This window comes from Camellia sinensis, chromosome 8, assembly GCF_055761805.1.
Source record: "Camellia sinensis isolate YWXY chromosome 8, ASM5576180v1, whole genome shotgun sequence".
Classification (NCBI taxonomy): Eukaryota; Viridiplantae; Streptophyta; class Magnoliopsida; order Ericales; family Theaceae; genus Camellia; species Camellia sinensis.
In genome coordinates, this window is record NC_138968.1 from 186,271,358 (window position 1) to 186,415,536 (window position 144,179).

General features: G+C 36.4%; 9 protein-coding genes, 1 non-coding gene and 1 pseudogene across 16 annotated transcripts; 7 read left to right on the top strand and 4 right to left on the bottom strand.

Annotated features, from left to right (window-relative positions):
- Positions 1-15,101: 15,101 nt before the first annotated feature.
- Positions 15,102-21,736, bottom strand: LOC114321631 (formin-like protein 5). Of its 2 annotated transcripts, XM_082884352.1 has the most exons (8): positions 20,968-21,716; positions 19,521-20,066; positions 19,337-19,416; positions 18,531-19,251; positions 18,235-18,437; positions 17,400-17,635; positions 15,585-16,446; positions 15,102-15,490 (listed from the first exon to the last, which is right to left on the bottom strand). In XM_082884352.1, the coding sequence occupies exons 2-7, from the start codon at positions 19,766-19,768 to the stop codon at positions 15,601-15,603; spliced, it is 2,334 nt and encodes a 777-aa protein (XP_082740478.1). In that variant the 5' UTR covers positions 19,769-20,066; positions 20,968-21,716; the 3' UTR covers positions 15,102-15,490; positions 15,585-15,600. The 2 variants fall into 2 exon arrangements, with proteins under 2 accessions (XP_082740478.1, XP_028124612.2); XM_028268811.2 differs by having other exon boundaries at positions 19,337-20,066; positions 20,968-21,736.
- Positions 21,737-32,442: 10,706 nt separating this feature from the next.
- LOC114321629 (21.7 kDa class VI heat shock protein) lies at positions 32,443-33,966 on the top strand. Its single transcript, XM_028268810.2, has 2 exons — positions 32,443-33,396; positions 33,617-33,966. The coding sequence occupies exons 1-2, from the start codon at positions 33,090-33,092 to the stop codon at positions 33,904-33,906; spliced, it is 597 nt and encodes a 198-aa protein (XP_028124611.2). The 5' UTR covers positions 32,443-33,089; the 3' UTR covers positions 33,907-33,966.
- Positions 33,967-35,896: 1,930 nt separating this feature from the next.
- On the bottom strand, positions 35,897-35,969 carry TRNAA-AGC (transfer RNA alanine (anticodon AGC)). The gene has a single exon. It is a non-coding gene; the product is annotated as a tRNA-Ala (tRNA).
- A 6,663-nt stretch (positions 35,970-42,632) lies between these two features.
- On the top strand, positions 42,633-49,598 carry ATK3 (kinesin 3). Of its 2 annotated transcripts, none has more exons than XM_028268809.2 (17): positions 42,633-43,077; positions 43,234-43,485; positions 43,581-43,725; positions 43,810-43,919; positions 44,036-44,155; positions 44,259-44,462; positions 44,941-45,150; positions 45,235-45,309; positions 45,483-45,629; positions 45,732-45,870; positions 46,007-46,116; positions 46,402-46,563; positions 46,670-46,875; positions 47,470-47,551; positions 47,696-47,800; positions 47,897-48,001; positions 49,087-49,598. In XM_028268809.2, the coding sequence occupies exons 1-17, from the start codon at positions 43,027-43,029 to the stop codon at positions 49,264-49,266; spliced, it is 2,403 nt and encodes an 800-aa protein (XP_028124610.2). In that variant the 5' UTR covers positions 42,633-43,026; the 3' UTR covers positions 49,267-49,598. The 2 variants fall into 2 exon arrangements, with proteins under 2 accessions (XP_028124610.2, XP_082740479.1); XM_082884353.1 differs by having other exon boundaries at positions 42,706-43,082.
- A 2,742-nt stretch (positions 49,599-52,340) lies between these two features.
- On the top strand, positions 52,341-56,609 carry ILR3 (basic helix-loop-helix (bHLH) DNA-binding superfamily protein). The gene is made up of 5 exons (XM_028268808.2): positions 52,341-52,746; positions 53,903-53,965; positions 55,751-55,828; positions 55,899-56,061; positions 56,137-56,609. The coding sequence occupies exons 1-5, from the start codon at positions 52,607-52,609 to the stop codon at positions 56,404-56,406; spliced, it is 714 nt and encodes a 237-aa protein (XP_028124609.1). The 5' UTR covers positions 52,341-52,606; the 3' UTR covers positions 56,407-56,609.
- An 822-nt stretch (positions 56,610-57,431) lies between these two features.
- LOC114321626 (plant/protein (DUF1995)) lies at positions 57,432-59,224 on the top strand. Its single transcript, XM_028268807.2, has one exon. It carries the CDS (start codon positions 57,895-57,897, stop codon positions 58,921-58,923), a length of 1,029 nt encoding a protein of 342 aa, XP_028124608.2. The 5' UTR covers positions 57,432-57,894; the 3' UTR covers positions 58,924-59,224.
- An 814-nt stretch (positions 59,225-60,038) lies between these two features.
- On the bottom strand, positions 60,039-64,745 carry GAUT12 (galacturonosyltransferase 12). The gene is made up of 6 exons (XM_028268806.2): positions 63,894-64,745; positions 62,563-62,618; positions 62,216-62,377; positions 61,107-61,697; positions 60,717-61,019; positions 60,039-60,616 (listed from the first exon to the last, which is right to left on the bottom strand). The coding sequence occupies exons 1-6, from the start codon at positions 64,102-64,104 to the stop codon at positions 60,332-60,334; spliced, it is 1,608 nt and encodes a 535-aa protein (XP_028124607.2). The 5' UTR covers positions 64,105-64,745; the 3' UTR covers positions 60,039-60,331.
- A 15,838-nt stretch (positions 64,746-80,583) lies between these two features.
- LOC114321601 (disease resistance protein At4g27190-like) lies at positions 80,584-83,080 on the top strand. Its single transcript, XM_082885866.1, has 3 exons — positions 80,584-81,532; positions 82,056-82,628; positions 83,019-83,080. The coding sequence occupies exons 1-3, from the start codon at positions 80,584-80,586 to the stop codon at positions 83,078-83,080; spliced, it is 1,584 nt and encodes a 527-aa protein (XP_082741992.1).
- Positions 83,081-84,223: 1,143 nt separating this feature from the next.
- LOC114321600 (autophagy-related protein 18f-like) lies at positions 84,224-89,568 on the bottom strand (annotated as a pseudogene). The gene is made up of 9 exons (XR_014339235.1): positions 89,544-89,568; positions 87,871-88,046; positions 87,336-87,788; positions 86,824-87,255; positions 86,234-86,470; positions 85,302-86,130; positions 85,069-85,193; positions 84,540-84,908; positions 84,224-84,426 (listed from the first exon to the last, which is right to left on the bottom strand). The product of XR_014339235.1 is annotated as an autophagy-related protein 18f-like (transcript).
- Positions 89,569-96,449: 6,881 nt separating this feature from the next.
- On the top strand, positions 96,450-100,722 carry LOC114300471 (potassium transporter 26). Of its 4 annotated transcripts, none has more exons than XM_082884355.1 (7): positions 96,450-96,642; positions 96,871-96,958; positions 97,856-98,028; positions 98,849-98,899; positions 98,992-99,252; positions 99,371-99,423; positions 100,458-100,722. In XM_082884355.1, exons 3-7 carry the CDS (start codon positions 97,989-97,991, stop codon positions 100,605-100,607), a joined length of 555 nt encoding a protein of 184 aa, XP_082740481.1. In that variant the 5' UTR covers positions 96,450-96,642; positions 96,871-96,958; positions 97,856-97,988; the 3' UTR covers positions 100,608-100,722. The 4 variants fall into 4 exon arrangements, 3 of the variants coding, with proteins under 3 accessions (XP_082740481.1, XP_082740480.1, XP_082740483.1); XM_082884354.1 differs by lacking the exon at positions 96,450-96,642 and adding an exon at positions 96,649-96,782; XM_082884357.1 differs by lacking the exons at positions 96,450-96,642; positions 100,458-100,722 and adding exons at positions 96,649-96,782; positions 99,944-99,990.
- Positions 100,723-131,562: 30,840 nt separating this feature from the next.
- Positions 131,563-135,205, top strand: LOC114294272 (disease resistance protein At4g27190). The gene is made up of 2 exons (XM_082884358.1): positions 131,563-133,402; positions 133,508-135,205. Exons 1-2 carry the CDS (start codon positions 131,710-131,712, stop codon positions 134,755-134,757), a joined length of 2,943 nt encoding a protein of 980 aa, XP_082740484.1. The 5' UTR covers positions 131,563-131,709; the 3' UTR covers positions 134,758-135,205.
- The last annotated feature ends 8,974 nt before the right edge of the window (positions 135,206-144,179 follow it).

The window sequence follows — 144,179 nt, forward strand, 5'->3', positions numbered from 1 at the left end:
CCAAGAAGCCAAGACTCCTTTGCACTCTTTGCCCCTTTCCTTTAGCTTCCTTAAGAAGCTTTAACCTTGGCCCTTTGCCTATATAAACACTTACCCTCTCCCTTTGCCAAGGGTTAGAGCTTTTGAACCAAAAAACCAGAGCTTCTATATCTATATATCTGGTAAATCACCCTCTCTCTCTATATATATCTCTCTCTCTCATCCTTAGGGTGTGTTTGGAAGCCTAAAAGTGCATTTTGGCCTTACTTTTGCACTAAAACACACACCATTACACCTTGCTCCGAGATTGAGAGGCATTGAGGGTTGTTTGTTGAGGTTTTGGACTGATTTTGATCAGTAGAAGGTGGCTGGATCATCTGTTTTTCAAAGTTTCTTCAAGGGTAATCACTTTGCTTTAGTTTCCCCAAACTTGCACTAGTTTTTTACCTGTCTTGCTTGCTGATTTAGGCTTTGTGCATAACATAAAAAAAGCTTATATTTTCATGCTTAAGAACTTTCATTAAGGGTGTTTTGTGGTTTGAGTTCAAACTCACCCTCTTAGGCCTTATTTGGCCTTTTTGGTGCTTCCTTTGTGAGGCTTTGTTTGCTTGAGTGTCTTAGTCTTCTCACCACTGAAAACTAGTGGATTTTTAGTGGTGAGGAAGGTGGTTTGAAGTCTTGTATAGGGGAGGGACACCCCTCTCCCCTCATTGCCTCATTTCCTTGCCTTTTGGCTTAAAGGGCAACATGCATGCTTGACTGATTTTGGCCCTATTTCAGAGGTTTTTGGGCGTCTCTAGGTCACATGTTATCTCTGTTTTTGGTCGGATTTGTGCCCTTTTGCATGCTTAACATACTTGCTTTACATTCCTCTATTTGGCCTAGAAATGTATCTTGTGTTTAGGTCATGATTCTTGCATGTGTTAGCCTAATTTCATGAAGGTATTGGCATTACTTTACCATGTTTAAGGCCTGTTGGCCATCTGTTTCAGTCATGCTTGCCATGTTTGGTGTCATCTCTTTGCGCTTTGGCTTGTAAGCCTTGAGTATATTGGCCTCTAGCATGCGTAGCTTAGACCATCCTCATGATTTGGCATCATTTAGGATCGTATTTCAGTCCATAAATCATGTTTGTATGTTTGCATATGTGACTTCTTTCATGCTTTGAGGATGTGCCCTTTTATGCCTAGAAATGAGTTTTGGTCCATGCATCTCATTGGAGCCACTTGAGCTGCCATATCAGTGGGTTTTGGAGCCCATTTTTACATGCTAGAATTCTGTTTTTGCTTGTCTAATTCATGCCATGAATGGTCATGTTAGTGGAAGTAAAGTGCCCCCTTTTGTGCCTTAGCCTTAGGTCCATTGGCTTGCGTGTTGGCATGAGTGTTTGTCCACCATTTTGGGCACTTTTGGCCACTGTTTTGAGGTGGATTAAGGTCTGCCCCTTTATGGTTTAAGGCCACCATTGCATGCTTGTCTCATGTTTGTTGCATGATTGCTTCATTAGGTGTTGTAACATGATGATCCTATTGCTTAAACCATCCATGTTTGCATTGCATTTGCATCTTGCATGCCTAGCATTGCATACCTGCCATGGTAGTTACATGGCATTTGGCATGCCTTGCATCTTAATCTCATGTTGTATCTTTGAGTCATGTTTGCATGACATGCATTGCATTACTTGGTTTGGGGTGTCAAACCAAGTGTGAGGGTTAAGGAGCGTTCATACTATAAGTGATGTAACGCGTCTTAACTCTCGGTCACCGGGGCCCTTGACTTCGACATGATAGGGTCTTGGTCCTCATTTGTGTGTTGCATGCATTTTTACATCAAATGGCAACCTTGATCTCTTAGGCTATTCATGCACAATTGATGGCTCGAGGATCGAGGGCCATGCTTCCCTGATTTCAATACATGATGGGGAACATGACCATACTCACATGTGCCTGAAATCCCATGCCATATACTGTCTGTCCTCTGTTGCTGTCAAAACTGTCTTCTGCAGGAAATTTCTGCCGACCGGCATCATTCAATGCCGACCAGCCATTGGTGAATGGCCGATAACTCCAACAGCAGCCGATGGAAATTATATATGGCCGGTGGGCATTTTCTCCAACCGATGGTATTCTACAGTGTGCAAGGAACCTGTCCCAGAACTTTGGCATTTTTCAAAGAAGCAGGGCAGTGTAAACAGAGGCAGCAGTGGTATGGTACGGACTTTCCGGGTGAGACGGGTTCAAGCATGCATCATTCGCGCATCCCGAGGTGAGGGCTGTGGCCACATTTCTTCTTTTTTTGCATTCATTCTGTTAATTAATTAGAAATTCTGTAATAATTAATGTATTTATTATTCGGACTGTAATATTTATTTGGACCCTCCAAGTGAGGGCAATTGTGTAATAAGTGTGCGTGGGTGTGTGTATGTCTTCCAACCTCACGTCTTTCTTCCCTTTTATTTACCCGCTTATGATGGTAGACTAGGGCATATTTAAATTAGCATACCTTATGCTATGCATGCGTGCATTCATACATTTGTCTTGCATGCACCGGGCTCGGCACATCATCCTAACTGCATTTGTATTTCAATTCCAAATTGAATACGTATTAGTTGTAGCATTTCACATGTCGTTGTAGATTAGTCGAGCCTATCTTAGTTGCATCTTGCATGTGTTGCATTAGCCATCTAAACATGAACTAGGATCATGCATATGATTATTAACTTGTTTTTGTTTTGGCTCGAAGTACTCGGTAAGCATTTATGCTTTAACATACCACATGCGTGTGAGTGTTGCCATAACAGCATGATTACCATGAGGCTAACTGCTTATGTGATATAACTGCTTGAATGCCTGTGGATGGAGGTTGAATTACCTAAATTGGAAAAATGCATTAAAACTGTGAGTTTTAAACCCACTAGATAGTGGCAAAATCATGTTTTTCTAAAAAGTGCGCTCGAAGGTGGCAAAACCCGCATTTTAGCCTACTTGCGAGTAGCAAACCATTTTTCAAAATAAACATGAAATGTTTTGTTCCAATTTAGGCGATTTGGTCTATACTTGTTTGATGTGTGCATAACATAGTAATTCTAGACTAATAACCGGTTTAAGAACACATAACGCTTTCAAAATCGGATATCATGGTTAGTAGAGGCCGATCTTCGGATCGGGCGAGAGTGGGTGCTCATAGCTGACATTCCCCAATCGTACCCAAGTTCCCGAGCCGAGGCAACTTTGGTGATGACGGACACGTGGCCTTTGGCACCGAGTCAGGGTTTCCTAAATTCCTCAAAATAAAATATTTAGGTGGCGACTCTGTATCTGGTAAAGCAGTCCATGTTTGGCACTTCTTTTCAAAAATCTGTTTCTCAAAACGATTTGCCGGATTTGGACTCTTTGGTTCAGATTAAGAACCATGACACAAATCGAGTCCGAACTGTAGTGAGGCCCCACGCGAGCGCGTCTACAACTAGCTGCGGGCCAATTTTACACTCTTATCAATGTAAATGTTAACATGTCGATGTGAATATTCACATTGTCAACGGGCCAGGTCGGGCCCGCCCTAGGCCGCTGGCCAATTTTATACTCTTATCAATGTAAATGTTAACATGTCAATGTGAATATTCACATTGTTAATAGGCTGGGCCGGGCCCGCCCCGGGCCGCCCACGGGCTGTGGGCAGGTTTCGGGCAGCCACAGGGCGCGGGCTAATTTTACACTCCTATCAATGTAAACGTTAACATGTCAATGTGAATATTCACATTGTCAACGGGCCTGGTCGGGCCCACCCCGTGCCGCGGGGGAGACTTTTGGCCACCCATGGGCCGCAGGCCAATTTTATACTCTTATCAATGTGAATGTTAACATGTCAATGTGAATATTCACATTGTCAACGAGTCAGACCGGGCTCGCCCCGGGCCGCAAGCGGATTTCGCGCCGCCACGGGACACGGGCCAATTTTACACTCCTATTAATGTGAATATTAACATGTCAATATAAATATTCCCATTGTCAACAGGTCGGGCCCGCCCTGACTCATGGACGGGTTTCGCGCCGCCCACGGGCCAATTTTACATTCCTACCAATGTGAATTTTAAAATATGAATGTTCACATCATAAAATTGCTAACCGTTCAAAAAATATTTATAAGGGTATCAAAATTAAATATAAGGGCATAAGTGTCAAAGAAAATAGTGTAAATCAAGAAAAAAGACTTTATGGAATAAAATTATATATACATGGGACTATATGGGTTAAAAAATTCCTTCATGGACTTCTTGGGTTAAAACACTTCTAAATGAGATTTATCAGTAAAAATCCTTAGAAAATTTTACTTTTTCGTTTTTTGTATTTTTTTTGTTTTCACTGAATTTTTTATATTTTAAGCAATTTTTTTAATTTTTAGACACACCTAACATAAATATATTTAAAAAGTATAATATTTGTGAAAAAAAAAATCTTTAAAAAATTTACTAAATATAAAAAATATATGAGAATTCAGTATATTTTTCGTATTTTTATGTATTTATTAATTTTTTAAAATATGTTTTCATAAATATTTTTACTATTTAGATACATCTAAGGATAAAAATTGCTTAAAATTTTAAAAATATTCACTAAAAATAAAAAAATACAAAAAATAAAATACTCAATTTTCAAAAAATTGAATTCCGAAAACTAAAATTGAATAATTTTTTTTTTACACATAAATTTTTTTAGTTTTTTCAATTTGCAAGTTGATATTTTAAAGTTTTGAAAATCAAAATAAATGTCAAATTATCATATTCCTTTATAGATAATCATAAATGATAAACAATCATTATTTGAAGGGCAATTCCGACTATTAAAAAATTAATGGGACTTGAAGGTCCAAAACAATTTTGTTAGAATTTAATAAAATATAATTCATAAATTAGGACTTGTGTGTAAATGCCTCATATATTTTTTAGGTTCAAATCACTCTTTTGATTGACCCTCTTCAATTTTTTAATTTTAAATTCTAATCTAGACACATTTAAAAAAATAATTAAGATTTAGTACATTTTGTATTTTATTATATTCGGTTTTTTTTTTATTACTTTTAGTGTGTATCTTAAGTACATCTAAAACTTAAAAAATAAAAATTAATTAAAATATGAAAAAAAATTCACTAAAAATAATAAATAATAAATAAATATTAATTTGACCTGTGAAGGACAAATTTGTTTTGGGTATGGCTTCTGTCCAGTCCGAGACTGGACCGTGCTGTTGGGCCCGTGGAGGCCCACCACGGGTCTCGTTTTGATAATCTGAACCGTGCAATGTGTAGAACTCGTCGAGTACTATATGCCTGTAAAAAATCACATTGATCGGATATCGATAGCTATGTGATCAAAATAGTTTTTTGTCAACCGTTAATTTGTTCACCGTCTAATTTTTTTAATACGAAACTGATTTGATCAGATAGCTATCGATATCCAATCAATGTGATTTTTTACAGACATATATTACTCGACGAGTTTTACACATTAAACGGTTCAGATTATCAAAACGGGACCCGTGATGGGCTCCTACGGGCCTAACTGCACGGTCCAGTCTGATCTCAAACTGGACAGAACCCATACCCATTTGTTTTATCCTTTGGATGTAGCAAATCAAATGTGCTATTATCAAATTTGCTATGTCCTTTGAATAAAATTTGTTATCTCCTTTTAATAAAATTTGCTACATTTATTTAGGGGTTGTTTTGTATGATCTAAATAAGTGTATTTTTTGACTTTTTATAAAATATGGGTTGGGTTTGAAGTGATGTGATAGAGAGATGATATAATTTAAATAAGATGATGTAATTTAAATAGGATAGTGACTTTTTAATTTTTTTGTGTTATGTCAAACCTAACCTTAATAAAATTTATTATCAAATGTGTTAATTTCAAAACTTAAATTTGTTGTCTCCCTTGGAGAGGATTGTCTTGTCAGTCAGAGAAAAGAAAATATAAGGGAAAACAAATAACATGAGCTAACTAACATATTAGCCTCTGTTTGGCAAGTTGGTTCTTGAATTTTTTTGGCTATTTTAGCCACAAAAAACAAATAACATGAGCTAACTAACATATTAGCCTCTGTTTGGCAAGTTGGTTCTTGGGTTTTTTTGGCTATTTTAGCCACAAAAGACAAAATAGGCTATTTTAGCCATAACAAACAAAACATCACATCCAACCCATAATCATTACATTCTTCTCTCACAAAAAAACTCAAAAAAGTCAAAAAGCCAAAAAGTCATTCCCAAACCAAGCTTTTAAGCCCAGGCTAAAATAGTCAAAAAAGTCAAAAAGCCAAAAAGTCAACCCACTTCCCAAATGGAGGCTTGTGTTATTGTTTTCTTATTCTTCAAAAAAACAAAAAACATTTAATGAAACTTTTGAAAAATATTCATTATTTTCACAATTATTTTTTATTGTTATGTAAAAACAATTTTTTTTCATTTTCTTTAAAAGAGGTTGTTTTCATAAAATTTTGGTGAAAGCAATATTAGTAAAAAATAATTCAAACACCAAAAATTTCAATGTTGAAAAAATATACCATGAACAAACACCAAAAATGAATTTCAATTTTGTTTTTTTGTTAAAGAGAGAGCTATCCCATGAATCTATCATATCAAGAATGTCAGCAAGAAAATCCAGACCTTGATCCCAAAATGGAGCACAAAGCATTTCAAACAGAAACATAGAATTTGATTGACTGCAAAACTTGCTGAGAGGATTGTCTGTTTAACAATTCAAAGTCGCGACGAAACCAAAATTCTTTGTGCTTTTTACAGAAAATTGTAGGAAAGAAGAATGGACATTGTTCAATCAATCAGTACCTTACTATGACACTAACGCGGAGACGAAGACTTAAATTGCATCGAGTATGAGCTTTGTTTGTTCGCGAATCAAATCCAATCGCTTCAAGAAGAACTCGAGTTCCTCCACCTGCAACTTCCTCCATTTCTCATCCAACACTTTCAGCTTTGAGTTTCCAACCAATCTCAGAGCAGTCAAATTCTTACCAAAATGTAATGATTCTTTCAGGAAAGGAAACTCAGACAAGTCTGGCTCTTCTTCAACTCTCAAACCCTTTTTCTTCTTATCTTCATTGAACTCATTCAGATGATCATCATCAGCATTCATGTCACTCTCTTTCTCCTGAATGTTGATGTATTTTTCCCTCAATATGGAGATTTCATCATTCAAATCCCATGGACGGACATCAATCTGAAGTGAGTTTTTGAGGAAATCTTGCAAGGCAGGGGAATTGTGAAGTGGGTATGCCCCATTCTTGGAGTAGTAATCAAGAATGCTCTTCAAGATTGTGATTTCATCATTGTTCAGATCATTTCTTGGCTTCTCTTCATCATGATCGCCATTTTGAGCCCTCCTCTGAGAATTATCTTCTTCAACAGAGTTCTTGAATGGTATTTTTGCTGGCAAATCTGGAGGAGAATTGATGTCCTTCATTTTCAGACACCTTGGCTTGAAGACGAAGACATTGCGTGAACGATTTTCCTGATGAATATCAGGATGAGGGGAGGACGTATGGATGCTACAGTCTTCAGAATCGGACTCCGATCCGTCTGCTTCTTCTTCTTCAAATTGTTGTTGATTATCAGTATCAGTAGCTAGTTCTTCAGATTCGTCTTCTTCTTCATGAGGAACTTCAAAAGGAGATCGTGGGCTGTCTTGTGACATTTTGAGAATGTGAGAGAGAGAGAGAGAGAGAGAGAGGGAGGTGGACTTGGGTTCTATAAGGAATTCTTGGAAATGTTAATTTCAAGAAACCAAGAAGTTTTGTGATGGAATTCAAATTCTCAGTCGAGACCAGCAACGCCAATCATATATAAAAACCTCTCTGTTTGTACTTTCAGTGCTTGTCACGGTTATATGAGAAATTATTAGGTGATCATGTAGCATTGCCACGTGGTGTTTCAAATTGTGTGATTGGTTGAGAGAGTGTTGGATTTTCCCATATAAGGGATGTGCTTGGGAAGAAAAAAAATAGCCTAGTTTAGGCTAAAAATTACAAAAAGACAAAATAAGCTAAAATAGCTAATGAGACAAAATATCACATCAAATCCATAATCATTTCACTTTTTCTCTCACAAACATCACATCCAACCACAAAAAAATCCAATCATCTTCCCAAACACAAAAATTTTAGCCTACTAAAATAGCCAAAAACTAAAATAGCCTACTAAAATAGCCACTTCCCAAACGAGGCTAAGGTATGAGGTGGCAAACTATGAGTAAAGTGGAAAATTACTTCAAAACTGAAAAATAATTTTTTCAGTTATACATTATTGGTCTCAAGTCATCTTATTTGTTTTTATAAAAAAATAAAATAAAATAAGATCTATATTTTGAATTTAATCATGATTAACCATGATCAGATTTACCCTGAAACAAAATATAATATCCATTAATAGGTGTGGGAATGTATTTTCTGAATACCAACACGTGGCAAGGTGACGCCGACGTGTCAGCCGAAGTGTCGCATGTCCTGGTTGTGACGCCGAGGTTATCTCCGAAGATATCGGAATCCGAGATAAGCGGATAATAGATAAAGGGGCAAGAGTCCTAGAGTAAAGAGAAGACTTTGCTAAGATAAGGATAAAGCTCTTAGGGAGTTTATCTTTATCTCTTGAGAAATCCAAAGTAAGTACAAAATTAGAGTCCATAGAAGTCAAGCTTCTAGTGGGACTAGGATTGAGTAAACTATAAAAAAGAGGCACCCCCGTGGGTCTAAGGTACGCAGTTTTATGCTTTGAGTAGTGAGTTTAACAATTGATTATCTTTGAGAGATATACTGACTTGATCGTCGGAGTGCCCCCGGGTGGAAGAGCCACCGCTGGAACCTTTTCTTTCTGTTACAGGTTTGCTGAAGCCATCTATTCTGCCAGTGCTCTCCAGCTGATTACTAGGCGGACAGTGTGGTCAAAAAATCACTCACACAATAGGTATATGTTTTGGATCCCATTTGTCATATTAACAACTTTTTTTAACACTCTAGGCACCAATTTTTTTTTTTTTTTTGTTCACACCTTGGTGCCACTGCAAAAAACAAAACAAAAAAACAAAAAAAATTTGAACACCACGAGCTGTTGGTTTGTGCTCACTTCATCTAAATTTTGAACAATCTTTTTAGGGCAAATTACACAAATAGTCCCTATAGTTTGGGATTTGTGTCACTTCGGTCCCTCACTTTTCAATTGTGATAAATTTCAATTGTGATACATTTGATTCTGAATTTTAAATCTTGTTTCAAATAAGGACAATTGAATATATAATTAGATTTTTCAAGGATAAAATTGTCAGTTTGGTAAAATATAAACTAATTTGACAAAAATAAATGTCAAACAAATATTTTTGAATTTTTAAAAATTATTTCTACCTACTAGAAATAAAATTATGTAAAATTGATAAATCTTTTAGACATTTATTTATTTTTTTTACCAAATTAATTTTATTATGTGTTTGGATGATGTCATGTAAAATTAATTTTAAAAAATTAATCATGTAATTTTTATTAATTTTACATAATTTTATCATTGGTGGATAAAAATAATTTTAAAAAAAATTAAAAATATTTTTTTGACAATTATTTTGTCAAATTAGTTTATATTTTATCAAATTGACGATTTTACCCTTGAAAAATATAATAATATTTTCAATTGTCCTTATTTGGAACAAGATTCAAAATTCAGGGTCAAATGTGTCACAATTGAAAAGTCATGGACCAAAGTGACACAAGTCCCAAACTATAGGGACTATTAGTGTAATTAACCCATCTTTTTACGTCTAGCCACCCCATTTCAAAAAAAAAAAATGCTTTTACTGATTCCAAATCTCACCTTTTTTTTCTTGAATGTTTACGAAATTAGCCCTTGGCCAAGAAGAGTTCAGGCACCTCACTGTGTCCACCTATGTGTCCATTGTATTTGTTTGATTTCTTTCTTATATTTTTTCAGTTTGCTTGTATGCTTGATGTCACGTCTTGTAAAAAGCCCTAGAGAATGGCTATAAAATTTGATGCTAAAATGGAATAATCTAGAATCCTCTTGAACAGTCAAGAGATTGATAGAACATTGTACATAATTCTAGAAGTTTATACATTATTCTTGTATGTTTTAGGATAGGCTCTTTGAGAAGATGAGAGAAGGATCTAAAATCCTCTCCATCTTTGTAACTCTAGAATGTTACTTGTATCCTATATAAAGGGGAGGGCATCATTTGCGCAAACCACCCAAGTGAATACAAAACAAGAATTCTTCAAGAGCTTCTCTATAATTGTTTCCCTTTCTAAAAATCTTCAAGTGTGTGAAAATCTCTTCTAACTCTCTTCCAAGAAGACTCATTTAGGTGCAAATGTGTTGGATTTATTTATTTTTCATATTATTTGTATTTAACTGCTATTGATTGACAAACAAAACATTTAACCTAACAAAAATTCTTGAAACTGCCACTATAAATATCACCATAGTAGCTTGAGCCATATTTTTATATATGGCTTTCATTGGATGCTATGTCCAATTTGAATGATTTCCACAATTCCCTCGAGAATTCACTTTAGGCCAATGTCTCAGGCAATCAATTGATGCATAGAATTGAAGTTTTGAAGGATAAATATGTCAATAGTGAGAAACATGACAATCAAGAAGAGAAGTTCAAATTGTCCGAAAGATATGGGGAGATGTTAGAGCTAAGAAGAATGTCGATGAGCTGAGCAAGAATGTGAATGTGAATGTGGAGGCAGTTGGAGAAGAAGATCAAGATTTGTCTATGTACCCTTAATTGAAAGAAACCTTTGAGTCTTTCACTAAGTTGAGTCTTGAATTGGGAGAGACTATTGTAAAGGAAGGTCTAAGGTTGTTGGGAAACTCGAAAGTGAAAGAAATGGATGAAGCGTGCAGGAAGTTGAAGGTTAAGGAAACCGGTTTTGCTTTAAAAAACTAGAATTGATTCGCAACCAAAGAAGGCTGATAATGGACATAGTTACGTCATCAAACCATAGCAAAACTCACAAGAGAAGAAATTTGGGAAGTAGTAGTACACCTATATGTAGCGTTTGATCCTGGCTAAGAAGGAATATGCTTTACACGTGCAAGTTGAACTGTCTGTTAGACTGAAAATAGTATTCACTCACTGATTCATGATTATTCAATTTTCTCTTATTTAGGTCTCTCACTCTATCAAGTGACATGAAATAGGTAGTTGATTGTCAATCTTTCATAGTCTAAGAACATGAATTTGGCAATGTTGAAGAGTACATGTTTAGGATATACGTTGATTCGTCCTCGTTTCATTGTCACTGATTCAATGTGTTTTGAAGTTTTTTTTACAGTTGATGTTACTCTTTCGTTTTGGTTCATATGTTGTCTCAAATGTTAATTTTTCCACCATTGATAGCGTGCCATATTACTTTTGTGTGTGTGTGTGTGTATGTGTATGCGATGACAGTGGAAAATTTAGATGCCAAACCAAATTTAGTTTTTAAGTTTGTTTGATTTAATTAAGAGATCATTTTTTTTTTATTTACAGTGAGTAGGTGGCATAATTGTTTTTGGATTGGAAGGGGTTGCATCTCATTGAAATTTTACATCCAAATTATATAAATTATGTGCACAAATATTTTTGTATGCCGGCTTGTATAATATTCTATCAAAAATATCAATTCCATTGACAATTGAGATATAAGCAAATGGTGTCAAAAAAACTAATTATTGAAATGAGTAGTTCAGGGTAAAGTGACACAAGTTGGCAAAATGAATTTTTTTTTTTCTTCAATCCAACACTGCATTTTGTACTTTTCTGTGGGAAAAAAAAAAATTGTGTTTCTAGACTTTCTAGATTGTGGCACCGTTTGGGAAGAGATTTTGTGGGTTTTTTTTGGTTATTTTAGTCACAAAAGACAAAATAGACTATTTTAACCACAACAAACAAAACATCGCATCCAACTTATAATTATTACACTCTTCTCTCACAAAAAAAAGTCAAAAAAGTCAAAAAGTCATTCCCAAACCAAGCTTTTTAGCCCAGACTAAAATAGTCAAAAAAGCAAAAAAGCCAAAAAGCCAACCCACTTCCCAAACCAACCCTGTGTGACTTTATCTCTGCTGCAGCAGAAAGACAAATATGTTTTTTTTTTCACAAACTTACTTGAAACAAATTATGTACTGTTTTGATTTTTTAGTGAGATTTTTTTTTATCTCTGCTGCAGGAATATATATTTTTAGTGAGGTTTTGATTTTTTGATTAAAATATAAGATAAAAATTAATATGTTTGGATTGACTTTTTAATTTTTTATAAAAAAAAATGTGTAAAAAATAAAGTAAGTAAAAATGAATTTTTGATTTTTTTATATTTGTTGACTTTTTGATTTTTTTAGTAATTTTTTAACTTTTAAACTATTTTTCAATGTTACCAAATGAAGCCTAATTCATCTAATTCTTCAATTTGAATTCTATCAATTTTATGGAAACATTACAATCCCATGAGTGGAATGACAATAACTTCAGTTGTATGAGAAATTATTGGGTGATCCGGGGCATTGCCATGTATTGTTTCAAATTGTGTGTGATTAGTTAAGAAAGTAGGACACATATTTTTGTGTTGGTTTTTAGAGAGAAAAAGTGAGGTGGCAAATTATGAGTGAAGTGGTGTAATATTTTAAGATCACCAAATAATTTTTTTAATTATATAGGAAACTGCTATATTAGGAAGGTGAGAAAATATGTATTGAAAAGCATAAAAAGATTATAAAGTGTTAAAAAGTGTATTGAATTTAATAATAAATGTCTAACAAGACCCAATTATATATTATTGATCTCAATTCATCAAATTTGTTCCATAAAATAAATTTTTTTTGAAAAAAATCATCAAATTTGTTTACTTTTATTTTTTTCGTCTCAAGTTTTATTATAAAAACTTTTTTGAGCACCCTATGCACCACTTCTTTTTTTTTTCCCCACACCTTTGTGTAACTGGAAGGAAAAAAAAAAAAAAACTATAACATCATAAGCTGTTGGTTTGTCCTCACTCCATCAAAAAATTTGAACAGTCCTTTTATGTCTAGCCACTCTATTCCAAAAAATAAATAAACAAATACTTCTACTAATTTCAAAATCTGACCTTCTTTGTGTGTTATGTATACGGAAATGTTAGCCTTCGGCCAGGAAGAGTTCACGCATTTGAGTTTTTTTTCTTATGTTTGTCTAGTTTGTTTGTATGCTTGAACTTGTGCCATTGGTTTTATATATATATATATATATATATAATTGAATGTTCAGTGTAACATAATTTTCTTACTATTTGTAATTAACTTCTATTTATCCACGAGTATTGCTTCAAGTTGAGGTTAGCCATATTTATACATATGGCTTTCATTGGATGCTCTGTTCATTTGAGAAATCCATCAAAATTTCAATGGCCGAAAAATTAACATATGAGACATGAAATAAAAGTAAAGAGTAACATCAACTGTAAAAAAAACTTTAGAACACATTGAATCAGTTATGATGTACATGACTTTTAAACATGTACTCTTCACTGTTGTCAAATTCATGTTCTTAGCTGTATGAAAGATTGACAACCAACCATTTCATATCACTTGATAGAGAGACATAAGGAAGAGAAAATTGAATAACCTATTCTAAAACATAGTTCAATGCAACTGTGTCCATCATCAGCTTTATTTTGTTGCGAATCAATTCCAGTTTTTTCAAGCGAAGCCTGGTTTCCTCAACCTTCAACTTTCTGCATTCCTCATCCATTTCAGTCAAAGAGTTGAAGGTTTCTTTCAAGTCAGGGTACATAGACAAACCTTGCTCTTCTTCTCCAACAACCTCTACATTCACATTCTTACTTTGCTCATTGACATTCTTCTCAGCTCCAACATCTCCCCATATCTTATGGGCTGAAGAAGAAGATGATAATGAAGAACGTGATGAAGAAGAGGAGGGACGTGAGCGGTTTTCTCAGGACATCTTCTTTTACGGTTAGAAAAGAAAGGAAAAGAAAAGGAGAAAAGTGTACAGGCACAACCAGTGTGTGAGAGCAGGAAAGGTTTTCTTCTATCTTTCATTCATGCATGAACACATGGGTTAGAATTTGTAGGCTGTGTACAGCACATGAATAGGGATTGGACACATTCTGTTACAATCTACTTTGAATTTGAAGAAAGTCCAACTATAAGGAGTAATTGAATATGAAGATAACAACAAATCCTGAATTCTAATAACAAAAAACAGAGAGTTTTCAAGCCTTCCAAGTTGTGGAGAGCCTGACCACCAAATGAACAACTACGGAGAAAAGATGGTACACACTCTAGAATTTTCCAAAATATTAAATAAAACACAAATACAATCAATTATAGCAAATTACTGTCTCTAGCTATGACCAACCTAAACAAATCATTTGTACAAATATTTTTGTATACTGACGGGCGTCATATTCTGTCAAAAAAATTAATTCAATTGATGGTTCAAGATAAAGTAAACTAATGTCAGTAATTTAAAAGTAATATTGTTCAATTAATAGTTCAAAGATAAAGTGACACAAGTAGGCAAAATGATTTTTTTCTTTTTTTTTAAAAAAAAATTAACACCAACAAAATTGTGTCAGTAGATTTTCTCGATTGTGTGAGTTTATCTCTGCTCTAGAAAAACATATCAATCATCTAATTGTTGGATCTGAATTCTAGCAAAATATACCAACATTTCAATCGAGCAAGCGACAGAGAGAGGAGTCCAATGAAAATAACTTCCTTTCTTTGTTTCTATCCGATCAAAGAACAATCTTAGATAATGATTGAACATATAGACTACTCAATAAATCAGCCACTTTCAATAATCACATAATCTGATATTTCTTTGTCTCTAAACAAAACATTCACAACTTGGGACTAATGCCTAAGGGTTGGTTTGGGATGTTCTAACAAAGTGTACTTTTTGACTTATTGACTTATATGGGTTGGATTTGGGTTGGATTTGATATGATGTGTTAGAGAGGTAATGTGATTTAAATAAAATGATGTGACTTAAATAGAATAGTGACTTTTTGGCTTTTTGTATTATTTAGTGTACCCCAAACCAAACCTAAATTTCGAAACAATTTACCAACTATACTTTTAATTCCCAATCACTGAAAATTATAAACAAAATTGTGGATATATAACTACGAATAAAGAATAGAAAAATAAAGACGTAACGGTTCATGAACTGGTCGAGCTACATGAATGCAAAATCAATGTTAAAAGCACAGAACACTTCCTCCTATCCTCCTCCATACAACACTGACAGTGAAGTGTTGAAAATATTGTGTCGTTAGCTTCTTCAATCAAGTGAGTATTCACCGAAATTCAGCCTTGCAGAAAAGTATAAACACAAGCTGTTCAACACCCTTCCAACCGATCATGTACCTTACATAACAAACGGATGGTACTGACACAAGAATCAACATTGTATCAATCTAATCGAGCTTCCATTAATACTCTGACCCACCTGTGTACAAGCCCAGACAATAAAAGTAAATTTATTAGATTTGATATGTTAATGCAATACTTGAAAAGGTTACGAGTCAAAGAATCTCATCTACCTGTTCTTAACAAAAGCTATGGATTGTCCTCATCTGAACTAGAATTATCCATCCGCCGGTCTGTGATGGCTGGAAAAAGCCGCTGACGAAGATCAGGAGACTGGTGGGGCTCTGAAGAAGGTTTGACCGTTGAGCCCTCATCCTTGTTTAGCGTTCTATTTGGCTTCCTCGGCGCATCTTTAACCTCTCTGCATGCCTTATCTAACATTATCAAGAAATCCCGAACAATAACAAACAATCGCAAGCCCTCGTCCTTTCCAGCTTTCCCATGGAAGTAATCTGCTGTGCTCTTAACCAGAGCCATTATCCTCTTTTCTTCCTTGAGCAATGATGCGATATCAACCTCAGCATTTTGCACAAAACTCTTCAGAGATTGGTGGAATCCATTTTCTTGGTCTACATTCTTCATTTCTGAGTTCAAGAAATCCCGGGCTTTTACAAGTTGTTGACCAAGTTTGGCAACAGTCCCTGTCAAGCTGTCAGCATCCAAAGCTGCAGCTTTCTTGACATTCTCAAGCTCACTACTCAAACCTGAAACCACCTGAAGACCAAGGCTACGGAAGTTTTCTTCTGAATCTCGAGAAGGGTCTTCGAGGAAATCATCGGATCTGATGCCTCGACTCTCTCTGGCTTCACGGGCAGCCCTTATGCCTTCTGAGCGGATTATCTCCTTCACGACAAAGTGAAGGAGAGTAGTTTTTCCATCCGTTCCTTTTACATCTGATAATTTCAAGAGTGTGTCGAGTTTGAATGCTTGTGCACCGCCACGGAATGTTCCATCGTTCATGCGATTGCCAGTTTTAAGAACAGCTTCCAGGAGCTTGAGGAATAACCGACTCTTCCTAAGTTCTGTGGAAGCAACCTGCAGCGCAGAACAAAGTTACCACGTGATTTAGACGTTATGTATATTCATATACATGAAAAAGAAAACATACATAATCCAGTAATGTCAAATGCACAACTCACAGATCAGCAATGTGAAAACCAATGCACATCTTTATGGATTTTTCAATCTTTCATTTTCTTTATCCTTAACATCCCTTTACATATGCATGCATGCATGCATAAAAGCAAGAAAATGAAAAAGAGATACTTTACTCCAACGTCTATTTCCATTATTGATGGAGGACGGATTGTGTATATGTAAGTTTATATAGAACCTAAGGGCAGCCACTTTTTGCAAATATTAGCAAATGTCAGGTTTGTACCCAATTCATCACTCCTAGACTGCTATGTAGGCCCCATTTGGTAGCGCACTTATAAGTCAACTTATTTAGCTTATTTGCCTAAAAAAAGTTTGGTTGCAATTTTAAATTATCCAAAGTCGTATTTATAAAGCTCACTTGCAATGGGGCACAGGCCCACTCCCGCAAGGGCACTGCCCATTGCCCAAGATCCCCCATTGACCAACCAAAGTTGTACTGTTTTAGAAGCAAATGTAACATTAGTTCAAATTTCAGTATCATTGCATTGGAAGAGTACATGTTCATCACACCTAATTAGGCAGCTTAATCAAGTCTTGGATCTGTCACACTCAACATACATATGATATAAGGCCAAAAACTAAAGGGGAAAAAGGAAATGTTAATTGCAGTCCAATTTTCCAATTCCAAATTGAACTATGGATACACCTCAAGAGAATGTATCTATTCTCCTCACAAGGGTCAAGGATTGAACTATATTGCTCTAGAGTCTAGACATACTCATAGTCAATCTATTCATATATGTACCCCACAAAAATTTTGATGAGAAATGCTACAAGCAGAGAGACTCACAAACAAACAAAATGTGCATTCCAGAGGTACAATCTCTTACCTCTAAGGTTGTGAGGGAATCTTTAATCATTGAAACCTCCTCCTGAAGGGTGCGCATAAAAAGCAAAGATTCCAGCCTTTTAAAGGCATAGGGGATGTCGACCAAGAATTTTAGGAACCGGTCAGCAGGCCCAAGTCGAGAACTTTCACCATTAAAAAGCCTGAGTTTTTGTTCTTCCTCTGATGTTGGTGCCATCCTTAACAAATTCTGAAGGAACTCTGATGGAAGCTCATTTCCTGATTCAAGTCAGAAGTTAGACATTGCTGCCGATGCACTAAAATCTGTACAAGTGCTAAATAAGCACCATATTAAATAGTGTGCTGAAGCAACATGCCAACAGTTTTAAGCATATCAGTCCAGTACTTTATATTGACAATATCCTGGTAGATTGACGTCTTTGCATTCAGTTCATCCTCTTTGATGAGTCAAAAAGCTTATTAAAGAATCCAGTCAATTTACATAAAAATCTATCACGGATATCTGATAGCAACTGAATGTTATAGAATTCATAGAAGTTGTTGAAACACAGATATTTAGGTGGATTATGTCTATTGTCAACAGAAGTAATAATATTTACCTTTGGGAAATCAGTTGCCCTCAACAAATCATTTTACGTTTTATATGGCAACCGGTGTTAATTTTCCAATTTCTCAAATTCATGACCATAAAGTGCAGTCAGATTCCTACAAACAATGGCTGTTGCAGACTTGCAGTGGCATTCAAAATTTAAATTCCAAAAGCTTTAGGGATTAAGTTCCCGTGTGCTAACTGCACAGAATATTTTTTTAACTTTTGTGTTACAATATCATGAAAACCAAAATAAGGAGAAAATTACCTTCTTGAAGTGCATCACAAACTTCTTCCATTGTCACATTCAAGGCTCGTAAAAGAATTGATAAATTTTGAGCCTTTTTTGAATCAATAATTTGAATAAACTGGGTTGACGGATCTTGGGATGATGACTCTTTCTTGGCCTCATTTTTGTTTTTCTCAGAAGGGGCATACCCAAATAGAGTTTCAATCATCTCTTCATTAAACCTGTAAATTAATAGAAACATATTACTGCATTTCCGGCAGATAGAAATATTTATGAATTCAAAAGTAACATTAAATAAGCAAACTTTGACTTACTGGAATGACCCTGATTTAATCTGATGCCAGACCATTGATTGATCAGGGTTGGCTAGAACCTTATCCCAGAAGAATGGCTTTAGCTTAGTTTTAGGACCGTCAGCTCCATCCCCTTCACCAGCAGTGTGTGATGGATGATTTGCTCCAGGAGGTGGAGGTCGAAGAGGCTTCGAGCCAGTGGCAGGTGGCCGAGGAAGAGGGGCACCACTTCTTGGAGGTGGTGGAGGGCGAGGACCAGTTTTCATGCCAGAAGGCATAGGTGGAGGAGGCGGTCCTGGAGGTGGACGTGGTGGTCCTGGAGGGGGAGGTGGTGGAGTAGGTTTTAGAGAGGGCGGTGGTACAGGAGGCGGTGGCGGGGGAGTAGTTGCCTTGCCAGGAAAAGGTTTTAGAGGAAGTGGTTCAGGAGGCAAGAGATTTTCCCTGCCAGGTGGAGGCTTTAACGGAGGTAGTCCAGAAGGATTGACAAACCTTCCAGGTGGGGGCTTCAAAGAAGGATGTGATATCCGTGCCAAATCCTCTGCTGAGGGTTTGGCAGCACCAGCTACAGCTCCTAATGATTGAGTACCAGCTTTTGAAGTGTTGAGAATACCCGACTCATTATAATAATAACCATCCAAAGATGAAGCCATTTTGTTATTGTTTAAGTTGGTATTGAATGAGTGATTTTCAAGCTTCCCTTTGTTAATGGAATTCCCTAATGTGAATGATTTATGTGAAGAACCTGAAAAACCAAAGTTGAAAAAACATCAGAACACATAAATGCATCAAAGTTCGCAATAATAAATGACGAGGAATTGTGTATCTACCAACAGAATAGTCACTTAAGCTTAAGCTGAGAAGAGGCCTGTCATTATTCCTTCCAGCTCCATAGCGAGTCCTACAGAACCTACGATAGCAGAAAAAGAGCAATGCAGCAAAAACAAACGTTACCGCTGCAGTTACAACAACAGCAACAACGACAACTGATTTATTTTGCCTATTTGATTGTACATTCGTAGCAGAATCAGGAGCTGAAGAAGACTGTCCATTAGCTGTCTGTTGTGAGTTTGAACCGCTGGAATTTGGAGGGAAAAAGGGCAGAACTGGAGAATCAGCAGAGCGCTGAGAATTAGGAACCTGAGAGCTCGAGGGTGCTGGAACAGGGGATGGTCCTGGACTAAATATAGGAGATCCAGCCAAAGGGGATGGGGCAGGTGCTGGTGCAAAACTCTGAAGCAAATGACGTCGTCTAGGATCATCAGTTCTGGCAAATGAAAATTCCAGAAACTTGGAGTACCAATGCTTTGAGCCACCCTCTTCTCCAGAAACAAGGAACAGGAGATTTTTCTTTCTTAAACAATCCAAAAGAGTCTGCTTTACCTCAGGATGGAGGACATAGATAGTTTTCCGTATGTCTTCTTTTGCTAATAACTTACTTCTTGAAATGATTGCATTGTTGATACCGGACTTGTCCTCTATTACATACAATTCAAGATCTTCAACAGCCTCCTTTGCATTGATCAACTCTACCCCACAATGGAAGCAAAATAGCTCTGCCTGCAATCACATAATTTCATCAGATATCAGCATCTTCTTACACATTATGAGGGCAATGAGTACAAATAAAGCCAACATTTTGAAATCCACACAAGGCTTTGGACTTGAGAACAGCCTAAAAGCACAAGCTATACAAATCGAAAAGATGCTTCATCATCAACAATAACACATATAACTATAGGCAATTCATGGTATGTGACAACATATAAAATGCGATCAAATTAAGTATAGAAACTATAATAGGAATGCCTTTATTTTGTATAAGATTTATTTGTAAGCTTGTCTAAACTCTAAAGTAATGTGCCACATTAGCCCAACACCAGCTCAACATGCCCTAGTATGTATGTAGTATGTACTATGTACTATGCATATTCACACAAAAGTAGAAATAAAACTTGAGAGCAGTGAAATTAAGCCTAGTAGTAACTTCTATTGACAAGGGAACTGTTTTGTTAAACTCTTTAAATATGTATAAGAGTTATTGGAGAATGTTAGTTACAGTGAATTAATTGTTTTTCTTCTACTTTAAATTCGTAAAATTAGATGAGTTCATTTGACAGTAATTGAAAATATTATCCGTAAATGGCATTAAGTTTGATTGCTTTTATTGAAAGATTTCCCTCTATGTTCATTCTTACTAATCTACATAATTCAATGCCATACAAGCTCTCATTGATACAACATAACACCACAAATCGACATGGCTTTTGCACCTAACTAATCTTGATACAAGTTATACTACTAAGAAACAGCGACAATATTATCATCCCAAAAGCAAGTGCACATTTCATGTAAAACATAAGCATACCAGAAATATATACCTATATACACATACAGGAAATGAAACAAGTTGCATATATGAATAATTTACACTGAAATTAGAAGTAATAGTCTAATCTACCAGGTCAGGATTTATCTCGACGAAACCCGAGTATAATTGACTGTCCAATAACAAGTCATCAGCCCTCCTCTTGCCTTCTGAACCAGTTACTACCAAAGCAAAAACCAGAAAGGCAAATGCAACGAAACCAAACAATCCTCTGAATACCATTTGTTCCTGAATCAACATTCCAAACACATCCTATCCTTCTTATCTCATCAGCAGCACCAATACACCCAAAACCCCTGAAACTTGTAATTCCTCAAATCTACCTCAGTAAACCCTAAAAAGCATTCATAAAAAGATGTGATCTTTTCAGCTTTGATCACCGACCCAATTCAAATCTTCATCCAAAACCCCTTGAACCCTCCCAATTCTTGCTGACCCACCAACTAACTTCACTCGGAACTTGATAATCTCAAGCTCTCAGACCAACCAAAACACACAATTTTCTTTTCCAAGAAATTTCAGAACTCGAATCAAGGAAATACCCAGAGTCAAAAATCAAGTAATAGGAGCAAAAATGAACTCAATCAATGAATGAATGACTATAATTACTAAAATTTTGAGCCAGAAAACGAATCGAGGGGTAAATTTCCTTCACTCGGTGTTTGTTCCTGACCAGATCCACCAAAGAGAAGCAGAAAATAGATGTTAAACAACGGGTAATTAATGAGAGCAACGAAGTTGACCAGGAAAATTCACAGCAGAAGAAGGGGGAAATATCTCTGAAAGCTGCCGAATAATGCAGCTATCGTGTGGTATTGTATAATTTATAAGTTATTATGTTACATTTTTTAGATTTGCAAATTGCTATTTAATCTCGTAAATTTAATATAATTATATTTTTTATTAAAATATATATATTATATTTTAATTTTAAAAAATTTAGTAAAATATCTCTTTTTAACTTTAGATGATAGAAAAATTTAATATAATATTTTTCTATTAGTTAAAGTCCCTTAATAAAATTTTCTATAACGGGATGAAATTTCTCTATGTTGAATTTTTTCTATAAAAATATTAAGAAATCTTAATTATTATAAAAATATTTTGTATCATTTATCTTATAAAATCTTAATATCATAAATTTTAAATAAAAAAAAATTAATATATCTGAATTAATTTTAATTAATATAATTATATTTAATTTATAAAACTTATTTGTATTTTTACAAATTCAATAGTGATCAATGTAATTTATCCTTGGAATTTTTGTTCATTAGATTCTTAACGCGAAAATGACGCGGAAAAGAGCCGACTTCAGAATATAAAACATTAGAAAAGCTGGAGAGGCATGGAATGGTTGACCACTCCCACCTGTATTCTAGATTTTTGTTGGCCCTGTCAAAAAAATTCAAAGCCAACCCCTAGAAAATTAATTGGCCAAAAATATGTGATTATATATTAGTCTAATAAAATTAAATTTTGTGATTTGCACATAATTTTGTTTTTGTTTTTTGTGAATTATGTAAAAATTTAGTTTATTATTAGGTAAACACACAATTAAAATGATATTTCAAACATACATAATAATGGGGGTAATTTCATTTCAGTGGGTATGTAAAAAAAGGGAATTTTTTTTTTTTTAAGATCACTTGTATTAAGATTTTATAAGATAAGGATATATAATATTTTTATAGTTGTTAAGATTCCTCAATATTCTTATAAAGAAAATTCGACATGGAGAAATTTCTCTGATTTCACAAAGAAATTTTATCGAGCTACCTTAACTAAGTAAAAATATATATATTGGATCTTTCTTACTACCCAAAGTTAAAGAGAGATGCTTCACTAATTTTCCTGTAAAAAAATATTTTCAGATTAATGATAAATTTTACAAATATTAAAAAGTAAAAATATAAACTTTTAAATGTATTTGTAACGAATTTTTAAAACAAAAATTACTGACATGTAATTTTCCCTAGTAATTGCATCTCAATCAAACAATTGTGGTAAAATATAATATTTTATTGAAGAAAAATTACAAAAATAAATAAATTTGGAGTAAAAATTGATGGAAAGAATACTTTTTTTTAATTACACTATGAATGGAAAATACAATAACATGCAATCCCAATCCAAAATTTTCTTACTTTTTTCCACCATTCTTTTTTTTTTCTCTCTCTCTCTTTATGCCACTTTTATGGGTAATTCTATTTGCACGCCACAACTCTTTTAGTACACACCAATTACTCATTGCACACCACATTCAATTTTGATTTTTTATTTTTCACTCAATACACACCATCAATTTTTAAATATTTTCAAAATATCCTCATCTTCTCTAACCATAACCCTAACCCTAACCTTAACTCTGTTTTGCGGCTGCCGCCGCCATTAATTGTTGTCGTCAGCCATCCTACCTATTTCTGCCCCCATCACCCTTCGACCGATGCCATTCCCTCTTCTATTTCCATCCCCAATCCATTTGCACTTATGCTACGGCAACAACTCGCGCTACATTTTCCTTCATCGCTGACACTGCCACTCGCATCTCCCCCACCCCTGTCATCTCTTTTCAGCCTGTTGGCCACCCTCTACCGCTACCCATTATCTAGATCTCCTCCACAGCGCGACTTAGCTCATCCATTCTATCATTCGATCTGCAGTTGCGAGAGAGAGAGAGAGAGAGAGAGAGAGAGGGGAGACGGAGAGAGAGAGATTTGGGTTTCCAGATCTAGGGTTTGAAAAGAAGAAGAAGAAGAAGAAGAAGAAGAGGCTATGGATTGAAATAGGAAGAGAGATGAGCTGCAATGGGGGAGGGAATACCAATGGAGTGGGGATTTACAGAGGAGAAGCGTCGACTGAAGAAGATTCGGAGAGACGACGCCAGCTTAACAGCGACGGCAGTGAGGAGATATTAGGGTTTAAGATTAAAGTTGGGATGGGGGAAATGGAGATGGTAGGGGTAGGTCGTCAAAGCTAGGGATGGCAGAGAAGGTGCAGGCGAAGTTGGTAATAGTTACGACGGCGATGGGTAACCAGCGACGACGGCGATGGCGGCGGCTAGGGTTAAGGTTAGGGTTAGGGTTAGGGTTAGGGTTAGGGCTAGTGAAGGTGGGTTGTGTGGATTGAGAAATTTGTGTAAAGGTTAAAAATGTAATTGACTAAAAGGATAAAGGTGTAATAAATTTTTTTAAGGAAATTGTGTGTGCTGAAAGGATTGGTGGTGTATAAATAGAATCATCCCATTTTTATCCCTCTTCCATTATTCCTCATACCCTCCCCACACCTTCATTACCTTTGAAAATCATTGCATATCCTAACCCCTTCCCCCAAAACTCAAAGAACCTCAATTTCCTCAATTAGAGATAGGTGAAGGAGTCGATACGGATATCTTTGGCAAAGATACCATTATTGGTGAATATGGCATTAATAGCAACGATAGAGTAAGACAATTAAACAATGATGGATTTTGGATTAGCGATAACAGCATAATCAAACTATTCTACTATGTTTTCTTAGCAAGGTTCTCTAGATTTGGTAGACGGAGTAGGTGACTAAAGTGGGAAAAGCATAAGTGAGAATCAAGCAATGGCATGATATATGTAATAACCCCAATTTGTGATTAGCCTATAATCCATGATTAAGAATACCTAATACGTAATTAAGATAAAATTCTACGTTAATTGCATAAATTATATGGTATTTGCATTACAACTGTCTATTATAGAAATATCTGTTCATAATTCTGTTTGTTTTTGCAAATTGAAGGCCTTATCAGCCACATAATGTGAAATTGGCTGAGAATACATGCTAATTAGCATTTTTAGAATTTTATAGTAGGTTGAATTAAAATTCGATTCAGAATTAAATAATTAGATTATATTCTGTTACCCAAAAAGCAACTTAAGAGGGGAGGTGAATTAGGTTTCTACAAATTAAAATTAATAATATCCCAATAAAATTAACTACTAGCATAACAAATTATTAATAAGCACAATGATGAACTTATCAGTAAATGGTCATGCAAAATAACAATGAAGCATAACTAACATACAGGGTAAATCAAATGATTAGCACATGAATATTAGATAACTAACATACAGGGTAAATCAAATGATTAGCACATGAATATTAGATAGATACAGCAGTAGTAGGAAAGTAAAGAGATTAAGGAAGATGAGACAAACAGATTTATAGTGGTTCGACTTCAACCAAGCCTACATCCACTCCTCAAGTTTCACTTGAGATTTTTCACTATCTTCTAGCTTCGTAGGGGTGCTAGCAACCTCTTTACAAATGGAGCAATCCTCCACGGATTTTACACAAACTTCACAAGCACAAACCCTTGTAAATCTTAGGTGATTCACAATTACTCTAAAGATTTTAAGAACACAGTGTTTGCAATACTTTTACAAGATGAAATGGTATTTTTGCTTTTAAAGAAAAGTTACAATAAATATCTCTCAAAGATAGATATATAAAATGAAGTTTTGATTTTTCTGTAAATCTCACACAGGAAAGATGAGCTTAATGCTATAAAGCTCAGTGTATAATTTCTGAGAAAATATGTGAGTGATTATAGATCAAAGAATATTTTTAGGTTTTTTGTAACTTGTTTACATTAGAGGCTTTGGTACATATAATGAAATTTATAGTCGTTTATAGCCGTTGTATTCATTTAAATTTATAGCTGTTTACAGCCGTTGTAGTCATTTGAATTTATAGCCGTTTATAACCGTTGTACTTCCATCATTACCAATTTGAATATATTCTACTCTACCATTACAAATTTGAATATCTTCCATTTGAACCTTTTGGCCTTTTGAACCTTTATAGCCGTTTATAGCCGTTGTACTTCCATCATTACTAATTTGAATATCTTCCACTTGAACCTTTTGAACCTTTTGGCCTGCTGCTGTGCTAGGCTGTTTGAACCTTTGTTTTGGACTATTTGAACTCCTGATTTAATCAAATATTAAATACATTCTAACAACATTAGGATAAAGGTTTAGGTGAAAAATAATGAGACAAAATAAATTTTGATTCTATTTTTCTCTTTCAAATAAATCATCAAAATAAATTTTGATTAAAATATAATTAAATAAATCATCAAAATAAATTTTAGATTTTATTTTTCTCTTTCAAATAAATTATCAAAATAAATTTTGATTCTATTTTTCTTTTCCAAATAAATTAAAAACATAATTAAATAAATCATCAAAATAAATAGGTCTAACATATTCAATTAAACTTAAGCTTAATTATCTATTTTTAATTATACTTGATTAACTAGCCTATATAAGGATAATTGGACTCCACTAGCTCATTCTAGACTTCTTCATTTTCTCATTTTTAAGCCAACAACTGTTGGAGAGATGAATAAGAAAGAAATCAAGCTCAACTAGGGAGATTGCTAGGGAATTGGCTTGAACTTAGCTAGAATTTAAGAAATTGGGAAGAATCACTCAAGAATTAAAGGAATTGAGATTTGTAGGTTCGAAATCCAACCCTTAAATTATGTAGTTGGCTCACTCAATTTGTAAATTCAAAAGAGAATGAAAGATTAATGCATGAAATGAACTAATGAAGTAGAAAATAAGAAGATTAGAGCATACATGTGCATTTCATAGTATTTTTAAGTTGATTTCAAGTAATTCTTCCATGCATGTCATGTTTTCAACTTAATTTTGAGACTTCATCATGTTTTCCATCAATTTAGCTTATTTGAGCATGATTTGAAGGGTTTAAGTTCAAAGAAAGTTCAAAGAAATTACATGCATGTGTTGTATCATGAGTTTTGAGTTTAAATCTAACACAATTGGCAAAGCTTTTGGGCTTAATTTTGTGAAATGGGTTTTGATTCATGATATATTACCCAAACCGGTCTCTATAGGTTTAGCATCGTAACCGGTCACTAATCTCTGATTACCAAAGGCCTGCTTAACAATAATGATAATAAAACAATAATAAGGGCTAGCAGAAACCAATCAATAATGAAAAATAATGTCCAATGAGCTGTGAAAACTTAAATGAATAAAACAAATTTCATATATATGTGATTTCACAAACAAATTAAGTCCATAACACACATGTACAAACAAAACACAAGCTAGGAAATTAGATCCCATTGCCAAAAAGCAGTTAACAAAAACTCAATAAACATTCTTATCTCATAAACACAATGTCAAAAGGGTGAATCTGAATCACCCAATAAATCCTAACATGCAATCATTCGGAACCTCGCAATGAGGCACAATAGTTAGCTTGACAAAAACAGGTTTCGAGTCAACGCTGTTGCGATTGATCCAGTACTTGACCACCTACATATATATAATAGACTGTGAGCTATAGCTCAGTGAATAACAAATGTGTAAAGGGATTAAGAATGAATGTTCTTTCAGTATTTAAAACAGTCAATTGCATCAGTAGATCATTTATTCGATCAGTATCTCATATTTCATATCATATTTGTCATGTAGTAATCATAGTAGGCATACGTGGTACATCCAATAGTAGTACAATACAGTAGGTCTTAAAAGACTGAACAGTCAGTTAATGACCATTAAACAGTAAACAGTAGTTCTAAAAATTGGAGCTGACAGAGATCTCTATAATAGTAGCAGTAGCAGTAACATTCAGTTGCTATGGATGCCACGAGTACAGTTCATAAAATGGGACAAATATTCATTTAGTAAACAATATCATTTCAGAAAGCAGTACATTTAATCATTCAGAAAATAATTATAATTGAACATAGCTTTACAATATTATCACTCACAATGGGCTCCTTGAAATATGTGCTAAAGTTACACTAAGGATGCGGCGTCTGACCTAAGCAAACAATTTAAGCACGATATCTCAATATACAATTCAATCATTCAATCAGTTACTTAATTATTCAGCTTCTAGGTTCACTCATTCGGTTCTAACATTTTGTTCTTGTAATCCATTTAGATGCATATAATGCAAATACACATGAAAAACTCTTTAAAATTATGCAAACGATGGCTCAGAAAAGTAGAAAAAAAATGATGCGAAAACAAAATCTGAGCCTGATCAAAACCTCACGTATGGGATGCCCAATCCACACATGTGAATTCAAATAGAATAGGCAATCCTGGGCCTGGAGCAATCCGAAATCTGTCTTTGATTTGGAACTCAATGTTTTCAAATCTAATTCCAAATCCATATTTTTCAAAGCTCAAAATTCATAAAAACATGTTGAATTTAATTTCACATACTTAGCTTTAAACAAAAATCATAACCTTAAATTGCAGCTCACATTTCATACAAAAGCCCCAAAATCCTTGAATCAAAATATCAAAATCATAATCTTGAGCTTCAATCATTGAAATTCATGGAGGTTTCCTTCTCAAGTTAGATAACTCATGCAATACAATGTCAAAACATGGAAATATTCATGAACTATAATTCAATTCTCAACTTAAATAAATCAAACTCCTTTTTAATTTTCCAAATCAAGTTCTTAACTTCCATGAACTCATTACTTTCATCATTTTTCTTCAATGTTTATGTATAAACGCTTCATGCATATAAAAATCTAGTCCAAATTCCTTTCCATAACTTTCAAATTATAAGATTGAACTTCAATATAACTCAATTCTAGAATGCATGTAACATATAACTTCAAAATCCAACATATTCATGTATATATGTAAGGAATCATCTTCTTTTTACCACATTTAAGCAAAATACATGCAATCGCCTATAAATCCAACTCTATACCATATGATCTTCAAGGTTTGAGAGGTAAATCCTTACCTAGAGTCTTCATAGACACTTAATTTTGCATAATCTTGATAAATCCAAGCCAAATTTGAGTTTCTTCTTTCCTTTGTTCACTTCTCTCTTGATTTCTCTCTCTCTCTCTCTCTCTCTCACAGATTTTCTCTCTAAAAGATGAGTTTGAGCTCATAAAGAAGCTTATGTCATATATCCATATCTAGATGGCTTAATACCATAACGAGACTTAAACACACCTTAATGAATCAGAAAAAATCAAATTTCAATTAAACTTCCCAAATGATTCTAAAAATTCTAATTAGCATATCCATGTATTCAATTTCAGTTTTTAAATCCATTTAGGCCGTCAATTTCAGTATTTAGCCATAATCACAATAGATAATTTCCTAATTTGGACAGATATGCACAATTAAGTCATATAATCATTCATTAACACATAATTCAATTAATATAATCATGACTTGCATTTTAGGGCCGTTACATATATCATGAATTTATAAGTGTTTTCTTAAGTTTTGGCCCAAAAGAATGTGCTTTGTTGCCTTAAAATTGAGTTTTTGAAGCTGGGAGTGTAATCTAGAAATTCCAGAATTTTGTATCACCGCTCGAGTGATAAAAGTTGAGTTCGAGCGACCACCATTTGTTTTGTACCTTCGCTCTAGCGAAGAAGTCTAAACTCGAGCGTAAAATTTATGCTCCTAGAAGTTTTACAGAACTTTGCAGACCGCTCGAGCGATCAAAGTTGCTCTCGAGTGAGGATCCTGTTTACTCAGTCTTTGGCTCAAGCGATCATCAAACGTCCTTCGAACGGAAAAATTATGCAACCAGTACTTTTACAGACTTTGGAGACCACTCGAGCGATAGATGTTGCGTTCGAGCGGACTGCCCTGTTTTTGAAAATTTGGCCAAGTGTTCCAAAGCACATTTTAGCATCCTCATTGTATCATAGGCATTCCTAAGCCCTAATTAAGACATAATAATGAGGATAAGACTTAGAAACACACTAAGAACGAAACGTAATGAGTTAAGTATTTTCTAAGCGTGTGTTTCAATGTGTATCTGTTATCTATTTGTGTAGGTCACGCCCCGTAAGCTATTTGATTTGTTTGCTTTTGGAACCAATTGTGAGTAATAACTTAGTAAAGGTATGTTCAACTTTATTTATTTTTTGTATGATGAAATAAGATTTGTTTTCTGAAATGTTATGTTCTGTATAATGAATGATTGTCCAATTTCTGAAATGTATTCGTGGCATTCTTAACATATATGTTAGCCGTTACCCGGTATCAGAAGTTCCATTATGGAACTTAATATGTCTGCAATCTGTTACCTGTACTGCAGGCGCTATTATGGAGCTCAATATATCTATTATCTTGTACCCGGATCCGGAGGTTCCTTTATGGAATTGGTTACTTATAACCACCATTTGTTTTGTATCTGTTCTGTTGGCGCTAATGGTTGTACTACGTATGATTAAGCACGAACCTCGATTTCTGTATATGATTTAAACAAGAATACGAATGTGAATCTGCTTTTGTTTCTAAAATAAAAATGAATATGATTTCCGAATCTGATATAGGACATCATTCAGTTAAACCTCTTTACTCTGTTATTATTCACTGGGGTCCCGCTGACTCTATTATTTATGTATGTAGGTGATTAGGGGCGCTACGAGGCTCCATGATGATTGCCTGAAATTCTGCTTTGTTGGCCAACCTTTGTGCCTCCCGAGAAGGTTCCAGAAAAAGTCATGTGGTCGTGTTTTGTGAACTAAGTTTAAGACATTGTTTCTTTTCGTGAAATTTGAACAAGTTTCTGTTTATCTGTATATTGGGCTAAGTCCTATTTTGGTTTTATCTGTATATGTGAGTGACGTAAGACTAATGTAAATATGACATCACATGTGTGTATATAAAGTTTTAAATTTTTGTCGTATGTCTACACAACTCAATGGACTATGTATGTTTTATATATATACTTCCACAACCCTTTATTATGTGTTAATTTGTTCAGAGGCCTTTGGTAATTCAAGGATTGCTGGCCGGTTACGACGCTAAATCTATAGGGGCGTGTTTGGATCGTGACAATATAGGTAGCTAGCTACAAGAAAGGGTGGAGAGGAGTGGTCAACAAATAGGGCAATAGAGGACGAGGAAGAGAAATGGAAAAGGGAAGAGACAGAGGGGCAAAAACATAAAAAAGCAATGCAAATATGATATTTTTACAAATTTTTTTTGCACTTTCCATTTCTAGTGTAATTTAAAAAATTGTTCAGATTTTTTAGTTTTTTGTTTTAATAACTCCAATACCATTTATTGGTAGTTTTTCTTATTTTATGTGTCTACATATATTTCAAACACAACTTTACATGTCCAAACAAACGGAATAAGGTCTTCCGTTTTGCCTTGTGCCCCTCGATGAGTCTGCCCCCATCCTGGATACTCCATAATTTGAATTGTTTATCTTGCAAGACTCGTCGAAAAGATCATTTGTGTAACAAATTAAATTGATCAGATATTACTAGTCAAAAAATCATATCATGTTTGTTTTAAACGATATAAATAACAAATGTGATTTTGATAATAAAATGCTAAACAAAAATGATTCAATCATGTGATTATTGATATACTATCAACTTGATTGTTTTATGAATAATCTTCTTAAAGAACCTACAAAACCAAAACCAAACCAAACAAAGTTTTAAATCCCATCAAATGGGGTTGACTCCATAAATAGTTTTTCTCCAAAACAAATGATTTAAATCATGAAGAAGTGATGAGGCCCCTGAGGGCAAAGCACCCCTTACAGGGACCCCCTTACAGGGACCCCCTATTTCCCAAAAGGTAGAAGTCAATATAGAGCTGGACACAGCCCCTCCTTAAGGTTTACCCGTGGGCTATTTCTTCTAAATCAATACAAAACGCTCTTACGCAAAGACTACTTAAATGACCCAATGAAGCAATATTGAATTTGCAATTCTAGCTTTTCTTCATAAAGACTTATGAAATAACAAGAAACTTTACCCAAAGACTATTTCATCATACAGCAAAGCAATATTGAATTTACAATTCTAGCCCCTCTTCATAAAGACTTCAATCAATTATGCCTTCACAAGTCATCACCGGAATTTCCAAGCTTCAAAAGACAATCATGAAAGTAAAATTGTTCTGCTAATGACAATTACATCTTTATTCAAACTCATTCGTGTGCCAATTAGCTACAGTGCTGTACATTCAGTGGATACAACAGAAAGATCCTTATAACCTATCATTTTTAAAAAATGTTCAACAAAAAAAAAAAAAGCTAAAAATGATGGAATCTGTAAACCGCTCCAAATCGGTCCATTACCCGTGATAAGATTGGCAGTACATGATAAGATTATTAATCATCTTTGATGGAAAACACTACTTATGGCTAGGTCCCACTACCTAGTGCCACACACAGTATTTCCATGGCCAGAAATTCAAATATCCACCAAACTGATACCAATCCTGCTTTCTTCTAAAGTAGTTATTAGAGATGCCATGAACCAAAGCCATTGCATTGCGCATAGCTTATCTGTACTTTGTCAGACTTTATTTCAAAAAAAAATTAGAAAAACTTAAAAAGTTATGGGAAAAAAGTTAATGAGAGGAGGTGCTTTATGAGTCATGACAATAAACATCTAATACATTGAAAGTATTTCTTTCACACAACTTTGCTTGCAATAGGTTCTTACTTTTTATTTTATATATATTATTAAGTTTACAATACTAATAAACATCTAATCATGCATCTTACTACAGGATCCTTAATTTACAGGACTAGTAAAAGCCTGTGCATCTTACATGAGTAAGTGTCAGGAAAATTACCCAATTTTTCCTTTCTAGAACAGAAATAAGAGTAAAAGCAAGACTGCAAAAATCTTGCACAAATTTACTTGAGGCTATGTTTGGATCTTGAATTTGTTAGGGGGAAGAAAGGAAAATGAAAAGGTAATTTTTTCTCTTTTTTCCCTCTTCTTTTCTTTTCTTTTCTTTTCCTTCTACAAGCCAAGATCCAACACAACCTAAAGAGAGAGAGAGAGAGAGATTAACAAAATTAAGTACCTGAATGATCATGTTTTGTATGCCCTGACAAGCAAATTGCTTCTCCTGCTTTGCCACATGCTCCATAGAAGAAGACAGCCACTGATTTGCCGTGCACAAAGAATCAACCTGCCACAACCCTTTCTTGCCAATGGGAAAGATCTATAAAGAAATATTCCTCCAGCTTTGCAGCCCATCATATATTCCAAGAGAATTTGTTCTCTGCTTTTCCAAAGAGCAATTCACACTATAAGAACCATACCATTACCATCTCAAACATCATTCACACTATAAGAACCATATTATTACCATCTCAAACATCATTCATCACAATTCTAATTCCTTGAATTTTTTTTATCCCCAATGACTAGTTGCAGGCAGCTTGAAGTTCGATCAGAAGATCGAAATCCACAGAAATGGTGTGTTCCAATGACAGAAGGTGTGTTTGAAACCTTGATGTCCACAAGTAGTCCAACACAGCATACAGTTTTTGGTGATGGCTCGCTCTTCAGTCCATTGTTGTTCGGAAAATTCTTTGATCCATCTGATGCCTTCCCACTATGGGAGTTTGAGTCTGATGTATTATTATCGAAACTCCGGAGCGCCAGTCAGAGCACTGTTGATTGGTTTCTAACCGATGCTGATTATGTTCTAAAAGCAGAACTACCAGGTAAGCGTTTGGATGGTTGTTTGAATAATTTTCAGACCTTTCATTCAATCTTTTCAATTGAACTGAAAACCTATGGAGTTAGAGGCCTTATTCCTTGACTCATGATTGCACCTGGAAATCTTCTAAGAATGGAATTTGAAATACGCCGAAACTCTAGAGGTTTATTTCAGATTTAGCAGAGATGGTGAATTTTCTTGACACTGCTGATTTGTCATAACAGGAATTGGGAAAAGTAGTGTTCAAGTCTATGTTGAACAAGGGAAGGTTGTGGAGATAAGTGGGCAATGGAAGAACCAAAAAGAACCCAAGACAAGGGACTGGCGAAGTGGCCACTGGTGGGAATACGGGTATGTTCGGAGGCTTGAATTGCCAGAAAATGCAGATTGGAGGAAAATCGAGGCATATGAGAACAATGACACTGTTTTAGAGATTAGAATTCCCAAGAAGTGTTTGGATTGTGATAATGCTCAAGGAAGTGATGAGGCAACAAAAGATTTTGAATCCATTTGATATTAATATACAGTCACCGTATTATGTTTATGACGACATAATATATGTGTGATTCAAGTACATGAAATAGTTGCCGAAGTATATGCTATTGATCAAAATGCATCAAAGAAAAAGACAAAACACAACATGTGAAAATAATCAAACTGTTTCTATTAACACAAGCTATTGATCAAACGATCCATGTTTCTAGCCAACGCCAACATCTAACTGCTATAAGAATGGGCAAATTTGATTTCATGAAACTAGGAACGACTCCTAAAAATACAAGTGAACTTTTTTTTTTTTGTTTTGAAAATACAAGTAATTGAGGCTATCAACTTGATCATGTGAAAATAATCAAACTTTTTCTATTAACACAAGCTATTGATCAAACAGTCCATGTTTCTGGCCAACACCAACATGTAACTGCTAGAAGAATGGGCAAATTTGATTTGGTGAAACTACGAATGATTCCTGAAAATAAAATTTAACTTTTTTTGTTTTGTTTTGAAAATACAAGTAATTGAGGCTATCAGCTTGATCACATAATGGGATGATTATAGTAGTAATAGACACACAGTTAGTTCCGAGCATGAGATTCATAAAGAAAATATATTTGATAATAAAGGGTGAAAGCACTGGAAAGAGGGTACTCGGTCAGAACTGAATTTCATAGTGTTTCATAGTTCCACTCAGTAAATAACAATTTGAGTGAGCACAAAGGCTAAGACTTTCTTACCGGTAAAGCTTTCTGTTGGGTAAAATTATCGATTGGGATTTGATATGCAGAAATTTGAAAACTGTGTGGTTGTTGCAGTCTTAATTTTTTGAGAATACATCAGTGGGAACCACTAGCATACTCTTAAATACAAAAATGCAGACACCACCAAAGAATTTGCAATTTCAGCAATAAGAAATATTAATGAAGAAAACAATCTGACTATCTGAGTATGCAAGCACGGTCAAACTGAAAACAAGCACTTCTTCCTAGTTCTACAAAATTAAAGCATAGGCAGAGTGATTACTACAATACAACCATGAACACCTCAAAAGAAATTGACAAACAATGTTATCCAAAACTTTTCAGGGGAAAACTTCATCATTCCGCTAATCATCTGAACAATATCCTCTTTGGTCTTTCTTTCACATGTGTGCACACACACAAACAGTAACTAAGCATACCAAAGAAATGGCAAAAATTACTCTTAACTATGTGAGTGTAATGCATCTTTATAACACTAGTCATATCTATATATTCTCTAATCCCATGAATAAAATGTCATATCATATCACCAATGAATATTCACATTCTTTTATATATGCTGAGTACAAATCCCTCTTAAGTAATTGTACCCTCAAGTAGTGTATCCGTGGAAGTTCAATCAGCTGGCACCCAAATCATAAGAAAAGGATAGAAAAATCACACCTGACCCAAAAAAGAAAAAAAAATGCAAATTTAGTAAAAGGATTATTTAATTTAAATTGAGTTGTCTATGATTCAAAACATTGATTATGAAACCTGCCCATCCAAAAAACTATTACAAACACATACCCAAGTCCAAAGTATCAATACAGTGACTTCAAAACAAACCAAATAGATCTCTTGGGACCAATTATTTCACTCAACACCATCTTTACAAAATAAATATATATATATATATATATATATATTCTCATTGGCATTTTGTCAAGCAAGTGAAAATCATTCATCAACCATGAGATGCCCCGAGCCCAGACATCAAATAAACCCAAACCCTGAGACACAAACTTCATAGTAGTTCAGACATACAAAAAATGTTATTCATTAAAAAAAAAAAATTACACAGAGTTTGATGTATACATTATTTTTATTATATATATGTAAAATTATATGCTAATCAAAAAACAGAGAGAGAAGACGCATCATAGTTTCAAAGCATTTAAAATCTCATGATGGAGAGTACTGTAGTATAAACCTTCCCGAATATAGAATACATAAAAATTTACTGAAACATGAACAGTTGAGATAAAATGGAGATGCGGGGTATCGATCCCCGTACCTCTCGCATGCTAAGCGAGCGCTCTACCATCTGAGCTACATCCCCTTTCTTGCCTAAATGTTTCAATCAATTTTATTATAGTTTAATTGAAACCATATAATTACTACACCACTCATTTACCCAATTTCTTTTAGGTAAATTACACTTTTACCCTCCTTTTCTCCATATTATAGGTCTTTTCCTACTATGGTCCCTAATCTAAAAAAATTTAAATAAATAAATAGTTTCTCATAATCATAACTTGTTACATCATCTCTTAAAATATTGTCTCATAATACCTAAATCTTCACTCTCCTATTATTTTTCTCTTTTCTCTCATAATCTCTCATTTCGTTACGTATATTGATAATCTACTCTCACAATCAACCCATCTTCTCTCTCTTTTCGGACGCTCACAATTGACTACATTCTTTCTTCCAACCTTGATCTACTTCACTAGCCTTTACAATTCAATTCACACCCTCTTTAGTCCTCAAATGATCCATACCTACTATAATTTTCATTTTTGTTCGCTTGTTAAAAAGTTGCTTTTTAAGAGTACGAGGGATTAAGGAGTGTGGATGGTTTTGAGATTAGGTTACGTTTAGATTTATCGACAAAAGTGAGAAATTTTAATTTTTTAAAGACCAAAGTAAAAAAATTAATCATTGAAATTTATAAATTACCCCTTAACTGAATTTTTTTTTATAATTTGATCAAAGTGAAAATGACTAATAGTTCAGAATCAAATTAGCATAATTTTTATTTTTATTTTTTAGTTGTACAGAAGCAAAGTCAAGTCACTCATGTCAGGTCATTAGATGGGTCAGCAAGCCCGGTCATGAGCTTTTCGGGACTCAAGTCAATAATTAACTAATAAATTTTTGGAACCCTTCATATATTTTTTTTTCATTGAATGAAAAAAAAATTAAGATAAAAGACAAAAAATTTGTGTCAAAATCACAAAAAATACTTAGTATTACATTACAACAATTAATAATTGTCGCTTGATTCTCGCTCTTCTTGCATTTTTAGAAGCAAATAATCATAATTGCATAATCTAGTTTTTTTGCAAAATCATTTTCAATAGATAACAATACTAATTATTTTAAATGGGTCTTTCAATTTTTTAATGGGTCAATTTATTTTAAGTTAGTTTGGGTCTTTCTTAATTTTTTTTTTTAATTTAAAATATACCTAATATATTACAATAAACTATAATAGGAGGACCATTTTTTGGATTTATTTTCAATAGATAACAATGTTAATTTTTTTGGATGGGCCTTTTAATTTTTTAATGGGTCAATTTATTTTAAGTTAGTTTGGATTTTTTCAAATTTTTTTTTAACTTAAAACATAACTAATATATTACACTAAACCATAATAGAAGGGAACTCCTTTTTTTGAGTTTATTTTGAGGGACCCTAGATCATGGACTTGTTGGCCTATGCCTAGGGACGGCACTGTGGATGAGTATTATTTCTTGGAGACTTCATATTATTCTAAGCTTGGTTATTTTTATTAATAAATTGTATGATAGCAAGCAAATGTTTGTGGAAGCTGGTGAGGCTGCTTGCCTTTCTACGCAGTAATTTAATTAGCAGGGGTATTGATTCAAGTAAAGTCATTACTTTGGTTTACAATTGCAGGCCAAACAAATTCCCCCATTTGGAACATTGTCCAAAAAACTTGGAAATCAGTGTGTCATGGTCAACCAAGTAGTGCTCGTCCGGCTTCAAATCCAGTTGATTCCATTCCAAACACTAAAAATCTGCCATTTGTTATGATTTAGTGGTTGGTTACAAACCCATGAGGCTCTACCGTCATAGTAATCTTGTAAATATAAAATAAAAAATATAAATATAAATATAAAAAATTACGAAGTTTATTCAAATGAAGTGTGAGTCTCATCTAAAATTAATACAATTTTGTCAATTTTTCATTTTGTGAATTTCTATAATAAAAAAAATCTCTGAGTCTTTATATTTTAAATTGTGTTTGAATCATGAATTTAGAGAGGAATTTATAGATGAAAAAAAAAAAAAAACTTATATTTATACTAATATGTTTCAAACATTGTTTTCTTTCAAAAATTTTTTTTCATTCATGTTGTTCAGATTTATGTCCTAATCATGAGAACCGAACAATACATTAGTGCCATTTTGGGAACATAAAAACGTGGCTGTCAAAAAAGCCAAAAAAGTCATTTGGCAAGTGCTAAAAACGCAGCCCTAAATTACAAATTAGGGCCTATGAAAAATAAATAAAAAAATAACTCTCTTATGTTGGGTAAGGGTATTTTGGTCATTTTAGTTTGATTTGACACCATAAATAAATATTAAACTAAAAAGCAAAAAGCTAACTTTTTACCAACTTCCCAAATCACTTCCAAAAAAACCAAAAAACTTGGTAAAAAGTCAAAAGTCAACTTTTTACCAACTTCCCAAAACAACTTAGTTAGTTTGAACATATAAAAGACAAAAAGAAAGTTACAGGTCTAAGAGACCTTTGTATTATCTTTACGTTTGTATCAAATCAAGCACTACAATGCTTGATGATGAGGCAATTGTTGCAACATATAAACCATTGACTTGTCCTGTCTTTTGATTACATCCATACTTTGTTATATTAACACCTCAGTTGACCTTGAGATAAAAGTTAAAAGTTTATAATGTAAAAATAAAAGGGATAATTACATTCTACCCCATTTGTTTTCGCGCGTTTAGACATTATCTTCTTGACTTTTATAAATGTACTCATAAATCCTTTGTGGTTTGGAGTGATGCGCAAAAATAATAAGATGTGACGGAATTAATGAAAAGACTAGAATGCCTTTATTTTTTTCTTCAATTTTCTTATGAATGCCATTTTACTACCATAATTTTCTCTCTTTTAAACTGGGCTACCTAAGCACTCCCAAATGGCATTACATCCCCATAGCCACTATGAGGCACCATTTTCTCCACACAGTCCCTCCCACCCAAGGCATATCCTAACGACACCACCGATCGTGGTTCCTCTGTCTCTGTCTATCTCCTCTTTCTTTCTCATTTTCTTCATCATGATCTTCTTATTCTTTAATAGTAGTCTCTTTTGACCATCATCTCCTTTGTCCTTTCTTCCTGCCATCAGCTCCAGACTTTATTCCTTAACCCCCATTACATTTCTCTCTCTCTCTCTCTCTCTCTCAATATATATATATATACACACACAGAGACATACCTCTCTGTGTATATGATTAGTGTTATCTATTTGATTATTGGGTGGGTTTGATCTCTTTATAGTTATGAATTTTTCATATTTGACAAAAACTAAAAGATGGGTTGCTGTTTGTCTACCACCGAGTTGAGTGATTTAAATAGCAACACCACTGCCGTCGCCGTACGCACCAACATGACAGTCAACAAAAATCACAAAGAAAACACCAAACCATCGTCAACGACAACAACCATGACAAATTCGAATCAACAAAAAACACAAGAGAGACATTCTCAACAACAACAGCAACAACACAAGAATTCTCAACAGATTAAGCTGAAGCGATCAAGCAGTGTTATTTCCTGTGGAAAGCAAACCGATTTTGGGTACGACAAAGATTTTGATAAGAGGTACACGATTGGGAAATTGTTGGGACATGGGCAATTTAGGCCTTCTTTGTCATAACCTATTTTAGTCTATCTTTTTATCTTTTTTAGGTCACATCAATCAATATCTTCTCTCTACTTTTCTACACATCTTTTTATAAGAAGTTAAAAAATGCACTTATTTAGAATATCCCAAATCACCCCTTACTACCATAACTTTATCTCTCTTAAATTCTTTTTTTTTCAACCCTTATTAATGGCAAACAAATTCTCATAGACTATCAACGACACCACTGACTATGGTTCCTCTCCCCATTTCCACTATCGATTGATCAAACCTTCCCCCACTCATCCACTCTCTCTCTGTATATATATATATATATGTGTGTGTGTGTGTGTGTGTGTGTGTGTGAAATCCACCACAAGGGAAGATCAGCTCCGGTTGGTGGTGGGGCGACCGGTTCGTCGTCGTAGCCGAGTTAAAGCAAGGGAAGAGATGAGACAAACCACTTCCCATCACATTTGATTCAAATTTTACATGAGAGAGAGAGAGAGAGAGAGGGAGATAATCATAAATTTAGGTAGGGGAGAGAGAGAGAAGGAATGAGGGACTAGTTTTGTTTTTATATTGTTTGGTTGTAATCTTTAGAGTAGGAAATATAGGTCTAGAATGCTAAGAGATTGGAAGGGCAAATTAGTCAATGCAAGCTCCAATTTTGGCGCCAATCACTTTAATCCTAGTGCAAACATGCTTCTCTGATACATTTGGCCAACGCATTGTCAAATTTAGCAGAAAATGTCACTTTTGCACATCACTCCAAGCTATAGGGGATTTACGAGTACATTTATAAAAGTTAGGGAGGTAATGTGTAAATGCGTGAAATCACATGGGGTAAAAATGTAATTATCCCTAAATAAAAATACTAAAATTTATTTAAATAAATAAATATATATTTATAATTGTGTAAACTAACATCCTAAAATAACACAATTCCCTAGTTTATGTTATTTTAGTGTCTCATATTTTAGTTATGTCAAATTAGTCTCCTACTTAATTTGTATTTAAATAATTCCTTAACGTAATTTTTGTCCAAATTGAACAAGAATGCAACTCATTTCCAATAAATGCTACGTCCAATTACAAAAAATTGTCCAAAACTACTAATTTTTTTTCTTATTCATCAGACTGCACCTCAATTGTCAAATTATCAAAAAATTTACATATAAAATTATAAAAACATAGTATTTGCACCAATGTCTAATATATATGCATCTAAATGTTAAAATACATTTTCAACGTACGTAAAACATCAGTCTTGGAGATTGACATGAAGGTAGGAAGGTGTTTGATCTCTATTTACTAATACACATCAACAAAGTTGGATGATCCAAATTAATTTATAATGGTTACCTTAGAATGGCAAGCCATTAACATCAACAGCTTTGAGAAAGAAGTTGAGTCATTGTTTTGTAGGTGCAGAGAGATTTGGATGATTATGAATTGGAAAACATGTCACCGTTTGATTATCTTTTCAATGGGAGAGAGTGTTAGTGCAACACGTTTAGCATAAAACATAGATAAAAAGAGTGTGTGTGTTCAACAATGAAGAGGATGGCTGAAGAAGAAGCCTCCAAAAAGGTGTAGAGAAAATGACCACAAAAGAATGCAACCAAACACCAATAAACGAATGGAAATCCCAACATCCAACACCATGGTCCATGTGAGATGGCCAGATAGTTCCTTATATTGGTACCATTTTTTATCTCAATAAAATTCGTCTGTCTCATTCATTTTAATAATATTTTTAAAACGGAATATGATTGGCTTGTTTAACTTGTTAATTGGTCGATCAGTCTAAAGTTTTTGTTTGGCCTTGCCTCATTGCATTCTAAATCTAAACCATTGGATCATGTTTCTAATTTCATGTGTGTCGCATAATTCAATGGTTGAGAGCACAATGAGACAAATATGTATATATAAAAAATATATTAAAATATGTGAAAATATATAAAAATATGTATTAAAATTATATTATTTTGGTATTATTTGATCTTCAACAAATATTCATTGTGCATTTGTTAGTAAAACATTTATTATATCTTTATTTTAAGGCTAAGGATAAAATATTTTTTTGATCTTTGCTCTTAGCTTAAAATTGTAATTTATTTATTTGAGCTCTCAAAATAATTCTATGGGTTCGTTTGAGAAGTGAATTGGATTTTTGACTTTTTGGTTACTTTATCATGGGGTTAAAAAGCCTCGTTTAGAAAAAGGACTTTTTGATTTTTTTTGACTTTTTGTAAGAGAAAAAATGTAATGATTATAGGTTGGATGTGTTGTTTTGTCTTATTGAGCTAAAAAGTCTATTTTATCTTTTTATAGCTAAAATAGCCCCAAATCTAACCCAACTCTTCTTCCCAAACGAAACTTATATAACATCATATGACAATTTATGTATCTTACACCTCAAATCCAAGTAAACTTTACCTAAAATTATGAATAACTTTTTATTTTAAATTTTAAAATTAACTCAACTAAGAGAAATACGACATTTAAGATTGTTTTTTTTAATGAATTTCTAGTACTTATACAAATTCAAATTTGATTAAAAAAAACTCAAAAGTCTTTTTCACTTTTTGACTCAAATCCATATCAAATTAAATTTTTCTAATTTTTTAACCCAATGAAGAGAAAGGATTTAGCGAAGTCGAATTACCAACAGATATTTTTCAAATTGACAATCAAATCTATTTTCAAAAATATATAATTTTAATAAAAAAGTCAAAAAAGCACTACAAAAATTAATTTTTCTTTTTATTTTTTCAAATGTTTTTAAAAAAATAAAAAAAATCAATTTCCAAAATAACCCTCCAGTTTACCACTTCTATTTTTGCACAAAAATAATAACTGTTTTCCGAACTATTTATTAGTTTGATTCTAAAAAAAAAAATAAACTTCGTCAAATTGAGAAACAAATGAAAAAAAAAAAGTAACTAACAAATGAAAAAAGAACATTGGGAAATGCCATTAGATATGGATATGATAAGGTAATGGGGGCATTCTAGTCATTATGTATTTCTAACGAATCTATCGCATAATTGCGCCAGACTCCATTTCAAAAAAATTCGAAAGTCCAACAACGCTCTCTTCCACCGGTCGTTTGACCTTCGACTCACTGAGTCAATCTCAGATCACCAAAATTATCCAATCAAGTTTAGAGAGAGAGACACCACTGAGAGAGAAGCTTCACGCAGAGAGAGAGAGAGAGAGAGAGAGAGAGAGACAAAGATTGCAATTTAAAAAAAAATTAGTAATTCTTTACTTGGTTTTTTTGATGTTACAATTATTTCAATTTTTAGGGTTAAAGAAATTGATTTCTCTGTGTGAGGTTGAATTTTGGAGATAATTGAGTCCCTGCAAATTAAAGCAACGGCTCTGATACATCGATAGCTTTGATTGCAATCCAAGGCCCCACCAAGATCAGACCCAACTTACCCCCCTCCCCAACCCAACTCTCTCTCTCTCTCTCACTCTTCAAATGGCTTCCAAGAACCAGAACAAGCCTCCCACTCCTGCAAGCCCTTCAAATGTAAGGTTTGATTTACTCAAAATTGTCTCTGTTTCCGAGTACTTGGTTCGATTTTCATGATGGGTTTCTCTGTTTTGATCTGTTTTTGGACTAAAGATTGTGGGTTTTGAATTTTTTTTTTATGATTTTTTTTTTTTTTTTTATGATTTTTTGTAGAGTAAATGTTTAGTTGATGAAGTTTCGGTAGATAAGCGGCGAAAAATTGGGTTTTCGAAAATGGTAGGGCCGGCGAATGGAAGCAGAACCCGGCAGGCCTTCTCGGTCGTCAATGGTGGTCAAGATCTAGCTCCGGCTAACGGGACGGCTAGTAATGCTGGTTCTGATTGTGGTAGTGTTGAGTTTACAAGAGAGGAAGTTGAGGGATTATTGAATGAGAAGATGAAAACAAAGAACAAATTCAATCTTAAGGTATGTGGGTTTTGAGCTTTTAACTTAATTTCATTGATAGAACAATTAGGGTTTTTTTGGGGTTTATTTATGTGATGTGTTTTATGATTTTTTAGGAGAAATGTGACCAAATGATGGAGTATATTAAAAGGCTTAGGCTTTGTATTAAATGGTTCCAAGAGCTTGAAGGGAGCTACCTATTAGAGCAAGAGAAGCTAAGGAATTTGCTAGAAATGGCAGAGAAGAAATGCTCTGATATGGGTATGATTGCTTTGTTCTGCTTTAATGGGGTCCGTAGAAGATTTGAGCTGGTCATTAATGTAGGTTAATTTGCTTGCTCTTTAGAGATGCTAATGAAGGCAAAGGAAGAGGAATTGAATTCAATTATTATGGAGCTGAGAAAAAATTATTCATCATTGCAAGAGAAATTTATGAAGGAAGAATCAGATAGATTGGTAAGATTGTTGGAAGAATTACATTGATTTGTAAATTCTTGGCTTATAATTTTGTTTTGTTAATTGTATTTTTTTTGGGGGGGGTGAATAATTGATATTTTGAATACAACAATTAGGCTGCAGTGGATTCTCTTGCAAAAGAGAAAGAGGCTAAAGTTGCTGCAGAGAGAATGCAAGCCTCTCTCTCGGAAGAGCTCCGAAGTGCTCAACGAGAGAACTCAAGTGCTAATCAGAAGGTAATACAAAAAGATGTAATTTGAATTTCAGTGCAAGAACAAATTTCCATTTTCCAGAAATCAATCACTTCACTATGTCATCTGGATTTGTTGAATTCTGCAGATTTCATCACTTAATGATATGTACAAGCGATTGCAAGAGTACAACACAAGTTTGCAACAATACAACAGTAAACTTCAGTCAGAGCTTGCAACAACTAATGAAACCCTTAAGCGCGTGGAGAAAGAGAAAGCTGCTGTAGTGGAGAATCTCGGTACCTTAAGGGGACACTATAATTCTTTGCAGGATCAGCTTACTTCATCTCGAGTATGTTCTTTCTTATCTGTGTGCTATTCATTAGCATCATAATCATTGCATTTTCATACTGATTTCTCGGTGTAGGATTTAATGTGGTTTTAGAGAGGGGTTATATGCCAGTTCCATAGTTGAAAGATTCCCATGTGAATTCGAGTGTTTGTTTTAAAATTTGTCTGCCGCAAGAAATTAGGAACTTGAAATTCTATGCTAAGTTTGACAAGGAAAATCTGGTTGGGTTGTAAACATGTATATAACTGCATACATGATACTGTAACATGTCAATTTATTCACATGGCATTTATATGTTCATGTTTTGATGAAAATTCTTTTATTCTCTTCCATAAGGTTTCACTTTCATTGTGATGCATTCAATTTTATGATCAGTGTTGCAACAAGAACCAAATTGTGGTCAGTTATTAGTTCCTGATGACTTATTATTGCGTAGTTTGATCTCTGATTGAGTGTTCACTCACGATTTATTTTTTAGGCCTCTCAAGATGAGGCTCTGAAGCAGAAAGATGCTTTAGTGAATGAAGTGGGATGCCTTAGGGGAGATCTGCATCAAGTGAGAGAAGATCGTGACCACCAACTGTTACAAGTACAGGCTTTAACAGCTGAAGTGGTGAAATATAAAGAATGTACTGGAAAATCCTATGCCGAGTTGGACAGTTTAACACATAAGTCAAATGAGTTGGAGGTCTGTTTTTGCTGCTTTACTTTTTTCTTGAACACGTAATGTGCCTTCATTAATTAAGTTCTACATGATGTGTTTATTCAACAGGCAAGATGTTCGTCTCAAAGTGAGCAGATAAAAACAATGCAACATCAACTTCTTGTTGCAGAGAACAAACTGCAGGTATCACCATATGGATCTTTGGATTTCTGAGATGATAAATTAATACTTCAAGGAACTTGTTTTGAGTTAATGTTATATGCTAGCTTCTCTGTTTCAAGGATGGATTGTTTACAGTTAAAATTTTTCTGATGTGGGTATTTGATGTGGGTATTTGATGGATGTTCTGTTTTCAGATGTCTGATTTATCTGCATTGGAGACGAGAGCAGAATTTGAAGAGAAAAAAAAACTTATTAATGAGCTACAAAGCCGTCTTGCAGAAGCAGAAGAGAAAATTATTGAAGGAGAGAATCTACGTAAAAAGTTACATAATACAATATTGGTAATAATTTTATGCAAGACTTTCTTCTTCTTTTTTTTTTTTTTTTGGTTGGATGGTATGTGAACATTTTCAACTACTAAACTCTTTTCTTTTCTGCTGCAGGAACTAAAGGGGAACATCCGTGTTTTTTGTAGAGTACGACCTTTATTGCCTGATGATGGTGTAGTTACAGAACAAAAAGTTATTTCTTATCCCACAACAACCGAAGCACTTGGACGGGGCATTGACTTGCTACAAAATGGTACATCATTATTTCTCTATAAAAAAAATTGTTAAGAAAGAATTTAATTTTTGGGTAGGCATTATTAATATTATTTTGATGCTATGCTATGCTTTATAAATACTCTGATTTGACTCCATGTTTCTGTTGTCATCAGGACAAAGACATTCTTTCACGTTTGATACAGTATTCATGCCTGAAGCATCACAGGAGGATGTTTTTGTGGAAATCTCACAGCTTGTACAGAGTGCTCTTGATGGTTATAAGGTGATTTATTGCTTAGTTGAGACTCCAATTTAGTTACTTTGATTAAACAATTTGAACTGAGCCATGCCACGTAGCTATTATTTTATATTAATATACATAGTACTAATATAATGTAAGTCTTGTTTGTATAGTTCATTCAACCAGTTGCTGACTGGTTGGAAATTAAAGTTACCTAAATAAACATGTATCTTTTCTTAATTAAGTGTGATTGTCTTGTATACCACTAGAACCATAGGCTGGCATCATTCAAGATCATAGAGAATGATAATGGTTTGTTCCCTGCAGGTCTGCATCTTTGCTTATGGTCAAACTGGTTCTGGTAAAACCTATACTATGATGGGCAGGCCTGGAAGCCCAGATCAGAAAGGGCTGATACCTCGCTCACTAGAACAGATATTTCAGACTAGGCAATCTCTTCAAGCCCAAGGATGGAAATATGAAATGCAGGTGTTTAATTAGTCTTCCTTCTTTTCCCTATCTCATTGGCATTGTTTTGTACTTGGATGTTCTTATTGAGATGGTTTCTGAATATTGGTTCTAAAAACATTTTTAGGTGTCAATGTTGGAAATATACAATGAAACGATACGTGATTTATTATCAACAAATCGATCATGTTCAACAGAGAACGGTGTTGCAGGAAAGCAGTACACAATTAAACATGATGCAAATGGAAATACTCATGTCTCTGATCTTACCATTGTGGATGTTCGCAGTAGTAGAGAGGTTTCTTTTCTTTTAGATCAGGCTGCACAAAGCAGGTATTCAACAGTATATGATCCATTGTTTACTGCTTTCATTCAAGAAATATTTGATCAAGAGTTTCTTAGAAATCTCTATTGTGTTGACGAAGGAAAGTAGATTTTAAGCCTCGTTTGGCAAGTGGCTTTTTTAGCCAAAAAGTCAAAAAGTCACTAAAAAAGCCAAAAAGCCAACAAGTCATACCAAAAAATCAAAAATTCTCTTTTCTCTCTACTTTTTGCACGTCTTTTCGTAAAAAGTCAAAAAGTCATTCCAAACGTATTAGTTTTTTTTAGCTCATATTTTAACCAAATAGTTAAAAAGTTACTAAATTAGCCTGTTCCCAAACGAGAGTAAAGGCATGATGAATCTTTCAAAAAAAAAAAATTATTTTTTTTCTTTTACAAGTTGCAAAAGAAGATTATTTTGAGAAAGTAGTTTGGATCTTATTTGTGGCTTCTAGCATAAATTATTTGTTACCACTTTACCAGTATATCATGCGCTAGTGTTTTTGTATGCTTTTTTTTTTGTTTTTTAAATTTTGGGGCTGTTTGGTCCAGAAGATCCACGTACTTCTGTTTATATTTGCAAGACTTCTATTTGTTTTCATTCAGGTCTGTAGGCAAGACCCAGATGAATGAACAGTCTTCAAGAAGTCATTTTGTCTTCACTCTTCGAATATCTGGTATTAATGAGGTATGAACACTAATAGGGACTGTCACCTTTTCAAGTGTGTTAGCACTGATTCCCTCCATCTCTGTCCCTCTCTTGCTCACCACACACACACTTGCACAAATATGCCAGTCAATGATAGAGTGTTTTTCTTCTCGCATTTTTCAGAGCACTGAACAACAAGTACAAGGTGTCCTGAATCTTATTGACCTTGCTGGTAGTGAGCGTCTCTCTAAGAGTGGATCTACTGGTGACCGGCTGAAGGAAACACAAGTACGTAGTGGTGCAAAACCAGCATAACTCACTTTTGTAATCTTCTTTTTCAAAATTTTCTAATTTTCTAATTTAATATTTTTTGGTTGTTTGCAGGCCATTAATAAGAGCTTATCATCTTTAAGTGATGTTATATTTGCCTTGGCAAAGAAGGAGGACCATGTGCCATTTAGGAACTCAAAGCTCACATATCTTCTTCAGGTAAATGCTTCGAATGAGAACAGTACAATTATGCTATGTTAAATTGTCTCTTTTAGAAGATTCATTTTGCTTTCATTTGTGGAAAACATGGATGTGCAATTTATCACAACCCAAACCCCAACCTCAATGGATTTAGGATTGTGACTGGCCAGTTGCAACTTGCTACCAAAGTCCTAGGCTAGACTGAGTAAATTGTGCACGTAGTTATCCTGTTGATTAATGGATAATGGAAAAAATATTTACATCAGAAGCTTGGTTCTAAGAGGATAACAGGACCTAAATAAACAGGGTAACAGGAAATAGATTTTCAGGAACTAAACAGGATAACAAGAAATAATAATAATAGTATTATGCACATTGCTTAAGTGGGATAAGACAAATGGGAATTGTTGTTAACCCAGACTCCTAATAGGACAGACCACCCCATCCCATTCCTATACCGCGAAGTCGCATGCAGTGACTAGGGAGACTGTCTCATGGTAAGAACATGTCTGGTTTGAGATTATAGATTCATAAAACATGTTTACAAAACAAGCTATAGCTATAAAACATGCAGATATCCATGAGGTTCAATACACATTTATCATATAAGCCACTGAGCACTGAAGAAATGCAGGTTTAATCAATCAGTCTTACCTGTTGAGGAATCATACCATACTGGGAAGGCACAGTGACATAATCTGCCATTTGCAATTCCAAATATATATAAATAGTAAATTGTGCAAAATTAAAGTAAAGCACTACTCCTAAGTGTCAAGTTACTCATATCGCTTAAACTCTTTGTTGATTCTTCTTATTTTCCTATACAAGGATATCATTTATTATGTGGTCATAAATCACAATATAATTGGACTACAATTTTTTCTCAAAAGTGTTTAATAGCCCTTATATTATCCCAACTTTACTCATTCAAAGGTCACATTATAATTCAATGTCTTGTTATGATCCCTATCCAAGGCCTTTAAAGTTTAAAATGAAAGGAACAAAAACATGGCATAGATAAAAGCTTATACAACTAGATTATTCTATATTGTTGTGGATTTATGCTTTGTTTGATATCTTCTAATCAATCCATGGTTAATCAGCCTTGCCTAGGTGGGGACTCGAAGACTTTGATGTTTGTCAATGTTTCTCCTGATCCTTCCTCGTTGGGAGAGTCACTTTGTTCGCTTAGGTTTGCAGCAAGGGTTAATGCTTGTGAGATTGGGATTCCTCGGCGACAAACCAACATGCGTTCTGCAGACTCTCGCTTGAGCTATGGCTGATTTTGATGAAGTAGGACGGTTTTTGCTTTTATTTGAGAAAATCTTTTGTTCTTTATCTGTGTGGCATTTTTAATTATCAACCAAAAATTCGAATCCAATTCTAACGTAGTCTGCTTGTAATTTGTATAGTGAAGAGAATATTTGGGCTTGTATCAGTGATAATAGTAGTAGAGGGTTGCCCATTGAATATTTCAATTTGTATTCGTAAATGGAGAGTTTGATACCTAAGCATTCATTCCTACAGAATTCTGTTTTGTTGTACTTTAGTAATGCCTTGTTACCTCTTTTGGTTAAATCAAAGTTGAGTCATCGTTGAAATAGATTAGAACCAAGCCACATTTCAAACTTGGCATTGTATCAATTATCTGGAAAGTTGTTTTGCTTTGAATAGCCAAATGGAGGTAACAAAGAACATATGACAGTGCTCTTTTCAACTTGTGAAGAAATTGGGATTCTTTGCATAACCTACAGTTTATCATTTGTTTGTCACTTGAAATATGCTTGAGAAATGTGGTTGGTATGTTGTGCTGATTTATGTTTTGACAGTATCTTCAAAAGTGTTGGTATGCATTGACTTACCAAAAAATATGCTGTGTTCAAAGAAAAGAGAGTCTACCCCACAGTTTTTTAGGCTTTGTTTGGAAAAGAAAAATTTTAAAACATAGAGATAGTGGTAGGGTCTCAAACTCCATTTCTTGGACCACATGAAGTGGGTAATTCAGAGCAGGGGATATGATATATAAAAGTGGTATCGTAGGGTTGTTTTAAGGCCACTCACTCATTGTCCAAACACATTACGCACTCTCTTTCTACAATCTTTATTCATTACCCAACCAATTGATTCAGGACCTCTCATCATGCTTCCACTGTACTGTCTATCCATTTGCTTCAATTGGTCCCCCTCGTGGATTGGTTGTTACAGATAAAAAAAGCAAAATCAAACTTTAGGACTAGACACCCTTTACTACAAATTGGACAAGAGTCTTTTCATTGTGCTCAAAGTGTATGAATTGCTCAAAATCTTTTTTCAAATCCAATCCTTTTAAGTATTACTTCACTTGTCAGTTCAAGTGGGTGGCGGATGGCGGGTGACGGTGGTGGGTTGGTGGGTGACGGTGGTGGGTGGTGGGTGGTAGCGAGTGGGTAGTGGTGGTGGTGGTGGTGGCAGGTGGTGGTGGTAGGTGGGTGGCGGATGGCTGGTGGTGATGGTGGGTGGATGGGTGATGGTGGCAGTTGGTGGGTGGTAGCGAGTGGGTGGTAGTGGTGGTGGTGACGGGTGGTGGGTGGCGGATGGCGGGTAGTGGTGGGTAGTGGTAGGTAGGTGGCGGGTGGTGGTGGTGGTGGGTGGGTGGGTGGGTGACGGTGGCGGGTGATAGCGAGTGGGTGGCGGGTGGCGATGGCCGGTGGGTGGCGAGTGGTGGTGGTGGGTGGGTGGGTGGGTGACGGTGGTGGGTGATAGCGAGTGGGTGGCGGGTGGCGATGGTGGCGAGTGAGTGGCTGGTGGGTGGTGGTGGTGGGTGGCTGGTGGTGGATAGTGAGTGTTGATGGCGGGTAGGTGGGTGGTGGTGGTGGCGGGCGATGGATGGTAGTGGCGGGTGGATGCCAGGTGGGTGGTGGGTGGTGGTGGTGGCGGCGAGTAGGTGGCTGATGGGTGGAAGATGGGTGGTGGCAGGCAGGTGGTGAGTGGTGGTGGCAAGTGGTGGTGGGGGGTAGGTGGTGGTAGGTGGTGGGTGGTGGTGGCAGAAGACGGTGGTAGAAAATGATGGCGGGTGGTGGCTAGTGTTGGGTGGGAAAAAAAAAAAAAACTCAAAACTCAAAACAAAAACACATTTTTTGAGTTTATATTTTTTGGCCAAATTTATAAACTGAGACCACTGATTTATAAATCAAAAATTTAGCAAACAAATTTTTATTTGAGTTTTTAAAATTTTTATAAATATAAATAAAAAATTAAAAACATAAATGTTATCAAACGGCAGCTACACATTTTTTTAAAAAAATCCTTACTTGAATCCGTGGTCTAAACCCAGCCTAAATCTCCTAATGAGCTGCTGGGTCGTAGTTAAATTGGGCCAACTCCGTTGGATTGTTTGAGACAGATAGTTGGAAATGAAAACTATTTAACCCAGGCCCACTTTTGTACTGACGCTGACAGCCCAGAAATCCATACGGCATCGTATTTCCCCATTCGTCAGATTTCCTCGCGAAAAACTATTCAATACGCCTAAAAGGTCACGTTTTTATAGGGGTGAGTATGGTTCGGATTAGATTAGATTGGAATAAAATCAGAATGAATTTGTTATTTATGGATCTTAAAAAATTAGAACTAATTTAATCCGTTTAAATCGTGGAAGCAATCTGAACCAATCTATTTAAACACTGATTGGATCAGTTTAAGATTACAAATTTACATAATTAAATAATAAAAAAATATATATAACACTTTAATTTCATAAAAATATAAATATACCACCATATTAGTTTCACAATAGCAACATGTCCTTTCATAATAGCGACAAACTGTTCTCAAATTTAAACAATCATAAGAAAACTAGTTCCATCATAAGTATTTAGACCATTACAAATTAACACTAAAAACTAACAAACAAAAATAATAAAAGAATATACTATGCAAGTTTAGGTTTGAAAATAAATTTTATATAAAATAAGAGAAGATATTATGCAGAAAGATGTATAATAAAAATATAGATTATTTGTATACGGTCCAAATCGATTTCAATCCGGAACTATGGGGTTCAATCCGGAACCAAACTGTAAACTACAGATTTTTAATTTTTCAATCCGAAACCAAACCACGGATTCAAAAAACCAATCCAAATCTAATGAATTAGACTGAACTGGATTAGATTACGAATTTTACGTTATTCAACCCTACGTTTTTATATTCGTTTACTAATCCTCATATATTATTTTTTTAAATATTTTTTAACCACTTAACATAAGACAATAATATTATATGTATGAATTAATATATCAATATTAATTATAATATTATTATTAATTTCATTTATTATATAAATCATAAATATTAAAAATACTTTAAATTATATCACATCGATTAATACATATACCATTATTCAAAGCAAAGTCATGCAATTTTCTTTTACCAATCACAATATCTTAAAGCATCGCAGCCAACAATAACCAATCTTTTCTCTCTCGTCGATCTACTTACCCACGTTGATTGAAAAAAGAAATCTACTTACCCACCCACCCACAGAAAGTCTAAAACCAGCGGCGAAACCCCCTGTTAATTCTTCTCCCTCCTCATCACAATTGCGCCGGAGAAATCTCTACTTTTTCCGGCGATCAATCGGCAATGGTTTCTCCGGAGAACACCAATTGGCTCTTCGATTACGGCTTGATTGAAGATATTGCTGTTCCTGATGCCAATTTCTCTGCTCCTGCTTCTGGCTTTGGCTGGCCCATGCAACCCTTGAACGCTTCCTCCAACGTCGGGTACGCAGATTGTGAACCCACTTCACCTTCACTCAACCTAGATCAATTCAATTTTCTCTCTTTTTTTGGTGATTCTTTGATTTCTTATCTGTTGTGTAAATTCTTTCCAATTTGGTGTTCTTTCTTGGTCTCTAGCCATTGTTTTCTTTTGGATTTTCTAAATTATGGAGAAAAGTTTGGTTTTATTACCATTATTATTGGTAGCCATTTGCAAATTTTCATTTTTTTCCCTTGTTTCTTTTCAATTTTTTGTATGCTGGCTTTGGGGAAATTAGTGTGGTTCATTGATTTTCTTTTCGAATTTAAGTGAGTGTTAGTGATTTTTAGTCCCTAATTTTGGTCAAACATCTGCTATTTGTCTTGCATATAGTCACACCATTTGAAGAGGGAAAGTAAATGAATTTTCTATTGAACTTTTATCATGGACACTTGCAGCATTCTTTATCACTTGGTTTAGTTCTTAGAAAGGATGAGATATAGGTAAAGAAATTGAGGGGTGGGGGTCAGGAATTTGGATAAAAACCATAGTTAGAGTTCAAAGCTGTAATTGCTAAATTTCACCATTGTTCGTGTTGTATGTTTGTTGAGATCTGCGGTTCAATAGAAATTTATATTAAAGGCCAGTGGTAAATGTAGCATATCGAAACTCGAGAGAAAATTTAGCTGAAATAAGGCAAATAAATGAAATTGACTAGTCATTTTGTAACTTTAGATTGCCCTCTTGGGATGTCAGTCGTACTTTTGGGGCAAACTTCAATTTGATTTTTGGATGTAGTTAAATAGGTAGTTTTTTTGCTTTAAAATGTACTATGCTCATTGGAAAATCTTGGTGTAAATGTTAGTACAGTGCTGTCAGAAAAATAATCTAGTTATCTTTGGAGTCTACAGGAGTATCTTTATCTGAGTGATGGGTTTAAACTCAATGAAAGCTATATTTGTTTGTTCCAATGACCAGGAGTATAAATATGTTCCTGTTTCACTTCTTAAATGTTTTGATCGATTATGTAGATTAGTGTAAAGTGATTTACTTTCTAGTCCATTGAAAAGGCCATTCTTAACTTTTCTTTAAAGCATTTACTCTAGATATTTTAGTGTTTTATTTTATTTTATTTTATTTTCTCAATTCTTCCAATTGTGGTATCTAATGTTTGTCTAGTGTGGAACTTGATGGCTCATTGGGGGATTCAGACAGTCACAAGGAAACTGGCTCGAAAAAGAGGTAAAGAGCTTCTACTCTATCCATGCATATGCTAGAAACATGTAGTAAAGGTGGATGTAAATTATCTGTCCCTCTTGTGTTTGAACATTTCAACAACTGGTTATGTGGAATATATTTTCAGTTGCTTTCACTGAAAATACATTGTGACAAAAAAGGGACTTTTCTTGAGATTGCCATTCATTAGAAAGCATTCTTTCTAGTCATGGTTGCTCATCATCTTGTCACGAGTTGGGACAGTGACCTACTTTGCACAAGTTAATGACACTGAGTTTGTTAATGTAAATAAGGGTCTGTTGTAAGAACTAAATTTCACTTAGATGCGGACAATGAGCTGCGATGCTGAGTAAAAGTGGCATCCTACGATTCATTGAAAGAATTCCATCTATAATTGTTTCCTTAGAACTGTTCAACATCAGGAATATCACACAGGATGTAATTCTTGAGGAAATTGAATTAAAGTAAACAACGGTTAGGAAATATAAAGAAATCAATTTTTTTTTTCTTTCTTTCTATTAACCATTTAGTTTACAAGAAAGTTTGTAGGAAAATTAGTTTTCAACTTTTCCTTGATGCATACAAACAGAATTTTGAGAGAAAATTTCCTTCAAGAAAACATTTATAGTGGGACCCACATTTTCCCGTGACAATTGAACAAACATACCGTGAAGGAAAACGAATTTTATTCTCTCTTTTATGTCCTGTCAATTAAATAGAGCCTAAGTGACACCTAATTGATGTCATGGGCACCCTTTATTTTTGTGTGTGCACTTTATTAGCTTCAATGTGTCATGATTGGATGATATTTCTATGATTTTTATAATATTGTTGAAGTGAATGGTTACAGTGTCCCTGATAATATTGAGCAAGCTCTCTTTAAAAGTTGAGGATCTAATAGATCAAAATTTCAAGATCCATCATATAAGATAAACTTTATAAAGTTTGCATAATAATGCATAAATTCATCACAAGTTCCAAATTTATCAAGTACTTGAAGCAATCTATCATTTCTATCAAACCATGGTCTATACTCTACACCAAACCATGGTCCTATATAAGGTTACTAGATTTGTTCTTTTTCTTTTTTCTTAACAATCATTATCAACAAAGTGGGTAAACAAAGCGAAACTCTCAAATTTCAAACAACAATAAGTTGACAACTCAATTTATATAAGTTTTTACCCAACTACTAATTTCAAAGGGTCAAATTACCTAAACCACCACACTTTTCAAGCCTCTCAATGAATATCTCCAAAAGTTTTCTTTCGCGAGCAGAAACACATAGCTAAAACTAAATTTGAATATAAAGCCTTCTAGAGAGACAAAATAAAATTCTTCATTATTGAAAGTTGGGCGTTGAGAGCACAAAGAGTCCAAGACAATGAAAGAAGGGGAAAGAAAGGAGAAGAATGGTATAGAACAACCTTAAGAGCCTTGAAACAAAACCAAAAACAAAAAACAAAAAACAAGAAAAGATCCAAAGTAAAAAAGAGAAAAAAAAAATAATCAGTAGAAATAATGGGTCGATTCATTGATTCATTCACCTATTGGTTTACCGATTCAGGTCTTTATTCAATTCACCCAACCAATTCACACTGATTAGGGCTTGATATGATATGTTTGATAAGCATTTTAACAGACTTTGCAATTAGGCAGAACTCTATTCTTTTATCTATGTAATGTGAAAACTATATGGCTAGAGGTGGAAGAAACCTGCAATTTGGGTACATAACGAATCTTAATCCCTCCTCTCAGCTTTTCCTCACCGTTTCATATTTCTTGTTACAGGGCAAGACCTGAATCGTGTGGTGCATCAAGTTCCAAAGCATGCAGGGAGAAGTTGCGGAGGGATAAGCTCAATGACAAGTGCGCATGTGAACTCTTTATCACTCTCTCTCTTTTTCTCTCTATTTTATAACCAATTTCGTGTTCCTAGGTTTATGGAATTGGGATCTATCCTTGAGCCTGGAAGGCCTCCCAAAACAGACAAGGCTGCTATTTTGGTTGATGCTGTTCGTATGGTGACACAGTTAAGGAGTGAAGCTCAAAAGTTGAAGGATTCGAATTCGAGTCTGCATGATAAGATCAAAGAGTTGAAGGTGAATATTCTTCCTCAGACTCTTGGCGATTTGTATTTATGCCTGTTGTAATAAATTGTCCTTTTACTTTTCTAGGCGGAGAAGAATGAGCTTCGTGATGAGAAGCAAAGGCTAAAGGTTGAGAAAGAGAGGTTGGAGCAACAACTAAAGACAGTGAATGTCCAACCTGGGTTCATGCCTCCACATCCTGCAATCCCAGCTGCAGCGTTTGCTGCTCAAGGCCAAGCTGGGGGCAACAAATTGGTGCCTATCATTAGTTACCCTGGAGTCGCCATGTGGCAGTTCATGCCACCTGCTTCTGTGGACACCTCTCAGGATCATGTGCTCCGCCCACCAGTTGCCTAATTGGAGCCGTAGCCTAAAATGGTTTTTGATTTTGCACTGTACCTCGAGTGCTGCCCATTTGATTTGTGAACGCTGTTGGCTGTATTAGTGGTTTTCGGTGAAGTATGTAAGTGGATTTCGTTGTTGATTGAACACTTGAATGCTATTTCGGAATTGGTACTAGTTAATGCTAGATTTTTTATGTAAATGTTAGTTGAATTAAATCTGGCAGCTTATATTTTTTGGCTTTGGCAGTCAAAGGGGGTTTCAGTCTCCAATAATGTTAAAAACTTTGCAGGAGAAATACCATGCGAAGTGCAGAATATATGCATGACTTGCTGTTCATGCCCCCTTTTTCAACAAAAAAGAAGAAAAAGGGACAAATATGATTTAGAGATTATATGTATATTTAAAGACAAATCTGTTTTAATCATATGGTTATAGATTAGGGTTTGGGGATTACACATTGATTTGGACACTAAATTATTAAAAAAATTGAATTTTTTACATAGAAGGTCGGCTTGCAGTGTTCTGTAAGATAAATGGCTCAACCAATTTTTGAGAAGGAAAAATTGCTCAACCATTAAATTAGGTTTTGTATGGGCTTGTAAATTTCATTGGAATTCTATTCATGCATATTTATTTCATTATCTGTCAAAATTTTCAACCAATTTTTAAATTTAATAGATTTTAAATTCAATTAATTTTTTTTCATTCATTAAATTATCAAAAAAATTAGATGCACAATGACAAAGTATCTGTATATGTCTTTTAAGGCATATCTCATGACATTATTGGCGTCTCGCTAGTAAATCTTTTTTTTATAAATTGAGTTAAAAAAAACGTCTTCAGTTTTTACTAAATAAATAATCAAATATTTCATATAAATGTAAAATTTATAAAACTATGAATTTCACAGATATATAAGATATGTAATTATTTATTTAAGGATAAAGACTGGTAGCTCGAAATCGGCTCGAATTACAAAACGACGTCGTTTTGCAATTCGATTTTTTTTTTTTTTTTTTTTTTCCTTCGTTGAAACTAGAAGAAGAACAGAGGGGACGAGGAGAGAGGGAGCCTCCGCCGCCTCCGCCTGCCGTCCTCGTCGTGAGGAGCTCGTCGCCTCTGCCGCCTTCGCCTGTCGCAGCCCCGCCGCAGCTCGTAGCAGCCCCGCCTCCGGCCCCGACTCCTCCTCCAGCCATTTTTATGGCCTCCTCCCTCCTCCCTCCTCCTTCTCCTGCTGCAAACAAAAATCGAACCTCTCGAGCCATAAGATTCGAGTTACGAATTACTGCCGTTTATTTAATTGGAAATTTAGAATGTTCAGCATTACTTTTAAGTTAAATCAGAACGATAATCAATCCAACAGCAGGACCCGCGCCACACATCTTTTTTGTCTTGTTTCAAGAAAAAAAAAAAAAAAAAAAATCAATTCTTATCCATTCATGCATCTTCAACTTGGTTCTCAATCTACACTCTCTTCTACTTTAATTTCAAGACTAAAAAATGGCTTCTAGTCTCCTCAAAATCAACTTACAAACTATCCACACTTCAAAGCATTCATTCCAATTGCAACATCAAACTACAACTCCTTTTCCATCTCTTCCGTTCTCTACACAAAACCAGAATTACCATTCCAATCTCTCCATCTTCCCCTCAAAATCCCTCCACAGAGCAAAAGTCCGTCCTCCATCCATCATCAAATCTTCTCTCTCCTCCTCCACTCCACCCACCTCCAAAGAAGAAGCCATCCTCCAAGCCAAAACCTCCCTCTCAACCACCCTATCAAAGCCTCTCAACAACCCCAAACTCGCCGGAAAACTCAAGAAACTGAAGCAACCCAGATTCCGAGTCGAAATCCCCCTCGTGGATGACTCGCCAACCTCGCTGTCCCAACTTGCTCTCGAGGTGTTTGGAGAAATACCCATAAGAAGAAAAGGCTTTCCTGTCAAGATTATGATCTTGTGGCAAAATCCTTCTTTAACAGAAGCTGCCATTGAAGCCTTTGAGTCTCTCTCATCAAATTTGATTGAACACTTTGACATTTCATCAATTACCACCAATGATGATACCAGAGTTCTGAATTCTGCTGAGGTGGCAGTGTTTATGGCGCCAGAGGCTTCAGAATTGGCAGTTATGAAAAGGGTTGCTGACAGTTTGTACCCAAAGCCAGTGGTGATTTTCAATCCCAGATGGGGGTTTGAGGAGGAGAGCAGTTTTGGTGAGTTGGGTGGGTTTGTGGGCTCGTTTGAGGTGGTTTATTCATTCATGGGGTTGGAGGTCAGAGGGGTTTTGAGTAAGAGGAAAGGTGTGATCTTCAAGTGTGTTAGAGATGGGGTTTTGAGTGGTGAGAAATGGAATGTGTTTGTTGAAGAAGAACAAGGAGAACTGAAAGTGGTTTCAAGTTTCAAAGCGCGGCCATCGATCGTGGAAGTTGAGAACGTTTTGTACAATTTAATGGCTATGAATTCGCCAGTTACGAAGTCTGCAAAGTTTTTGAAGGATTTGGTGTCGAATGTGACCGGTAGAAAGTGAGTCCAATTGAACATCTGAAATTTTCCTTCTTTTGTTTGACAAACTTTTTGTTGAAATGCCTGAATGAATGGAGTTGCACTGAACTGTTAGTAACCCTTGTATAGCATTTAATTGATTGTTCGGTAAAAAAATTGTATTACTTTGAGGAAAAAGAAGAAGAAAAAAAAAAAGGTGAAGAAAGAATAATGGGAAGCTAAGAGGGGAAAATTTGAAGGTGCTCTCCATCTCTCTCATCCACACGCATACTATAAACATTTAATATATGCACATGTAAAACAAGCCAATATAGGGCATTCCTATCTTTTCTTGTGCTTTTTTTTTGTTTGTTTGGGCGAATATCCTTTCTTGTGCTTGCATTGATCTTTCAGTCTACATCTATAAGATTGAGGATTTATTTACCCATGTATTAGACTATGTTTTGCAACTTGAATTGAATGGCATAATTAAAGTGAATGTTAGGTAACTTAGGTCAAGAGCACCCAAAGATTGAGATTGATATTGTTGTTGTTTGGGAAAATTTTCTTGATTAGGAGTTACATGTGCTTTTGTCTCCCCAAATGTAGAATCCTGGATCTGTCCCTGAATTTAAGATGCTATAATGCATTTTGTAACATTTCTTGGAGATGGTAAAATTTATCCAAGTCAAAAACTATATCCAATAGAAGCCCAATCAAAACCAAAAAGAATAATGACTTAGAAATTCCATAAAAACCAATAGAATTCTGACGTGTATCTATGTATGATGAACATGGATAATCTTCAATCCTTGAAGCCAATATTACCACCAAATTTCTGAGCTCAATCTAGAGAAAAAAGGCTTAGAACTCTTCAATGAGTACTTCACTGTGTACGTATTGTTTTCCTTTTTTGTCAAGTTATTTATAGAAATGCCCTGATTGTTGCTTTATACATTGCAACATCCCTAAAAAGAGTATCAATCATGGATTATAGGCCAGACGTAAAAGAATGTAGATTTCATTGCAAGATTGCGAAAATACATCAGTCCTGTCATTGTTTCTTCCCCTTCATTTTGTTTTTCTTGTTTTTTTTTCCTCCTTTGGAAATTTGGTGATATGTTAAATCTCACGCTCTTAACGTTGTAGTTCTCATGGAGGTAACAAAAATGACGGGGTCTCCCATCATGCATTTTGAGACATTGAGTTTATTTACAGTATTATTATCTATAACTCGCATGAAAACTGAAAGGTTGAAAAACTATAATCTTTTATAATAAAAAAAAAAATAAAAGAAATATATTATAAAGAACTCAGAACTCCAAACCCTAAACCCTAATGCTGTTATCATCTCGCATCTTGAATTTGCGAAGAACCTCTCTCTTGCTTGTGGTTGTTCATATGCAAGTGCATTTATCATCAATACGGGGAACAAATTCCTCTCAAAATCCATGCTAATATGCCCTGATGTGACAACCTTTGATGAACTTATCAGAGAAGTTCACATACTTGCTCCATAGTGGCCGAAGTTGTGGGAATGCTATATCGAGCCATGGTTTTGCTCGGCCATTGAAATGGATGACACCAGCACTTTCAGCATCTGCGATGCTTGTATTGTCCTGGTACCCTAGGCCCAGCATGTGCCAGAAGGGGTCAATTATTTGGACATGACTGTGGAATGCTATTAGACCTGGAGGTAATGTCCCTAGCTGCCACAAACTTAGGTCTGATTTCAAGTTCTGTGTTGAGAAAAAGAAAAGATTTGTTAGACAATTTAGCTGTAAGAATTAACATGTTTATTCTATATCCTTGGCATTCAAAAAATTATTGGTTGTTTACCTGTTGAAGCCAGTAATGGTATGTTTCGCTTATATTCGTCTTCCTCCAGGCCTCTAGATCAAAAATGTTCATGCCATATGCCCATGCACATTCATTGGGGTCAAAATTCTTTGATATCAAGGGATGAGAAAAGTTCAAATAACTCTTCAACCGCTTTGACATCACAAACTTATCCTCTCCCCTGCATGTTTCTACTGCTCCATTTACATTTCCATTCATTTCAATGTCCCATAGAGGTGAAAGATCAGTTTGAACCACAACATCATCATCCAGGAACACTATCTTATTCAGACTAGGAAACAACTGCAAAAAAAAAAAAAAAATGTATGCACCGAGAATAAGTTGACATTGTAGAAGTGTAGAAGTCCTTGATATTTGAGATTTACATACCTCTGGTAGATGAATTCGAATGTGATTCATTAGCGAATTGTACTTAGGACTAAGTGCTTGCAACTTGGCAGCAATGACAACAGGTTTCTCAGTATTATTTGCCACAATAGCCAAAGACCCGCCTCTGAACTGTGACCGAACTTTCTGGTCTTTTTCCATGGCTTCCAACACCGGGACCTTCCCTTTTGTAAACCAATCGAAATGATGCAACCCTTTAACCTCAATGATGGCGGGCATCAAAGGGTGCAATGAGAACCAAGCCTGCATTGGTGAAAGGGTCTTTCTATCGGTGATTATGTGAAGGACAACCCTCTTGGGGTGCAATGAGTTGTGAACAAGAGATGAAGCAACAACTGAGGCTGCGAGGACGTTATCGGAGGCGAGCACAAAGTGGAAATAGGAGTTGTCGACGAGAGCAGGGACAAATTCCGGTGAGGGGAGCTGGAGACGGGCATTGGCATTGGTTGAGTGCTCATTGGCTAGCCTTAGAGCGAGACAGTGGAGCTGTTTCGGTATGCTGCTGGATGCTACGTGGCGGTAAAGGAACTCTTGGATTTTGGCTGTTCTAGTCCTCTGTTCAAGGAGGGTGACCTGAGGGAAATTCAGAGGTGTGTGAGTCAGTCAATCAGACGAATAGACTGTCTTTTTCGTTTAAGTGATTTGATGGGAAGAAAAGATTATCATGTCTCTTCTTTTCTGTTTGATTGATTATTAGGTCGGAAATGGGGTGATATGATGAGAAAGAAAAATTGTCTTCCTTTCTCACCATTTTTTTCCCTTATAGGAAATTCAAGAGATGTGTGAGTCTGTTCATCAGATCAATAGACAACTTGTTTGGTTTGAGTGATTTGATGAGAGAAGTAAGATTCTCATGTCCCTTCTTTCACGTTTGATTGCTTATTAGGTAAAAAATGGTGTGAAATGATGGGAAAGAGAAAATTAATCTTCTTTTCATTTCTCGTCATTTTCCTCACTTATTTATCCAACAAGAGGTGAGAACTACAATGAATTTTCTTTTCTTTTCTCGTTCTGGGAGAGATTTTATTAGAGTTTCATGTTCAGCCAATGCAATTATATATATATATATAGAGAGAGAGAGAGGGGGGTACCATGGCTTTGAGTCGAATAGCGAATGTCCTGGCGTCTGGTCTAGTATCCTTCATTTCCGCAACAAAATCTTCCAATGTTTGTGGAATTAATTCATCAGTTCCTCGTATTTGTTCTTCTTCGCTCACAGGTGCTTCTAAAACTTGGTAGACTACTTGTGGGACCTTTCAAAAAGCAAAGAAATTTAAACCTTTTTTTGTTTTTTGTTTTTTGTTTTTTTTTGTGTGTGTTGAATTGTGCTTTTTTTGGGTGAATTATGTGTTGAATTATGCTCCACAAGAAAAACATGATGAGAACATAAATTGTGATTTTCGAAGATGATAAAAGGAGAACAGAGTGAAGAGATTACAGTTGACTCAAGCCTTCTTCCCAAGATCCTTGGTCCTAGCCTTTTCCCCAAGCAGCCTAACATCATTACATCAAATTTAAAATTATCTCAGAATCTATAATTATGGGGGTGAAAATTGTAGTTGAATTAGAAATTATTAAGAAAACAGGACTTTTGAGAGTCATACAATTGTCTTAGTCTTTTTGCTTAAAACGCTAGCAAATTTTAGATTTACAATTTTTTATGTTTCATCCACATATACATATGAATACTGCTCTGTATACAAAGAATTATAGCATTATATGTAATATACAATATTAAAAAGGTGTATTACTCAATTTACTGTAATTATACAACAATAATACATATAGTGATTATGTTAAACACACATATATGATACACATATCCTACACGACCCTCTGACTAAATGGCAGGTGTTCGACTAAGGTTTTTTTTTTTTTTTTTTTTATATGTGATTTCTTTGAATTTCTCATTTGATTAGTCCGATTGTAGACTATTGATCATAAATTATACTATGATGTTACCTAACAGATTCCTCTTGTTAGTATTGATATTATGTTTAATTTTCTTAATTGGATGATTATATAATAAGACACGCCTAGGGATAATCATAATCTAACATTACAAGTAATCATTTTTGAAAATTAAAAGTTTGAGCGGACAAAACGTACTTCTATATTGATGCCGAATTATGAAGTACTTGTTTTTTGAATATTTATCTTAACTCTGAATACATTACTAGGTATGTCGTTCTTTCTTCAACTATATATTTTATACTCTTTACTGACATACGCTTCTCATTTTTTATTGAGTGGTTTTCTTGGAAACTGAAGTTTTGTTAGTTAGGTTCTAACAAGGACAGTTACGGACACCGACACTGGCATGGACACGGAACACTCATTTTGACAAAAAAAAAAAAAACTAGGAAAGATTAAGGATACGTCAAACAAGTTATTTTTATTTGCTATGCCTATCTATGGATGTAAATTTGAGGCACAGAGATATCAGAAGAAATACCAATATATACTTGGGTGTATTTTAATGTTTTTTCTTTGTGTTTTCATATATTTTACTTTGATCTCAAATGAGACGTGTCCAAACAAAGAACACGTATATCTCAACTTGTCTCGTAAAAAAAATATAATTAACAAAATTAACACGTCATGTGACACGTCGACGGCTTGTTGATGTCCCATATGTCGTCAACACGGCATCTGTTTTGAAGTGTATGCGTTTTATAGGTTAGGATTTGAACATATTTTTCCAATAGATAGATTTAGAGAAAAAGATGGGAAGGAAGAGAGAGAGGAACACTATGGTTTAGAACATACCTATAGTAGAACACTTGGTTTGTCCATCAATGTTTTCCACAGCCGTTAACACGAACACAAACCGGAGAAGAAATGTAAAGAACAGAAGCGAATAGAAAACCATGCGATATGAAAACTTTCTCGACCCGACCTTCACTTTGATAAAATCTCTCACCCCTTTCGTTGGCAAAACCGTGACGTGCCGCAAACTTGGCGATATGTGAAGCTGCATTATTCCAAACAAAACAAAAACAAACAAACAAAAGAACAAGAAAACGAAGCAAACTAGTGTCGGATTCTTCGTTGTTGATAGCTGGCTCAATAGGAGAGTTAAGTTGGCAATAACCCAAAGAAGAAGTGAGAGTTGAATTGCATAGAGGAATGTAGGGAGAGAGCAGCAGTAAAAGGGGAGGGGTTTGGGAAGAAGGTGTTTAGGGTTGCCATCAGTTACCTAACCTTTTGCTTAGCATTTAGGTTATGTGTGTGAGGGTGTTTGTATAGGAGATTTATATTAAAATGGTAGATAGCAAAGAAAGGGGTTGTTTGAGGGAAAGAGACTTGGGACTGAGAAAGGGGTGGGTTTGTGTGAATTTATTTGTTTCATTTTCTGAGGGGTATTCAGAGAGTATGGCTTGGTCTTGAAGAAGGGAAGTTGGAGTTTGGAGTTGGGAGAGGGAAAGAAAGAGAAAAATATAGATGAGAGGGCGTTGTTTGGTGTTTGCTTGGCTTTGCCTCCACCACTTGACGTCTGAAAAACATGCTATGCGTTTGCGCTTTGACGCATACAGCGTTTCTAAATGGACAACGACTCTCTCTCTCTCTCTCTCTCTCTCTGACCATGGGAGAATTATAAAAAAATATTTAATATTTGTGGAGTACCTTGCTTATAATTTGTTTGGTGCAATTTATTTTAGTTGTTTTTATAACTTGTTTGGTTTTGAGAATTTGAGTTAGACTATTTGGTACAATCTTTGCTTATAATTTATCAGGCAAAAATAAATTAAATAAGTTTTAAAAAAATAAATATCTGCAAGTTGGGTGAAAAGTACTTTTAGTTTTTACTTTTTGATTTTAGTTTTTAATAAGCTGTACTAGGCAAACGGAAAATCGTAACAAGTTAGGTCATCATTTGTTTTTTAATTACTTGACAAAATTGAGTCACTGTGTTTCATTTTGTAAAATGTTTCGCCATGTGATTGGTTTGAAGCATTACATATATGCATTGACATATGATGCTCAAAGACTAATGAATAATTACTCGAAAAATATGTAGTAGTCCTACAATGACATTATCTAAGTAGTGTTTCTAACCAGTGACATAACCAAAAATTTTAGTAGTGAAATCATGTTGATTCACTTTTGTTAGATAGTTGAGAGATAAAAAAATGATCTATTTAATTTGTTTTTGGGTTCCAAAGGATTGTGTTTGGGCTTAGTATTGCCACATCATCAAGATTTTAAAATTTTAAAACTAACTTTGAAAGTTTCTTAATTATTAAAAGGTAAATTAATCAAATTATTCGAAATTTGGGAATATGACAATATTTAAAAATAAATAAATAAGACACAATGATTGAGATAGAAAGTAGGGACAAAGGATCCACATCCCTGAAAAAGAAAGGAGACTGGGGGAGGTGGGGTTCGGACTCGGTTGTTGGTTATTGTTGGAGCGAAAATTACAGGCCGAATTATATTTTGTCTCTATTATTATTATTATTAACAATTTGGGTTGTGCTGATCCTAATGGTTATAATTGTAATTTTTGATCTTTCGTAAGGGCTCTTTTTGCTAGTTTTTAAATCAAATTCCTAAGTCAATGACGACTCGTTTGGAAAAATGAATATAAAGCCTATTTGTTTGGTACAGTCCATATTTATTTTTGAGGATTTGGGTGCCTACTGTGCACAGCACAACGGGCACTATTGTGTGGCTTTACGAGTTAATTTCAGAATTCGTTTTGATAATTTAAATTGTCCACATTTTAGAATATATCGAGTAAAATATATCTGTAAAAAATTAAGTTAATCGGATATCATTAATCCTTTTATTCACTCACATTTATATTCATTTTAATACTTTAAATTACAATGTCATTTATCTTAAGGGTTAACAATATTTGATTAATTTAATTTTTTACGGATATGTTCTACTCGATGTACTCTAAAATGTGAACGATTTAAATTATCAAAACGAACCTCGAAATAAGCCCATAAAATGGCACACACAGCAGGCCCCAAATCCCTTTTTTTATTATATTTTTTATAATGTAATGGAATGACATACATTAAAGGAATAATTATATACTAATTTATATTAAAAAATAGAGGACGATTCATTGTGTTTTTCTAAGATTTAAAATTATATAATATTTTGTTTATTTATCTTCAAATCATATGAATGAAAGATATAGTCATCATCTCTTACATACTAATATATATAATCAAATCATATGAATGAAAGATATGGTCATCATCTCTTACATACTAATATATATATATATATATATATATTGTACGGGAGCAAATATTCAGGCGAGCCCGTATTCCTTTCTTCTAAGCTCCGTTTCTGTCCGATCACCTGAAAGCACAATGTGGGTGAGCTACCCGGCGGTGTGTGGCCGGAAAACCCCTTCGATGGTCAAGTTAGAACACACACCAGGGGATAGATAGAGAGAAGGGAGAGTGTTGAGTGTTTAGTGTATGTCTCACCAAATGTTCATATGTCCGCGTATGAGGGGCGCAGACGTGCTTATATACCTTCTGCGCCCCAAATCTACTCCCAGTGTCCTCTCAACACGTGGCACTACTATCCTATCTGTCAGCATAAACCTTGCTGAGCACCACCTAACCCAACTGCCTGCCCATTCTCCTAGGAGCTCGGCAGCCGGGCAGTACCATCTCGGCCATCGTCTGCCATGCTGCGCTTCATGCCCAAGTACTCCAACAGCTAAGCTCAGATGAGGACCGGACTCGGCGGCATCTCGGCAAAGCCGAGCTCGGGACAACTCACGTTTGTCTGCGGTCGACCTACCTGCCGAGCAAAAAGGTACCTCGGTCCAACCTTGCCTTTCCTGGCGCTGGACCTTTCACCTGACCGGCATCGTAACCACGGATCCTTGCAGCTCGGTCAATCCACGCGCTGCCTTAACCGAGCAGCTTCCTTCAAGGCTGGGCCACACAACTTGGCCCAACACCTGTTCGGCCCAAATCTGTTTGGCACAACTCTGTCCGGCCCAATTCCACGGCCCAATCCAGATCATAAATCTCCCTCTCAATTGCCCCTTAATTCCGTCCGTTCAAGCGTGACTGGGATTACCTATCTAACCGGGGTAACTCTTCCTCGGTTCTTAGTCTGCAAGACGGTGACTGCACTAAGAAGGCGAGCAAGGTTCGCTCCACGACTTCTTTCTTGGTAAGCAAGATTAGCTCGGCCAAGGAACTCCAAAGAAGGCGAGCAAGGTCCGCTCCACGACTTCCTTCTTGGCGAGCAACATCAGCTCGGCAAGGAACTCCAAGGAAGGCGAGCAAGGTCCGCTCCGTGACTTCCTTCTTGGCGAGCAATATCAGCTCGGCAAGGAACTCCAAGGAAGGTGAGCAAGGTCTGCTCCGCGACTTCCTTCTCGGCGAGCAACATCTGTTCAGCAAGGAACTTCCAAGGTCGGCGAGCAAGGTCCGCTCCGCGACTTCCTTCTTGGCAAGCAACATCAGCTCGGCAAGGAACTCCAAGGAAGGCGAGCAAGGTCCGCTCCGCGACTTCCTTCTCGGCGAGCAACATCAGCTCGGCAAGGAACTTCCAAGGTCGGCGAGCAAGGTCCGCTCCGCGACTTGCTTCTTGGCGAGCAACATCAGCTCGGCAAGGAACTCCAAGGAAGGTGAGCAAGGTCCGCTCCGCGACTTCCTTCTCGGCGAGCAACATCAGCTCGGCAAGGAACTCTAAAGAAGGTGAGCAAGGTCCGCTCCGCGACTTCCTTCTTGGCGAGCAACATCAACTCCACGACTTCCTTCTCGGCGAGCAACATCAGCTCGGCAAGGAACTCCAAGGAAGGCGAGCAAGGTCCGCTCCGCGACTTCCTTCTCGGCGAGCAACATCAGCTCGGCAAAGAACTTCCAAGGTCGGCGAGCAAGGTCCGCTCCGCGACTTGCTTCTCGGCGAGCAACATCAGCTCGGCAAGGAACTTCTAAGGTCGGCGAGCAAGGTCCGCTCCGCGACTTGCTTCTTGGCGAGCAACATCAGCTCGGCAAGGAACTCCAAGGAAGGCGAGCAAGGTCCGCTCCGCAACTTCCTTCTCAGCGAGCAACATCAGCTCGGCAAGGAACTCTAAAGAAGGTGAGCAAGGTCCGCTCCGCGACTTCCTTCTTGGCGAGCAACATCAACTCCGCGACTTCCTTCTCGGCGAGCAACATCAGCTCGGCAAGGAATTCCAAGGAAGGCGAGCAAGGTCCGCTCCGCCACTTTTTTCTTGGCGGACAAGAACAGCTCGGCCAAGGAACTCCAAAGAAGGCGAGCAACTTCCGCTCCGCGACTTCCTTCTTGGCGAGCAACATTAGCTCGGCTGAAACTTCGGAGTTAAACAAATCATCAACTCTTCAGCCGGAGTAAAACATCTCGGCTGGAACCTCGCAGTTGAGCAAATCATCAACTCTTCAGCCGGAGTAAAACATCTCGGCTGGAACCTCGCAGTTGAGCAAATCATCAACTCTTCAGTCGGAGTAAAACATCTCGGCTGGAACCTCGCATTTGAGCAAATCATCAACTCTTCAGCCGGAGTAAAACATCTCGGTTGGAACTTCGCAGTTGAGCAAATCATCAACTCTTCAGCCGGAGTAAAACATCTCGGCTGGAACCTCGCAGTTGAGCAAATCATCAACTCTTCAGCCGGAGTAAAACATCTCGGCTGGAACCTCGCAGTTGAGCAAATCATCAACTCTTCAGCCGGAGTAAAACATCTCGGCTGGAACCTCACAGTTGAGCAAATCATCAACTCTTCAGCCGGAGTAAAACATCTCGGCTGAAACCTCGCAGTTGAGCAAATCATCAACTCACCAGCCGGAGTAAATCATCTCGGCTGGAACAGAAGAGTAGGCCCTTCATCCACTATTATTTCGGACACAACAAAGCTCTTCAGCAAAAGTAATTCACTTCTATTACATTGACAAAAAAAGTATTTGCATTCAGAAGTGTAGGGGAAACAAGTCCCTCAAAAAATTACATAAGGCCGCATTCCGTGGCCGGGGTACACCTTTGCCATCCAAATCCTCTAAGTGGTATGCCCCCTTGCCCGGTTATCTTGTAAAACTCTTCCTAGTTTGCCCCTAGCTTGCCTTCACCCGGCACTAGTGCGTTGCCCATGACCTTCCTTAAAACCCAGTCGCCCACTTGCCCGTTGCCATCGAGGTTGTCTCCGCGGTGGACGTCGCTGCATCATCCTCTACTCGGATGTGCTCATTGATGCGCTGCATTAGGTGCCACATGGATGTCTGCTGGCTCATTGTAAGCGAATCCCTCAGCCTATGTCCGAGCGGGAGACCGCGCTTATATTGGGTGATTGCCAGGTTGACCGGGCAATCTAGGATCTCATTGAAGGTATCCCAGTAGCTGGAGTTGTACGCCTTGAGAGTGTCGCTCAGTTCCATCCTGACACTGAGAAGGTGGTCAATTTCCTTTGGCGTTTTGGTGTTGGTTTTGAAACGCGTCACAAAGGCTTCCGCCAACCGCTGCCACCTTTCTATGCTCCCCTCCAGCAACCTCTCAAACCATTTCAAGCCCAACTCGCCCAAACTTGACGGGAAGATGAGGCACATAAGAGCGTCATTTCGCCTACGTCCGGCCATGACCTGTCGGAAGTGGCTTACATGCATATACGGATCGGTCTTTCCGTCATAAAGCGTGAACTTTGGCTGGTGGAAGCCCGCGGGAAGCGGTGTTGTTTCTATCTCCAGGGAGAAAGGGGTGACGCTCAGCCTCGTCAAGTCTGTATCTACAAGGAGTGGCACCACTAGGCGGGGTGGGGGCATTCCGACCTCCTCGCTGGCATGAACCCTGTAGGATAGCCGCTGGAACGCCGACACCCTTTGAGCCTCCCGCCGGTGAGCCCGTTCCTTCAAGACTGCCCGCAAGTCCTATGAACGAGCGGAATAGGAATATCTCGACGTTGTCACCGGATGTGAGGGCTGGTAAGTGCTATCTTGCGCGCTGGACTTCTCTGAACGGCGGGATAGGGTGCACTCTTTGTGGTCTACCACTCCATCTACACCCTTCCCCTTGACATGCCGCTTCAACTCCTCCATCTCCGCCGCCATTCGCCGGATGACAGCATCTTGGTCCCTTAACTTGTGTTCCAGACGTCGGGTATGTGATTCTCTCCGCCGCCGATGACCGTCTGGACTTCGTGAATGACCATAACTTCTTCCGTGCTTATCCCGCGCGTCTCCTGACTGTCCTCCAGTGAACGTATCCAAGTTCGCCATTGGAAGAATGACAGGATGTCCTTCTCTCCGTCGGGTGAACTCCGGGGTAGCTCCATCGATGGCGGACAACGGAATCTCGTCGTTGTTCGCCATGGACGACGATCAGATGAGCCTGGAAGACAAGGTTTTATCTGTCAAGCTTTCCACAGACGGCGCCAATTGTACGGGGAGCAAATATTCAGGCGAGCCCGTATTCCTTTCTTCCAAGCTCCGTTTTTGTCCGATCACCTGAAAGCACAATGTGGGTGAGCTACCCGGCGGTGTGTAGCCGGAAAACCCCTCCGACGGTCAAGTTAGAACACACACCAGGGGATAGATAGAGAGAAGCGAGAGTGTTGAGTGTTTAGTGTATGTCTCACCAAATGTTCATCTGTCCGCGTATGGGGGGCGCAGACGTGCTTATATACCTTCTGCGCCCCAAATCTACTCCCAGTGTCCTCTCAACACGTGGCACTACTATCCTATCTGTCAGCATAAACCTTGCTGAGCACCACCTAACCCAACTGCCTGCCCATTCTCCTAGGAGCTGGGCAGCCGGGCAGTACCATCTCGGCCATCGTCTGCCATGCTGCGCTTCATGCCCAAGTACTCTAACAGCTAAGCTCAGATGAGGACCGGACTCGGCGGCATCTCGGCAAAGCCGAGCTCGGGACAACTCACGTTTGTCTGCGGTCGACCTACCTGCCGAGCAAAAAGGTACCTCGGTCCAACCTTGCCTTTCCTGGCGCTGGACCTTTCACCTGACCGGCTTCGTAACCACGGATCCTTGCAGCTCGGTCAATCCATGCGCTGCCTTAACCGAGCAGCTTCCTTCAAGGCTGGGCCACACAACTTGGCCCAACACCTGTTCGGCCCAAATCTGTCTGGCACAACTCTGTCTAGGGGTGGGCAACGGTTTATCCGAACCGCTCAAACCGCCCAATCCGCCCAACCCGCATATAAATGGGCGGTTTCGCAAACATAATGCGGGCGGATGCGGTTTAAAATATGACAAATTTGCGGGTTGCGGGCGGGTCGCGGTTTAAACCCGCAACCCGCAAAAATCGCCCGCACTTTAATTATTATTATTATTATTATTATTATTATTATTATTATTATTATTATTCTTTATATACCAACTTTGTAACTTTTACAGGAGTACTATTATATTCTCTATGACACTGGGATCCTTATTTTTAAGTATTTCTCAACTTTCTTAATGCCGTAGAATTATAAAGTTCTAAACTTAGTTTCTGATATGATTTTCATTAGTGATTCATTCACTTTTTCCTAATAAAATTTTCCTTCTAATGGTCGATGGAACTTATAGTTTGATTATTGATTACTGAACTGGCAATTCTAATTGAGTACAACCTTTAATGCATTGATATACATTTTTTTAATGGCAAAAATGCTAGTGTAGGGTCTCTTTGTTTTGGATACTTTCATTTAATGCATTGATATTCAATTTTTATTTGTAAACTCATCAAAAAATTGTTATCACAAATATATAAAATGAATCTGATGCCTAAATTCACTGGGAAAAAAAAACTCAAAAATTAACTTTTAAAGAAAAAAGTGTAAACCGCAAACCGCCTGCAACCGCCCGCACATTTGCAAACCCTATCTGCACAAACCGCAAACCGCACTGCGGGCGGTTACGGGTTGACTTTTTCCCAAACCGCATAGATGCGGGCGGGTAAAAACCGAACCGCAAACCGCACAAAACCGATCCGCGAACACCCTTAACTCTGTCCGGCCCAAATCTGTCCGGCCCAATTCCATGGCCCAATCCAGATCATAAATCTCCCTACCCGGCGGTGTGTGGCCGGAAAACCCCTCCGACGGTCAAGTTAGAACACACACCAGGGGATAGATAGAGAGTAGGGAGAGTGCTGAGTGTTTAGTGTATGTCTCACCAAATGTTCATCTGTCCGCGTATGGAGGGCGCAGACGTGCTTATATACCTTCTGCGCCCCAAATCTACTCCTAGTGTCCTCTCAACACGTGGCACTACTATCCCATCTGTCAACATAAACCTTGCTGAGCACCACCTAACCCAACTGCCTGCCCATTCTCCTAGGAGCTCGGCAACCGGGCAGTACCATCTCGGCCATCGTCTGCCATGCTGCGCTTCATGCCCAAGTACTCCAACAGCTAAGCTCAGATGAGGACCGGACTCGGCGGCATCTCGGCAAAGCCGAGCTCGGGACAACTCACGTTTGTCTGCGGTCGACCTACCTGCCGAGCAAAAAGGTACCTCGGTCCAACCTTGCCTTTCCTGGCGCTGGACCTTTCACCTGACCGGCTTCATAACCACGGATCCTTGCAGCTTGGTCAATCCACGCGCTGCCTTAACCGAGCAGCTTCCTTCAAGGCTGGGCCACACAACTTGGCCCAACACCTGTTCGGCCCAAATCTGTCTGGCACAACTCTGTCCGGCCCAATTCCACGGCCCAATCTAGATTATAAATCTCCCTCTCATATATATATATATTTATTTCGTAAAAAAAGAGAAATCATTGTAATTTTGCCACATTTATAATTTATTGTATGTTTTTAAACCTAATGTCAATATAATTTATCCTAAAAAAAGGTTTAATTAGCATCCTTATTAATAAACCAACTATTTTTTTGTTCGACCTTCAGGTAAAATTTTGAGGACCTGAAAATAGATATTTAGTTCCCAATAAAAAATAAAAAAGAAAATGGATATTTATTAGTTTTAGAAACATTGTTGTATCTATTTTTGGATATGCGAACACTTTATACCAAGTGTAGAACTATGATATTTCGATTAAAATTAGACATGGAATAGTTCAAGGTGATCGTAACTTCTTTTTTTTTTTTTCTTTCACCATTTTTATCCTGTATATATTTTATAAGTATTCTTGAGGACTAACTTTTGATGACCTTAAAAAAATCAAACACTTCGTCAGATTCAAACTCGTGACTTATACAATTTTTAAGACGCTTATCATTATTTAATTTATTACTTGGCTAATGAGACTGAACAAAGACTTTTCACCTTCTTTCTTTTGATATTACAATTTGTGAACTTAAGAGTCTCATTTGGATCAAACTACTTTTAGTATTGTTTTTCTTTTAATTTTTTGTAATTGACATGCTTGAACAAAGTCAATCTTTATGAGAAAGGTGTTTTAGGCCTATGTGTTTTTGTAAATTGAAATTCCTTCAGGGGTTATAACCGTCTTTATCAAAATCTCAAGATCAAAGGTTGTAGGTTTCATCATGATCTGATTGTTCTTGAAGCAAACAACTTAACTCAACTCTGCAAATTGCAACTAAAGATGTCACCCTTGTGGTTTCTCAATCTATATATATATGTGTACAAATTTTATCTCTTTGGTTTGTTGACTCAAAATAAAAAATAAAATAAAAAAGGTGAAGTGATTGGACTGTAAAAAAAAAAAAAAAAAACTTGTGATCAGCTAATTCAAAGAAAAATGAAACTAAAAATTAGTCTTGAAAATACATATTTAAGTTCTAATTGGTTGTTGCCACCAATCAATCAATCAATCAATTTTTTTTGTCTAAATAATATTGCTAACTCACAAAAATAAAAATTTAATAAAAGATCAAGGGATGGCCTAATGATGCGATAATTATTTATTTATATATATTCTTATCAAACGTTAAGTTTAAAATAATAAAAAAAAAAAACTCAAAACTAGCATAACTTAGGTGATCACAGAAGATAAAAGAAATATATTAATGCATAATATACATTTATCAACAAAGTCAGACAAGCAATGGGATATGAACATGATACATGAATTGCATCCTCTTTGGAGAATGCATTAAGTCATTTGTTGGGTCACAAATTGGTTTTAATCAAATTTAAAGGTTGAACTGTCAAAATCCCCTTTGAAACAAAAGAGATAGGCAACAAAATAATGAGACTACAATACAAATTTATAAAGCCATCAAGTTGGACGTAAATATTACAAGAAAAATAATCGTACACGTCTTGGCCTTTTAATGAGGTTTTTTTTTTTTTTTTTTTATTATTTTAGTAGGTTATTTTAGTTTTTGTATTTGGGAAGATGTGATGAATTTTTATTTGAGTTGTTGAAAAATGTGTTGAAATGATATTTGAAGTTAAAATAATAAATTTATCCCTAACTTCACATTTTTCAAAATTAATCAAAAGGGGCAAAATTATAATTTGCCAACCTGTCACTGTGACAGGGGTAGGCTGTGCCTACACTGTCACAGTGACAGCCCACTGCCGGGTTATTTATTTATTTATTTATTTTTAACCATTGGTTTAGATGCTTTTAGTTTTTTTTTTTTTTTTTTTTTTTTTTTTTTTTTTTGAGGCTATTTTAGTCTTAAAGTTAGGTTCCCAAACACCCCCAACAAAAAATAAAAAAAAAAGTATTTTTTTGTATGAAAAAAAAAATTATACAAAAAAAGAAATATATATATATATATATTATTAGACACAGGACATATATTTTATAATATATATTAATATATATATATATTTGTATTTTAGTATTTTTAGTATTTCCTAATAGGTAAGTCCATTCACTGAGAGGTTAATGCTGTGTTTAGTTGGGAGATTTGATAAGAGATTTGAAAAGAAAAATAGAAAAGATAAGTAAAATTTAAATAAAATATACATATATTTTATCTAATTTTACATATCTTTTCTTTTTCTCTTTTTAAATCTTTTCCTTACTCTGTGTTTGGTTGGAGAATTTGAGGAGGGATTTGGAAAGAGAAAGGGAAAAAGTGTGTGAAACTAGGTGAAATATAGATATATTTTATTCACATTTCGTCTTTCATTTTTATTTCTCTTTTCAAATCTCTCCTCAAATTCCTTAACCAAACACAGCATAAATCTCTCAAACGAACATTTTTTGTTAAATGGGACTGAAAATCCATTTGTTGTCAGATGTTTTTCAATGCATGTAAGTTAATAATGGGTTGTTGCTTGTGGGCCGGAGCACGAGTGGGTCCAATATTCAAATTTTTATTTATTTATGATCTTTTCATAAAAAGGATTGGCTTGGGTGTTAGTCCAGTATGTAAAAGGCCCAATAAATTAAACACTCGTCCTGGTCGTTATCAAGGACAAATTTGGCATATTATAAAAAAATTAAAAAGTTAAAAAGTTACTCAAAAAGTTAAAAAGTTAACACCATTCACAAAAAGTCAACAATTACGGCTGTACAACTCCCAATCCTAATTTTTCCCTACAAATCAATTTTTATAATTTTTTATTATACATTTTTCCATAAAAAGTCAAAAAATTAATCCAAACATCCATATTTTCTTCCTCAATTTTTTAGTTCAAAAAGACAAAAAGTACATTTATTTAGGATACCCCAAACAACCCCAAGTAAACAACCACCACCACTGCCAAAAAAAAGAAAAAAGAAAAAAAAGAAAAAAAAAAGAAAAGATAACTGCAAACTCTAATGAGTTGTTCATAAATTGATTAATTGACTTTAATTTAAGAAAAATATTTAGGAGCTTTAATTGAGTATTCTTAATCCATCTCTAATGATATAGATTCGTGAAAGAAATCTCACTCCTTATTCTTTATTTATTTTTGTCCCTCTCTATTCTCTCCTTTCTATCGCATTAGAAATGAAAATAAAAGTGACATATTAAAGAGATATAATACCACTCTTAATTTTAAATGAGGGATTGGGCATTAATAGTGTCATTGGTAACTAATGACTCATTCGCCATTTTAGGCGTTTTTCTTGACTTATTGGTGGAGCTCATAGGATCGGTGGACCTCACAGAAAAGATGAGGAAAAGGCTTTGGTCTTGGCAGGAAGCCAGAAAAAACAAAATGCTTCTCATGATCTTTAAATCACTTTTTATAGCTCCTACTTGATATTTTTTCTTTTCAAATTAAAAGAGTAACTAAAAAGTAAAAATTAAAAGTATTTAGTTTTTTTTTAAAATTTATTTAATAAGTAGAAAATGTGTCTCATGCTTTTGTAAATATTTTATATATATATATATATATATATTTGGATAATTGCATTTAATAATGCATTGATGATATAATAGTTTGAACCATCATTTTGTAAAATTATTTGTATATATTATTTATAAAAAAATTAAATATATCATCAATGCATTATTATTTAATTTGATTTAAATATATTGAAATTAAATAAATATATTTAATTTAATTTAAATATATTATTTCTAAATAAATAAATAAATAAGCTGGTTTGCTTCAATATCTTTTAGGTAGTGCTTGGTGATAAATAAATAAATAAACATTGTTCTGCTTCAATATCTTTTGGGTAGTGCTTGGTGATGCATGTCAAGAATTAAGGCCAAGTTTGTCATTCTCTAAAAAATTCAAAAAGTCAAAAAGTTACTATCCTATTTAAGTCATATCATCTTATTTAAGTCACATCATCTCTCTAACACATCACTTCAAACCCAATCCAAATTCAACCCATATTTCATAAAAAGTCAAAAAGTACATTTATTTAGTCTTACCAAACTTGGCCTAAGTTAAGGTTGGTGAGTTAAAAAAAAGTTAAAAGGTTAAAAAATTATTAAAAAATTAAAAAATTATTATTATTTATCAAAAGTTAAAAAGTACGGCTGTACAATTTTCAATTCTAATTTTTTTCTATACACTAATTTATACAATTTTTTAATACACATTTTTTCATAAAAAGTCAAAAAGTTAACTCAAATATTCATATTTTTTCTCTCAACTTTTTAGTTCAAAAAGATAAAAAATACACTTAGGGGTTGTTTGGGGTGTCCTAAATAAGTGTACTTTTTGTCTTTTTAGACTAAAAAATTGAGGAAAAAAATATGAATGTTTGGGTTAACTTTTTGACTTTTATAAAAAAATGTGTATTAAAAAATTGTATAAATTAATGTGTAGGGAAAAATTAAAATTAAGAATTGTGCAGCCATAATTTTTGACTTTTGGTGAATAGTGATAACTTTTTAACTTTTTAAATAATTTTTTAACTTTTTAACTTTTTTTTAACTTACCAAACTTAATCTTATTTAAGATGTCCCAAATCCAAAACTTTGGCCTAAAAATCAACTTCAAACAAATAGGGGTGTATTGCATATTTTCAAAAAAATTATTAAGAAAAAGAGAGAATTTCCTTGTTGAGTCCATAACTTTTGTAGTGCATAGGTGTAACGTGTAGGCATTGGGTAGTGTAAGACCATTTCCAACGGTTCAGACCATCTTCAACAGTTAATCAAACTTGATATCAAATTTAAATTTTGATGAAAAAATTACTGTTTAGTGCTTCAATGGTTGTACCAAATCGATATCAAAATGAGATTTCACCAAACGATTCATCAAACTGAGGACAGGCTTCGCATTTCACCAAAACACTGTACATGACCGTTGGGGGAGACGAATCGGTCGACCAACCGGTTGACCAACCGGTTGTCCATGAAAAAGTTCAAACAGTCCAACATTTCTGGTTCAAACAATTTAAAAGAAAAAAAAAAAAATTTTTTGGCTTACCGGCCGGTCGACCAACCGGTTGTCCCGAAAAGAGTTCAAACAGTTCAACATTTCTGGTTCAAACAATTCAAAAAAAAAAAAAAAAATTTCCCCCCTCACCGGTCGACCGGCCGGTTGTCCTGGGACAGATTTGGTGAAAGGTGAACCATTGGAGCATCTGGTACCAAATTGGGAAAATGGTGATTTTTTTACTCAGATTTGGTGAAAAGTTTGGTGAACCGTTGGAGATGCTCTAAAGGGACATCATTTTGGTGTTTACAAAAAATAATTATGCAGTAAAAAAAAAAAGAGATGTGAGGGAATCTTCTTTCCTTTTCACTGCATAAATAATAATTTCTTTTTTCATTCATAAAAGGGCAAATTACACAAATAGTTTGAGACTTGTGTCACTTTGATCATTGACTTTTCAATTGTGACATATTTGACCCTGAATTTTAAATCTTGTTCCAAATAAGGACAATTGAATATATAATTAGATTTTTCAAGGGTAAAATTGTCAATTTGATAAAATATAAACTAATTTGACAAAAATAAATGTCAAACAAATATTTTTGAATTTTAAAAAATTATTTCTATCTACTAAAAATAAAATTATGTAAAATTGATAAATCTTTTAGACATTTATTTATTTTTTTACCAAATTAATTTTTATTATGTATTTGGATGATGATCATGTAAAATTAATTTTAAAAAATTAATCATGTAATTTTTATTAATTTTACATAATTTTATCATTGGTGGATAAAAATAATTTTTTGATATTTGTTTTTATCAAATTAATTTATATTTTATCAAATTGACGATTTTATCCTTGAAAAATCTAATAATATTTTTAATTATCCTTATTTAAAACAAAATTTAAAATTAAATATATCACAATTAAAAAATTAAAAATTAAAATAATACAAATCTCAAAATATAGAACACCCAGTGTAATTCACCTTTCACAAAAATGAGGTCGTTTTCATACACTACAAAATTAGCCATGAATGAACTCTTCCTTGTCATTTGTCATGTCATACGCGAAATGAAATGGCCCACCACCAGCTACACACCGTACCGCGCAGAAAAAGTAGCTGGAAATGGAATTGGCTGAGGGAGTAACCCCAGAAAATTCCTTCAAAATCAGAGGAAAATAATTGAGAGTCGCACTATTTTTTAACTCCACAATCTAATTGATTTGTGGCAGCGCATTATATATAATTTATTTTATTTATATATTTTTCCTTCTTATCCACTCTCTCTCCTCCCCTCTCTCACAAAAGTGCTGGGGTCTGGATCATTTCCCAAAATCAAATCTACGGTACCTGAAAGCCTGAGGGTTTGTGAAACGCGATCAATAAATGGCGTTGTTGGCGTTGTTGGCGTTGTTGGCTTCTTTGGCCGGAGGGCTTGCTGCAGTTGGTAAACTTTTAGGTGCTATCTATCCCAAGATGAAGAGTAGGATCAGATTCCGATCAAACCTCGAAAAACTCAACAAGGAAATGGGAAAACTAGCAAATCTTGGAAACGCCGTGAAAGAACAGATCGAGGCAGCTGAGAAGAGAAGAGAAGAGGACAGGTAGCTGCTGCACTAGCAGTGACGATGTGGTTTGAAGAGCTTGAAGCCATCAACAATGAAGTGAGTTCAATAGAAGCACAGGTAGAAGGCAACGGCCAAAATGAACAAGGTAAACTTTGTCCAACAACTCCAAGTTGCTGCTGCCTTGGCTATACACTGGGTGAAAAAGTATACACGAGCCTTACCGAGGTTAGAAGACTTATTGAAGCCGTCAAGCTTTTTCCTAATAGCCTGGTGGTTGAAAATTGCAAAGTGAACATAGTTGAGCACATCCCAGGCCTTCAATCATTGGCCAATCGACAGCTTCCAAAAATCTAATCAAGGTTATGAATTTGTTGAATGATGATGATGATGGTGCAAGTAAGATTGGCGTTTGGGGTATGGGTGGAGTTGGCAAGACTACTCTAGTCAAGAATTTGAACAACCAGCTCGAGACTGCTTCTGCTGCTTCTTCTTTTGCTCAACCTTTCAGCATCATTATATGGCTCACCGTCTCCAAGGAATTGGACCTGAAAAGGCTCCAAACACAACTCCTGGAAAGATTGAATTTGGTGGTAAAAGCAGGGGAACAACATGGAGAGTTCTGCAAGCAGACTTCATAAACGACTTAAAATGGAGAAACGATTCCTCCTCATACCAGATGATGTTTGGGAGGCAATTGATTTGGATTATCTAGGTGTCCCACAAGAACAACCAGAATTTCGACTGGGAAACAAGGTAATACTGACCTCTCGATCTTTGGATGTATGTCGGCAGATAAAGACGGATATAGATGTAAAAGTGAATGTTCTAAGCGGGGAAGAATCTTGGCAACTGTTTACTCAAAATGCTGGGAAGGTAGTCACTCTACCACATATTGAACCGATTGCAAGGAAAGTTAGCAAAGAATGTAGTGGATTGCCCCTAGCCATCATCATTGTTGGGGCTTCCATGAGGGGGAAGACAACGGAGACATTGTGGAACGATGCCTTAAATGCTTTGGAAATGTCTGTGCCTAGCATCAAAGGAATTGAGGATAAGGTGTACAAGCCTCTCAAATGGAGTTACGATTCATTGTTTTTCCAAGATATGGATATCAAATCTTGTTTTTTGTATTGCTCCTTATATCCAGAGGACTTTTCAATTCAAGTAAGGGAACTTGTGCAATGCTGGATTGCGGAAGGCTTGGTGGTAGTACAAAAAAGCTATGAGGATTAAATGAATAGGGGAATTGCTTTGGTTGAAAATCTCAAGGACTCTTGCTTGCTAGAAGATGGTATCTTCAACCACACTGTGAAGATGCATGACGTAGTTCGTGATGTTGCCATATGGATTGCAACCTCCTCGAAACTTGATGGATGTAAATCCTTTGTTCAGTCAGGAATCGGTTCGAATCAAATTTCAGAAGCTGAATTGTCAGAATCTCTCAATAGAGTTTCTTTTATGGAGAACGAAATAACAAGGTTGCCTGATTGCGCAATACGATGCCCAAAGGTATCAAGTCTACTTCTACAAGGTAATCTTCCCCTTGAGATAGTTCCAGAAGCATTCCTGCTTGGATTTCCAGCACTTAGAGTCTTGAATCTAAGTGAAACTCGCATCCATACACTACCTCTTTCAGTTATCCAATTGCATAAACTCGAGGCTCTTCTGTTACAAGGATGTCAGAACCTCAAAGAATTACCCCCACTTGGAACACTTCATAGGTTACAAGTTCTCGATTGCTCTTCTACTAATCTTGAGGCATTGCCAGAAGGAATGGAAAATTTAACCGATCTAAGGCTGTTAGATCTATCAGAAACTCACCACTTGAGACATATTCCAAATGGAATTATATCCCAGTTGTCCCGTTTAGAAACTATAAACATGACAAATAGTTTCTACAAGTGGAGTGGGAAGAGACCAAAGGAAGAATTGGGAACAACACCAATTGATGAGCTAGGATGCCTCAACCAATTGATTGCTCTATACATTAACCTGAACAGCTCGTATCTTGCCTTTGAAGATCTTTCTTGGATAAAAAGATTAAAAAGATTCCATTTTGTCATAGGTCATGCTGATGAAAAACTTCTAGTACAACAAAAATGTCAGGAAAAGAGGGTTAATCTTTGTTGGGTTGATTTTTCTGGGGAATGTTGTTGGGTTAAGCAATTGTTGGAAAATGCAAGTAATCTGATTTTGGATCATTGTCAAAATCTAGAAGCGATACCTGCAGGCTTGGCAAATGAATGCTACTGTTTTATGGAATTGAGGTGGCTGCTGTGCGGGGGTGCACAGCAGCCACTGCTGTGCAGTTATTTGGGCAATTTTCGGGACTCATTTTGGTAATCCGAACCGTTCACATTTTAGAATACATCAAGTGGAACATACCTATAAAAAATTAAGTTAATCGGATATCGTTTACCCATTCATCCACTCACATTTGTATCTACAAAAATAAATAACAATTGTAATTTAAAGTATTAAAATGAATACAAATGTGAGTGGATGAATGGGTAAACGATATCCGATTAACTTGATTTTTTACAGGTATGTTCTACTTGATGTATTCTAAAATGTGAACGGTTCAGATTATCAAAATGGGCCCCGAAAATGGCCCAAATGGCTGCACAGCAGTGGCTGCTGTGCACCCCGCATAGCAGCCACACCAATTCCCTGTTTTATTGGTTTGAAATCACTAACTATCGCAGATTACTATGGTAAGTTTCTACTAGCAAGAGAAAGTGGTGATGACCAATTTGACCTCTTACCTAACCTTGAGGAACTTGTTCTCCATCAAGTGTCTCGACTATTGTCCATTTCAGAACTAGCTCAATTTCTCAAACTCCGACTTTCTACACTAAGAAAAATAAGTTTGTCCCGTTGTGAGAGTTTAAAATATCTTGTCTCTTCTAGTGCGAGTTTGAAAAATCTAGAAGAAGTCACTGTTAGCTCTTGTTGGATGTTTGCAGAGCTCTTTGAGAATGCTAGTTCAAGCCAGTCTTTTGAGGACCTTCTTGAGCATGCTACTTCAAGCCAAACATTGGTTCCAAGTTGCATTGTTCCAAACCTACGGATATTGACATTGATATATCTTCCCAGATTAACGAACCTATGCGGACAACACCAGTCATGGCAGCATCTAGAGAAACTTGAAGTGATCGCTTGCTATCAATTCAAGAAGTTGCCATTCACTACCCAAAATGCTACTGCTATAAAAGAAATAAGAGGTTCATCGCAATGGTGGAACGATTTGGAGTGGGATGATGAAGATACAAAATCAGGTCTACAGTAGTATTTCAAGCCCTATTAATGCTGGAAGGTACAGGCTTTCGGGATTGCTCAAAGATTTCACAAGTCTGTTGTGTTGCTGGGTGGCAAGTCAAGAATAAACTGAAAGGAGCTGTGCATTAGTTTACTCAAAGGCCACGCTTTTGAAGCTCAACGCAGGTTCAACTTTCTCCGACTAGCTCGAAAAGTGTTCGTTTGGGAGGTCAGTCCAGTTTACTTTCTGCGAGTTCTTGTAACGTGTTGAATTTTAGGCAAAAATTTTGAGTGAATATTGTAGCTGCCCTTATGTCCATGACTAGGTGCTCGTGTTGTGTGATTGTTCAGTTGTTTGATTACTTATCTCTTACTCTTATTGTCATTTTCTGTTAGTTTATATATGATAGTGTTGGTTGCTTTTGTGATTGGGCATTGTGACAATGTGCTTGTGATGCTTTCATTTCTTTGAATCACAAACTTGCTTTGTTTGAAAAGTGAGACATGAAGTTCCTCTGGAGTTTTGAGGTCCTAAATCCTGGTACGGCCGTTAAAACTGTATTCTATTTCACCATTGGCAATACTTAGGGACAGAACCTCCTTCGGCCTATTAGTGGTGGAATTGTAAGTTACAGGAATAATTGACTAGACCAAACTCAGTCCCTAGACAATTCAAAACTCTGGTTGTGCATGAGTACCCTATACCCTCAAGGGTGTTCTACCAACACATTGTGATTGTTTGTTTCTTTTTGTGGTCCTTCACTTCTTTGAATGTCGCTAGTGCTTAATTCGAGAAATTTTACAGCTGCTCAAAAGAATTTCATTTGATTTTTCCAAGGCTGTTACACGGTTCATGAATTTGGAAAAAATTTGAAACGAGAAAGAAAAAAAGTAAATAAAATATGAATAAAATATATTTACATTTCACATAATCTTTCTTTTTTCATTTTTAATTTCTTCCCAAATCCATGAACCAACACCACCTGAGAAAAACAAAAACATTTTGAAAAAACTAACAGCTAAAATCAAAGATTAGGGTATTTTTCACTAAAAACATAAAATTTCCCAAGCAACAAGGGTCACTCTTAAATTAATTTACCAATTAATCATCTGCCATGGTCCAAACACCAATACAAAAGGATATAATAATAAAAAGTCAAATCCACTTCAGATATACTACAGTAACCTAACCTTAAAAAACTCTTTACAACAATTTTTCTTTTCTTTTTTTAATTCATGCCTCGTCGAAAACTCTGAGCTTTTTTTTTTTTTTTTTTTTTTTTTTTTTTTTTTGAAGACTCCAAAACTGAGTTGAAAGCGTTAATAAATCATCTCCTTCCTCTTTTTATACACCTTTTTTTTAAAAAAAAATTTAATTTTTATTTGTAAGTTCCCACAAAAGAAAAATAAATACAAGCATTAAATTTAGTGCTTAAATCCACATGGACCACGCAACTTGACAAAGAATGCACCCAAATATGAAACTATTGAAATTTTTTAACACCTCCCAATTGAAGTGCACAAAGATAGTAGTAACAAGTAAAATTCAAATTAATAGAATAAGATGACGGCAATAAAGAGTTGGAAGGTGACGCTATTATTTACATATTACAGCTGATTATTGGAACATTATATATATTGTCTGTTATTTACAGAGTCAACAGAAGATCATACCCGAACAACATACTATCCACAATTTGGCATTGTGGTCAAGCATACTTCACCTCACTCACTCACTCACTCCTCTACATTACACCCACAATATTAACACTGTTAAAGCAACCTTCCCGGATAACAAAACAATAGTAGCTGCACAACCTGTGAAATACAAAAATACAATTAACTCAAAACAACTATAAAAAAAAATAAAAACAGAAACCAAAAAGCTTGGATCCTAAAAACAGTATAAGAAAGGAAATGTAGAAGTTAACCTCTAATCAAACTCATTGTCTTCATCTTTGAATTGATTCTCCATTTTTCGGCCGCCTATGTTATTATTTACAAACATGGTTTGGGCCTCCATCATTGGGCGTCCTCCATTACTTACAACCCCAAACTGACTGCTTGATTTTGGGCTGTCATTATTTAGAAAGCCCTTAGTTGTTTCTGTGGGCATATGAGAACCTCCCCACCTAGTTTCTTCAATGGCTCTGTGAAATTCCGCGACTGCAACCCCACCATCAGTAAATGAGTCAAGAGAGCCGGAGCTGCTCTTGCACGAAAGCCTGCCATTTTCAGACAGTCCAGATGTCTGACGCAGCAGACGCCCATTATTAGTATTGCTAGCTGAAGCAGGAGTCCTGGAGATAAAGAAGGAAAATAAATATGTTATTTCAGAAACATGTAGAATAGCATACTGTTGAACAAAAGTGCAAAAAACAGTAACTACAAAATGAAACATAGGTAAAATAAATAAAATAAAATTATTGAATAAAATGGAATTATAGAACCTCAGCACACCTCGCCTGCTGGAATTTGGGAGTTTGAATCATGCGAGTTGGAATCCTCTCAATCTCAATTTCCCCTCCACACGCATCATCCACATCTATTTTGATGTCATTTATTGTCATAGACTGGAAGTATATCTACAAAAAATACAAGAACTTAATGACTTCAAACTTGTCACACCAATAAACATGCATAATTTGCAAAACAAATACAAATTCAAGTCTCCTGCACATCATGAAGAATACCTCAGGCTTTGCCCACAATGGGATCCGGGGTTGATGCATCTACAATTCAGCTTCACAAATAAATAGATGATGTCATTCCTCAGGACTGATTTTTACTTTCCCGACTGAACCCCTAGCCTCAAGGTAGCCACTATTTTCCCTTTTTATTACTTCACGAAATATTTTCCCGCTGTCTGAATATCCATTTTCACTATAGATGTCATAATTATCTTCTCTGTCTCTTCGACTCTGTTTCTGACAAATATTCCACTTTTGGATTGCTTCAACTAATAATCTTGCATCACTTTCAGGAGCTAAGTCATAAGATGAGACTAATCCAGACATGACTGCGGCAGAATCAAGCCCCAAAGATGCCCGCAACGCATATTGTATCATACAGCCAGAAAGAGAGAAAACCAGGAGATGGTACTTTGCCTTCAAGGAGCTTGCACCTGCATGTAAATCATTGCCCTTGCAATTGTGAGAAGCCGAAGCAATAGCCCCAGAAAGTGAACTCATCATTCCTGTTGCGGCGGCCACAGCACCAGTTACGGTGCTTCTCCAACCATTTTTTCCACTCCTTATTCCACTAACAACAGAAAGGGCAACAGGAGGACCTGATGCACAAAGGTTCTGTTGATTAAACATCTGTGAACTTGAATTTGGTGGCCAACGTACAGCAGGCTTAGTCATAACACCTGATCCACAATTTTTATCGGTAAAACAAGCATCAAAAGACTGGACTTAACTAAACCCCCTGAAGGAGATACAGCAAACAGGTGCTTGTCCCTCTTGAGGAACTTATCATAATCCGGTGGCTGTCATCACTGAAACAGATGTCCTGTATAACCTGGAGAAAAAAAATTAAAATAATAATAATAAAGATTAGAAAATTTATATTAGCTAGAAATTCCTCATTAAAGCCAAAAGATGAAACAAATATAATGCCTTACTGCATTTGTAAAACCACATTGCAGCCTATAAAGATGTACATAAGATGCACCAGAATCTGATCCAGAGGAACTTCCCAATAGTCCAGGCATTATTCAGAATACATTTATGTTATGGACCTGAACTGAAGCTGTCACCAAAAGCACCCCACTAGGATCAAAACATAACGCTGAAATGGGACTTTTATGTACCCTAAATTGGGTGATAACAGATTTACTGACAATATCTCTGACAATGAGCTGAAAAATAAAGGTTATATTAAGAACAAAAAGACTTTAAACACAGGTAACTTCATCACAAGAAAGCCAAAACAGCACAGCTCACAGAAAACCAGGTGCTAATCAATAATTGAGATAAATATACATCCTAAGACGCCGATTCAAATGAGTGCAGAAACAAATAAATGTAACACTCAAAATTTCTATTAAGCAGAACTGTGTATTGACCGAAGCAAGGCTAGAAAAGCTGAGTTCATGATAAGACATTATCGTGTGTGTGTGTGTGTGTGAGAGAGAGAGAGAGAGCAGCAGCAGCTAAAAATGGTTACAACCACAACACAAGTGGAAACAAACTTAAGAAAAATAATATATACCATTCCAACATTTTCTGCATCTGGAAAATGGCCATTGACAGTCCCATTGATTTTAAGGCCAGGACTCCCTGATTGTGCAGAATTGTTGCTATCAGGTAAGAGCTCAGAATAGTGTCTTGACAGCTTCTTATATCCCATGTCCCCTCGCGTCACAATCCCAGCAGCAAGTTGCTTGCTAGACTCTTTTGCATAGTGTGCAACCAGGCTCCCATTTGAAGAAGAACCAGATAAACTTGCAGACGGGGTAAGATGTTGTGGACAGACACGCCCAGCATTTGAAACTGCAACCGGACTTCCCCTGTAAGCCAGCCACCTGGGTCCCACTGCAAGAGGTCCATAGCCTATACCTCCAAATCCAGAACACCTAGTAACTATTGGATGTGTAAGGAGAGTATACTACCTCTCTAACGTAGCAGCATCAAAACAGTGTATCTGTAGTACATGAAACTCCACTTTCATGCTCTGATATGAGAAAAGATATGAACGCTTGAAAAGTATATGACTGAACATACCTGAGCTGCTTGTAAGACAGCAACAACTCGGGTGCTGCACCTCACTGAATAAACAATTGATCTGAACTTGAGCTCATGTACGTAAGATTGAGATCTCAAGGAATAAAATGAAACAACAGTTGGCGTAAGACCACAATTCAGTGGATCATGGCAATTTGAGATGCTCCCATCATATGGAGTTGCTAATGTATCCTGAACTCCAGAAGGGGCATCTGTACAAACAGCCAGTAGTGGGCGACTATCTACAAATTTGTTGCCAAATATCTTTGATGATATTGGTTTAGGTAACATTTGCATAAATGAAACTGGGCCATCATGTCTGGAAACAAGGTCACGCACGTTATCTGCTTCTTCAACATCCCAAACTTGAAAACCAGACCGATAGCCCAGTAAGAGAACTTGCCTGGAGATGCCCCCCTTGCATTCTAACGTGTCAAACCCAGCCCAGAGCACCTTTTACTTGTAAAAATGAAGAACCAAATAAGTCATCTCCCCTCCTAGAGCTCAAATATATGAATTTATAGTGAAAATGAACCTCAGAAGAATTAATTCTCAAAGAGAGAAAGACAGCTTGCACTTTAACTATAATAAACCACTCATAAACATTGTTGCCCATGCACGTGGACATGCACAGAGATGCTGTATACTTAATGTAGACGTGGAAGTACAAGTTGAAGAACCCTTGGGATAATAGATCATCTATTCCAAACACTAAAGTAAATCAATTAGATGTGGGTAGAGATGTGACTAAACACTATGGATCAAACTTAGGTTGCTTACAAAAGTAATATTAAACAAGTCTCTAGTACATTTGATCCCACATTAATGATGCTCTCAAGTCCTATATATATACCCTTGCTCTGTTAACAGAAACTGACTTACACCTAAAAGATGTAGTTTTGTGGATTACTAGGTGTGTAGAGCTGTGTATCAAGGGGAAACACATGAGATTTCCCGATCCACACAATGAACATAGTTCCTGATATTTTCATTCTCTACTCTTCTTAGTAACAAATATGTGTTTCAACCTTCCTCAAAACTTGCTTAAATCGGTGGTAACCAAACCAATGACATGAAATCATACAGCAAATTTAAAGGACAGAGGGGTGGAAAAAGATTTCATCTAGCAAGAATGAATGAAACGATTTCATCCAGCAAAATCAGATAGTTTCTATTTTCCACTTTATTATGTCACAATTCATTCAACTAATACACTTGATTACAAATCACTGAACACAAGGAGCTCCGAGTTATCTATTCAACACCAATACAGAACTAATTTAACTTGAGACTAGTCCTGCACGCTACTGCCAAGGATCAAACATGAAAATGTTTTTAGGTAGATTTAGATGCAGTTTTGAGTCCACAATATTGTAAACCTCTTTGCTCGCTTCCTTTCTGGTATTCTTACCTACAACAAGATGAAGTATGGAAAATCATTACTTAGATCTGCATATTTCAATTTGGCAAATTTGATTGAACAAACATATGAATCTATGCATGTATACAAAACCATGCACGAAACCGATGGCTAAAATTGCGATATCAAATCGATTATACGGATACATACATGTATGTATATACATACATATATATATATATATATATATATATGGTGCCTGATCGGAATCGCTACCGGAGAGTCGCCCGGAAATCGGAGAATCGAGGAGAGATGAGGCGGCAACGGAGCGATCTAGCCCTGGAGAGAGATGCTATGAGACAATGATGAACCACAGAACAGAATCCGTATAGAAGAAACATTGAATTCATATATCGAATCCGTAGAGAGTGAGTGATGAAAAGAAATTAGGGATTTGAGAGAGAGGGAGGGAGAGAGTGAGTGATGAAACTGGTGCTTTTTTTTGTTTTTGCTTTTGATAGTCCCGATTATTAAGTTCGAAAATTAATATATAAAATACAATAGTATATGATTTGGATTTATTAGGAACAATTAAAATCGTAGGAAGAAGTGATTCATCTTTTTATAACTAAGTAAATTTGAATTTATTAGGAACAATTAAAATCGTAGGAAGAAGTGATTGATTTTTTTATAACTAAGTAAATTTGACTTAGAGTGTTTAAAAAAGAAAAAAATAAATAAATAAATAAATTTAACTAAACAATAATTTTTACAAATAAATTATTTTTATTTTTAAAACTTTGTCTTTAAAATCTTAATTTGTTACCGTGTGTAGAGCATACTCATACCTGTAACATCTCTGTGCATCGCCATTAACAGTCCATTTCAACACCATGCATCGCCATTAACAGTCCATTTCAACACCATAGTGGAATATGAAAGCTCAAAATGTCTTTATCGTAGGTCTGTTTGGTAACGTTTACGTTTTCAGTTTATATTTATAAACATTTTATAAATTGATTTTTATTTATTTATTGTTTATTTTTAGAAAAACATAAATTACAAACGTATTTAGTAATTGACAAAATGTTTAAAAAATTTAAAAATACAAAAAAGAGTGAAAAATGACAAGTGGTGGCAAGTGGCGGCGGAAGACGGTGGTAGAAAGTGGTGATGGTGGGTGGTGCGTAGCGGGTGGTGGTGGGTGGTGGCGGGTGGGTGGTGGTAGTGGGTAGTGGGTAGGTAGGTGACGGTGGCGGGTGGTGGGTAGTGGGTGGTAGTGAGTGGGTGGTGGCGGGTGGTGGTGGCAGGTGGGTGGTTGATAGCGGGTGGTGGTGGGTGGTGGCGGGTGGGGGGTGGTGGTGGCAGGTAGGTGGCGAGTAGTGGTGGGAGGTGGATGGGTGACGATGGCGGGTGATAGCGAGTGAGTGGTGGTGGGTGGTGGTGGTGGCAGGTAGGTGGCGGGCGGTGATGGTGGGTGGGTGGGTGGATGACGGTGGCGGGTGGTGGGTGGTAACGAGTGGTGGGTGGTGGTGGCAAGTGGGTGGCGGATGGCAGGTGGTGGGTGGTAACGTGTGGTGGATGGTGGTGGCAGTGGGTGGGTGGGCGGGTGACGGTGGCGGGTGGTAACGAGTGGGTGGTGGTGGTGGTGGTGGCAGGTAGAGTGGCGGATGGGTGGTGGGTGATAGTGGTGGGTGGTGGTGGCGGGTGGGTGGGAGGTGGTTGGTAACTGGTGGTTGGTGGTGGCGGGTGACTAGTGGTGGCGGGTGGTGGATGGTGGTGACAGGTGGGTGGTGAGTGGTGGTGACAGGCGGTGGATAGTAGTGACGGGTGGTAGCGGGTGGATGGCAGGTGGGTGGTGGTGGTGGTGGTGGCGGTGGCAGTGGTGGCAAGTGGGTAACAGATGAGTAGTGGTGGCGGTGGTGGCGAGTGGGTGACAGGTGAGTGGTGGTGGCGGGTGGTGGCTGGTGGTGGCAGGTGGGTGGTGAGTGGTAGTGGCAGGTGTTGGTGGCAGGTGGGTGGTAGGTGGTGGCGGCAGAAGACGGTGGTGAAAAATGGTAGCGGGTGGTGGAAAATGATAGCGGGTGGTGGTTAGTGTTGGGTGGTTAAAAAAAAAAAAACTCAAAACTCAAAACGAAAACATATTTTTTGAGTTTATATTTTTTGGCCAAATTTATAAACTGAGATCACTGATTTATAAATAAAAAATTCACCAAATAAGTTTTTATTCGAATTTTTAAATTTTTTGTAAATATAAACAGAAAACTAAAAACGTAAGTGTTACCAAACGACACATTATTATTCATTTTTGGTGTAAGAATTTATTTATGAATCCTTTTTGCTTTCATATATAGATTTTAAAGGATAAATTTAAAAGAATGTTGAATACAAGTCTTAGGTCATATGCTTTGTATTAGAACTAATGAGTTGAGAACTATGCAAAAAAACGTCACTTGAAAAGTTGAGACCTTGTGAAAACAATAAACTTAACAAAATAATACCGTGTCAATAGAACAAGCTAAAATCACCCACTTCATGTGACATCTAAAAACATAATAATAAATAAAAGATTAAAAAACCAACGTTTGAACACTCAAAGGTAGGGGTGCAACTCGGGCGGGTTCGGGCGGGTTGGGGGTCTGCCCAAGCCCGACCCGAATTGTATTTGGCACTGCCCAAGCCCGCCCAAGCCCGACCATGAACCCGAACATTGTTGCCCAAGCCCGGCCCAAGCTTTGTATTTTGAACTCGGGTTGTCCGAATTGCCCGAATTGCCCGAGTTCAGAAACCTGTAGGTAGATCTAAGGGTAGACATAAAAGATGCTAATCTAATGGTAGAAAACTAACCAAAAAAAAAATAAAAAATAAAAATTAAGACTAACTCTTTTACTTAATAGAAGACTAACCAAAAAAAAAAAAATTAAGACTAACTCTTTTACTTAATTTATATATATTACATAATTTATTAAATTATATATATATTATATATTATATAATTTATATAATATATTAAATTGAATTCGGGTTCGGGTTGCTCGGGTTGGCCATTGGTTCTGCCCAAGCCCGGCCCGAATTGCAATTCAGGCATAAAAAATCTGCCCAAGCCCGTCCAGATTACAAGATATAGTTGCCCAAGCCCTAAAAAAACTCGGGCTGGGCTCGGGTTGCTCGGGTTGAGCCCGCCCGAGTTGCACCCCTACTCAAAGGTGTCCAATTACAAGAACCAAAGAGCCCACTTGCAACAAACCATACACCTCTACAGTTGTCTGATTATTAAAACATATACGTGGCAAGTCATGAATCTCCAATGAGTCAACTGTCACCATCCAAATTCACTTTTATAGGTTTAGCGTCGTAGTCAGCTAATAATTCGTAATTATTGAAGGGCTGTTTAATAATAATGATAATAATACAATATAAAGGGGCTGGTGAAAGTCAATCAATAATAACATACATCGTCCAATAAGCTGTGAGGACCTGAATAGAAATAAACTTTCATATACATAGTTATATCCACAAACATTTAAGTCCATAAAGAACATATATGCAAAACAAAACACAAGTTAGGGAATTAAATCCCATTATCAAAAATAGTATTAACAGAAGTCATAAAATATTCTTTTCACTTATCAATATCAAAAGGGTGAATTTGAATCACCCAAATAGCCTTGACACATGTTGGTTTGGAATCTCGCGAGGAGGCACAATAGCTGGCTTGACAAAACAAGGGTTCGGGTCGACGTCACTAGTTTTGATCCGGTATTCGATCATCTACATATATATAATAAACAGTGAGTTAGAGTCCAGCGAATAACATATGTATAAAGTGGTTAAGAATGATGTCCTTACAGTCTTTGAAACAATCGATTTCAATCAATATCTTTGTCAATCAATTGGTCCATCATTCGATTCAATCAATCACTTTCAATTATGTTCATATTCATATAGGTCATATGTGGTACATCCAATAGCAACAATACAATATAATAGGTATTAAAGACCGAATAATCAATTGATGGCCATCAGACAATAACAATAGTTCCAAGATTTGAAACTAACAGGGATTTCTGTAACAATAGCGATATCAATATCAATAACAATAAGAATACGCTATGGATGTCATGAATTCAAAAGAGAATCATTATTCAATCGATAAAAAGTAACCATTTAGAAATAATATAATTTATCATTCAAAAAATAAATACAATTTGAACATATCTTTACAATATTGTTACTCATAGTGGACTCCTCAGTACACGTACTAATGGTTCAGTGTTCGACCTAAACAAATAAAGTCAAGCACAACAAAATTACAATCACACTCTTATAATTCTATTCAATTCGATCGTTCGATCTCTATTCGTTTTCTCTTATTTGATTCTAATTTTTCATTCGGTAATTCCTATTTATTTTTCTTCCATTCCTTTTAAATATGCATGACTAGTATTAGAAATAAATTAGATTATTGACCTCCAATTAAAATATGTTTAGTTATGTATTAACCAATCGAATTAACACTACAAGAAAACTGGGTATATGAGACAGAACTATTTGCGACGGCACACTTGTCGTCTCAAAAAGTCACTTTTTGCGACGGCAGAAAATGCCGTCTAAAAAAAGCAGAGTATTTGCGACGGCATCATTTGCCGTCTCAAAAAAGCAGAGCATTTGCGACGGCACTAAATACCGTCGCAAATACTCTCATTTTTTGAGACGGCAAATAGTGCCGTCGCAAATGCTCTGCTTTTTTGAGACGGTAAATGGTGCCGTCGCAAATACTCTGCTTTTTTGAGACGGCATTTTCTGCCGTCGCAAAAAGTGACTTTCGTGTTTTTTTTTAGTGAATATTTTTAAAATTTTAAATATTTTTTTTAGATGTACCTTACTTAGATGTATCTACAAAATAAAAAAATTATGAAAAAATATTTTTAAAAATTAATAAATACATAAAAATACAAAAAAATGTATTGAATTATTGTATTTTTGGTATTTAGTGAATTTTTAAAAGATTTTTTTTACAATTTTTTTAATTTTTAGGTGTATTTATGTTAGGTGTGTCTAAAAATTTTAAAAAATACTTAAAATATTTAAAAAATTCAGTAAAAACAATATAACACGGAAAACAAGAAAGTTTAATTTTCTCAAAAGAGTTTTTGGAAAACTCTAACCTAGCATAGTGATTGTGGTTTTGAGATAGCTTTATATATATGCAGTCACAAAATGGTTTGAATAAATTCAACGGTATTTTTCTGTCGCAAAAAAAATTTAAAAAAACAATGTCGTCTTACTCTTTTGATATACCATTTCTCTTTTCATTCATTTTTTTATCTTCCCGTCTCTCTGTCTCTATCTCTCTCTCTCTTCTCTTTATCTCTTTCATTTATCACTCTTCTTTCTATGTCTGCCTGTTTCTCTCTATTATTCTCTCTGTGTCTCTCGCCTATATCTCTTCTCTCTATCTCTCTCATTTCTTTTTTTTCTCTCTCTATCTCTATCTCTCTCGCTCATTTTTCTTTTCTTTCTGTCTCTCTCTTTTTCTGTGTCTCTCTCTCGCTCATCTCTTTTCGCTCTATTTCTCTTTCTTTTTGTCTATCTCTCGCTTATCTCTTGTTTCTCTCTCTTTTTCTATCTCTCCATCTCTCTCTCTCTCTATCTCTTTTTCTGTCTATCTCTCTCTTCCTGTCTCTCTCTCACTCATCACCCTTCTCTCACTCTCTCTCTGTCTACTTGTCTATTTGTCTATTTCTCCCTCACTATGTTCGCCTTGTTCACTCTCTTACTCTCATCTTCTCTATTTATCGAGCTCCTTCTCGATTTATCGATCCACTATAAGAAAATACACTTTTAGCAACCACTTTGTCTATCTCTCTCTCTCTCGCTCATCACTCTATCTCTGTCTCTCTATCTTTCTTCTTTATCTGTCTCTCACAAAATTAAAATATTTTAAAAATATTTAAAAAATTGATTTGAATTAAATTTTGAAAAGAGTTTTGAATTATCTGTCTTCTTTATTTATTGAGCTCCCTTTCGATTTATCGATCCACTACAAGAAAATGCATTTTTAGCGACCACTTTGTCTCTTTCTTGCTCATCATTCTGTCTCTTTCTCTGTCTCTCTATCTCTTTTCTCTATTCATCTCTCACTCATCTCTCTTTCTCACCACCCATCTTCTCTACTACATTTACCACTACTGCAAATGCCATTTAACTACCACCACTCTTCTCTTTCTCTCTTTCACTCATCACTCTTCTTTCTCTGTCTGTTTGTCTATCTGTCTGTTTGTCTGTCTGTCTGGGTGTCTTTCGTTCATCTTTCTTCTTTCTATCTCTCTCATTTGTTTTCTCTCTATGTCTCTCTCGCTCATCTCTCTTCTCTCTATCTCTCTCATCTCTTTTCTCTCTCTGTCTCTCTCGCTCATCTCTTTTTTCTCTCTCTGTTTCTCTCGCTCATCTCTTTTCTCTCTATCTCTTTATTTTTCTATTCTCTCTCTCGTTCATCTCTTTTCGCTTTCTTTCTATATGTCTCTCTCTATCTCTTTCTCTCTTTGTCTCTCTGTCTCTCTATATCTCTTTCTCTCTTTATCTCTCTCTCACTTATCACTTTTCTCTCTTTCTTTCTTTCTCTGTGTCTGTTTGTTTGTCTCTCACTCTTTTGTTTCTCTCTCTTTCTCTCTATGTGTCTGTCTGTCTGTTTGTCTCTCTCCCCCATTGTGTTCACATTACTCACTCTCTCCCTCATCGTTTCTCTATTTACTGAGCTCTCCACTACAAGAAAATGCACTTTTAGCGACCACTTTGTCTCTCTCTGTTCTTACCCCCCTCTCTCGAGATAGACGGCGACGGCGGAGACAACCGGTGACTCCACCACCGTTCCTAACCTAAATGACTTCCCGGACCTCATCCTCCTCCTCATCCTCTCATTTCTCCCCACTCTTGATGCCATTCGAACCACCTGTCTCTCTCACAAATGGCGAAACCTCTGGTTCTCTCTCTCCTCTCTCAACTTCGACTACCCTCTCTTCCCTCCCTCCGACTTTCCCTCCGACACCCGTCGTCTCTTGGGTAGGTGAGGATGGAGGGTATGGTGAAGAAATATCAGCAAAAATTTAGAAAAGTCGTCTTCTCTATCTGTCTATCTCTCTCTTTTTCTCTATGTCTCTCGTCCATCTCTCTTCTCTCTATCTCTTTCATATATCTTCTCTCTCTGTCTCTCTTCTCTCTCTCTTATTTTTTTCTCTCGCTCTCTCGCTCATCTCTTTCTGTCTCTCTCTCTCTCTTATTTATCTATTTTCGCTCTTTTTTTTCTTTCTCTCTGTCTCTCTCTTTGTCTATATCTTTTCACCCATTTTTTCATCTTCTTCTCTCTCTTATTCATCACTCTTCTCTCTCTCTCTGTCTATTTGACTCTCTCTCTCTCTGTGTCTCTCATTCATTTATCTCTTCTCTCATCTATCTTCTCTCTTTTTCATTGACCACAAAAAATTAACTTTTTTTTAATGGAAAATATTATTCCTACTTTTACCAAATAAAAAAATAATAATAATTTTTTATTCATTAAAATAAATATAAAACAAATAAATTTTTAACTTTACCAAATAAAAAAAAAGAATTCATCAACTATAAAAATTATTTTAAATCTAATATTATTCCTACTTTTTTTTTTTTTTGTTCCCCCCCTTTCAAATCTAACCGTCCATTTCTCACCATCTCACTCACCTCATCTATGACAAACAAAAGAAAAAACCCTAATTGCTGTCTATACCTCACTCTCCCAGTCTCATCTCATCTCATCACTGTCTCTCTCACTCTCTCGTTTCGTTGTTAATCTTCATGTTTTGCACCGATCGGCGATCACTCTCATCTTATCACTGTCTCTCTCTCACTCTCTCGTTGTTCATCTCATCGCACCGATCGTCTCACTCTCTCATCGCACCGATCTACTCACGGGTAAGCCTCTATCTCTCTTAATCTTTGTCTCTCTCTCTCTCGCCCCGATCGAATCTGAATCTGTGTTTTGTGTGTTTGTTTTGGTCTGAATCGCATCACACCGATCGTCTCACTCTCTCATCGCACCGATCTACTCACGGGTAAGCTTCTATCTCTCTCAATCTCTGTCTCTCTCTCTTGCCTCGATCGAATCTGAATCTGTGTTCTGTGTGTTTGTTGGACCAACAGATCTGAATCTGTGTTCTGTGTGTTTGTTTTGGTCTGAATCGCATCACACCGATCGTCTCACTCTCTCATCGCACCGATCTACTCACGGGTAAGCTTCTATCTCTCTCAATCTCTGTCTCTCTCTCTTGCCTCGATCGAATCTGAATCTGTGTTCTGTGTGTTTGTTGGACCAACAGATCTGAATCTGTGTTCTGTGTGTTTGTTTTGGTCTGAATCTGTGATCTGAATCTGTGTTCTAATCTGTTTGATCTTAGATCAAAGGTAAGAGTATACGTCTGTTATCTAAAAATCAAGGTCTGAGTTATGATTCTAGATTCTTTACAGTGATTTTTTAAATGATTAGGATTTAATTTTATAAAACTTGAAAATTAAATTTGAATGTTTATGTGGTTTGTGTGTTTTGGAATTAAATTACAAGCTGCAAGTCTTCTTCTCAATTTTGGTCTCTATTATATTCATTTGCTTGATTCTGTGTTCGTATCCTATTTGCGTTCAAATTGTGCTTTTCACTGTGGAAATTTTAGTCTTTTTGATTATATATACAAAGAAAAGGAGAGGAAAATGGGAGGCCAAAAGCCAAGGATGTTGAGCCTCATATTCACAAAGCTAAAACCTTACTTGGCTATGATCACCCTGCAGTTTGGATATGCAGGCATGTTCATCATCACCTTGGTTTCTTTGAAGCGTGGAATGAGTGAGCAATTTTGTACTCATAGTGTATCGTCATGCTGTTGCCACTCTCGTTATTGCTCCATTCGCACTTGTTCTTGAAAGGGCATCTTTTAATTATTATCTCTTCTGCTAATAACGCAGAAACTTATCATAGAATCGAATTCAGAATACAAATAGACAAAAAATTTACAAAGTTTATTATTGTAAATCCGATTTTGTGACCTATTTATGTATTCGTAAATTTATTCATATATATATATAGTTCGTTATTGATGTCTTAACTGAAACACATCATTTGTGTTCTTGTTTGCAGGAAAATAAGGCCTAAGATGACTCTCTCTGTCTTCCTTAAAATAATGGCACTTGGTTTACTATAGCATGTTTACAAGAAACTAAACAGATAACAAAAATAGGAGACATAATTAGGATGATGGCTTGGGACTTGCATGGTCATTGGTGATGGCGCTTTAACTCCTGCCACTAGTGGTAAGTTTTCTCTCGCTCTCAAAAATGTGTTCAAAATTAACTTGTTTAGTTAACGAGCTTTTAATAATCCGACATGACTGTTTGCTTCATTTATTATCCCTATATTTGGTAGAATTTATGGTTACAGTTTATCAATTGTAACTAGAAAATAAAATGATTTATGAAGAGAAGTTGTATATAAACTTTATAGAGAATAATGTGACAGTGATATTTTAAAAGTATGAGTTGAAAATTTGATATTTTTATTTGAAATGAAATATTTATAAGAAGCTAGGTTTACTATATGAAAATTTTGTATAAATATTCTATTTATGTATCATTACTTCTTGGAAAAAGTAGATTAGGTGAAAATTGTGGATCGCATTAGTGAACGGAAGAATATATGCTACATATTCCAAAAAATAAATAAAAGATAAAAAAATAAAAATAAAAATAATGCTCAATTGTGTGTTTGGGAGGGAAAAGATTAGGTAACCTTTGGTATAGTGCACAACATAAAATACATGGATCGAATAAATTCTATGTATGACTTATATCACACTAAATTTAAATATATATCATAAATTTAAATTTTTAAACTATTTTTCCGAGCATATAACATTTTTTTAATCGGTAACATATATATTTTTTCATATATATTTACTTGTAACAGCAATTATGGCCTTACATTATTTTTTTTTCAGAATTAAGATACAAAATTATTCACCAGAATATCGCATCACTGATGAATATTGTTAAGAAGCCTCTCAAACCTTTCTTTTTCTCTTTTTTGTAGCATTACAGTTTCTGATTCACACCATTATTTTCATTCATGTGACAGTTCTCTCGGCTCTACAAGGAATTCAATCAGTCTCCTCAAGGATAACACAAAGTAAGCTATGTTCTTTCCTCCAAAAAATCCAATATTAATTCGACAAAAACTAAATCAATCTAAATTCAATTCATTTTTTGTTCAACTGTCAGAACATGTCATAATCATGGCGGTTGTGCTCCTCGTGGCACTCTTCATATTCCAGCAGTGCGGTACGAGCAAAGTGAGTTTCTCATTCTCTCCGATCATGCTGATGTGGTTCGGCTCAAACATCGCCATTGGAGTATACAACATTGTTAAGTATGAACCCTCTGTTTTCAAGGCCTTGTCTCCTCACTATATCATCATATTTTTTTCAAGAAATGGAGTCACTGGATGGACTCTCCTTGGTGCTATATTTTTGTGCATAACTGGTATGTTTGTTTGTTTCTCTATGGTCAACACTTGTATGTAATCTTATTGTTTTGGGTTTTATTAAATATATAAATAAGTTTGATTTTGATTTGAAAAGTTGTTAATTTAATGGGACAGGGGCTGAGGCTATGTTTGCTGATTTGGGTCACTTCAACAAGAATTCAATTCAGGTAATAAAAGAAAAACTCGTTTGAATGTAAATAATTCAAACTTCAAGAAAAATTTAAAACTTGATTATGTTTTTAAATTAGATTTGAACAATCTATTACCATAAAAACTACCCGCTAACTATTAAGTAATTACTTACTACTCACCATGTTGATATGGTGCTTTCAAACTAATAAGAGCACCAAATAATAGGATGAGTATAACCTGCCGACCTGGCCCACGTTGGTCTGTTCGTTGATAAATAAAGTCAATTTTATCTATCTTTTATACAACCTCATTAATTGGGAGTAACTCGTGCATATGTTATGATGGTACTCTAAGAATATTGAATCGTTTTCTTTTATTGTTGGAGCCACATTATTTTCTTGTTTGTTTAATTTTTTTTATTATTATTATTTTAACAATTTTAAGAGATTGATTTAGTGAATAAGATGGTCTCTTATTAGATATTTGAGTTCAAGTCTTACCATTATGCTATACAACAATTTTGCATTTGATTTTGTTCCAAAGAGTTTCTTGCAGCCGCAAATGCTGCTAATAATGCTCAAGCCATCATCATAAAAATAAAAAAAAGAAAAGAAGAAAAGAAAATAAGAGAATGATGATTTCTTAAGAAATATATTTGAAGGGATGTTGGTGGGTGGGGTGGGTGGGGTGGGTGGGGGTTAAGAGTATATCATAAGGTCAAGGGTTGGAGAATTAATTGAACAAAGAAGGAAAGGACTGTTTGGGTCCTTTGGGATGCTGTGAACAGTGCCTTCAGAACAGTACCTTAAGATCAGGTTTGGTTGAGAAACTAAATAAGAGGAAGACTAGGGATTTAGTGCTCACTTTAGAGATTATATGAGCTGAATGATTAGCTGAATAGTTTCACAGATCAAAGAATAGAAACAACAATTATTTAAAATGTAATAATTTGTTTTTAACATTCGTTTATTTCTTTAAAAAATGTGATTTGTTCTTTATTATTTTGACATTTAACCAGGTCTGACATTGTTATTTCCTCATTATAATGTTTGTTTTTTTGTTCATTTAGGCTTTTGGAGGTGATGATTCAGATGTTGGATCCCCCAGGATTAATCTCACAGCAACAGCAAAATCAAATCCTCTTCAGTCACTTAGAGAGTCTGACATTCAATTAAATATGTTTCTTTTAGATTTTATTTTATTATTTTATTTTTTTTAGGATTTGGGTGAATTTTATAATTTAAATATGTTTTTATGAACATGTACAATTTAATTGTTCTTTGTAAAATATTGAATTTGATGGTTTGATTAATTTTTATTTTTATTTTCTGTTATGATGTTTTTGTGAATGGAATGTAAATAATTAGCTCTTAGAGAGAGATGGCACCACCGTCGGAAAAAATAAAAAATTTTAATATTTTTATTAATTTTGTTACATGGTTTACTTTTTGCGACGATATTATATGTCGCAAAAAATAGAAATTTTATTATTTTTTAATATTTTTTGCGACGGCATTACACTGTCGCAAAAAATAAAAAATTTTATTTTTTATACTTTTTGCGACGGCACCACCCGTCGCAAAAAACAGTGTTTTTTTTTAAAAAAAGACTATTGGCGACGGTGTTTTTTGCCGTCTCAAATAACCTTTTTAGCGACGGTAAAATAGGGCCGTCGCAAAAAAGTCAAGAAATTTCAAACGTTATTAGCGACTGCATGGCACTGTCGCAAAAAGGTAAAAATGCCGTCGCAAAATATTAGCGACGGCACTTACCGTCGCAAAAACTCTTTTGCAACCCCTGCAGTTGCGACCCCCCTCTTGCCGTCGCAAAAAGTTATTTTGCCGTCGCAAAAAGTATTAGCGACAGCAGTAGGAGTATTAGCGACGGTATTTTACCGTCGCAAAAAGTCAATTTTTTAATCCAATCACATACCAACCCTTATTAAGTTCACTAATTACACAATCAACTTAAATTAGGCTCATACACATTAAATTACAATTATTCAATCATGTTTAAATCGCTGAATCAGAAATTCATAAATATGTACATTTTGCAATTTCAACTCTATTTTTAGAAAAATCAAGGCCCAAATAATTAATCTTCACATTTATTTTCATAATCTTAAACTTAACTCAATTTCAATTTCAATTGAATTTAATTAATTCTTAATTAAGATTTAATTTGACTACATCTAATTTTACAAATTTAAATCAAATTTTTAATTAAATTCTTATAAGGCTCTATCAAATTCCTAATGGGTGAGTCCGTGCACTGAGTGTTCACCGAAAAGCACAAATCCATTTTTTGTTAAATGGGCCTGAAAGTCCATTTGTTGTCAGATGTTTTTCAATCCATGTAAGTTAATGGGTTGTTGTTTATGGGCCGGCGCACGAGTGGGTCCAATATTCAATTTTTATTTATTTGTGATGTTTTAAGGGAACTTACTGATAAGTCTCACGTACAAAATTCAAAATTCAGCTAATCCTCAAATAAAACATTTACACCAATTAGTCTTATACATTTTTAATTGTTACCAAAAAATCCTATTTTTTTTAAAAAAAAAAATTTACAGACACTGTTACATCTTACTACCGTCGGACTTTCGTCAAACGGTCGTCAGAGACTCGTCGGAATGTTCAACTTCGCCGGGAAGTCGCCGGAGTTCCGCCAGAAGTTCACCGGAGTGTTAAGAACATTAATAGAAGTCGCCGGAATGTTCAGAATGTTCATTGAACGTAAAGAATATCACTGGAGACTCACCAGAATGTCTAGAATATTGCCGAAAAAAAAAATAAATGGAGAAATTAGAACAAAAAAAACATAGCAAAACGTGTTAAATATTGATAAACTAAAAGGAAAAAAAAAATGAAACGACAAAAAACAGCAACAATGGGAAAAACATATGCTATTTTTCAATTTTTGTAAGATTCAAGCAAATAATCTCCAATATTAATCAAACTGAAAAGTAATTTTTGAAACTGTAAAATGTTACAGTTTCAAAGCAAAAATCTATTAAGCATTTATCCTTATTAATCAAACTGAAAAACATGTTATGAAACTGTAAAATTTTACAGTTTTATACCATGATTCATTCCAGCACCAAAAAAATTTGAAACTGCAAAATTTTACAGTTTTAAACCATGATTCATTCCAGCACCAAAAAAAATTTGAAACTGTAAAATTTTACAGTTTTCACCGCCTGTAACTAAAACTCGAAAACTACTTGTTCAGAATTTGAAAATTTTCTCCATTAGAACATAAAAACAGAAGTGTATAGCAAAGAAAATAAAAAAAATAAGAGATCGAAGGAGAAAGGCGGATATAGAGAGAGGATTGTACTTCGGCAACTATTTTTTGTTTAGATGTAGCCAAATTTGATGTAGATTTACTCAGATCTGATGTAGATCTACTTAGATCTACATCAAATCTGAGTAGATCCACTCATCTTCTTCGTCGAAAATATATCATCTTCGCCGTCGGTGAAGGTGAAGCCACGAGTTGATATCGATGCTTGGTGAACCCCAATCAATGGAGAAAGACGTGATCACCGGTAGTCGTCCATGCCAAAGAAGATGAGAGAAAAATACAAAAAAAAAAAAGAGAGAGGAAAACGTAAAGAGTCAGCAAAAAGCAGAGAGAGAGAGAGAGAGAGAGAGAGAGAGAAGAAAGTAGGACTTTTGGATCTACTCAAAAAGTTGCTGGATTAAATAGTGTCCCCATGTTTCACATAGGACCTGTGGGTAATTTCCCCATGTTTTAATAAGAAGGATTGGCTTGGGTGTTAGCCCAGTATGTTGAACGCCCAATAAATTAAACACTCGTCATGGTTGTTATCAAGTAAACAACCACCACCACTGCCACCAAAAAAAAAAAAAAAAAAAAAAAACGCAAACTCTAATGAGTTATTCTTAAAAGGATTAATTGATTTTAATTTTAGAAAAATATTTGAGAGTTTTAATTAAGCACACTTAATCTATCTCTAATGATGTGAATTCGTGAAAAAGATCTCACTCTTTACTCTTCATTCTTTTTTTATTTTATTTTTATCTCTATATTTTCTCCCTTCTATCTAATTAAAGATAAAAATAAAAGTGACAGGAAATATAGTACCACTCTTAATTTTAAATGTGGACTTGAGTATTAATATATGATTGATAACTCATTCATTATTTTACGCATTTTTCTTGACTTTGGTGGAGTTCATAGGATTGGTAGTGCTCACATAAAAGATGAGGAAAAGGCTCTGGCCTTGGCCAAAAGCTATAAGAAGTGGGCTAGAAGTTATTTCTTAATTTTTAATTCATTTTTTCTCTTTATAAAATTGAGAGGGTAATTTGTAAACAAATTGGACTGAGCTAGGAAGAGTCTTCTTCGGGAGCTGGGTCGCGTAATGGGCCGAGATAAGGGCTGGAGTATGGACGACGAGTAGCTCGGTCCCTTTTTTCTGAGTACCAAACTGGGTAAGGGCATTGACCGAGCTACCTAAATACTAGGCCCAAGGGTTGGCCGAGGTGTTTGGTAAGACAGGTGGCCGAGCTAGGTATAGCTCGGTCGATGCTTCTATTACATCACTTAGTTGAGCACAGAGCCGAGGTAAAGATGACAACCGAAGTAAAAAAAGTTCTGTAGCAAACCGAGGTAACATCAATGGCGAGAACCGAGCTGTGTATAGCTCGGCAGGATGGCATTCGATAGATCGGCTTTCGATCACACGGTCCGAATGGCAGGGGACCGAGATAAGGCAGTTCGGTCAGAAATGTATAACTGAGGTAAAGGGTTCAACCATCTCACTTGGCTTGCAGTGATGAGACTCCTATGAGGACTCTGCTAAGGAGAGTAGAGTCCTACTAAGATTGTGCAAAACCATCTCACTTGGTTGGTAGTGAGTAGGGTGTGTGATTCCTAAGAGGACTCTCATAGGGAGAGTTGGAATCCTACTAGGATTGTGCCAAAGTAAAGTCTATAAAAGTTCATGACCAGACCTATGGACAGGTATCCCAATTCTTACTCTAGAATACACAGAGCTTATTGTCTATTGTCTAGTTGCTGACTTAGGCATCGGAGGGGTTTCCGACACACACCCGCCGGTTAGCTCACGTTTGTGTTTTTAGGTGGCAAAGCAACGTTGTTCGGAGGAGTGCAAACTTGATCAACAGGATCGTACGAGAAGAATTATTTCGTGCTCGTACAATTGGCGCCGTCTGTGGGAATTCCATAAAGAGCAAAACCTCTTGATGAAGTTTTCCTCTCTAGTTGAAAGCAATGGCGCACAATGAAGACTTGCCACAATTTGCTATTGATGGGCAAACACCGAAAATGGGTGGGAGGCGCGAAGGTTTACCTTCTATCCCACCCATGGTGGAATTGGATCCCCAGCGAAGGAATCCACGGAGAGAAGCAAGAGAAAGACAGGGCTCAAGTCCACACCGCTCTCAAAGCCCTGATAGACAAAGACGGAAGATGGATCCTTAGGTTCTTGAAGATCGCGTAAGGGAGCAAGACAAAATAATAAGAAGAATGACGACTGACATAGAGTCTATGAAGAGCCAGGTAAAAGGCAAATGGAAGAAAAAAGGAGTCGGAGACAGAGGAGCAGGATTCGAAGCAGAGAAAGTCGAAGAAGACGAAGACAGAGAAGGAAGATTCGAAGAAAAAGAAGAGCAGTGAAGAAGCAAGACGAGATAAAAGAAGGACTTCTCAGGATGATGATGATGGTTCTGAGTCGGAGGAAGAACAATTGCGTAACCAAAGAGAGGGATGCAACAGCAACAAGGAAGCTAGCTCAGCCAAAATTAACACAGAGGGAAGAAGAAGAAGCTGTTCAGAGATCTAATGCTTTGGAGGAAGATGACATTGGAGCTATAAGGAAAGTTTCAAGGCAAGAGTATTTGAAGAAACTGAAGGAGCTCAGAGATGATATAGAAGACGAGCAGTATCTATTTGATGGTGTAAAATTGACAGAAGCAGAATATCGTGAACTAAGTTGAGGGATTCAATGACAATGACGCTGCCCCTTACTATGGAAGCCCTGATGGAGGGAGTGCACCAACATATCAGGATAGAGGAAGATGGGGCGCGCACTAAGGCAGAGTCTGGCACAACAACGATGTCGGACAAAACACTGTCGGCAAAAGATAACATGGTTGACAAGTAGGACCAACCGCGCAAAAATCTTTGCCCAACTAGGGGCAAAGTGGGTTGGCAGGTTTGACCAACTCTTTCTGAAAAGTCTTTGCCCGACTGGGGGGCAACAGAAGAGGTTGGCTGGAAAAACCAACTTTAACCCCTCCTAAGCCCAGGATAAGGATCCAGGCTGCAGGACGTTTGGCAGGAATAACCAAACACTTTACTCTAGGTTGGTAGGAATAACCAACTTAGAGGTTGGCTGGAATAACCAACACCTCTCCTAAGCTTAGGATAAGGATCCAGGCTGCAGGACGTTTGGCTGAAAAAACCAAACACTTCGCTCAAAGTTGGCCGGAATAACGAACTTTGAGCTCTCTTCAGCTAGGATTAGGATCTAGGTTGAAGAGGTTGGCTGGAAAAACCAACACTTCTCCTAAGCCCAGGATAAGGATCCAGGCTGCAGGATGTTTGGCTGAAAAAACCAAACACTTCGCTTAAAGTTGGCCGGAATAACCAACTTTGAGCTCTCTTTAGCTAGGATTAGGATCTAGGCTGAAGAGGTTGGCTGTAAAAACCAACACTTCTCCTAAGCCGAGGATAAGGATCCAGGCTGCAGGACGTTTGGCTGGAAAAACCAAACACTTCGCTCAGAATTGGCCGGAATAACCAACTTTAAGCTCTCTTCAGCTAGGATTAGGATCTGGGCTGAAGAGGTTGGCTGGAAAAACCAACACTTCTCCTAAGCCGAGATAAGGATCTAGGCTACAGGAAGTTGATAGGTTTGACCAACAAGTCTTTGCCCTACTGGGGAGCAATCAAGAAGTTTGGCAGGAATGGCCAAGCATTTAGCTCTTCTTCAAGCCGAGATAAGGATCCGCGCTGAAAAAGGTTGGCAGGAATAACCAACATTTAGCTTTCCTAAGCTGAGATGAGGATCTAGGTTGTAGGAAGTTGGCAGGTTTGACCAACAAATTTTTGAGCTCTTTGGCCGGGATGATGGTTACCTCAGCCAAAGCAGGTTGGCAGGTATGACCAACAAAATTTTTTTTTTGAACTCTTTGGCCGGGATGATGGTTACTGGGATGATGGTTACCTCGACCAAAGCAGGTTGGTAGGCATGACCAACAAAATTTTTTGAACTCTTTGGTTGGGATGATGGTTACCTCGGCCAAAGCAGGTTGGCAGGTTTGACCAACAAACTTTTGAACTCTTTGACCGGGATGATGGTTACCTCGGCCAAAATAGGTTGGCAGGTTTGACCAATAAACTTTTGAACTCTTTGGCCGTGATGATGGTTACCTTGGCCAAAGCAGGTTGGCAGGTTTGACCAATAAATTTTTGAATTCCTGGACCGAGATGGTTATCTCGGCCAAAGCAGGTTGGTAGGGTTAGTATAAACCGAGTTAGTCTACTTAGCGAGACATAGAAAGAACGACTGGCCATACGATTGCAAACTTGAAAGATATATACATTAAAGGCAAAAAAGCAAGGCTATTTAAATTTTCGGCATGACGGTGGTAACAAGAGAACGAGGATTTTGGGGGCACACCATGTATCTTGGGAACGACGTCGTACTAGATTAGTGGAAGGACATGTTGAGCAACTGACAAGGCTTATTGGGGGCCGAACAAACTTTTTAGCTTGGCAGAGTGGGGGCGTTCTTAGCTCGGCTGGAGGAAAAATAATCCCAATCATGCTACGTAGATGGAATTAAGGGGCAATTGAGAGGGTAATTTGTAAACAAATTGGGCCGAGCTAGGAAGAGTCTTCTTTGGGAGCTGGGCCGCGTAATGGGCCGAGATAAGGGCTGGAGTATAGACGACGAGTAGCTCAGTCCCTTTTTTTTGAGTACCAAACTGGGCAAGGGCGTTGACCGAGCTACCTAAATACTAGGCCCAAGGGTTGGCCGAGGTGTTTGGTAAGACAGTTGGCCGAGCTAGGTATAGCTCGGTCGATGCTTCTATTACATTACTTAGTTAAGCACAGAGCCGAGGTAAAGATGACAACCGAAGTAAAAAACGTTCTGTAGCAAACCGAGGTAACATCAATGGCGAGAGCCGAGCTGTGTATAGCTCAGCAGGGTGGCATTCGATAGATCGGCTTTCGATCACACGGTCCGAATGGCAGGGGACCGAGATAAGGCAGTTCGGTCAGAAATGTATAACCGAGGTAAAGGGTTCAACTATCTCACTTGGCTTGCAGTGATGAGACTCCTATGAGGACTCTACTAAGGAGAGTAGAGTCCTACTAGGATTGTGCAAAACCATCTCACTTGGTTGGTAGTGAGTAGGGTGTGTGATTCCTAAGAGGACTCTCATAGGGAGAGTTGGAATCCTACTAGGATTGTGCCAAAGTAAAGTCTATAAAAGTTCATGACCAGACCTATGGATAGGTATCCCAATTCTTACTCTAGAATACACAGAGTTTATTGTCTATTGTCTAGTTGCTGACTTAGGCATCGGAGGGGTTTCCGGCACACACCCGCCGGTTAGCTCACGTTTGTGTTTTCAGGTGGCAAAGCAACGTTGCTCGGAGGAGTGCAAACTTGATCAACAGGATCATACGAGAAGAATTATTTCGTGCTCGTACAAAAATAATTAAAAAAAGTTAAAAAATAACTTTTAATTACCTTTTTAAAACATTCATTTAAATCACTTTTCATAGCTCCTATTTGATATTTTTTCTTTTCAAATTAAAAGAGCAACTAAGCTTTCATTTGAGATGTGGGTTAATTTTTAAATTTTTAAATTTTTTTTAGTTTGGAGTTAAAAAGTCTCGTTTAAAATAGACTTTTTGACTTTTGTGAGAAAAAAAATGAAATAATTATGAATTGAATGTGATATTTTATCTTATTTAGTTAAAATAGCCTATTTTATCTTATATGACTAAATTAAACCCAATAGGCATCCCAAACAAAGCCTAAAAAGTAAAAATTAAAAGCATTTAGTTTTTCTAATTTATTTAATAAGTAAAAAATGTGTCTTACGCTTTTGTAAATATTTTAAATATACTAGTTGGACCCCACGCGCTCGGCGAGTGGAGGTCGCGACATAGTGTATCAAGATTAAATTAGTAACTATTACTCTATTTTTTTCAATTTTTCAGATAAATGAAGCCCATCCATATCAAGAAGAGCTATGCTCATGGGTTATATATAGACAAAGATACAAATATGATTAATTGTTGATAAAATATAAGAACAATATATTAGTGTAATGGGGTCAAGGATTTGCTTGCTAAACTATACATTCACATATTGCATTAATGTGTATGTGGATATTGGAGGAGCAAAATTGTCATCAAGAAGTCTAAATTGTCACCAATTCAAATCTACGGAAAAAAAAAAAGCATAAATAAAAAAAAAAACATGGACAATATCTTCACAGGCAATCAAATAACATAAAAACCTCAAATCTAACCCAAAAAAAAATACGGCAAATAAATTCCAATTCAAAACCAATATGACATACACCAAAAATACAATTTGAAGTAATTGACATATCGTTATGGAACAAGGTTAAAAATCAGAGAGGCTGTGCCACCATTCAACTTTTTACTGCTAATTTTTGGCATATGTTACCTCACCTCTTTCACTATTCAAAACAATTGCTGCCAACCCAGATGCCTTGTATGATGGTTTCAACCCCCGCTTCGCCATCAAGAACTCAATTAGATGATGCCCGTTGCACAAAACAAAACAAATATATAAATACACAATACATTTTTAATAAAATTCAAAGGTTAACATTGTTGAAATGTAAACTGCCAACACAAAATAACGTTAAGGTATGAAACATATGAAAAATACCTTCTATTGTGATAGGTTGTTATGAAAACAGATCCTGGAAAATTTTGGAGTAGAAATGTCACAGTGGCAAAGAGATCAACAAAGCCTTGCCAATATATGCACAATATACATCTCATCTTCAGTTTAATGGAGCAAAAGAAGAAAAAAAACAGTAGCTCAACAAAAATAATCCTACCACTCGTAAAATATAACACATCAGCCCCAAGGATAACTTTTTGATGTATACTGAAGATAGTTGCATCCCACATGCCCCATGTCAGTCCCATTACCTACAAGACAAGCCAAAATCATCTTGTAGTCTATCAATGCCATCTTCATATGATAGATTGATGTGCATTTGTGCTAAAAGGAGATGAAAAAACAATATGTTGACGTAGGTTCTAATCATGAGAAAGTGTTCAGAACCAATTGTAACCAACAGTTATAGCCCTTTCTTTTCCAAGGCCAATCAATATAAAATGTTATACCCCCTTTCTCCCCATATGCATCATGTGAATTGGCATATTGTAAATAAAAAAGTAAAAAAGATAGCTTACTTTACAATTTAGATTATTTAAATCAGACACTCTTTTTATGTTAGCCAGCACCTGCAGATTCAAGACAAAAAAATTTCAAATTATTTTATCAAATAGAAACAAAAGCCACCTCTCTAGAGTGAATGAAGAGACAAACACCAATATGAAGCAACAATTTACAACAGTTTGACTGAAGCCAAACACACCTTAATACTCAAAAGACTAAAACGAAATGAAGCAAAAATTATATGACAGTTTTTACGAACAGGTTGTGAAGAACTTCTTCCTCAAACTATCTAACGTGAGCCTACTAAGCAAATTTAAAGAAAAAAAAAAAAAAAAACCAATCAAAACAAAAATTAAAAAGCTATCATGTCAAACAAATAAAATACTAATGCCATTCAACAATATGTCAAACAAATAAAAACAAGCGATTCTTTGAAAATTTACGTTTTTATATCAATCTGTGCTGCATCATTCATGTTATTCTTCCTCTCAGATTTTCTTGCAGCTGACGAGGGAAAAAGATTGAGATTATTAGAATTTATTCCTAGACTCGCCTAATTGATGTGTTTGATATATTTAAAGTAGATGAAATGCATAATTAATCGAACAAGTTGAGGCAAACAGCATAATAATTCACATCTAATTGCAAGTGTATATATATCTGAGGAGTTTCTTCTCATCAAAACAATACATGACACGATTTAATTTTGTGAAATGCTCTATTGCCCTATTTGGCGCAGTTATTGATGCCGCTTATGAATTTTTTATTTTTTATTTCAAATTTGGGGCAAAATAACATTAAAAAACTAATTATCGTGGAGCTATGAAGGAATTGTTTTTTAGATTCGGTAATAACTCAAACCTCTGATTAACGTTAATCCGTACTTAATTATGTCTGATGGTAATTTAGGAAGGATTTGGAATTAATGTGCATATGTATTGCATTATTTATGTGTTTCTATCTGTTTGCAATATAATGATCTGTTCATGTCTTTGACTTTAAACTGCGAATTGGAAGCCTTATCGGCATTCGAATAAGAAATTGACTTGATTTATGTGCTAGTTAGGATTTATAGAATTTTATGGTAGATTTAACTAAAATTCGGTTCGGAGCGATTAAATTAGATTAAATTTATGCCTACTAATTAACCCTTTAGGCACACTTTTGGTTTAAAGCCTTAGTGGCCTCATTATGCTCCCACTCACCTCTTTTATTCATTTTGATCACACTTGAGCCTATTCTAAGGGAGAGAAACGAGAGAGAGAGTGAGAGGAGAGGGATTGGTTCAAGATTTGGAGTTTAAGTTCAAATCCAAGAGATGCTTCGAATTATTGACAATTGAGGAAGATTTGTAGGGCCTCAACCTTAATTTTGTAGATTGGAGCCTCTAGGTAAGAAACTAAACCTTTCTTGGAATAATTGAATTAGATTCAACCAGATCATTAGTAAACTAAGTGAATTCATTTGGGAATTGTACTAGAATTGGGCCATACCATGCATGCATGTACATTTTCTTGCAATTTGAGCATGATTTCAAAGGTTCCTTCCATGCATGTGCTAATTTCACTCACATTATGGTCATTCAACTTGTTTTCCATCAAATTATTAAGTTTGTTTATGTTTTGGAAGGTTTGAATTCAAAGAGGACCTTGCATGTTGAATTGATGGCATATTCATAAAGTTCATGTTGATTTTGCACAAATTAGGTTGCTCTTGGGCCATGATTTCTTGAAATGATTCTTCAAACATGTTGTTTTATGAGTTATTAAGTGTTTTCCAAAGTTTTGGCCTAGGAAAAATGAGTTTTGGATGGTTGAAGGTCGAGTTTCATGCTTGGAGGTCAATCTGGATTTTCCAGAAATTTGACCCACGCTCGAGCGGGGACTTTCACGCTCAAGCGTGAAGCCTGAGTGCATGCACTTCCGCTCGAGCGGCGAGAGTCATGCTCGAGCGTGAAATGCGTATACCCAGAAGTTTGTGGTTTTGCAGTCTGCTAGAGCGGGGGAAGCCACGCTCGAGCGAGGGTCTGTGTCACACGCTCGAGCGGGGGTCGAGCGCCCGTCGAGCGTGAATTTCATGCATCCAGCACTTTTTCATAATTTACAGCACGCTCGAGTGGGGAAGTTCACGCTCGAGCGGAGCTTCTTTTTCTGCATATCCGCTCAAGTGGGGAAAACCACGCTCGAGCGTGGACCTTATCTTTAGCAAAATTTGAGAAATGGTCCTTAATGCACTTTTGCATCCTCATTCCATCCTAGGCATTCCTAGGCCATGTTTAAGACCCCATAATGAGGATAAGAGATTAGAAACACACTATGAACCAACGAAATAATTTTTGTACAATTAGAACGTGTGTTTCAAGTGTGCATCTGTTATGTGTTGTGTAGGTCGCGTGCCACGCACCGTTTGACCAAGTTTACTCCGTTTGTCTGTCTCAAGGGCCACTGTGAGTAATAACTCTGTAAAGTTACGTTTAACTTAAGTATTTTCTGACTGGTATGGTATGATCTGTTTTCTGAAATGCTATCTTACGTATTATGAATAAATGTCCAATTTTCTGAAAAGTATTTTTGGCACCCCTAGTTCACGTGGCCCTCGCCCGGGGGTAACAATACCGCGGCCAATCTGCACGTGGCCCTTGCCCGGGGGTAACGATACTGCGGCCAATCTGCATGTGGCTCTTGCCTGGGGGTAACAACACCATGGCTACTTGCGCGCAAGATATAGACCTTATGGTCGTTGGTACCAACTATATATGTGGGTCTCTGGACCAATCTGATCTGACAGCTAATGGGTGTACCACGTATGATCTTATGCAAAATCTGAATATGAACATGAGTGTGTATCTGAACCTATTTCTGTTTTGAAATGTGAATATGTTCTGATTTAAATACTAGATTCTAACTTGTGATGGACATCATTCATAAAACCCCTTTACTCTGTTATTATTCACTGGGCTTTCGCTCACAGTGTATATTATGTATGTAGGTGAGCCGGCACATGACCAGGGCCAGAGTTGATGGCCTTCTGTTCCATTTTTGTTAGCCAACTATTGTGCCTCCCGAGGAGGTTCCGAACGAAGTCTAATGCCATGACTGTTTTTGTACTTCATGCTAGTCTTTGTGTTTGCACTGTATAGTCAGGTCTTGGGGAGTACATTCTGTAAATGCCTTGTAACTATTGTGTATCTGGACTGGTATGTTTATATATATAAATAAATTTTAAAATGTTTCTGCCTCATGTACGTTATCATAGCTCATTGGACCTTGTCTATTTTGTATTATTGCTTCCGCAGCCCCTTATTATTTGCTAATCTATTCAGAGGCCTTTGATAATCCATGGATTACTGGCCGGTTACGATGCTAAACCTACAGGGGCGGGTTGGGTCGTGACAGAGTGGTATCAGAGCACGTGTTCTACCGCACACACAGGTCCGTATGAGCTTAGGATGTCCTAGTAAGAGTTAGGGGCATTCCATTTGCATGTGTGAGTGTGTGGTAATGCAACTGAATATGAAAACTGAATGTACATTTGAATCAAATGAATTGAGGGAAACGAATAAGATTGTGCCTGTGTTTATTATCATTTGATGTTTGTATAGTAAGATAGAGAATGCAAGGGGAAGTGGTGAAAGTGAATCTTCAGAGGCTCGCACGGGCCGAATGGAACAGATGTTAGCAGCATTGATTGAAACCTTGACGCAACAACAGAGACAACAACCTTTGCCCCCTCCGCCTCCACCGGCATAAGCCGAGGCAGATAATAATGACATCATCAATCTGACACAGAAATTCATGAAAATGAAACCGCCGACGTTCTATGGTGGAATTGAACCTTTGAAAGCTGAGACGTGGTTGCTTGAGATGGAAAAATTGTATGAAGTATTTCCTTGTTCTGAAACTCAGAAAGTCCTCCTAGCCACCTACACTATGAAAGATGAAGCCCGCAGGTGGTGGTTACTGATCCGAAATGGCAATGGGAATATGACATGGGCACAGTTTAATGCCATCTTCTACGACAAGTACTTTCCCCAATGTTTCAGGGATCGGAAAGTGTCTGAATTTCAAGAACTTAAACAGGGAAGAATGGCTGTAGCAGAATATGAAGCCAAATTCACCGAATTGGCACGTTTTGCTCCACATATGGTGGATAATGATTACAAGAAAGCACGGAAGTTTGAGGGAGGGTTGGATCTAGAAATATTTGACCGAGTGGGTGTCCTAAAATTACCTACTTATGTGGAGGTACTCGACAGGGCATTGATGGCAAAAGCCACAATAGCAGCTAAGAAACAAACTACAACACCAACAACAGAATGGAGAGGAAAGAGGACCGGATTCAGTTTCAAGAAAGGCCGGTCAGTTTCGAAGAGGCAATATACAGGATCCTCCAGCGGCTTTAGCCAAAGTAGCGAATCTACTCCAAACTGCCCTGAATGTGGAAAGAAGCACAGAGGTGCTTGTTATGGAACATCAGGTGCGTGTTTTCGCTGTGGCAAGACTGGCCACATGGTGAGGGATTGCCCGATGAGATCCAACGAGGTTAACCGTTCTATGACAAGTTCCACCGGGTCTGTTTCTGCAGCAAGACCAAATGCAAGGACCGATGTTAGAGGGAATGCAAGCAATGAAACATTAAGGCAAGGGAGAGTGTTCGCCTTAGTGCCTGGTGACGTACCCAACACCTATACTGTGGTGTCAGGTACGCTCTCTGTATGTTCTTAAAATGCATGTGTACTGATAGATTCTGGTTCTACACATTCCTTTGTATCGCATGCTTTCTTTCGAAAATTGACTAGACCGCTAGAACATATGGCATATGTGTTATCTGTATCCACACCGTCTGGGGATTCTATGATGTGTGCTCATGTTTATCTAGCATGTGATATTATGATTGGCGATATGATGTTGTATGTGGACTTATTACCCTTGGACATTAATCATTTTGATTGTATTTTGGGGATGGACTGGTTGACTAAATATTGTGCTACTATTGACTGTGGAAATAAAACTGTTGTGTTTAGACCACCAGGTATGCCCGAATTTACTTTTATTGGGAATGGGGTAGTTCCTCCCCTATATTTGATTTCGGCTATGAAAGCTGTAAGGCCCCTTAGGAAGGGATGTAGGGGTTGTCTGTGTTGTATACTGACTGCACCATCTGACGGTACTACTGTAGAAACAATCCCTGTTGTTTGTGACTTTCCCGACATGTTTCCGACTGACTTACCTGGGGACTTAGTTGATAGAGAAATTGAATTCACTGTTGAAGTGTTTCCAGGGACACAACCTATTTCCAAGACTCCCTATAGAATGTCTACCTCTGAATTGAAAGAATTAAAAACTCAACTTCAGGAACTGTTAGACAAGAAATTTATCTGCCCGAGTACTTCACCTTGGGGTGCTCTAGTTTTGTTTGTTAAAAAGAAGGATGGGTCTTTAAGATTGTGTATAGACTACCGAGAACTGAACAAAGTGACTATCAAGAATAAATACCCTCTGCCCTGAATAGATGACTTGTTTGATCAATTTCAGGGTGCCTAAGTGTTTTCCAAAATTGACCTCAGGTCTGGGTATCATCAATTAAAGGTTAGAGCTGAGGACATAGAGAAAACTGCATTCCGAACTAGATATGGACATTATGAATTTTTAGTAATGCCGTTTGGGATGACTAATGCACCTGCAGCTTTCATGGATCTTATGAATAGGGTGTTTAAATCATATATGGATGACTTTATTGTTGTGTTTATTGATGACATTTTGATTTATTCTAAAGACAAGGAAGAACATGAGAACCATCTGAGAACTGCCTTGCAGATTTTGAGAGAGAAGAGGCTGTATGCTAAATTGTCCAAGTGTGAATTCTGGCTTGACAGTGTGACATTTTTGGGACATGTAATCAACAAGGATGGAGTTTCTGTTCACCCTCAGAAAATTGAAGCCGTCGTGGATTGGCCTAGACTGACAAATGTGATAGAAGTCCAAAGTTTTCTAGGACTTGCAGGTTACTATAGGAGGTTTGTGAAAAACTTTTCCAAGCTTGCCCTACCATTGACTTAGTTAACTCAGAAAAACGTGCCATTTGACTGGAATGAACAAAGAGAGGCAGCTTTCCAAGAGTTGAAAACCAGGTTAGTGACTGCACCAATCTTAACTTTGCCTAATGGTACTGATGGTTTTCAAGTGTACAGTGATGCTTCCTATAAAGGCTTGGGGTGTGTACTAATGCAAAATGGAAGGGTGATTGCCTATGCTTCTAGACAACTTCGACCTCATGAAAAGAATTACCCAACACATGATCTTGAGTTAGCAGTTGTGGTATTTGCTTTGAAAATCTGGCGTCACTACTTGTATGGGGTAACTTGTGAGTTGTACACCGACCATAAAAGTTGGAAATATTTCTTCACCCAAAAGGAATTGAACATGAGACAGAGATGATGGTTAGAACTAATCAAGGATTATGATTTGCAAATCTTGTACCATCCAGGGAAAGCTAATACCGTAGCAGATGCCTTGAGCCGAAAATCCAGTGTGAGTTTATCATGTTTGCTATCCAACCGAAAGGAATTGTTGACTGACCTAGAACAAGATGGGCTATTAACTGCTATTGCCGCTAAACCTACAATTCTTGATGTGATCAAACAAAAACAAAGTGAAGATGAATACTTGAAAAAGATCATAGGGGAATTTGATTCGAAGCCAAGGCCAGGATTTGTGTTTGAGAATGGTATGCTGAAATTTCAGAACCGTCTTTGTGTACCCGACTGTGGTGATTTGAGAAAACGTATTATGACCGAAGCTCACAGTAGTAAGTTTGTTATGCATCCGGGAAACACGAAGATATATCATAATTTAAAACAGAGTTTTTGGTGGCCTGGAATGAAAAAGAGTATTGCAGACTTTGTGGCTAGATGTCTACATTGCCAACAAGTTAAAGTTGAGCATCAACGACCCGCTGGTTTGCTACAACCACTCCTTATACCGGAATGGAAATGGGAGCACATTACCATGGACTTCATTGTGGGATTACCTCGTTCTTCTCGAGGTATGGACTCTATCTGGGTTATAGTTGACCGTTTAACTAAGTCTACCCATTTTCTGCCTGTCAAAACTATTTATAACGCTGATAAATTGGCCAATATCTATATGACTGAAATTGTGAGACTGCATGGAGTGTTAGTATCTATTGTGTCTGACAGGGACTCAAAGTCTGTATCAAGATTTTGGCAGAGTTTGCAACAGGCCTTGGGGACTGAATTGAGACTGAGCAGTGCCTATCACCCACAGACAGATGGCCAAACTAAACGAACGAACCAAACTCTGGAGGATATGCTCAGAATGTGTGTGTTAGACTTCCAAGGGAATTGGGAGACCTACTTGCCATTAGCTGAATTTGTGTACAACAACAGTTACCATTCAAGCATTGGGATGGCTCCTTACGAAGCTTTGTATGGAAGAAAATGTCGTTCTCCGATATGCTGGGCTGAAGTTGGTGTTAGACCTTTGTTGGGACCGGAACTTGTACAAGAAACAACCGAGAAAGTGAAACTGATTCAGCAGCGTCTGAAAACTGCACAGAGTCAGTAGAAGAGTTATGCCGATGTTCGAAGAAGAGAAAGGGAATATGAAGTTGGGGACCATGTGTTTATAAAGGTGACCCCGATGAAGGGTCAAACTCGGTTTGGTGTTAAGGGAAAATTGGCGCCAAGGTATGTTGGACCTTATGAAGTCCTCGAAAAGATCAATCTGGTATCGTATCGGGTAGCCTTACCTCCAATGATGGAACATATGCATAACGTCTTTCATGTATCGATGCTTCGAGAATATTTGAGAGATCCACTCCACGTCATCAAACCGACACACGTACTTTTGAAAGATGACTACACCTACGAGGAAAGACCTATCCAGATTGTGAATCGCCAGATCAAAAAGTTGAGGAATAAAGAAATACCGTTGGTAAAAGTTGATTGGCAAAACCACGGAGGAACCTACGTGACTTGGGAAACCGAGGAGGACATGATGAGGAGAAATCCGGATTTGTTCCCATTGGACCCAATGTTGATCCCGAATGAAGGTAATTTGAGTTTGGAGGACCAAACTCTTTTAAGGGGGGCAGACTGTAATAACCCCAACCTCTGATTAACGTTAATCCGTACTTACTCATGTATGATGGTAATTTAGGAAGGATTTGGAATTAATGTGCATATGTATTGCATTATTTATGTGTTTCTATCTGTTTGCGATATAATGATCTGTTCATGTCTTTGACTTTGAACTGCGAATTGGAAGCCCTATCGGCGTTTGAATAAGAAATTGACTTGATTTAGGTGCTAGTTAGGATTTATAGAATTTTATGGTAGGTTTAACTAAAATTCGGTTCGGAGCGATTAAATTAGATTAAATTTATGCCTACTAATTAACCCTTTAGGCACACTTTTGGTTTAAAGCCTTAGTGGCCTCATTATGCTCCCACTCACCTCTTTTATTCATTTTGATCACACTTGAGCCTATTCTAAGGGAGAGAAATGAGAGAGAGAGTGAGAGTAGAGGGATTGGTTCAAGATTTGGAGTTTAAGTTCAAATCCAAGAGATGCTTCGAATTATTGACAATTGAGGAAGATTTGTAGGGCCTCAACCTTAATTTTGTAGATTGGAACCTCTAAGTAAGAAACTAAACCTTTCCTGGAATAATTGAGTTAGATTCAACCAGATCATTAGTAAACTAAGTGAATTCATTTGGGAATTGTACTAGAATTGGGCCATACCATGCATGCATGTACATTTTCTTGCAATTTGAGCATGATTTCAAAGGTTCCTTCCATGCATGTGCTAATTTCACTCACATTATGGTCATTCAACTTGTTTTCCATCAAATTATTAAGTTTGGTTATGTTTTGGAATGTTTGAATTCAAAGAGGACCTTGCATGTTGAATTGATGGCATATTCATAAAGTTCATGTTGATTTTGCACAAATTGGGTTGCTCTTGGGCCATGATTTCTTGAAATGATTCTTCAAACATGTTGTTCTATGAGTTATTAAGTGTTTTCCAAAGTTTTGGCCCAGGAAAAATGAGTTTTGGATGGTTGAAGGTCGAGTTTCATGCTTGGAGGTCAATCTGGATTTTTCAGAAATTTGACCCACGCTCGAGCGGGGACTTTCACGCTCGAGCGTGAAGCCTGAGTGCATGCACTTCCGCTCGAGCAGCGAGAGTCATGCTCAAGCGTGAAATGCGTATACCCAGAAGTTTGTGGTTTTGCAGTCTGCTCGAGCGGGGGAAGCCACGCTCGAGCGAGGGTTTGTGTCACACGCTCGAGCAGGGGTCGAGCGCTCGTCGAGCGTGAATTTCATGCATCCAGCGCTTTTTCATAGTTTACAGCATGCTCGAGCGGGGAAGTCCACGCTCGAGCGGAGCTTCTTTTTCTGCATGTCCGCTCGAGCGGGGAAAGCCACGCTCGAGCGTGGACCTTATCTTCAGCAAAATTTGAGAAATGGTCTTCAATGCATTTTTGCATCCTTATTCCATCCTAGGCATTCCTAGGCCATGTTTAAAACCCCATAATGAGGATAAGAGATTAGAAACACACTATGAACCAACGAAATAAGTTTTGCACAATTAGAACGTGTGTTTCAAGTGTGCATCTGTTATGTGTTGTGTAGGTCGTGTGCCACGCACCGTTTGACCAAGTTTACTTCGTCTGTCTGTCTCAAGGCCCACTGTGAGTAATAACTCTGTAAAGTTATGTTTAACTTAAGTATTTTCTGACTGGTATGGTATGATCTGTTTTCTGAAATGCTATCTTACGTATTATGAATGAATGTCCAATTTTCTGAAAAGTATTTGTGGCACCCTTAGTTCACGTGGCCCTCGCCCGGGGGTAACAATACCGTGGCCAATCTGCATGTGGCCCTCGCCCCGGGGTAACAGTACCGCGGCCAATCTGCATGTGGCCCTTGCCTGGGGGTCACAATACCATGGCTACTTGCACGCAAGATATGGACCTTATGGTCGTTGGTACCAACTATGTATGTGGGTCTCTGGACCAATCTGATCTGACAGCTAATGGGTGTACCACGTATGGTCTTATGCAAAATCTGAATATGAACATGAGTGTGTATCTGAACCTATTTCTGTTTTGAAATGTGAATATGTTTTGATTTAAATACTGGATTCTAACTTGTGATGGACATCATTCATAAAACCCCTTTACTCTGTTATTATTTACTGGGCTTTCGCTCACAGTTTATATTATGTATGTAGGTGAGCCGGCACATGACCAGGGCCAGAGTTGACGGCCTTCTGTTCCGTTTTTGTCAGCAAACTATTGTCCCTCCCAAGGAGGTTCCGAACGAAGTCTAATGCCCTGGCTGTTTTTGTACTTCATGCTAGTCTTTGTGTTTGCACTGTATAGTCAGGTCTTGGGGAGTACATTCTGTAAATGTCTTGTAAATATTGTGTATCTGGACTGGCATGTTTATATATATATATAAAAATAAATTTTAAAATGTTTCTGCCTCATGTACGTTATCACAGCTCATTAGACCTTGTCTATTTTGTATTATTGTTTCCGTAACCCCTTATTATTTGCTAATCTGTTCAGAGGCCTTTAGTAATCCACGGATTACTGGCCGGTTACGGTGCTAAACCTACAGGGGCGAGTTTAGGTCGTGACAGATTCTACTTACAAATTGAGTTTCAAGTTCGAATAAATTGTAACAAACATGCCCTATATATGTTCTTAATATAAGATTTTAGTACACTATCGCAAATGATCAAAATCAATTCAATGATCAATTGGTGTTATTCAGGATTAGATTTACCTTCTGCAGAATCTGGCATGTACTTTGCAATTCGATATTTCTACAAAGCAAATGGAAAAAGAAAGGCAAACAATCTCGTTAGATCTCTAACATCAAGATACCAAATAGGGCTTAAACAACAAAGTTCTTTAAAATGTTATTAGTATCTACAAATGGCTTTTCACATGAAAGATGGTCAACCCCTCTGAGTCCATTAGCTTCAATATCGCCTTCGGTGTTGCCTCTGAAATTTTGATTGAAAAAAAGGGTCAATGATCAATTAATAATAGTTGTTTCTATACCTGCACAAAGGGTTCATGTCAAAGCTACTCACTTTCTGCTCCACCAAGGTGATTTACACACTCGACAAAGCAGTCATGAAGATCTTGAGTCCATCGAATTCGTGTTTTAGTCGAAATGGCTGATCCAGAGTTACCAGAAGTAACTGAAACACCTCCAGCAGGTCTAGCTGCAGAATGCCTCAAATGCTCATGCTGAGAATTATAGAAATTGTGACAAACCTGCCATGTATACATATATATAACCAGGATGAGATTAATCCCTTTTTTTGGATCATGGATTGTGGAGGTAAAGGAAAAGAAAAGAGAAAACGTAAGAAAATGAAGAAAAAAAGTTGCCAAATTAATTTTCCCAGCACCCAAACATAGCTAGCAATAAAAAATAAATAAATAAATGAACACCATACATGAATCAATGCATTGAACATGAAGTTATAAAAAAAGACTTACACTAAGATCCCGATTTCCTTTAAAAGGAATTGAAGGCTGCCTCATATCTGAATTATCAAAATCACTAAGCAACTTTCTTTTCAGCAGAAAAATGTGTTCTCTTTCTGAGAAATTGTTGCATGGAGTTTTACAGGATCTTTCATCAGAATTGTATTTTATGTGTAAGTGCAAAAGAGAATATTATAAACTAAAGAAGAGAGAAAATTTCAAGAAGAGAATGCTTTTTTCAAGATTTTCAAGATGAGAACTTTAAACCCTGTAAGGGTTTTGTCTTTCTTTTCAAAAACCCCTTAATTGGCTTTGATGTGCTCTAATTTTGTTCATTGGCTACAGTTCAAGCATCAATAATAGTCCTAATGAATAACTACTTTGCCAACTTAAGTGTTTAGCTCAGTGGCAACTACTCAGATTTTCCCACTCAACAATTGGGTTTAGATTAAATTTATTTTTTAGTATCCAGAATATGTGGTTCGATGGAATTAAACATGCTCTTCAACATCCAGAACATATGTAATGAGGCTTTTAGTTTCAACCTTGTTGTAGGATCAATGTTGGGAGACAATGCACCTTAACAAACATGTAAAATAACCTATCTAGATATTTCATATATTCAAGCAAAAAATAAATAAATAATGAATAACAACTTCATTATTAAAATGGAAAAGAATCTTATTAATTAAAATTGAAACAAGAAAAACCATGAAGGGACCAATACATGGGTTGTACTTTCCTACTGAATATTGGGCTTTTACCATATTAGTGAGTATTGCTGATGGCATCATTTGAATTATAGAAACCACTACATTAAAATCAAACTTCATACATTTTAAAGTTTGTTAAATTTTTAAATCGAACTTAAATAATTTATTACTTGACAAGTCGACTCAATTATATGCACCATAAGAAACCAAAATACTTGAGATTAACTCATCATTGGCTAAATTGAAACTCTTCGAGATCTACTCAAAAAGCAAACAAGCAAACTTAAACATATTTTGAAAACTTCTGAAAATTTTAAACTAAATTTGAATAACTTATTATTTGACTCTACGCATTCATAGCCCTACATTTGAATGAATTCATAAAAGTGGTCAAATAACTTTACAGAGATCACAAATATGTTGTTTTGAATCAATCTAAAAATGATCCAGGACAACAACCACTCAAGCTCTTAGTATCATATTTCTCCTGTAAATTGCATCCACATATAATTAATAAAATTGCAAACATTTCACCGGTCACAACCTAAACCCGCCCCTATGGGTTTAAGCATCACAACCGGCCAGTAATCCGTGATTACCAAAGGCATGCTTAACAGTAATGACAGAAATACAGAGTAAGGGCCTGGCGGAAGCCAAAACAGTAAATAAAAGATGTCCAATGAGCTGTGACAATCTGAATGCGAAAAGACTTTCGTAAACAAGCCACATTCATAATCAAAAACATATATACAATCAGATACATAAAAACATTTAGGTTAGGGACCTAATCCCTTCACCATAACTGTACAGTACAAGTCCACAACGTTCATTAGAAACAGAAACAGAAGGGTGAAACTGGGACACCCCAAAACAGCCTTAGTTAGAGACGACTTAGAACCTCGTAGTGAGGCACAATGGTTGGCTTAACAAAACGAGAACTAACCCGACGCTCCTAGCATCGATCCGGTGCCTGAACACCTACATATAAATATAAACAGTAAGCTAAAGCTCAGTGAATAACAAATGCGTAAAGGGGTTAAGAATGAATGCCCTTTCAGTATTTAAACAGTCATATCAATTACTTAGAAACCATAGCAGTTATTTGCGGTACATCCAATAAAAAAACAGTACAGTAGGTCTTAACAGACCGAACAGTCAATTGATGGCCATCATAACAGTAAACAGTAGTGGTTCCAATATTGGAACCGACAGAGATCTCTGTAACAGTAGCAGTAACAGTATAATAACAGTAATTTGCTATGGATGCCACGAATACAGTTCACAAATAGGACAAACATTCATTCAGTAAGAAATATCTTTTCAGAAAGCAGTACAGTTGATCATTCAGAAAATATTCATGATTGAACATATCTTTACAACATTATTACTCACAGAGCACTGGGCTATAAGCAGCTAATGAGCGTCCTCGGATACCAACCCTACACAGTTACAGAACGAACACACACTAAGTTACACACTTGGGATAGACAAACTAGCCCCTTAACTTGACTTCGTGTGGTCCTACATCAATATCCTCATTAAGATGCCTTAAACTAGGCCTAGGAATGCCTAGGATGAAATGAGGATGCAAAGATGTACTTTAAAACACTTTTCAAAATTTTTAGAAAACAAGGGTCTTGCTTGAGCGTGGCTTTCTTCGCTCGAGCGAGCTTGTCAAAACAGTGGGGTCGCTTGAGCGTGGACTTCCTCGCTCGAGCGGTCTGTAAAAATACAAAAAGTGCTGGATGTTGAAAATCTTCGCTCGACGCTCGCTCGAGCGTGAGACACAGTCCTCGCTCGAGCGTAGGTTCTCTCGCTCGAGCGTGTGTCTGCGTGCACCAAAAACTTGAGAGGTTGCAATCTACGCTCGAGCCAGCATTCCGTCGCTCGAGCGGAGCTCTGAACAAGGGATGGTCGCTCGAGCATGGAATCCTTCACTCGAGTGCGGAAGGCAAAATCTGGATTTGTCAGATTTGCCTCAAAAGCTCAAACCAAGAATTCAACACCTCAAAACTCAACCTCTTGGGCCCATTTTCTAGAAAACACTTGAAAACCAACAATATGACATGTTTTGAAGATCAATTGATAAAATCAAGGCCCAAAGTGAGACAATTGAATACAATTTCAACCCAAATGCCAAGTACAAAACATAAACACAACATGCAAGATCTCCTTTAAATTCCAACACTTCAAATCAAGATTAAATTGGCAATTTGATGGAAAAACATGATGAATCCATGGACTTCAACCAAAATGTAAATATGCATGTAGGAATTTCCATGAAAACAACCTCAAAACTTCAATATAAGGACATGTATGCATGAATTAGCTCACAATTCAACCCTCTAAACCATAATTTGACTCTAACCTCCAATAATCCCATGAACCAAGCAAGAACAACTCAAATGTACAAATAAGAAGATGAATTCTCTACCTTATGTCTTGAATTCTAGATGTGGAAGCTCAAATATGCAAATTCCCTTCAATTCTTCTAAGTCTCCAAGCTAAATCCTCAATGAAACCAATGTTCTCCCAATTCACTCTCTCTCACACGTTTTTCTCTAGGAGATGAAGAAATGGTGTAACAAATATGAACAAGGCTCCAAACATGTAATAACAAAGTGGCCCACTCAATGGTAATTTGGTAAATAACTTGAACTAATGCGATTTAACATTATTTAATCTAATTTAATCATTCCAAATCAAAATTAAATTAAATCTACCATAAAATCACATAAATTCTAATTAGCATAAAACACTAATCAATTTCAGATTCGGCCCCGATAAGGCCTTCAATTTACAGTTCGAAACTTAAAACATGAACAGATCAATCAAATGACAAACATATAGAAATGCATTTAAAACAATACACTCATGCAATCAGTTCAGAATTTCAGTATGATCCATTACTTGTCATGCTTAATCAGAGGTTAGCACTAATGAAAGGTGAGGGTTGTCACATCATCAAAATAGTCACACCACTATCTTCATATATACAATTTTTTGCCGAAATATGCATCAGTAAGATTTATACAATCTGTACATAACGAAGTAGAGAACAAGTGAGGAGAGTAACCTGTTCTCTATCAAATTATACAAAGAAATCGCAACCAAAGAGGCAAAGCCTACAAAATGGATTGTGAAGGAAACCGAACATATATAATTTACTTTGTTTGGAAAGTGAAATGTGGAAGAGAAGTCAAGCCCTTGCCTACAAAATGGATTGTGAAGAAAACCGAGCTTATAGTAGTGATAGGTATGAATGGTCTAACAATTCGAATGAATAATGGATATTTTGTAGGTTGGAGTTGAGGATAACTTGGTTGAATTATTATGTTGTCATACCACCAAATTTGAAGGATTTCGTGCTCGGTAATTTGATACAACAAATAAAGTTCATTCAATAGTCATCTAATCAAATTATATTTGTCTTTAAAGAATTTATTTTTCTAAATAAATTATAGTCATACTTCTTATTTATTTTTCTACATATGATCAACCTTCTTTTTTGCATAGACAATCTGGAGTGGACTCACCAATACCCAACAGTCCCGACTCTAGTTGAATAAATGAATGAAATAGCAGATCCAATTCCAATCATTTCCAGAGGAAAGTAAATTGATTCACTTCCTCAAAGCAGTCTACACAAGTAGCAACTGGGTTTTACATAATTTCCAGGATTTACAAGAAACATGAATCACAAACTTTCCCCCATACAATGAAGCTCTGTTTGTAATTAGACAACACAAAATAATAATATTTGGGAATACACATTTCAAAACATAGAATTTTCCGACAAAATCAACTCTAAAATCAATAGAAATTAGAAGGTTTCATTTGTGTTTGAGAATAAATCAAATTAGTCTTGTTGCCATCAATTCGACATCATGAGAGGGAGAGAGAGAGAGAGAGAAAGGGAACTAATCACATTTAAAAACAAATAGCACAAATTGATTTTGAATTCCCAATAATATTTGGGAATACACATTTGACAACACAGAATTTTAGCACAAAATCAACTCTAAAATCAACAGAAATTAGAAAACTTATTTTGTATTTGAGAATAAATCAAATTAATCTTGTTTTTCCTGATTGATATACTAATATTATTGCTATCAAGAGGGTCAGGTTCATCTTCGAAGAGGATCTACTACACGTTTTCGTTTTAGGATCTACATCTTCTAGATCAAATTAATTCGTCTTCTACATAGTCTTAGATGAAACCTAATTTACTTCCGGAAGCTGCTTTTAGAATCCCCAAAAAATTTAATCCCTTTGCCCAAAGAAACCTTACACGTTTTGGGTTTTTAATGGCATCTTCTTCACATTTTCTTTACTTCTTTTATATTTCCAAGTCATATATCAAAGATTTCTCTTGATTGGATTGGAATTTTCAACCTAGAAAATTAGATGGGTCTTCTTTTTTATTCGGAACATTCAGCAGTCGAGTTCCTCAATTATTGAGACATATTAACAAACACATGGTGGGCGTACCAGGAAGAGGACCGACAAATACACAAATTAGTCACACAGTTTTCAATAGTAGCAATCACATTACTAATATACGAAATCACAGGTGTACGTACCAGGATTTGCAACTGCAGGAGCAGACCTTTGGATGCCAAATTTTCACAGCGTTACGGCACGAAGAGGACCGACAGTTATGACAAGAAGAGGACAACAAGCACTCTTTCAACAAGATATATTGTCTTATATATATATATATATCTCTTATGAGAAAGGCCATCTTTGAAGGGGCAAATTTTGTTTTCTTCTTCCTTGTCGGTCAACCAAATGTGGTAGGGAGGAGCTCTGGGAAATAGAGAACCCGCAGACCACCGTTTGAGAGGATTTCTAGAATGAATGATCTTGGAAATGAAGTAGCAGCAGAACGAGAGTGGGCCTTTTTACAAACCGAATCATCGAATTTGTTTGTTTCTGTGTGTAGCCCAGCCGAATAACACGTAGGTAGCCCAAATCCGTAAGAAACAAAGAACCCATTGTGACACCATCTAGAAACAGAGAACCCATTGTGACACCATCTGTTACACCACACTTACATGCTTTTAATATATGTTATAGATATATTTAGATAATTGCATTTAATGCACTGATGTTACAATAGTGTAGACACCCCATTTTTGACCGTCCTCAAGACTTGGACGTCACCATTGGAACACTTGGTGATTACCCTTGTGTGTTCGTCTTGAGTTCCCGGAGGTCTCGGTTGCGCACCTTGCCTCAGGATCTCTCGACTCGACCGTGTTGTGTCTGGTTTTGCACCAAACACTTGTGTTTTGCCTTGAAGGGGCAGGGAATGCCTTGTGAGGCATCCCCACACATCACCGGCCATGGCTTGAGGCCACCGGCCAGTGATTTTGTTCCATCGGCAATGAATATTGCCGGTCGGCACTCTTTGTTGCCGGTCGGCCATTTATTTTGCCAAAATGGCAATTTTGAATGGCCAATCACTGTTCATCTACTTTTAGTAGATATTTTGTGCCAGCTGTGATAGCTGGCACCCACTCTGCTCCCCTCCATACACGTGTATGGAGGGATTTCCCTCTTGGATGGCTTGTTTTAGAAGCCTTACAAGAGAGAGCTCTATAAGAGAGAGTCTCTTCTCTTGGATTTAGGGTTAGAAAGCATAGTTAGAGCGCTCTGGTTTTAGGTTAGGATTTATATATCTATCCTATGTCTCTCTCTCTCTCTCTTGAGCTTAGTGTGTGTGTTTTGTCTTACTTTTGCTCACAAGCACCCACCATTACACCATCCCTTGGAGCTGAGGCCCCTTGAGGGTTATTTTGGAGGTTTTGAAGTTGGTTTCAACCTAAAGAAGCTGCTGGAGCTCCATTGTTGAAGAAGGTCTTCAAGGGTAAGAAGCTTGCTCCTTTTTACCCCTTTCTTGCATTGTATTTTTTCCTATCTTGCAACTGTTTTTGTGTTTAGTATATAACATAAAAAAGTTCTGTTTTTAGGCCCTCTAAATAATTTGTTTAGAGTGTTTTGTGGTTTGAGGTTGTTTGACCCCTCTTAAGCCTTGTAAGGATCCATTTTGTGCCATTTTGTGTGAGCTCCGAGACCTTGGTGTTTGGGCCTCCTCACCACTGAAATCTTGAGGGATTTCAGAGGTGAGGATGGTGCTTTGAGGTCCCAAGAAGGAGAGGGCCACCCCCTCTCTTTGTTGTCCTTGAAAAGGACCATTTTTGACCTCTTGAGGGAGCACCGTGTTTAGGTTCATGTTGACCATGCCTTAGCTGATTTTTGTGCTTATTATGTCATAATATGCCTCTATTTTTAGTTAGTTTTGGTACACCATGCTTGCTTAGCATACATGCCTTGTAATGCCATGATTTGCCTCAATATGTGCCTAGCATTTAGACTACCATGCTCATGTGTTTTGGCCTAGCTTTGTGAAGCTTTTATGCTTGTTTTAGTATTCTAAGGGACTATTTTTGGTCACTTGAGTCATCCATGCTTCGCTTTGTATAGCTACCATGCAAACTCTCTTGTGTACCTTGAGCATTGACCCTTCTCGCGTGCCATCCTTGCATCATTTCAGTGGTTTGGAACCACTTGTCATGTTATTTCAGTCCTTGTGGCATGCCTATATGCTTGCATTTGATGTCCCTTTAACATGTTAAAAGGTTGTTGTCTTATGCTCCTTGTTTGGGCCCTTGTGCATGCTTCCATACTTAAGCCATTTAGATGCCATTTAGGTGGGTTTTGAGGCTCATTTCAGCATGTCACATCTCTATTTTCAGTCACTTAATTCATGCCATGAGTGGTTGTACTAAGTGTAGTTCAATGCTTCTTTTGTGAGCCTTAGGCTTTAGATCATTTGTTGTATGCTATGCTTGTCTTGCTTGTTTGTTTTGGCACCATCATTACCATGATTTTCAGAGCTTGGTATGTATGCCATATGTCCATGTTCATCTTCTTTTAAGTGTGCTTAAAAGTTGTCTCTTCAATGCTTAAGTGTTGGCCCATTTGCATGCATGTTTGCATGTGTATTTGCCCCTCATTCCATAGCATTTTAGCCACTGTTTTAGGTTAGTTTGAGGGCTGCCTAAATTAGTCTAAGTCCATTCTTGCATGTTGTGACGTGCTTACCTTGTGTGTTGATTGCATGCTCGGCCTATCACGTGTTGTGGCATGTCTAAGTGACTTTGAATTTAGCATGCATTTCTCTTAGTTGGAATTACCTAACATGTTGCATCCTTTGCATACTTGCATGCTTGAGTAACTAGCATAGTTGTCACATTCCTTGTATGCTTGTTTGCATTACCATGTTGCATGCCTAGTTAATATGCTTAGGTTGCATTGCATGCATGCTTTGCCTCTTGATTATCCATGATTGAGGTTGAGCTCCTCACTTGTTTGTTGGTTTGCATGGTATTTGAAATCAACATGCATAAATTGGTCTCTTGGGCCATCACGCATCGAAATGCGCGATTGATGGTCCGAGAACCAAAGACCATGTCCCTTTGAGTCATAAACATGATAAGGGATATGGTTGGTGCATACATTGCTTGAATTGCATTGCCATGCAAAGCTCTGTCCTCTGCTGCTGTCAAACAGATTCTGCAGGAACTTTTTGCCGATCGACTGCATAGAGTGCCGACCGGCAATCCATCTGTGGCCGATGGATTCATTTTTGGCCGATAAACACCAAATCACAGCCGGTGATGATTCCCTCCAGCCGGTGGCATTCCTCAACATCCAGTGAGCACATCCTGAGACTTTGGCAGTCTTCAGAGAAGCAGAGTAGGGAAAACAGAGGCAACTTGTGCATGGCAGTGGACTTCCGAGCAAGACCCGAGCACGCGTGCATTGAGCCCTCTTCCCGAGGCCCTTTTTCTTGCTTTCTTAAGTTAATTAATTTGTTTAATTAATTTAGTTGGTCTGTAATAATTAATTAGCTAGGTTAGTTAATTCATTATTTGAGTTGTATTATTCTTTTGGTCCCTCCGAGCGAGGGCGAATTTGTAATAAGTGTGGGTGAGTGTGTGCATGTCTTCCAACCCCCACTTCTTTCTCCCTTTTACTTACCTGCTTTGATGGTTAGTAATAGGACATGTTTAATTTAGCATACCTTATGCTATGCATGCGTGCATCATTCATCAGTATTGCATGCGCCGGGCTCGGCGCATCATGCTAACTGCATTAGCATTTCAAATCTAACTTGAATACATGCTACTTGTGCATTTTCACATGTCATTCATAGAATAGCCGAGCCTACTCTAGTGACATTCCGTATGCGTTGCATTAGACATTTAAACATGGACTTGGATCATGCATTGATTGCTAACGAGTTCTTTGTTTTGGCACGGAGTACGATGTAAGTATTTATGCTTTAGCATCCTTGCATGCGTGTGAGTGTTGCCATGATAGCATGATTACCATGAGGCTAGCTGCTTATGTGATATAACTGCTTGAATGCTCGTGGGTGAAGGTTGGATTGTCTGAGTTGGAATAGCTCATTGAAATTCGTGTTTTAGCCTACTTGTGAGTAGCAAATTCCAAAACATTTGTAAAAAACAAACGGATATGCAATGCTTATTCCCAGATTAGGCAATCTAGTCTATACTTTTGTGTTGTGCGCATAACATAGTAATTCTAGGCTAATAATCGGGATAAGAACACATAACGTTTTCAAAAACGGATATCATAGTTAGTAGAGGCCGATCTTCGGATCGGGCGAGAGGGGGTGCTCATAGCTGACCTTCCCCAATCGTACCCAAGTTCCCGAGCCGAGACAACTTTGGTGATGACGGACACGTGGCCTTTGGCACCGAGTCAGGGTTTCCTAAATTCCCCCAAAATAAAATATTTAGGTGGCGACTCTGTATCTGGCAAAGCAGTCCATGTTTGACACTTCTTTTCAAAAATCTGTTTCTCAAAATGATTTGTCGGATTTGGACTCTTTGGTTCAGATTAAGAACAGTGACACAAATCGAGTCCGAACAGTAGCGAGGCCCACGGGGGCGCGTCTACAAATAGTTCCAACCATCGTCTTGTAAAACTCTTTGTATATATTATTCATAAAAAAATAATAATTAAGGAGTTGTTTGGGATGTCATAAATAAGTGTACTTTTTGACTTTTTAGACTAAAAAGTTGAGAAAAAAAAAAATGATTGTTTGGATTAACTTTTTGACTTTTTATGAAAAAATGTATATTAAAAAATTGTATAAATTAGTGTGTAGGGAAAAATTAAGATTGTGAATTGTGCAGCCGTACTTTTTGACTTTTGGTGAATAGTGATAGCTTTTTAATTTTTTGATTAACTTTTTAACTTTTTGAACACATGCCAAACTTGACCTAAATATATCAAGGATACTTGTGTAACAAATAAATAAATAAATGAATAACAATATCTTTTAGGTAGTGCTTGGTGGTGATAAATAAATAAAGCTTGTTTTGCTTCGATGTCTTTTAGATAGTGCTTGGTGATAAATAAATAAATAAATAAGTGTTGGAAATGAAATGGCCCGCCAGCTACATGCCATACTGCATAGAAAAAGTAGTCGGAAATGGAATTGGCTGAGTGAGAAATCCAGAAAATTCCTTCAAAATCAAATCTACGATTGAGGGTTTGTGAAACGCGATCAATAAATGGCGTTGTTGGCGCTGTTGGCTTCTTTGGCCGGAGGGCTTGCTGCAGTTGGTAAACTTTTAGGTGCTATCTATCCGAAGATGAAGAGTAGGATCAGATTCCGATCCAACCTCGAAAAACTCAACAAGGAAATGGGAAAACTAACAAATCTTGGAAACGCCGTGAAAGAACAGATCGAGGAAGCTGAGAAGAGAAGAGGCCAGGTAGCTGCTGCACCAGCAGTGACGATGTGGCTTGAAGAGCTTGAAGCCATCAACAAGGAAGTGAATTCAATAGAAGCACAGGTACAACAAGGTAACCTTTGTCCAACAACTCCAAGTTGCTGCTGCCTTGGCTGTACACTAGGTGAAAAAGTATCCAAGAGCCTCACCGAGGTTAGAAGACTCATTGAAGCCGTCAAGTTTTTTTCTAATAGCATGGTGGTTGAAAATTGCCAATTGAAAATAGTTGAGCACATCCCGGGGCCTTCAATCATTGGCCAATCGACAGCTTCCAAAAATCTAATGAAGGTTATGAATTTGTTGAATGATGATGATGATGGTGCAAGTAAGATCGGCGTTTGGGGTATGGGTGGAGTTGGCAAGACTACTCTGGTCAAGAACTTGAACAACAAGCTTCAGACTACTGCTGCTGCTGCTTCTTCTTCTTCTATCGCTGCTCAACCTTTCAGCATCATTTTATGGGTCACTGTTTCCAAGGAATTCAACTTGGAAAGGGTCCAAACACAACTTCTGAACCGACTGAATTTGGAGATAAAAGCAGGGGAAAGCAGGGAGAGTACAGCAAGCCGACTTCATGAACGACTTCAAAGGGAGAAAAGATTCCTCCTCATTCTTGATGATGTCTGGGAGGCAATTGATTTGGATTATCTAGGTGTCCCACAGGCACAACCAGAATTTCGAATGGGAAACAAGGTAATACTGACCTCTCGATCTTTGGATGTATGTCGGCAGATGAAGACGGATATAGATGTTAAAGTGGATGTTCTAAACGAGGGAGAATCTTGGCAACTGTTTACTCAAAATGCCGGGAAGGTAGCCACTCTACCACATATTGAACCAATTGCAAAGAAAGTTAGCAAAGAATGTAGTGGATTGCCCCTAGCCATCATCATTGTTGGGGTTTCCATGAGGGGGAAGACAACGGAGGCATTGTGGAACGATGCCTTAAATGCTTTGGAAATGTCTGTGCCTAGCATCAAAGGAATTGAGGATAAGGTGTACAATCCTCTCAAATGGAGTTACGATTCATTGTTTTTCCAAGGTATGGATATCAAATCTTGTTTTTTATATTGCTCCTTATATCCAGAGGACTTTTCAATTAAAGTAAGGGAACTTGTGCAATGCTGGATTGCGGAAGGTTTAGTGGTAGTACGAAAAAGCTATGAGGATTCAATGAATAGGGGAATAGCTTTGGTTGAAAATCTCAAGGACTCTTGCTTGCTAGAAGATGGTATCTTCAACCACACTGTGAAGATGCATGACGTAGTTCGTGATGTTGCCATATGGATTGCAACCTCCTCGAAGATTGATGGATGTAAATCCTTTGTTCAGTCAGGAATCGGTTTGAATCAAATTTCAGAAGCTGAATTGTCAGAATCTCTCAATAGAGTTTCTTTCATGGAGAACAAAATAACAAGGTTGCCTGATTGCGCAATACGATGCCCAAAGGTATCAAGTCTACTTCTACAAGGTAATCTTCCTCTTGAGATAGTTCCAGAAGCATTCCTGCTTGGATTTCCAGCACTTAGAGTCTTGAATCTGAGTGAAACTCATATCCATACACTACCTCTTTCAGTTATCCAACTGCATAAACTCGAGGCTCTTCTGCTACAAGGGTGTCAAAACCTCAAAGAATTACCCCCACTTGGAACACTTCATAGGTTACAAGTTCTCGATTGCTCTTCCACTAATCTTGAGGCATTGCCAGAAGGAATGGAAAATTTAACCGATCTAAGGCTGTTAGATCTGTCAGAAACTCACCACTTGAGACATATTCCAAATGGAATTATATCCCAGCTGTCCTGTTTAGAAACTATAGACATGACAAATAGTTTCTACATGTGGAGTGGGAAGAGACCGAAGGAAGAATTGGAAACAGCACCCATTGATGAGCTAGGATGCCTCAACCAATTGATTTCTCTATACATTAACCTGAACAGCTCGTATCTCGCCTTTGAAGATCTTTCTTGGATAAAAAGATTAAAAAGATTCCATTTTGTCATTGGTCATGCTGATGAAAAACTTCTAGTACAACAAAAATATGAGGAAAAGATGGTTAATCTTGGTTGGGTTGATTTCTCTGGGGAATGTTATTGGGTTAAGCAATTGTTGGAAAATGCAAGTAATCTGACTTTGGATCATTGTCGAGAACTAGAAGAGATACCTGCAGGCTTGGCGAATGAATGCTACTGTTTTGTTGGTTTGAAATCACTAACTATCACAGATTACTATGGTAAGTTTCTACCAGCAAGAGAAAGCGGTGATGACCGATTTGACCTCTTACCTAACCTTGAGGAACTTGTTCTCCATGAAGTGTGGTATCTATTGTCCATTTCACAACTAGCTCGCCTTCTCAAACTCCGACTTTCTACACTAAAAAAAATAAGTTTGTCCTGTTGTGGCCGTGTAAAATATCTTGTCTCTTCTAGTGCGACTTTGGAAAATCTAGAAGAAGTCACCGTTAGCTCTTGTAGGGTGTTTGCAGAGCTCTTTGAGAATGCTAGTTCAAGCCAGTCTTCTGAGGACCTTCCTGAGCATGCTACTTCAAGCCAGACATTGGTTCCGAGTTGCATTGTTCCAAACCTACGGATAATGAAATTGAAAAATCTTCCCCACTTAACGACCCTATGCGGACAACTCCAGTCATGGCAGCATCTAGAGATACTTGAAGTCATCAATTGCAATCAAATCAAGAAGTTGCCATTCACTACCCAAAATGCAAATGCCATAAAAGAAATAAGAGGTGAATTGCAATGGTGGAACGACTTGGAGTGGGACAACAAATATACAAAATCAAGTCTGCAGCAGTATTTCAATCCTTGTTGATGCTGAAGGTACATGCTTTCGAGACTGCTCAAGGAATTCACATGTCTGTCGCTCTGCTGAGTAGCAAAGCAAGTCAAGAAGAATAAAGAAAATGGAGCTCTGCATTTGTGTACTCAAGCCATGCTTTTGAAGCTCAATGCAGGTTGAACTTTCTCCAACTAGCTCCGGAAAGTGTTGTTTTAGGCGAGTGAGAGAAGCATTTTCAGAAAAATATTGAAAGGTAATTCCATTTTAGTTTTGTGCAAGTTCTTGTAACACCTCTTGAGTTTTAGGCAAATAATTGGTGTGAATGCTGCACTTACCCTTGTGTGGATTTTCCCTTGATTGAAGGATTGTGTATGCCCATTACTTGAGTGCTCTGGTGTTGTGTGATTGTTCCGTTGTTTGATTACTTCATCTCTTAACTCTAGTTTTTTAATGATATTGTTGCTGCTTTTGTTCTTTGGCATTGTGACTTTGTGCTTGGGGTTCCTTCGGAATTTTGAGTTCCTAAATCCTAAATCCTAATACCCGCTGAACTTTATTCTATTTCACCATTGACAGTATTGGGGACAGAACTTAAGCAACAACAGGGTTGAAGAATGAGCTAGCAACTTTTGAACCATCCTGAGGTCTTCATTGTAAAGCCTATGAAGTATTGAGAAAGAGATAAAAGAAGTATTCAAAGTTACAAGATAAATTAACCAAACCAAACTCAGTCCTTAGGCAATTCAACTCTCGTTGTGTTGCGAGTACCCTATATACCCTTAAGGGTCTTCTACCAACAGTGAAATTCAGCAATAGATTTTTAACGTATATAAAACTATATTACACACCTGTAAAACCGTGAACTGAAACTACAATTCTTCACTTTTCAGAACTAGAACTAAACCGGCCATTCACAAAATCAAACCAAAACACACAATTTGGTTAAGTTTGAATTGATGTGAGATTTTTACGAGTTTTTTTGCCCTACACTATCAATTCGAACGACCCATTCACTCCTTTTAGTCCTTGTGTGAATCCTACATTTTTTACCTTCTACATACTTTTGATGTAATGTGATGGCAGAGGTATTTGATTTTTAATTTCATTAACTTTACAGAATGTATACGCAAACAACGGACTCTAATGAGTTGTTCATAAAATGATTAATTGACTTTAATTTTAAATATCATCCATGCTATGAACCGAATTGGATTTAAAAAATTTATTTACAATTATGTCAAACATATTTTTAAATTGTTAACATATAATATACGTAATTTTGAAAAAAAATGTTGACATTTTATAATTGAAGTAATAAAAATAAAAATAAAAATTTATTACATTTGTTCGAAATTCATTGAATAAATAAAATACATTATAACTAAAATCTAAATTGTTGTGCGTCTTCTATCAGCATTCCTGGATTGTCAACATGATAGTTAGTATTATAATTGATGAACAACACATATATTATGTATTTATAAAATATTATAAAGTAAAAATGTTATACTTACATATTATATATATATATATATATATATTTACCTTCTAAAAGGTATAGATATTCTTTAGATCAATTTATATTTAAAACAAAGGTTACGGTGAACAATCTAGTTGACGTGGCATTGTTGGTACATGTATGATAAATGCATATGCACGGTCTTGGCATGACTTGATATAATCTTTAATCATTCTAATTCCATTATCCTATAAAATTTTAGAATTATAACATTGTATTTGAAAAGGTAAGAATAAGTTATTTATAATAAATTTTATAATTTCCTATCTTTGATATCATATTCTTCAAATATGATAGTTGACATCGCAAGATAAACTTTGCCCGTTTATTTTGAACAGTGAGATTTATTGAACCAGTACCGTCTTTCACCACAATGTTAACATTGTATCCAATCAAAAAAAAAAAAAAAAAACACTTGTTAAAAGGAAATATTGTACCTAATAAAAAATTAAAATACTTGTTAAGTTTGAATTATTATTGTACATAATAATTATTTACCTAAAAAAAATTACCTCGTTATAACTATTTTAGCATTCATTATGAAAGTAGCAGATATTAATATTTGCAAGTTATAATATAAAAGAATTATAATTAGAAAATATTATTACTAGAGGTTCTTACCATTTAGAGCATTAGTATTTTTGTCAATAAACATTTTGGTGGAAGTGAACACCCTCTAATGTGAAAGTCATAACAACTCTTGTATTTTAAATTGCAGCAATATATATATATATATATAGTGTAAAAACTAATAAGAAATCAATATATATGAAAATGAAAATACTTCAGAACTTACTTGTGACATTCCGAACATTCATTTTATAATGCAATTGTTTGTCATGTAGAACACATGCTTTTAATCGATGTACTTTTTTTTTAAGTTATTTCAATTTATCCTTGAATATGGGATCATCATGATCAATCTGACGTGAAATGTGTAATTTTCTTTTTTGAGATAGTTGATTGATTTTAGCAGTAACTGTATCACGTTCCATCCTATAAAAACACAAAGATTGTCACAACGCAAACAATTTTTTTTACTAATCATGTGATCGAAATGAAGCGTAAAAAAACACAATCAGTTAAAAAGATTCACCGTATGATCAAAATGGAGTGTAAAAAAAAAAATCACATTTTTTCTCATAATAAAAAAAAAAAAAAACAATGAAGTCAATTAGTAGTTAAAAAGCACAATTATTATTATTATTATTTTTTTCAAAAAATACAGTGAGTTAAAACCCAATCACAAATTAAGTGAATTGATAGTTAGAAAAACAAAATCATTTATTTTTTCAAAAAGAAGAGTGCGTTAAAAAAACTCAATTACAATTTTTTTTAACACAAAATATAATCTAATCATCATCAATAATAATGAATACAATCTATTTTTGTTTCAAAAAATACAGAGATTGTCACAACCCAAACAAATTTTTTTTTTCCATCATGTGATCAAAATGGAGTGGAAAAAAACACAATCAGTTAAAAAAATATGATCAAAATGGAGTGTAAAAAGACACAATAACATTTTTGCTCATAATATATATAAAAAAAAGCAATGAAATTAATTGATAGTTAAAAAACAAAAACATTTTTTTCTTTCAAAGACACAGTAAGTTCAAAAACCAAATTATAAAATTTTTTTGCTAGACAAAATACAATTTTTTTTTAATTGATATTTAAAAAACACAATCACTTACAATCATTTTTTTTTTCAAAATACACTGTAAGTTAAAAACTCAATTACAAATTAAGTTAATTGATAGTTAAAAAATACAATAATTGTTTTTTCAAAAAACACAATGAATTAAAACCCAATCACAAATTAAGTCAATTGATTAGGATGATCTAAATAAGTACACTTTTCGACTTTTTATGAAAAGATGTGCAGAAAAGTAGAGATTGATGTGACCAAAAAAAAAATAAAAAGATAAAAAGTGTACTTATATAGTCGATTGGTAGTTAAAAATACAATCACAATTCAATATTTCACTCACCAATTGTGTTCTTCTTGGTTACTCTACATGGAAAGAGTGGAATGTGTTTGTGGGAGAGTTAGGGGAAAGGAACCCGGGGTGAATAAACTTTAATGGATTGATTTAAATTTTTTTGGTGTTGAAAGAATGATACTAATGGAATATTTATGGCTAAATTACTCTTAAAGGTTTTGGAAATATATATTTTTAAGTTTTTACATATACATTACCGAGTTTTATGAAAAAAAAAATTCCTCTTTTAATGTTGAGTTGTATACACTACCGAATGTTTAGGTTTTGTTGAAGAGTGTCTTTAGGCATGGGTTATCACTATATTGTCTATGTTGTTGTGAATCAGTGTCAAAAAGTATTAATTAATCTTTTAGGAGAATTCAATTTGATTTGAAATTTGCATTATTTAAGCTTACGGTTCCTACACTTTGTGTGAGTTATGTAACTTTGAATTTAGTTTGGTTGTCATGATCTGAATTTCATGTTTCTAATGGATTTGTCTCAAGGGTAGTAAAAAATGTATAATCTGAATTTCAAAACACTAACAAATGTTTGCTACATAGATTAGCATGTATCCATATTTTGATTTTCTTAAAAAAATAGAATATTCGAGAATTATTTCAGGATTGAAAATGGAATGGGAGGCTATTCATATAGAATAAAAATTATGCTTGGAGAGCAAACGAAACCGTAATGTGATGAGACGAGTAAAATGTGAGTTTCATATAAGATGTGTTTAGACCCATTTCAACTCTGAATTGCCACCAACAATATGACTTATTGAGTTTCATGCATTTTGCAAAGCTAGAAAAAAGAGGAGGCACCAAAGAATTTTTTTTTTCCAGAGAATTATAATTTCATTAATTATCTATGATTGCGATGTTTTCTTGGAGATATTCCTATTCAAAAATTAAATTAGACCTTTAGTTTTTTTTCCTAATAATGCAAGTTGGGAGGGATAGATTTTTTATTTATTTGTCCTTAGACCATTCTGTAAGAATTTTCCCTAAATATGGCTTAATGTGGCTTATACATGATTATACTAGATTCATCTCATTAAGTAAGATACTTGTACATCAATTAGATGGTGACTAATCATTGATGAGTACACCTATATATACATAATATATAGAAGACTAGTGGAGATTGTCACGACCCAAACCCGCCCCTAAAAGTTTGGTCCATGATCAGCCTTTACATAGGCCTCAAAACAAAATTTCACGAATATGTATTCAAATACGGGGCCTTAAGCGGAAGCAAATAACGACATAAAGATAACACCCATTGAGCTTGTGCATACATGAAGACTTTGATTAATTTAAACATTTAAATATAGTTCCATATTTACACATCTAATCATAGAACTTATATAGATCTCACACACAAATATATAAGATTCAATAAGGTACACAATTCTCCAATACAAAGTTAAAGCCTTGACATAGAGGCGTAACCCGGGCGGCTTGACAAAGAGACGAACCACGATACAACTCTAGTGTTGGTTCCTGATGGCTCACCTACATATATATAAAATAAAGGGGTGAGCTAACGCCCAGTGGGTAATATTAAAGTAAAGAGGTTAATGAATGATGTCCTTAACATTAGGAAGACATATTTCACAATTTAGAAACGTATCATAAATCTTTTCAAAACAGCCATTTATCGTATCATAATCCATACCTTTTTGAATGGAATATACAATTGAACTATTACAAAACATTTTACGTGGTACGCCCACTTATACAAAAGGTTAGAAGCACATTTTAAAATAGGACATCCATTCATGCATATAAAATAACACATCATAACATGAGTCATAGAACGATGTCGAAACCTTTATATTCATATCATATGTTCTGAACGACCTCGGGTCCATGTGTAACAAAACGGCCTCGGGCCCAATCATATATCAAAATGACCTTCGGTCCAAACGTATCATATCGTATCATTATATCTGATCATGGAGTAGATGGAACATCGACATGTCTCCTCCTCTCCTTGGGCCCAATTCATGTATGTATGGGCTCAAGAGGTGTCTCGTATGGACTCTAGAGGTGACTCACACTGTAGCACTTAGTTCCGTACAACACTTTGTTCTATACCAAAATGATTAGGTCTGAAAGACCGAACAATTCATATCATGCCAAAACATAAGCAGAACAGATAAACAGAACGACCTTGGGCCCATCATATCGTATTATAAATAATTCACGCTTCTTGTTCATAATTCATTTCGCATTTCTTGGAAACTTGTGCATTTTGACAAACTACGATATTTAGAGAATCATGTCACACATTAGTCAAAATAGATAATGAAAACATATCTTTACTATACTATTACTCACAGTGCTGGGCTTCTGGTAACAATGGGATAATGTCCTCGTTTGACCTACAAACACAATGTACATAGCATAATATGAGAATATAACCAATCTCTTCCTTGTTCTTTAATAAATTAGTCATGGTGGTTCTAAACTCATTAGTCCTTAATAGGTCATAATCTGTGTCTAGGAAAATAGGAGGAATCGAAAGGAAAATGGTTTAGAAGTTGAAATGGTATAAAACCAGTAGACAGAAAGTGAACAATCATCACTAATTTGGGAATATCTATTTGTGTACTTAGAATTTGGGAGTGAAATCACTACCATTAGAAACTAGACTCCCGGGGCTTGAATTTAGGCTCAAGAATTACTTAAAACGGAGTTCGGATGCAAGAGATATGCTTATTTGAAGTTGGCTGAAACATGATTGTCCCGCACCTGCGGGAAACAGGGCCGCATGTGCGGGACAACGTGCTTTTTTAGTAGAATCAGATTTGGTGTTGGAAATGGACTGCCGTACGTGCTGGAAGCCCTGCCGCACGTGCGGCTCTAGGCAAAAACCAGTCCAAAAATGGCTTCTTGACTTGGAACCCCTCATTTTCAAAATTAAACTTTAATTTCATGTAAATCAAAGCCCAAAACTCTTTAACACATGTGAAATTTCACATTCTTAGCTTCCATCAAAAATCATAACTCCAAAATACTACTCAATTTCCCAATTACAAAAACAAGATTAAGAATCAAAACACAAAAGCACAAAGTAGACATGGTTGGGGGTCCAAAGCTCACTTACATGGTGAAATCCTCTTTAGCCTCTTTAAGAACCATAAAACTCCTACAAGAAATTAAGTTGTGACATAAATTCATGCTATGTATAAGGATTCAACATCTTCTTGCTTGAAGAAACAAAACCCATACATACAATCATAGATAACCCAAGAAACTCACTCTTTTGCTTATGATCTTCAAGTATTGAGAGGGAAAAATCTTACCTTAAGCCTTTTACATCACTTGTTCTTGCATAACCATGATGAATTCAAGCCAAATCTTGGATTTCCTCTTTCATTCCTACACTTTCTCCCTCTTCTCTTCAATCTCTCTCTCTCTCTCACTCACGGTTCTCTCCCTCTCCCTTAGATATTTTGGACTTCAATTGATGAGTTCAACAACCAAGAGCCGAGTTCGACCCTCCTCCCATGGACTTCTCCAACATGGATTTGCCGGAGATGTAGAACGAAATGCTCAAGCGCCAGTTAGGTCCAGTATTCGACTTCGTCAAGCTCCGATCTCCGATTGGACGCTCCACAGTTCTGGTTTCACCGATTCTCAATCTCAATCTCAGTTTAGGTAGCCGAAGGAGGGAAGAGGAGGATTCACATCACAGACGACCTAGACGACGTTGTCGATGACGATGAGGACGAAGCATGGAAACAATGGGGCAAAAAATAGCCACCACCAAGAGCCGAGTTCGATCCTCCTCCCATGGACTTCTCCAACATGGATTTGCCGGAGATGTAGAACGAAATGCTCAAGCGCCAGTTAGGTCCAGTATTCGGCTTCGTCAAGCTCCGATTGGAAGTTGAAACCACTCGGGTAATTGCAAATTCTAGTAGAGTGACGCTGATCGAAAAATCCTCGTCTCCCTCAATCAGTAGAGTGAACCAACAAACCTATCCCCAAACTTAAAAATTTTAGTATACTGAAATTTCGCATTCACAAGACTTGGGATTACACATACCAAATGTGACCAAAAACTTCCCACCAAACATGCGAGGGTATTTTTGGCAAAGAATCACCCATTCATGTTTAAAACAGGACCTGCCGGTAACAAATCACGCACAAACGGGACTTTGGAATCAAACAATTATTGTGTGGGACCAAATGGATCACATGTTCCTATGGTGGGACTTACTGATAAATTCCCCAAAATTAAAAGTATTTAGTTTTTTTTTAATTTATTTAATAAGTAGAAAATGTGTCTCACGCTTTTGTAAATATTATATATATATATATATATATATGTATATATAAAATATTTATAAAAAAAAAGGTGACACTCCAAAATTCCAAAATTAAGACTCATATAATATTTTGAAGATATTCCAATATTTTGAAGATATTCCAAGATTTCTGACTCTTCAAATTTTACAAATCTTCCACAAGGAATCCGCTTTGAAGAATCAGCCACCAAGCGTCAACATCAATAATTGATATTCCAGCAAAAGAAGACAAAATCCGCAGAAGATAAGGCTTCTCTTCAATTATCAAACAAGCGCACGCCAGAAAAAGACAAAAATTCTGTAGATATTTGTCTGTAATTATTCGAGTGTGATAAGGTTTTTCCTTCACTCACTACTTTGATAAAGCAGATAAACTCTATCCTGCTTTATTAAAGAAAAGCTGTGAAAATCCTTACACGTGTCCTGTAATAAATTATAGTGTTAAAATTTTGTCAAAAAAGAAGGATTGAATGATGTGCGATGGGGCCCAAAGTAGTACCTAGCATCATTATCTAAACCCTCTATTTTATTTTTATCCGTAAAAAGCATGTCAAGGTAGGCATATAATTGTGTACATATAGTTTTGTCTTTATTAGGAAAGCCTAAGTCTAGGCTTGAGTAGGTGTTGAATTTAGGCAAAGTTGGAAAAGTTTGGACGTCAAGCTTTGATTTGGAATTTTGTTTTCATCTTCCTTTTGTATTGTATAAATTGGCTTGCTTGCCAACGAAAGAGGCAGAATGAAAAAACACCCCTTCACTCTGTGTTGTAAAAATTTTCAACCCCTCTCAAAAAACCTCTAAGTGTATTAAGTTTTTCAGGGTTTCAGAGTCTGTAATATAATCTTTGTAAGTATATTTCTTATTAATATGAAGTGTGAGTAGTTTCTTTTTTTCCTTAAATATTTCAAAATGGTAACTCTTCTATTCTAAAAATTTATTTTCTTTTTAGAAAAACTAATTTTATGGAATGCTTGTTTGCTCATTAATATTACATGCTTTGAACCTTCGTAGTATCTGCTATTTTCTATTTTGTTACTGAGTGACCTTAGCTGAAGAGCCCGTGTTAGCCGTGGTTAGGCGTTGGAGGGCAAATTGCAGGCAGAAAGGGAAAGGTAAAAAATGGAAAATAAAAATATACTATGTTGAACGAAGCTTAGTTTCAAGGTGGGAGTACATGTAATGAAAACAAACATTGCTTAAAAATAGTTTTTGCCGAAGAAAAAAATTTTAGAATTAAAGGGGAGCAACCTGAGTAGAAACATTAAGAAAATATTGTCTATAAAAGAAATTTAAAAAATCAAAACTTTATGCCCTTAGAAGAAAAACTTACGATTAAAATCAAAATTAGTACTGAACTTATACAAGAATTAGAAGATCAAATATCAAGATATTAGTTTCTTTTATCATTAGCTTCTGGCATATCTTTAGAAAATTACAGTTTAAAAATTTCTCAGATAAATAAACAGCTAATTGTAAAACAAGAAGCCTTAAAACTAGCCATACAACAGCTTGAAGACCTATTAGCATAACTGTAGAATTAATTAGATAATTCTTAGCCCAATTTCAAAATAGTGGTAGACCACTAACTCATCCCCCCAAAAATTGGTATCAGAGCAGTGTTCAGTTTTAG

Bases quoted from the DNA above. Each gene is read 5' to 3' on its own strand.
- ATK3 (XM_028268809.2), top strand. From the start codon at position 43,027: ATGGCTTCCAAGAACCAGAACAAGCCTCCCACTCCTGCAAGCCCTTCA. The intron at 45,151-45,234 runs GTCTGTTTTTGC...TTTATTCAACAG, and splicing joins ATAAGTCAAATGAGTTGGAG to GCAAGATGTTCGTCTCAAAG. The intron at 45,310-45,482 runs GTATCACCATAT...TTCTGTTTTCAG, and splicing joins TTGCAGAGAACAAACTGCAG to ATGTCTGATTTATCTGCATT.
- LOC114294272 (XM_082884358.1), top strand. From the start codon at position 131,710: ATGGCGTTGTTGGCGCTGTTGGCTTCTTTGGCCGGAGGGCTTGCTGCA. The intron at 133,403-133,507 runs GTAATCTTCCTC...TACCTCTTTCAG, and splicing joins ATCAAGTCTACTTCTACAAG to TTATCCAACTGCATAAACTC.
- ILR3 (XM_028268808.2), top strand. From the start codon at position 52,607: ATGGTTTCTCCGGAGAACACCAATTGGCTCTTCGATTACGGCTTGATT. The intron at 52,747-53,902 runs GTACGCAGATTG...ATGTTTGTCTAG, and splicing joins AACGCTTCCTCCAACGTCGG to TGTGGAACTTGATGGCTCAT. The intron at 56,062-56,136 runs GTGAATATTCTT...TTACTTTTCTAG, and splicing joins ATAAGATCAAAGAGTTGAAG to GCGGAGAAGAATGAGCTTCG.
- LOC114321631 (XM_028268811.2), bottom strand. From the start codon at position 21,135: ATGTTGATTCAGGAACAAATGGTATTCAGAGGATTGTTTGGTTTCGTT. The intron at 19,252-19,336 runs GTAGATACACAA...TTGGTTTTTCAG, and splicing joins CTTAAGTGACTATTCTGTTG to GTTCTTCACATAAATCATTC. The intron at 16,447-17,399 runs GTAAGAGATTGT...TCTGCGCTGCAG, and splicing joins ATTCCCTCACAACCTTAGAG to GTTGCTTCCACAGAACTTAG.
- LOC114321629 (XM_028268810.2), top strand. From the start codon at position 33,090: ATGACTAGTTGCAGGCAGCTTGAAGTTCGATCAGAAGATCGAAATCCA. The intron at 33,397-33,616 runs GTAAGCGTTTGG...TTGTCATAACAG, and splicing joins TCTAAAAGCAGAACTACCAG to GAATTGGGAAAAGTAGTGTT.
- GAUT12 (XM_028268806.2), bottom strand. From the start codon at position 64,104: ATGCAGCTTCACATATCGCCAAGTTTGCGGCACGTCACGGTTTTGCCA. The intron at 61,698-62,215 runs GTACCCCCCTCT...AATTTCCCTCAG, and splicing joins CTATTCGACTCAAAGCCATG to GTCACCCTCCTTGAACAGAG. The intron at 61,020-61,106 runs GTATGTAAATCT...TTTTTTTTGCAG, and splicing joins TTCGAATTCATCTACCAGAG to TTGTTTCCTAGTCTGAATAA.
- LOC114300471 (XM_082884355.1), top strand. From the start codon at position 97,989: ATGGTCATTGGTGATGGCGCTTTAACTCCTGCCACTAGTG. The intron at 98,029-98,848 runs GTAAGTTTTCTC...TTCATGTGACAG, and splicing joins TTTAACTCCTGCCACTAGTG to TTCTCTCGGCTCTACAAGGA. The intron at 99,253-99,370 runs GTATGTTTGTTT...TTAATGGGACAG, and splicing joins TATATTTTTGTGCATAACTG to GGGCTGAGGCTATGTTTGCT.
- LOC114321626 (XM_028268807.2), top strand. From the start codon at position 57,895: ATGGCTTCTAGTCTCCTCAAAATCAACTTACAAACTATCCACACTTCA.
- LOC114321601 (XM_082885866.1), top strand. From the start codon at position 80,584: ATGAATAGGGGAATTGCTTTGGTTGAAAATCTCAAGGACTCTTGCTTG. The intron at 81,533-82,055 runs GTAATCTGATTT...TAACTATCGCAG, and splicing joins GCAATTGTTGGAAAATGCAA to ATTACTATGGTAAGTTTCTA. The intron at 82,629-83,018 runs GTCTACAGTAGT...TATATATGATAG, and splicing joins TGATGAAGATACAAAATCAG to TGTTGGTTGCTTTTGTGATT.